Source organism: Arvicanthis niloticus, chromosome 30 (genome assembly GCF_011762505.2).
Source record: "Arvicanthis niloticus isolate mArvNil1 chromosome 30, mArvNil1.pat.X, whole genome shotgun sequence".
In the NCBI taxonomy this organism is placed as follows: domain Eukaryota; kingdom Metazoa; phylum Chordata; class Mammalia; order Rodentia; family Muridae; genus Arvicanthis; species Arvicanthis niloticus.
In genome coordinates this window covers 10,285,994-10,430,172 of record NC_133438.1, presented here as the reverse complement: position 1 = coordinate 10,430,172, position 144,179 = coordinate 10,285,994, and the positions used below count along the sequence as shown (strand labels likewise).

At 35.5% G+C, this 144,179-nt stretch overlaps 3 protein-coding genes across 3 annotated transcripts; all 3 read right to left on the bottom strand.

The window, feature by feature from the left end:
* Nucleotides 1-36,857: 36,857 nt before the first annotated feature.
* Nucleotides 36,858-56,146, bottom strand: LOC143440684 (vomeronasal type-2 receptor 116-like). Its single transcript, XM_076927464.1, has 6 exons — nucleotides 55,926-56,146; nucleotides 47,594-47,888; nucleotides 46,458-47,249; nucleotides 45,526-45,741; nucleotides 43,747-43,870; nucleotides 36,858-37,786 (listed from the first exon to the last, which is right to left on the bottom strand). The coding sequence occupies exons 1-6, from the start codon at nucleotides 56,144-56,146 to the stop codon at nucleotides 36,858-36,860; spliced, it is 2,577 nt and encodes an 858-aa protein (XP_076783579.1).
* Nucleotides 56,147-73,148: 17,002 nt separating this feature from the next.
* LOC143440683 (vomeronasal type-2 receptor 116-like) lies at nucleotides 73,149-91,930 on the bottom strand. The gene is made up of 6 exons (XM_076927463.1): nucleotides 91,710-91,930; nucleotides 82,694-82,988; nucleotides 81,367-82,158; nucleotides 80,439-80,654; nucleotides 78,898-79,021; nucleotides 73,149-74,077 (listed from the first exon to the last, which is right to left on the bottom strand). Exons 1-6 carry the CDS (start codon nucleotides 91,928-91,930, stop codon nucleotides 73,149-73,151), a joined length of 2,577 nt encoding a protein of 858 aa, XP_076783578.1.
* Nucleotides 91,931-104,971: 13,041 nt separating this feature from the next.
* Nucleotides 104,972-106,003, bottom strand: LOC143440682 (formyl peptide receptor-related sequence 3). The gene has a single exon (XM_076927462.1). It carries the CDS (start codon nucleotides 106,001-106,003, stop codon nucleotides 104,972-104,974), a length of 1,032 nt encoding a protein of 343 aa, XP_076783577.1.
* Between the last annotated feature and the right edge of the window lie 38,176 nt (nucleotides 106,004-144,179).

Genomic DNA, 144,179 nt, shown 5'->3' with positions numbered 1-144,179 from the left:
CATCAAACTAAATGGAGAGAAACTTGAAGCAATCCCACTAAGATCAGGGACAAGACAAGGCTGCCCAGTCTCACCCTACCTATTCAATATAGTACTGGAAGTCCTAGCCAGAGCAATTAGACAACAAAAGGAAGTCAAAGGGATACAAATAGGAAAAGAAGAAGTCAAAATTTCACTATTTTCAGACAATATGATAGTATACTTAAGTGACCCTAAAACTTCTACCAGGGAACTTCTAAACATGATAAACAACTTCAGCAAAGTGGCTGGATATAAAATCAACTCAAACAAATCAGTAACCTTCCTTTACTCAAAGGATAAACAGGCTCAAAAAGAAATTAGAGAAATGATACCCTTCACAATAGTTACAAATAATAAAAAATATCTTGAAGTGAATCTAGCCAAGTAAGTGAAAGATCTGTATGACAAGAACTTCGAGTCATAGGTGCCTTCTTTATAATAGCCAGAAGCTGGAAAGAACCCAGATGTCCTTCAACAGAGAAATGGATACAAAAAATGTGGTACATTTACACAATGGAATATTACTCATCTATTAAAAATAATGAATTCGAGAAATTCTTAGGTAAATGGATGGAATTAGAAAATATCACCCTGAGTGAGGTAACCCAATCACAAAAGAACACATATGGTATTTACTCACTGATAAGTGGATATTAGCCCAAAAGCTTGAAATAGCCAAGATTCAACTAACAGACCGCATGAAGTTCACGAAGAAGGAAGACCAAGTGTGGATGCATTGGTTCTACTTAGAAGGAGTAACAAAATACTCAGGGGAGCAAATATGAAGACAAAGTGTGGGACAGAAACTCAAGGAGGGGCCATCTGGAGACCATTCTACCTTGGTATCCATTCAAGGTGCAGTCACCAAAGATAGATGCTGATGTGGATGTCAGAAAGTGCATGCTGACAGGAGCCTGATATAGCTATCTCCTCAGAGGTCTACCAGAGTCTGACATACCCAGAGGCAGATGCTCACAGCTAACCATTGATCTGATCAATGGTTCCCAAAGGAGAATTAGAAGACTGAAGGAGCTGAAAGGGTTGGTGGCACCAAGAGGAGAGCAACAATACCAACCAACCAGAGCTCCCCAGGATCTAAACCACCAGCCTGGGAGCACATAGGGAGGGACCCATGACTCAAGATATATATATCTATATATCCTTGTTGGGCATAGGTGGGAGAAGAGATCCTTGGTCCCATGAAGGCTGAACACCAATTGGGGAGGAATTCGAGGGTGGGAAGGAGGGAGTGGGGGGCACGTGGGGGCACACGCTCATAGAAGCAGGAGGAGGGTGGATTTGATAAGGGGTTCCTGGGTGGAGAGGGGAATGGGGTAAGGGAATAAAATCTGAAATGTAAATATAATGTAAATAAAAGAAAATTTAAAAAAATTAAAAAAGAGAAAATTACACAAAGCAAGGAAGGATTTTATATGTTTAAACTGAGTGCAACATGACTCAAGTTAAAGTAGGAATGCAAATGAAAAACTGCAAAGATGACCACTGAAGAGATCCACAGCCTCAAACCTGATCATGCCCTGCCTCACAGTTAAGTATACAACATAAGTAAAGATTTGGTATGTGGAATTAAATCTAAGGTATAGAGAAAAGGAATCCAGATTTGCACAAACATATCAAAAGAGTAACTTCTTCCTCATGATGTGGTAAAAATGTGAACACATGTAAATTAGGTTAATGAAGAATCACTTTAGGTAAAAATATATTTGTATTTAGATTTTCTTTAACCTAATCCTGTAGGGAATATGAGTCTTGGATTGACAGTAGACAAATAATTGCCTTGCTCCACACAATCCTGAGGAGCTTTCCTCCATCCCGCAAGCTTCAATAATTTCATGAACATGGGTACATATTGCAATAAAGCTTCCAAATGGTTGCCGTTGACTCCAGATAATTGTGCTTCAGGAGGCTTAGCTCCATCACACATCCCCAGCCTGGACTTAGCAAGAAATGCCCCTTCAGTCATAACCTAACATGACCCTGCCTGAAATTGTACTTTTCAGCTCCCCTTACCCTTTTTATAGTTATTTTTTGCATGGTTTATGAAGCAGGAGAGCATCTCCTGTACTGACCCAGTATATATCTTCTGATTCAGACAAATGCAGGTTAACCTCTTCAAATCCTGTGTATGTCTCTTATGTAGAACTGGGTAAAATTGCTGGTAAATTTTGGAGCCATATACAAGAGAGGCTGTGATAAACAGTTGAACTACAAAGATTGTACAGTAGTTTATTACATTTACAGCTGTATAATTATACTATTTGTCTTAATTTGCCAAATAAAGGATTTCTGTTCATATTGATGTTTCTTCTTCTTCTTCTTCTTCTTCTTCTTCTTCTTCTTCTTCTTCTTCTTCGTCTTCTTCTTCTTCTTCTTCGTATTTTCTTCTTGTTCTTCTTCTTCTTCTTCTTCTTCTTCTTCTTCTTCTTCTTCTTCTTCTTCTTCTTCTTCTTCTTCTTCTTCTTCTTCTCCTCTCTCTCTCTCTCTCTCTCTCTCTCTCTCTCTCTCTCTCTCTGTTGTTGTTTTCTACAGTTGCTCACTTCTGCTGTTCTGATGGGCACCTCAAGCTTCTGACTATAGGAACAGTAAGAATTGAAGAATTCCTGATGTAAACCATAATAATTAAGACTATGGAAGAAGGGAAAGAATAAAGAGCAAGCACTTAGAACCAGATTATTATGGAAAGGGACAAAAGCTCATAGGTTTAAAGCTAATGATTTATAAGTAATGAAGTGTTTTTCATCAACTGATTCTTCCATCAGGTCTCACCTCTAAGGAATAAACAATGTTCATATCTATGCTTTCCACAGGAAAACAATGATTTAAATCATTAGATATTTTGGTGATATTTTCTATTCAAAACTTATCAGTAAACTAATAGAACTAGTAGAGAATTGGAAAATAGAACTTGGGAAAAAATAAAAGAAAATAAAAAGAACTGCTTGGGCTGTGAAAATTAGGTTTAGGGACCAGTACAAAATGATAGTGACTATGAATTCATGAAACATGGTTTATGTTTCTGGGATCAAGAAACAGGGATATTAACTATTTTCACAATGATTTAAAGTACCTGAAATTTGGGAATTGAGGGTTGTAACATTGTTTGTCATAGCAAATACAAAACATTCTATGGCTTGAGATATTTAAATTGGAAGTAGATACAGGACAAGAGAAGAAATTCTCTAGTTTGTGAAATTGACTTATATTAAGAAATTTCAAGACAGTAGTTTCAAGGATCAGAGAAAATAACCTCAGAGCAATGACAGTAGGGAGGGTAGAGCACAGACACAAAGCTAACCTAAATCAGAAATCACAGCAGTGCTTAAATTATTAAGGTTTACATGGGAAATTTAATGGAGATGTGGGTTTCTTCAATCAATTATTCAACCTGAATTCATTAGAACAAACACCTGCTACATTGCAGCTGATAAGTCTTCTGAGTTATTTTGAGAAACAGCTTCTGTGACCCTGCCCAGTCTCTGTCTTGCTAGATCTTCTAGGCTTTGGCAGTAACTGGCCTGGATTGTATCTCAGGTTAGGTTGTGTGGTTAGTGACACACAATTTTAATATTCGTGCTGGAAAATGGTCATTTTAAATCACTTCCACACAGTAACACATTCTATTTCACAGTGATAATAATGTTAATGCTATCCCTGATATATATATATATATATATATATATATATATATATATATATATATCCTGAACGCAACATTCTTCACAGAAAATATTTCACTTGAATACACTGTGTTTTAGCATGGTAGAAAAATGACCATAGAAGAATGGTCTGGTAAATGTTTGTGTTTGGAAATGGGATTCAGTATTAGAATCAGATGCAGTAGAATTTCATTCAAAAGAAGATGGTTTTCTTGGTCTATGCCATGGGCTTCAGAAGAGTAAGAACTTGAGTTAATATCTTATTTAGATAATAAAATATAATAAAATCTTATTTGTTTATGAATTGGAATGTGGCAAACCATGCTAAAATCTGAAATGGTTACAGTTAAATTCTTTAGATATCATGATACTCATTATCTGTTACATATCATTTTCCTAAGTCATTGCTTAATTATTTTCTGAATAACATTCACAGTTACTGGTAGGTAACCACACATTTAATGAAAGAACATAGTGTAAAAATGTACATCACCTACATTGGATAAAAGCCAGAATCTTAATTTACTTCTGGAATAAAAAATCTAGGAGTAAATCACATATGAATTTGGAATATTTTTGTCATTTAAACTTGAGCAGTGTATTAAACACTTGATGTTACCAAACTTTCTGATCTTGGAAACAAGGTGTTGCAGGGAAGGTTACAATAATTGTCAGTCTTTTGGGATTTTAAAAAAATATTTTTTGCTGTTTTTTTGTGGTTTAGTGATATTTTTGAATTACTGTCACCATTTTAAATACCAATTATCACATCTATTAGTTCACTAATATTTTTCAAATTTCTATATTTCTGGATAAGCAGCTTATGTGACCCAGCACAGTCTCTAGTCTTGCTAGATCCTTTAGGCTCTGGCAATAACTGGCTTGGATTGGATTATATCTTAGGTTAGGTTGTTTAGGTAATGACACACAAAAAATTTAATATTCTTGCTGGATAACTGTTCATTTTAAATCACTTTCACACAATAACACATTCTATTTCACTCAGTTACTTCTGTGATAACAATGTTAATGCTATCCTGATATATATATATATGAATATATATATGAATATATATATTCATGAATATATATATTCATAGATATATATGAATATATATCTATGAATATATATATATATATATTCATAGATACTAGAATAATGATTTTGATATATCTCACTAAATGTTTTTCCAAGAACAGTAAGAAACGTTAGTAAGAAAGGTTTGCTATGAATATAAATAGTGGATACATCATGCAGTTATCAAATTAAACTTGCATGTGGATACTTAGTATATTCAGACTATCAATTGAAATTTTATTTTTATAGAATGATATCAATTTATGAAATAATGACAATTTTTGAAATGAACTATAGATTCTCTAAATTCATGAATTGTGACTGTTGTGGCTTTGTTGAGCACAAACTGTTGTGGCTAACTGTGCTCTCAGCTTTCAGATGTTCATAGATGTAAAGTCTCCACAGTACCTACAAGGTCCATACATATTTACATAGTCATTTACCATACATATTATAATGTCCTGTCTTGCCAGTGAATAGTATGCATTTAATACATATAAAAATATACCTGTTCTTCATATAGATATTAAAATAACAAAGGATGCTAAAGAGCCTGGTTCATAATAACTCAAAGATTATTGCCTCTGTTTTCTCTCCTCAGTTTCTCTCAAGGAGAGACTATAATTCCATGAACATAATGTATCCTTAAGTATTCATAAATGAGGACAATTGATTTCAGTTTCTGTGATAAATTTTGGGTCACTGACTGTATTGTCCATAATCTTGTACCTTTAAAAATGAAAGCCATTCACCAAAGACTTGCTGAATGAGTCTGGGGTTTGGGAAGTAGTCGTGCTTTTCATGTTAGACCGAAGATGAAATAAAAGTTGTTTTATGGTTTTTTTGTGCCATGTTATGAGAGTTGAGATCTTTATACATGGTAATGAAACACAGTGCATATTTAACATCCTTGTCATAATGTCTCAATGTGTTCGTAAGCCTTTCACAGCTTTTTGGTGGTTGTAAGTATGTTTATGCCCTCCAAGATCTTGCTGGATAATTCCATCAGTATTGACATCATCTTACTTTCTGTTTTGAGCCATCTAAGTAAAATGAGAACTTTCCATGGGTGTAAGTCTTAAAGATTTTGGTTTATTGTGGTGTTGCTACCCACGTCCGACCCGCGGAATAAGGCAGCAGCAACTGTGTTCTTCTTCAGCTATCCCTGTACAGCATGCTTCCTCTCTCTTCTCTTCTCTTGTCTTTCCTCCCCTAGCCCCTTATAAGCATTGCCTTAATCCTATCAGCAGCTGCCACGAAGTCACTGGTGATTGGCCATTCTCAATGATGCGAGGTGGGGTGATTGGGTAACCACATCTCTCTGTGAATACAACTCCATATATGGAGTTGTCTTTTCTCTCAAGCAATGCCTATGCCAAGCACCACCTTGTAATGGTGAGAGCAAAGCCGCTTCCCACAGCTCCCCCTTTTTGTTTTATGCAAGCAAAAGGACATAGAGGTCTGACCCTCTGTATTTGAAGGGAGATTGTCAACCCCATTTTCACCACCTGCAGTCTACAGTATGGTTACCATGGATGACCCAACCTGATGCTGTTTTCCAGGGGACAGGAATTACGACAAAACCTGTATGCCGTCAGACATATGTCTGAGGGCATACAGCACCCTCTGCGGTGCTACTCTCTACATCCTGCTGCATGTTACAACTCAGAGCTCTTCAAATAGCTTAGCCAGATTTGTGGGGACTGGCCTCCTTCAAGAGCAGTAAATGCTTGATCAATCATGGCATTAGTGTTGTGCTGTTACATACACATCTTCAGAATGGACCATAGTGCTAGGCAACTGACAAGAACAAGGCAAGAAGCTAAGGGCTGCAGTTCCCACCCATTCTTTTAGGTGGTTCATTGCAGATCAGATCCAGGAGGCCAGGCCCTCAGCAACAAACAGGTCATCATGGGTGAAATTCACGTGCACTATGTCTAGCTGCAGCTTCTGCATCAAGCCATCGAAATCTTCTGTCCAATTTCCTGTAAAATACTGAGACAAATTTCTAGACAAATGACCTGCTTGACTTGCATTTTCATATCTTACAGATGTCACACAAAGACCTGTATACTTCCACTGACAGCCCAACTGAGCTAATTCCATGAGCATTTCTACTTTCTCCTGGACAAGATCCACTCTTTGATTCACCAGCATAACGCTGGCTCTCAATTGAGAATTAATCTGCCCCTGTGTATCAAGGGCCATAGCTGCATTGGCCTGCTGCAGTAGCAGCAGTAGCTGACACTGCAATAGGTGTCACGATGGTGGCAGTGATACCAAAATCACTGCGTGTCCTAAACAGGGTCATAGCTGATGATGCCTCCAAATGATTTTCCTTTTTGCACTTCTGATATAAACCTGGAGTTTGGCTTCTTTGATGCTGATTATCCTGCAGCTGTGGGCATTGATGATTCAGGTGTCCTGGTTGCCCGCACTTAAAGCATGCATTATTATTTGCTGCACCTGTACCTCGAGTCATTTGCATCACAGCAGTGGCTAGTCCTGCATTAGATAAAGGTCCTCCTATTTCCCTACAAATTTTCATATTTAGACCAAACAAAATTTTCTTGTCTTTCTAGCTGTAATTTCAAGAGAAAAGTACCTTGTCACTGAGATTTTTCTAAGAAAGACAACTCTTCTTTATCATAGAAGCCAAAAAGCTGCTGGGCCTTGTAAAAGCAGCTTATGCTGACAATCAATTCCTGGAAAGGTTTTTCCAGCTCAGCTCGACTCTTAGCTACAGGTGTAGGGTAACTTATCAACCTCTGCTGTGCATATTAAAACTGCCTTTCAAACCAAGTAAACTAGATCAAAGGCTGGATCAAGCAGTTTTAACGATCTTTTCTTTTGAACCTGAAACATAGAACACCATAAAACATAGACCACCAATCATTCCAACAACAATTGACACACGTGGACATTGGTGCACCAAGGACAAGACAATAAACAAAGAAAGCAGAACTAAGGATTTCTCCTGTGGAAGAGAGAAACTAAAGACGTCTCCTGAATTTTCTCTTGTTCCTAGGAGAGCTCTGAAACAGCCTTTTAGGGTGGTGGCCACGGCAAATTTGGCAGCCCTGGGGCAGAAGGTTCCACATTAAGTTCTGCCTTCTCCAGCCTTCTTACTAATTTTTCTAGCTCTTCCTCAGTATCAGTATCTTCTCCCTCCTCATCTGTTTCTTCTGATTCCTCTGACTTTGCTGATCTCTCCTCTTTTAATTGCTCTAAGGCCTTGGATCCTTTTTTAAGTTCCTTCTGACATCTTCCTTCTTTATCCTGGATGCATCTACATACCAACTTCCACAAAGGGCAGACACCACCTTTTAACTCTCCTTGTTCCCATACAAGATCAAGATCCCTCCCAAGCTTATCCCAGCTTCTTAGTGTCAAGTGACCTGAAACAACAAACCATGGGGCCATTTTATCAATTTCTTGTAAAAATTTTTCTAATGTAGAGGACTTTATCCCCAGCCCCTTTGCCTTTAACAGCTCTCTTAGGGCAACAAAAATTGGGTGACTCTGTGAAGTTCCCATCTTATAAGAATCTTGTCTGAAAACCAGAAACTTTATCGGCTAGTTTCACTTTTGTACTTTATTGTCTCCTTCGAGAGCCTGACTTGTCCCACTAACTGGGAACCTACTTTCACTTTCAACTGTCACTTTCAACTGTCACTTTCAACTGTCACTTTCAACTCTCTCTTTCAACTCTCACTTTCAACTCATCCCAGTACCGGGAACCTATCTTGTCTCCTACCCGAGAACCTAACTTGTCCCACTTACCTGGGAACTTATCTTGTCTCCTACCTGAGAACTTAACTTGTCCCACTTCCCTGGGAACTTTCCCAGTTGACTGTCCTGAAGCCACAAGAAGTTCTGAACAAGTCCCGAGAGGTTTCGGTGGTTTCCAAGTTTCGGCACCACTTGTCTCCTATCCATGTCCGACCCGCAGAATAAGGCAACGGCAACCGTGTTCTTCTTCAAGCGGTTTATTCAGCTATCCCTGTACAGCAAGCTTTTTCTCTCTCTCCTCTTCTCTTTCTCCCCAGCTCCTACAGCCCCTTATAAGCATTGCCTTAATCCTAACAGCAACTGCCATGAAGTCACTGGTGATTGGCCATTCTCAATGATGCGAGGTGGGGTGATCAGGTAACCACACCTCTCAGCACATACAACCCCATATATAGAGTTGTCTTTGCTCTCAAGCAATGCCTATGCCAAGCGCCACCTTGTAATGCCGAGAGCGGAGCCGCTTCCCACAAGATGTCTTATTTGATCTTACATCATATGTAGTGTTAGATTTGGAAGGCTGTCAAATGGAGAGCAAGTGGGACACTGAGTCTTCTCATAGACCTTTAGAAAGACACTGGGGATATCCAGTATATATGACAGCATCAATGAGGGTTATAAGAAGCCATTACATACAGCTATGAAAGTAGAAGCTAGATTTCAGTGCAGATACATGATATTTGAGATGCCAGGTTTTGAGATATTGAGAAATCTGAATCAGATACAGGGAGTAGACATAACATTAAAGAGAAATGGATGCTATGGTTAAATATTCGATTTATGTAGCAATCTAAGCCCTAGAAATGAAAGTCCCAGAGAATAACTATGGGAATATCCCTTCTTAATTTCTGTATGCTTTGATCCAGTATTTCCTTATGAGATACTCATTTCATACTGGGAATAGAAATATATATTCTTTACTGTACTATTTTTGAAGTATTTAAATGAATTTGGATATTAAATCAGATTACAATTAAGAAATTGCCTTGTGTCTCAGAAAAAAATTCAGATGTTGGACCTTTGAACTATATTGTCATGCATGTTGTAAATTTATTATCATGTTTCTTTAAAAAAATTTTTCATTATCATGTTTTTTAAAAGTGTTGAGAAGCTTTGTTGTACTTTATTAGGTTTGTGTGCTATTACATGTAATTAAATTAATTAAAGGAAAACATTTGACAGAATACAAAAAAATTACAAAAAAAAATTGTAAACACAGAATACCTGGGAGGTTCTTAAATTCTACTCACCCAGAGGAAATGAAAATCTTTGCTCACTAAGCATGTCAATGTTGAAAGGTTGAGGGTCATAAAGAATTGTTGAGCTAGAAACTGAAGAAGGATAACTTTATCCTAACTGCTGACCAAAGCTCACATATCTTTCTGAAATTCAATAACTCAATAGAATATTTAGGATGCTTAGTAGATTTTACTCATATTCTCAACTTGTTGCAGAAAAGGGTTCTTGATTTAAAAAAGGAAAACAAGAGAGGTGACCAAAGTTGATTCTAAAAATGTATTTATGCTTTGTGCATTAATAATTCTTTTTATGGAAGACAAATTATCTACCAATGAGCTACCTCTTACAAAAAAAATGTTTGGCAATACACATCACACCAACAAATTGGTAGAATAAACTAAAACATATTCAATACTTACAATTCCAAAAGAGTAGTATGCTAAGCAGTCCCAGATAGAGTTATCCAGTAGGTAACACAACCATCATAGGATTTTAGCTTTACTAGGGGTTTGGAATTGTACAAATAGTAACTTTAGGTAGGCAGAGATTTTTGGTTGGCCTTTCATGTCTAGCAGTAGCCCTCTTTTTAGTATGTCACCAGATGTCAGGTTGAATACATTATTTGAATTAAACATATGTGCAGGTGATGGCAAAATTCCAGACTGAGAGGAAAAATTAAGTGAGGATAATTATGCATCAATGAAGGATACTAACTGTGTGCATTGGGGCAGAAAGTTTGGAAAATTAGAATATATTGAGGGCTGAAAGAATCTGAGAAAGCTGAGTAAGTGAGCTGATTCCAAGATTATGTTTCTCATACACCTAAAGAGATTTTGGACATACATATTACCATACATATTTAAAGTAGTCATACAGTGTTCCTATATCAATTAAGGAAAACATATATAATTATGTAATACTGTGTATGGGTCTTAAAGCTACAGAATGTCAAAAAGGTTCCATTATCTCACATTATATCACTTGAATAACTCAGGTGAAAGTTATTCAAAGACTGAAAATGGTGGAGATTATTGTCAGGTTCCAGTTAGATGTTATGGAGCCAACTGTGCATAGTATACTTGAGGTCTTTGATAATTTAGAGCTCACCATGTACAGAGAAAAAAGTACACATAGCACTGCTTTTACATAGATATGGTATGAGGTTATAATACAAAGCAATTTTGTCCATAAGATAAATCTCAGGAACTCATTTACTGAACAACACCTTCAGATGCATAAAATTTTATTCACAGATTTATGTTTTCCAATTATGTAGTCTGTAGAAAGTTGTTCTGATGCTAAGATTCTGTTCTCCAATTGGTTCTGGGTCTGTTAGTAAAAACAGCCATTGCCCAATAGCTGGGTAGAAAGTAAATGCAAGACTTCCAAGTCCCAGGAGGAAAAGTGAGTCACAAGGAAGGAGAAGGAGAATTCATGCCATGTGTTGGAGAGAGGAGTATCAGGAAACTATGTGAGATCATAAAATGGAGTGGCCACAGAGTTTGCTCCTACAAGTGGGTGGTCAGGAGACTTTGGAAACTGAAGTTTAGGGCAGGTAGAAGGCCAGAAATAAGAAATTGGTAAGGGCAATTTTTCTAGGAGAGAAATAGCATCCCCCAGTGATTGTCTCCTAAGCCAAGAAACATCTGTGTGTCTATGTCTTTTCTCCAAGGATTCAAGTGAAGCTGGGAAGTGGCTGTTCCCATGGTCACCTCTTGGAGCTAAAGGAGGATAGAGTGCTAAAACAGCATGCTACAACAGTTTATAACAAAATATGTTACTTCCTTTTTGTGTGTAAGTAAATATTTTTATTAAATCTTAAACAATTGAACATGAAGTAGTTTGTATATACTTACTCTAAATTCCCTCTAGTATTCCTATATGAATCTTATCATCCCCCACCAATGTTATAATTTCCATTTCTTCTTCTTCTTCTTCTTCTTCTTCTTCTTCTTCTTCTTCTTCTTCTTCTTCTTCTTCTTCTTCTTCCTCTTCCTCTTCCTCTTCCTCTTCCTCTTCCTCTTCCTCTTCTTCTTCCCACATTAAGAACATTTTTTCTGTGTACCCCTAATCACCTGTATGATGTTATAACAGCAAAGAAAACTGACTCTGTGCTACTCTGGACAGCTATCAAATGCTCATAACTGCTCAACAGATGTAAAATTTCTGGCACAGTTTTTTTTTATTACTACATTGTCTTGGGATGGGCCTGCATATACCTTCATTTTCTGTCACAATTACTATGTATCACATGTGTATATGTATAATAATATCTGCAACACATTGTTTTCTTATAAATGAGCCATGTATCTTTTAATCTTTCTGCTCAAACTTCAAAAAAAGATTGGTAAGCCTCAGTAGCAGTACTTGCTGTGGTTGTCAGAGTTATGGGTCAGCATTCTGTATTAATTCTCTAAATATTTAGTACTTTTTGGGAATCTTTAAATTAATTTTTGTGTACTTTCAGAAATGCACATAGGAAGGATTTCAAGATAGTGTAAACTTTTTTAGTAAAAATAAGTCTTTAGAGTCACTGCTATGTTTCTACTTAGCAGAATGTTAACATGTTTTCTCTATGAACTATGTCATAGTGGGCTTTCCTAATGCTCATGTTTTTGAATCATTTTTTTCTTCTGTAAGCAAGATGTTTTCACATTTCTTCAAGCAATCTTAATAAAACACCTAAGTTTACCAAGATGGGTTTTGGTGTCACTCTTGATTGACAGGTTGCTAAGGGTCATGCTCTGGGCATTCTTCTTTTTTGGTTCTCTCTTGAAGGTAAACTAACAGTAAAGAGTTCCATCAGGGGTGAGATATTAAGGTTATTGTATAATACTAAATTCTTTATCTGTCTTAAGTCTAAGTCACTTGGTTTCAGTAGCTGACCTGCCTGTCTGAATTTCTCTGAGACAAGAATCTGCATTTTCTGGCATTTAACCCCCTTAGTATCATTGAGAGGGATTATACAATGTAGCTTTTATTTTATCTCTGCAGAACCCAAGACCTGTGCTACTGTAACTCCCAACATGCTAGTTGAGATCAAAGGGTGAAAAAGGAACACATCGATAAGTAATTTTAGGTTTCATTTCTAAATTCTAAAATTATCTTTATGAAAGTTTTCTAAGAAAAAAAGGAAAAGGACCCGTTTAAGCTCTTTATCCTTGGGACTTTTATATCTTTCAGAATACATGATCACATGGTAAAAATTGTTCTTCACAAATTTATGCATCAACTCAAATAGTAAATAAAAATAGAAGATTACAACACAGTTTACATTCATATCCATTAGGAGTAAGTTTTTGTCTAAACATTTATCATCTGTCACTAGCTCTACAGGCTTATGGAGAGTTAGAAACCATAATTTTTTGACTAAGTTATTAGTGAAGTTTTGCATAGATAAACCCCATCAATATGTTGTCTTATGTCCTTGCACCTATAGTAAATTCTTAGTTCCCATTTTATAATCTTTGGTTAGTTGTTTTACAACCTCTTATAATTTGTTCTAAGTTGTAGATACATTCTTTCTATCTCAGAAGCAGTTAACTCATGAGATTTACAGACTGGCAGAATTGTCAATGCAGTTTTGACATCAGAAAAGACTTAATAGTAAACCTATTATAAAAGATCTAAATAATTACTAATATAATTTTAGGAATTCTTATAGGATCATCATTAATAATTAAATATCATCTATTTGTTTGTATAGCATCACTAGAAGTAGAAGACAATACATTTTCATAGTTCTGCTGAAATCTACTCAAAATGCTGGGCTAATACTTAGTGACATATATATATATATGTATATATATATCATTATAATATAATACTTAATTATATATATATATATGCTTTTCATATATATATATGAAAAGCATATTAATAATAGAATTCTGTCATAAAATGAAACCTCCTCTGCCTTGCCTACAAAAGCAAATCAGTCATTAACTACTGTCCATGAAGAAACTATTTTAGAAAGTTCACCTGCTGAATTTTAGCATCTCCTTGATAGACCCTGGCAATCAGTCATTTGTTCCCTATGTAGAATAAATAGAAATGTATTGATATCTCCTGGGAACAAGTGTGATAAAACACCTGATACAAAACTACTTGGGGGTCATCAGTAAAATTGTTGACCAAAATACCAACATAAACTTCAAGGTGAAAATAATTATAACAATATCACCATTGTTGCCCACAGCCAACTCAACACATAAATTTAGAAATTCTTCAGAATTCTTGATACAAAGAAAAATTGACAAAAATTAGTCAAATTTTGATGTCAGTCAATACAGAGAATTGATGTGTAGACAGGATTAGATAAATAACACAGATTATTTAATCTCACCTTCAGAAACTCCACCAGATTTCACCAGCTTGTTTATCATTGCTTGTCTTGGTTTTGTACACTAAAGTTTTCAAACTTCATTGTTCTCTACAAACTACTGTAGAAAATCAGTAAGCTGTACATTAGATGAAACACTGTGTGTGATGGAATGTAAATTTAGATAAAGGAAAAGACAAGTCACAGATGAGAATAAAATAAAATTATGTCTATCCTTATCTGATTAAAAAGACTTATTGAATATAAATTTTAAACCATTTCAAATATGACAAAATGACATGTTGAGTAGTGGTGTTTGGGCTAAAATGTAACGAATAGAGAGTAGCCTCATCCAACATAAATGTTCCTTCTGGAAAGATGTAGTCACAGGAGAGACCCAAAATTTTAGAAGTGTCTGTTTAGTTTACCCCCAAGGTTGTATATATAGAGAGTATGGAACTCTATTTCCCTCATGACAGGTCTTGGTCCGATAGTGTTACTGCACAGGTAGTCACAGAATTATTTATTTCCTCTGGTGTCAAAGAGAATAGCAATATATGTCGATCAATATTTTTCAGAGATCTGACATTACCTTGAGTGATCCATTGGTTTCAAATGTGATTTAAAAAAAAAATAGAAAAACTGAAAGCCACTTGGTTTAACTGCAAATCTGGTTTTACAAAGGCATTTCCAAAGTTCAGTATTTAGGAGTTTCTTTCATCCATTCATACAGAGTAACTGGGTGTTTATTTTTCTTTCAAAAGTATGTGAATATCTTGTGTACTTAGTCTGATGAAGCTGATGATAACATGGTGTAGAAGTTGTCAAGCAAAGAGGAACGCACAGTGCTGTGGTTATGTGAATTCTACTCACTTGCACAGACCTGCTTTCTTGCATGTAATAGCATCACAAAGTAATACTACAAGATTGGTAAACAATCCTGGGCTTCAGATTGACATATTAAACAGGTATTCTGTTGTATGACATTCTATTCACTAGTCTGTTTCCAGCATCAAACAGAGCTTTTTATGTCACTACCTCAACAACAATCCATCTGGTGAAAACCCTGACCTCTCAAGACACAGTAATCTATCTTTGACAAGTGAGTGGCAAGTCTTTAATTTCAAAAGTTGCTGAATGATTGAACGTCACAAGTCTGTTTTGATCAGTTTGTCAGGTAGAGCTAGGCAGCAGGTCATGATATTCTGGCAGAAATTCTGACTAAACAACTAGTAAAATTTTCTGTTTCTCAACCTATGTGATATTTGCAATTCTAAATAGACTCATCATCCCTGCCTGACATCAAGCTAGGCCTTCTACTTTATGATATATATCCCAACCTCTCATCTTGCTGAGGTGTATTTTATTCAGCTTATCGAGGTAGACCTATCCATTATTATTTTAGTTGTTTTCTTCTTGACCTATGTCTGTTCTCCACTGAAATATTTTAGCCCTTTCCAATAGGATCTTCTTCCAACAATGTATAATCCCACAGTGCACAAAGTTAAGGCATTTCAATTTCTCATGACTTTAATGACTGCCAGTTAACCTGGAATGCTGACTTCTGACCCATTTCTCAATGGATCTTGAAATTTTTCCTGCTTTCTTCTTTTTCACTCATGTGCACTGCCTTTCTTATTTTACTTAATCATAGTGTTATCCGTTTTTACATCTGTCCTAAGTACTGTCATCTCTTCATAAGCCCCATACTTAACTGATATAGCTTAAAAATCAAATATACCCTCCCATTCTCAGACTCATGTTATAGAGGTTATACCAATAAATTTAGATTTTTTTTGAAAAATTACTGGTAAGAGTTAACTAAAGATAGTGGGCTGTGGGTAAACAGAGAGTCCTGGTAGGTAGACTATGGGTAGTAATACCTGAGACCACTCTGAAAGTGTTTTACTATTCTTTTACTTCAATTGTGTAGATGTGCACAAAATCCCTTCCTTTATTTTTTATGTGCCCTGGATGAATGATTAGCTTTTCTATCCTATATAAAGCATAAAAACAACATGAATGTAATGAGTAAACTCCCTTTGGAGTGTAAAAGAACAAAATATGACATTGAGACTCACCAAGTATAGAAGTCCATTCTTTCATTTGATCCCCAAAAACATGGTGACACAACATCTAACATTAAGAGACTGATATATGCAAATTATCATCTATTAATCATGTCCATGTCTATTCATGCCTTCCTGGCATTCCAGTAAAAAGACTTGGTTCAATAATCAGATTAACATGAAAACCAAAGACAAGTCTTGCAAATGTCACCATTTATGTTTTTTTAAAATATTTTATTTACATTTCAGATGCCATCCCCTTTACCCATTTCCACTCCCTAGAAAACCCCTATCCCATGACCCCTTTTCCGTTTTGCTTTTATACATTTTTTAAAATGTTAATCAAAGGCTTTATAAGTTTGGTAATGCTCGGTCAGAAGTGTAACCGAATACCCAACCTAGATATATAAACTATCTTTGACTGCTGGAGACACGTGAACATCTGCCTCCATGCCCCTCTCTCTTTCTCTCTCTTTTTCTCTCTCATTGCCTAGCTTCTCGTCTTTTTCATCTTCTGTTGGGAGCCGACTTTAGTAGAAAGCGGCTAGGTCAACTTTGCAGCCATCTGGAATCATATACCCTGATGAAAGACTTGGTTTTCAAAAGCCTATAACAGCTGAAGCACATTCTGATAAATGTGTTTATCCCACATAGCTTCTTTTGCTGTTTATTGACCTCAGCTGTATGGTGCACCTGGCATGAGTTCATGGGCTCCTGGCAGGGTTTATAAGCTGCCCCCAGGAAGGGATCACGGGCTCACCATCTTGACTACCAACTGCTAAGCATCCTGAGTAAACTGCTGTGAGAAGGAACCGGTTGTTCCCTGTCTTAATTACTGCTGGTCAGGGTTGGCGCGGCACAATCTTCTCCTCTCCTTACTCCGTCTCTTCCTCTCGGTACTCCTTCCCCCTCAGCTCCTCCTACATATCACCCTTCCTGTAAAAATAAAGCTTTTTTCTCACAATACAATTAGAGCATACTTATTCCTAATTGTACCAGTGAGGTACAAGATAGTTCTAATGCCCAGTTCATCATTTTGTTGACTAACCAAAACCTCTGTTATCTCTCCTAACTAAAACACTTAGTTTTGAACCTGGCTTTTTTCTTGGCTTTAGAATGAATGTCAGCTGAAAACCATCTACTCAGATTTTTTTCTCTCAAAGTAAATAGCCAAGATTGGCTATGAGCCTATAGGTCTTCAACCCCATCAGAAATCCAGAATGACTGAGTTAACTGAAATTATGGGAAGCACTAAACATAGCTTCTAAGACTTAGCCAATTTATAGAAACTGCTGAACACCTGAAAAGCCCCTATACTACAGAACGTTGGAGCATCAAATCTTCAGCCTTCTGGCCCAGAATCATCTGACAGACCTTAGTGATACAGCATTATTAAGGGCTGATTACTCTGTCTAGGCAGATATAATCAGTTGACTATTCTGCATGTGTGTCCTTTTCTGGACAGTAATTTGTCTGTAGATGGGAAGAGGCAATTCTTGCCTAGTGGCTGTCACCACACAACTGGAGTAACTCCAAAGATGCTCAATTTCTTCTTAGAATCCAAGACAGGAAGCTGTCAGGAGCAGACAGGTCTCTAATCAAAATGAACATTAATATAGAAATATTTGTAGCGTCAATTCAATGGACTTCTGACGTTTTGAAAACCAACTATCCATGTACGGTAACCTGGACTGTTGTCCGTTAACTCCTCTCAGCTATTTCTAAATAAAATATGGAAAACACCCTAACAATAAACTCAAAGCCATGAATTTGCTATAATCCCTTGACTCATAGGCTAACTTTCCCAAATCAGTTAAAAAAGTTAAAGAAGGACTGGGTCTAAGCCTTGTATTCCTAAATGTGTTATATAGGCACAATGCCCATGACAGTATCAAAATTCATCTCACTTTTATATCAATAAGAAGCTCATATCAATAAAACCTTAAATTTGAAATCAAAGTAAATTTTGTATGGTTTAAGAAATTATAACTTCATCTTGATATTAATTATGCAGATTTCTACCAATAGGTTATGGCTATGCAATGAGTCCTAGCTAATCCTCCCTCTTCCAACAAAACCACTACTTTTCCCTAGAAAGACAGACCAATATTAACCACCTTAGTCCCCAAGCCCAGGGAATAGGGTAACGCTGACTCTTCTTTAACTTCTTCAAGCTGATTATGGGCATTGAGATATTAGAAGAGGGGTGGTGGGGGGGGGAAGAGTAAATTGATAAGCCTCTGACACTGTGTCTTCACTGCATCCAGATGGAATTCTAGGTCATAAGAGGTTTGGGCAAGTCTGCTAAGTATTTTTGATGAATAGATATACCAAGGCTGTGTATTCTGCAATATACAATTCTCAGAACAACTTTTAGTATTAAGAAAAAAAATTTTTTTCCTAGAGGGCTGCCTTTTTTTTTTAAAGATGTTGGTTCTAACAACTTTTCTTTTTTTTCCCGCTTTTCAAAATTGGTTGTAATATTTACATTTCAAATTTTATCCCCTTATCCCATTCTCCCCACCACCCAGGAACCCTTTATCCCATCCCCCCTCCTTGTGCTTCTTTGAGGGTGTGATTTTCCAGTTTCTATGATGCTGTTTCCATTAACATAAACTGCCTCCTAAATTTCTAAATCCGTCCATTTGTGTTATTAAATCTCCTATTTTTCTTTTCCTTCTATTTTTTCTTTTTTTCTCCTTTTCCCCCTTTTTCATCTCTTTTTTTAAAATTGGGTATTATATTAACCTTTCAGATTTTATCCCCTTACCCCACTTCCTCCCACCACCCAGAAACCTCCTAGCCCATCCCCCTCCTCATGCTTTTATGAGGCAGTGACCGCACCTACCCCCCCACTAACCCCCTCCCCTCCCTCACATTCTCCCCCCATTTTGTGTTCATTTTTTATGGGACCAAGAAACTCCTCTCCAACCTATGTCCGACCAGGCCATCCTGACCTACATATACTGCTGTAGTCATGGGTCCCTCCATATGTTCTCCCAGGCTGGTGGTTTAGACCCTAGGGGGCTCTGGTAGTTTGGTATTGTTGCTTTCCTCCTGGGGTCACAAACCCATGCTGCTCTTTCAGTCCTCTCTCTAAGTTCTCCATTGGGAGACCCTTGATCATATCAGTGGTTAGCTGTGAGCATCTTCCTCTGAATGTGTTAGTCTTTGGCAGACCTCTAAGTAGACAGCTATATCATATTTTTGACAGCATGCACTTCCAGCCATCCACATCAGTGTCTAGCTTAGGTGACTGTACATGGGATGAATACCCAGGTGGAATGGTCTCCTGATGGCCCCTCCTTCAGTTTCTGTCCCATGTTTTGTTTCTATATTTGCTCCCTTGAGTATTTTTGTTACTCTTTTTAAGTAGAACTGAGGCATCCCCTCTTGGTCTTCCTTCTTCATGAGCTTCATTTGGTCTGCAGGTTGAGTCTTCCCTATTCCAAGCTTGTGGGCTAACATCCACTAAACAGTGAGTAAATAGCATGTGTGTTCTTTTGTGATTGGGTTAACTCACTCAGGATGATAATTTCTAGGTCCATCCATTTACCTAAAAAATTCTCGAAATCATTATTTTTAATAGCTGAGTAATACTCCATTGTGTAGATGTACCACAAATTTGTATCCATTCCTCTGTTGAGGGACATCTTGGTTCTTTCCAGCTTCTGGCTATTATAAATAAGGCTGCTATGAACATAGTGGAGAATATGTCCTTATTATATGTTGGAGCATCTTCTGGGTATATGCCCAGGAGGGGTATAGCTGGGTCCTCAGGTAATGCTATGTCCAATTTTCTGAGGAACCACCAGACTGCTTTCCAGAGTGGTTGTACCAGCTTGCAATCCCACCAACAATGGAGGAGTGTTCCTCTTTCTCAGCATCCTCGCCAGCATCTACTATCACCTGAGTTTTTGATCTTAGCCATTCTGACAGATGTGAGGTGGTATCTCAGGGTTGTTTTGATTTGCATTTCCCTGATGACTAAAGATGTTGAGCATTTCTTAAGGTGCTTCTCAGCCATTCGAGTTTCCTCTGTTGAGAATTCTTTGTTTAGCTCTGTACCCCATTTTTAATAGGGTCATATGGTTGTCTGGAGAATAATCTCTTGAGTTCTTTGTATATCTTGGATATTAGCCCTCTATCGGATGTAGGATTGGTTAAGATCTTTTTCCAATCTGTTGGTTGCCGTTTTGTCTTATTGACAATATCCTTTGCCTTACAAAAGCTTTTCAATTTTATGAGGTCTCATTTGTCAACTCTTGTTCTTAGAGCATAAGCCATTGGTGTTCTGTTCAGGAACTTTCCTCCGTGCCTAGGTATTCGAGGGTCTTTCCCACCTTCTCTTCTATTAGTTTCAGTGTATCTGGTTTTAAGTGAAGTTCTTTTATCCACTTTGATTTGAGCTTTGTACAAGGAGATATGAACTGCTTGATTTGCATCCTTCTGCATATTGACCTCCGGTTGAACCAGCACCATTTGCTGAAAATGCTGGCCTTTTTCCACTGGATGGTTTTAGCTCCTTTGTCAAAGATCAAGTGACCATAGTTGTGTGGGCTCATTTCTGGATCTTCAATTCTATTCCATTGATCTTTCTGCCTGTCTCTCTACCAATATCATGCAGTTTTTATAACTATTGTCGTGTAGTATAGTTTGAGGTCAGGGACTGTAATTCCCCCAGAAGTTCTTTTGTTGTTGAGAATAGTTCTCACTATCCTGGGTTTTTTGTTGTTGCAAATAAATTGGCAAATTGCTCTTTCTATCTCTCTGTAGAATAGATTTGGAATTTTGATGGGGGTTGCATTGAATCTATAGATTGCTTTTGATAAGATAGCCATTTTTCTAACTTAATCCTGCCAATCCAGGAGCATGGGAGATCTTTCCATCTTCTGAGATCTTCTATTTCTTTCTTCAGAGACTTGAAGTTCTTGTCATACAGATCTTTCACTTGCTTGGGTAGATTTACTTCAAGATATTTTATATTATTTGTAACTATTGTGAAGGGTGTCATTTCCCTAATTTCATTCTCAGCCTGTTTATCTTTTGAGTATAGGAAGGCTACTGATTTGTATGAGTTGATTTTATATCCAGCCAATTTACTGAAATTGTTTATCAGGTTTAGGAGTTCTCTGGTGGAAGTTTTAGGGACACTTAATTATACTATCATATCATCTGCAAACAGTGAAATTTTGACGTCTTCCTTTCCTATTTGTATCCCTTTGACTTCCTTTTGTTGTCTAATCACTCTAGCTAGGACTTCCTGTCCATGTCAAAGATGAGTCTTAGTCCATGGTGGTCTGATAGGATACAAGGGATTATTTCAATCTTTTTGTGTCTATTGAGGCCTGCTTTGTTACCAATTATATGGTCTATTTTGGAGAAGGTACCATGAGGTGCTGAGAAAAAGTTATATTCTTTTGTTTTAGGATGAAATGTTCTATAGATGTCAGTTATGTCCAATTGGTTCATAACTTCTGTTAGTTTCATTGTGTCTCGGTTTAGTTTCTGTTTCCACGATCTGTCCATTGCTGAGAGTGGGGTGTTGAAATATCCCACTATTATTGTGTGAGGTGCAATGTATGCTTTAAGCTTTAGTAAAGTTTCTTTTATGTATGTGGGTGCCCTTGCATTTGGAGCATAGATGTTCAGAATTGTAAGTTTCTCTTGGTACATTTTTCCTTTGATGAATATGAAGTGCCCTTCTTTATTTTTTTTTTGATTGGGTATAGTAATCTGTGCTGGCATTTGTGTTCTCTTAGGGCCTGTCTGATATCAGTCCAGGATTTTCTGGCTTTTATAATCTCTGGTGAGAAATCTGGTGTAATTCTTATAGATCTGCCTTTATATGTTACGTTGCCTTTTTCTCTTACTGCTTTTAGTGTCTTCTCTTTGTTTTGTATATTTGATGTTTTGATTATTATGTGACGGGAGGTTTTTCTTTTTTGATCTAGTCTATTTGGGGTTTTGTAGGCTTCTTGTATATTTAATGACATCTCTTTCTTTAGGTAAGGGAAGTTTTCCTCTATAATTTTGTTGAAGATATTTACTGGCCCTTTAAGTTGGGAATCTTAACCTTCATCTATAACTATTATCCTTAGGTTTGGTCTTCTCATTGTGTCCTGGATTTCCTGGATGTTTTGTGTTAGGAGCTTTTTACATTTCATATTGTCTTTGACCATTGTGTCTATGTTTTCCATGGTATCTTCTGTGCATGAAATTCTCTCCTCTATCTCTTGAATTTTGTTGGTGATGCTTGCATCTATGACTCCTGATCTTTTTCCTAGGTTTTCTATCTCCAGGGTAGTCTCCCTTTGATATTTCTTTATTGTTTCTACTTCCATTTTTTAGATCCTGGATGGTTTTGTGTAATTCCTTCACCTGTTTGGTTGTGTTTTCTTGCATTTCTTTAAGGGCTTCTACCTGTTTACCTGTGTTCTCCTCAAATTCTTTGAGAGTGTCATTTATGTCCTTTTTAAAGTCCTCCATCATCATCATGAGAAGTGATTTTAATTCTGAGTCCTGCTTTTCTGGTGTGATGTGGTGTTCAGGACTTGCTATGGTGGGGGAACTGGGTTCTGGTGATGCCAAGTAACTTTGGTTTCTGTTATTTACATTCTTACGCTTGCCTTTCGCCATTTGGTTAGCTGTGAGACTGCTCCAGCCACAGGTATTGGGGGCCAGGGGCGGAAGGAGAGTGGTTCTCCGCAGGGGCAGGGTCTGGATGCCAGGTGCCCTCTGGGGGCTCCCTAGTGCTAGTTGTGCTTCTAAGGCCTAGGGCAGTGTGTGGGTTCTCCTACCTGCTGCTCTGTGGTCTGTGACCTCCCTAGGGTGACCCCGGACTCAGTTTCCAGAGGGGAGCAGATCAGCTGGGAGACTGTTCCAGCCACTGGTATCTGGGCCAGGAGCAGAAGGGCCTATTTTGTCTCTTAATACAAAGGCCTGCCAATGATAATGGGCAAAATGATACTCAGGATGTGGAAATTGTCTCATGCTGAAGAGAAAGATTTGGATATTTTCATTTTTTCAAATATATCTAACTTTATTACAAGAAATGAAGGTTGAGATCCTTATGCTCTATTCTTTTTGTAAGTAATGAGTTTATTGAACTTATTTACAACATTAAGGGCAAGTAAATACTTTGAAGCACATATGTATATTAGTTATGTTTCTGTTGCTATGATGAAACATCATCACCAATGGGAATTCATGGAAGGATGAATTTATTTGGAACACACACACACCACACATTATGATTTTTGAATATGTTTGGCCTAGGTATGCCCTGTGGGCATGGACTTTAGGACCCTCATCCTAGCTTCAAGGAAGCCAGATTTCCCCTGTTTGCCTTCTGGACATGATCTAGAACCTTCAGCTCTTCCTACATCATGCCTGCCTGATGCAGCCATGCTCCTGCCTTGATTATATAGTGAACCGAATCCTGAACCTCTAAGCCAGCTTTAATTAAAATGTGTCATTATAAGAGTTACCCTGGACAAGGTGTCTGTTTATAGCAATAAAATCCTAACACACACACTCATATGTTTATATGCATATATATATATATATATATATATATATATACTACACATATATGTCATATATGTATGCATAAGTTTGTATATATGTTTATATAAGTCAGTTGATATAAAAGGAAAAAATTTAAAAAAAATAAAGAAACTATCATCTCTCCTTCTTAAATGCAAACATAGAGTAAAAAACTAGCTTGATCTCAGTGATGTATATTTTCAGCTACACTGTACCACCTAAATATCCTATAATAGTTACCCTAATTATAAACTATGCCCTTAAATGTCTGGTTCTCTGGGGGACACTTCTCATTTCTACCACAACAATGAATGACTCTCGATGAAGCTACAGTTTTCTTAAAACACTATTACAGTATGTGTAAAAATATTTTTTAGAAAGTTCACTATATTTCCAAACTTTTATATAACCGTTGACATCTTATATATTAGAACAGCTCTCAAGATCAGTGTATAGCTGAGAGGCAAAGAAGCTATTTTTGTAATTCCAGCTATGAGTCTTTATTATCCACGTAATAGGAGGTAAAACATATATATTATTTTTGCTAAGTGCAATTACAACTGTCAGGCTAGTTTTACTTTATCTTCTGTTACAAATCTAAATGCCTCTCAAGATACAGCTATATCAGGCTCCTATCAGCAAGCAATTTTTGGCATTAGCAATAGTTCCTGGGTTTGGTGGCTACATATGGGATGAATCCCCAAGTGTGGCAGTCTCTGGATGGCCTTTACTTCAGTCTCTGCTCTACTCTTTGTCCCTGTATTTTCTGCATACAGGAGCAATTCTGGGTTAAAATTTTTGAGAAGGGAGGGTGGCTCCATCCATCAACTGGGTGCTATGCCTAACTCCTTCATATGGTCTCTATAGGTTCTCCTTCAACTTTGTTGGGTATTTCAGCTAATGTAATCCCTGTTGGGTCCTAGAAGCCTAGTGTTTTCTGGGCACCTGGAACTTTATGTTGGCTACCCCTGTTCCCAATCTCCCATTGCTATACAACTTGGTTTAATTTCCTGACCCTCTGTACATCTCCTCGATCTCCACCCACACCTGATTATGTCCACCTTTTTCCCCTCTGTATCTCCTTTGTTCCTCTCAAATTCTTTCCACCCTCTACCTCCCATGATTATTTTGTTTCCCCTTCCATGTAGGACTAAAGCATCCACAGTTTGGTCTTTCTTTTCTTGAGTTTTGTATGGTCTGTAAGTTGTATAATGGGTACTCTGAGTTTTTTTTTCTATAATACTCACTTATCAGTGAGTACATACCATATGTGTTCTCTTGTGACTGAGTTACCTTACTCAGGATAAAATTTTCTAGTTCTATTTGCCTATGAATTTCATGAAATCTTTGTTTTTAATAGCTCAGTAGTATGCCATTGAGTAAATGTATCACAGTTTTTGTAACCATTCCTCTGCTGAGGGATATCTGGGTTCTTTTCAGCTTCTGGCTATTATAAATAAAGCTGCTATAAACATAGTAAAGCATGTGTCCTTGTTATGTGTTGAAGCATATTTTGTGTGTATGAAATATAATTTAAGACCCAGAAATGAAGCTACACACCCATTGTCATTTGATTTTTGAGAAAGAAGCTAAAACCATCCAGTGGAAACAAGACAGCATATTCAACAAATGGTGCTGGCTTAGGTGGTGGTCAGCATGTACAAAAATGCAAAGTAACCCATTCTTATCTCCTTATACAAAGCTCAAGTTGAAGTGGATCAAAAACCTCAACATAAAACCAGATACACTGAATCTATCAGAAGAGAAACTGGGAAAGAGCCTCGAACACATCAGCCTTGGGGAAGATTCCCTGAACAGAACACCAATAGCCCATTGAAATAGTTTTCTTATAATTACTTCCTGCTGATTTTGGACATTGAAATTCTTTTTGAAGGTTCAAGAAATTTGGAAAAGTATAAATTTTAAAAATGGAAGCTGTAGCATTTTTTCTCATTCTATATGTGCTGAGAAAATTCAGGGCTTAATTGAAGTAATGACTGGAGCAGTCTGTTATACTGCACTACGCCAGGTAGCTTCTTTAAAATTGTTCTTGAGGCAAGTCTTCTGAAGAATGTCAAGGGTGACATCTCAGGCAGTATCCAGTTTCCCAGCTTTTTTGTTTTTTGTGGCTTTTAAAACTTTTTTCTTTTTTTCTACCAATATAAGGTTTTTATATGTAGTATATATTTATGCATTAGAAAAATGTCTTCTATGGTATTCTCTTTTTTCCCCATAGGGTAATATATTGTGGTCAGTTTTCCAGGTAATGTTGCCTCATTCAAAATTACTCTAGCATGTGTCAATTTGACATAAAACCAGACAGACCAACAGATTCCTTATCAATGTGACACATAAACTTATCACTGTTAAATAAGCATTTATCTTCCTGTCCAACCCCAAGAACTCATAGTCATATTAACATTGATATAACAATACCAAGCAGGACAACATTATTAAAAGTTCAATTTTTTAAAAATATCCAAAACCTCTTTCAAAGATCATATCTCTCTAATATGCTCAAAGTATTTATAATATCTGAAATCTTTCTTTAATAATCATAGTCTCTCTAAAACTCCAATGTCTCTCTAAAACTCAAAAGTAAACTTAAATGTTCAAAGTTCTTAATCTGTGGGTTCTGTGACATTTGAGGGGAAATCATCTAAGATTTTTTCCTTTAGAGTCAGCACACAGAAACTGAGATTCCGAATAGGACGAGGCTTCATCTCATGGTCTCAGCCAAACCTGGTATTGTTTAAGAGTCACCTACATATTACTGATTTCAAAAGGATGCAGGAATTTGTGAAGAACATCTGAGACTTGGCACTTTGGTAGTACTGGGATACATAAAATAAAGGAGTGGGGTGGTGATTGATAAAAGTTCAGCCTAGTTGCACCAGAATAACAAAAGTATAAGAAGCAATGTGGGGTATTTTACAATTGGCACTTAATCACAATTTCAGAGTTTCTGAAGAAAGCCCAAGAGAGGGTAATGGTGAACATTCATTGAACATGCAGCAGGGCATTACAGCATTTTAGACTCATCATTATGATGAGTCTACCACCGAGAGCATCCCCAACTGTAGAGCAGAGCTGCCTGAGCCCAGGAGACTAGCTGTGTTTACTGTAGAGACCAGACCTAAAGAAATTATAGAATCCATTTGGAGGAACATTGAAATGAGTTACTTACACAGTTTGCACTTTCATTTTCCTGTGTTAAAATATGATTGTGCCATGGGTATTTCCCTCTTTGAGTAAGAAAGTATTCTATGGTATCCACTATGTCTAAGATTCTTTCTTCTGTCTCTTGTATTCTGTTGGTAATGTTTGCATCTGTTACTCTTGCACTCTTTCACAGGTTTTCATCTCCAGGGTTGTCTGCATTTGTGTTTTCTTTAATGTTTCAATTCCCATTTTTAGATCCTGCATGGTTTTGTTCAATCCCTTCATCTGTTTGACTGTGTTTTCCTGTATTTCTTTAAGAGATTTATGTGTTTCCTCTTAAAGGGCTTCTACTTGTTTTACTGAGTTCTCCTGTATTTCTTCAAGGGAGATATTTATGTCCTTCTTAAAGTCCTCTATCATCTTCATAAAATGGGATTTGAGACCTGAATCTTAATTTTTCAGTGTTTTGGGGTATCCAGGGCTTGCTGTGGTAGGAGAACTGGAATCTGATCTTGCCAAGTAGTATTGGTTTCTGTTGCTTATGGTCTTGAGCTTACCTCTAGCCATCTGGTTAACTGGCATTGTTGTCTCCGATTGGAGCCTGTCCCTCCTATGAGCCTGTGTTCCTGTGATCCTTGATGTGTCAGAACTCCAAAAGGTCAAGCTGCATTTGAGATTGGGCTGCGTAGGTGGGAACCAGAACACAAGATCTTCTCCTAGGTACAGATAAAAACCAGAAGGCTGTATTAGCAATTTGCCTGTGTAACCAACATGATCCTTTATCTATGTATAGAGAGAATTCTGTCTAAAGACATTTTTTACTTCTCGCAATCAGTATTAGGGATGTTCCCCCGTAGAAGCATCAACAAATCATGTTACCTGTCTTATTTGGTCTCCATGATTTCTTTTCCCTTTCTGGAGCCAAGATCTTAAGAGGATCTCCCTCTATCAAATCTAATCTTTCTTTCTGGAGGAATTCAAAAGCCCTTTCTTCTTTCTTGTTGACAAAAAGACAAATCCTGTCTCCCAACATAATATAATTTTTGTCATTCAGTTTGAAGTCATCATAGATTAACCCAATCTAGAAGCACCTTTATATCTAAGTCTGCACTTTTTTGAACACTCTCAAAAAGAATTTGCAACATCATCATTACCATTACATGCATACCTATAATAATATTGATAAATCAAATGAGAATGAAATCCAAATATAGCCCTATATAGTAATATATATTTATTATTATTTAGTGAGACAGTGTTTCATGATGTAGGCATAGCTGTGCTTCAACAAATAAGGATTTTAAGTGTCTTTGTCTTTGTCTCTCAAGTATTGGTATCAAAACACTCAGTTTATTTGGTATCTATCATACATATTATATTATATGTATATTATATCATATATACATAGATATGTATATATATACATATATGTATAATAGATGCCAAATAAACTGAATATATATATATATATATATATATATATATATATATATATATATATATGTGTGTGTGTGTGTGAATTTTAATCTCTTCTTCTTTTGGGGATTGCAGTTCATATAAATTTCTTTATCCTTTTCAGTATTATTTTAATGGTATTTTCCATATTAAACTCTACTTAAGTTCCTTTTCATCTTAGTGTACAAGCAATTCTCCATTGTACCTGACCAGATGTTTCATCCTGACTTATGTATTATATGCTAGGCTGAGACATTATCAGTTCTACCCATGAATCCCAATGTCTAAGGATACTGGGTGCTTAGAGCAGATTTGACACCTTAACTCATTTGGGATACCGTGCCATTTTAAACTAGAACACTGTCTGTCAATGTGTCCAGCTCAATTGTAGTTTGGTCACATTTAGACTAAAATTGCCGTTAACCACTTATCCCTGTAAATTTAAACAATATCACATTTCTCTATGATATATGTGTTTATTTGATATATTTACATTCTCTGTCAAAGGGTTTTCCATTCTCCATTGTCAAGATCATTATCAATGTGCAATATAGTTAATAAACTTAACAGTATTATTCTTAATTTTCTTGTTCAATGGTCTCTCAATTCCTTAGCTGGATACTTTCTTCTCTTGAAAAGATAAAGACAAATAACTTTGTCACCACTCTATCTCTAGCTCATTGACTCACCAATATATCTTTGCTAGGTCAAAGGCTTTTTGGCAACAAAGAAAGCATTATCTTTTAAACTGAAATTATAAACATATCGTATGTGGATTAAATATACCTATATTTTTCTTTTCCTTTTAGTTCAATGTGAGATTTATATGTATTTGTTTTTTAAATTTGTAAAGGCTTTTATATTTATTATTCAGCAAATACTGACATAGTACTTTTAAAAGAATAATGTGTCATTTTTATTTTTATACTGTCATTTGTAAGTGGCTATATTAATTAGCAGATAACCACTTCAACTTTATTTTGTAAACCAGGTTGGTCTAGAATTCACATGTAACTTTCTGTCTCTGACTCCTGTGTCTGTTGTGCTTTAGCTCAGATGCTGTGCTACACTTGGCCACCCCTTTCTCTTGTTAACAGGGAGAGGATTTTAGGCTTTTCATCCAATTCTGGCTGCAGTAGTCAACCTATAGCTGCAGTTCCAAATGCTATGAGCAAAGAACATTAATTCCCATAGGAAAAAAGGCTGTGCTACAGTGCCAAGCCTGGGAGAAACTAATGGGACTTTTGGTTTGTCTGTAGACTTGAGGAAGTTTCCATAGGTTTTACCAACTGCCACTGCACTGGCTACCTTTAATTTATGAGTATGCTGGAGTGTTTTCCCCCTATCTGCTACTGATTTTCTCTTCTTTAGAAAAAGCTCCAACTTCTTTGATTTGCTTTTAAAATCAGTAGGGGCTTATTTTAAAAAGCACCTTCAATACTATCACCTTTCATTTTCTTTCTTCAAAGCTAGAAAACTTTTTTCTAGCTACTTGTCTGTGGTATTGCAGGAAGTTTCTGCTTTGGTCTGTTTTTGATTTTCTTTCTTTGTAATGTTTTTAAACAGACCAGGCTTCTTATACTTTTAGTCCAACATTTGTACCACGGAGTTTTCATATTGTAAGTTTGGGCTTTAATGGTCATACTTTGGATGCCATTTGGAAAAGTTAGGCCCGGTTCTTCCTCCTAGCCACATCCTCCCAGAAATAAGACTTACTCTAAAAATATATCTACAAATATTTTGGTCATATATTTATGCAGGGTGGTGGAGTGTGAGAGAAAGGCTGGTAAAATGAAGCTAAGGCTAGAAGCCATGGAGACACTGAAGGGATAGTAGGAGCTTTGCCTGCTCCCGGAACCAGACTCCTTTCATGTAGCCACAACCTCTACTCTCCCATTGAGAGATCTGTAGCCATGAGTCACATAAGGCCAACAACCTACGCCTTTCCACATGTATATGAGGTATTCCTAATCTCTCAGACCAAGCCAATAGAAATCACTTATTGTCAGACCCCAACCCACCCCAAAACTTTATATAAAGATCCTATCCAGAAGGATAAAAGTGTGTGAGAATTAGTCTGTCATCTGAGATCATGTGTCCTAAGAGCTATAACACCACTACCAGGGAAGAGAACTGATCTCCAGTAGCACCAGGAGAACCTCCCCTGCAACCCCTCTCTGGCTGTTCAGTCTGCTTCTGGTTCAGCCCAGCTGGGCTCAGCATAGCTCAGCCAGTGCAGCTACTTGGAGCAACATCAGTGAAAGCAGCTGTGGAAGCAGCTGCAGCAGCAGTGGCAGTGGAGGCAATTCCTCCTCCATGCTCTCACCCCTTTTCTTCACTTGAACTCTCCCACATGGCCCAGCCAGAGATATCTGTGTATAATCTCAGGTATACAGGCCCACAACTGGCGCCTAATATGGGACTCAAACTCATAACCCAGAGATTTCTTTTCATGCCCTTCTCCATCTTGGATAATCAGTGGCTAATAAAAAAAATCACTCCGACTTTACTTCACTCCTTCTTTATTTCACTCCCACTATACTCTCAGCTTAATAGGATCCCCAAGACAAACTGACAACCATCATCCTGATGAGAAATAGACTGCTGCCCTCACTTTGTTGCTGTGGCTGCCCCCGAAACTAGTCTCAAAAGCTCCAGTAGCAGGAGCCACCTCAATATTTACAGATCGGGCAAAGAGGGGAGTTGCAGATGTAATATACTAATCCCCTGTGTATGAAATCCTCTACTCTCTGATTCAAAAAGCTGACCCATCACCCTTTACAATATAAAGAATTATATGCCATCTACCTAGATCTAAAAGAAGACAAGGACACACAAACACACACACATACACACACACAAATGTGAAGGAGTTTTATGCCTGCTTCCCCCACTTTCCCCTTGCTCAATTCCAAAGGATAATTAAAAACAAGCTCCTCTTGGACATCACTTATTATCACCCCAGCTTTACAAATGATAGGCACAAGTCCCCAAGGCCTCAAATCCAAAGCCTTGTGGCAAATTGATGTCCCCCATATTGCCCAATTCATTAGACAAAAACATATTTACATACTTGCATTTTATATGGAATACAGCCCAAACAGGTTAAAAACTCAAAATAGTTAATACAACATATACTCTCCACTTTTGCCACCATTGACATTACTCAACAGAAAAAAAATTGTTAATAGCCCTGCCTTTACTAACTCAAAATTCAAAATCTTCTACACGCATTGGGAAATTGCGCACTATACAGAAATTTGCCACAACCCTCCGGGTCAATGAATTAAAAAACAAACACAAACACACATCAAACCCTAAAAGCCTAACTTCTGAAACAAAAGACAACAATCTACCCCTCTAATGTATAATTAATGATGGCTCTGACTATACTAAATATGTTTAACATCTACAAAACTCCAAATATCTTCTTATATACCTCCATTGGCATACACCAAAAATACCCTCCAATCATAGTAAGATGATGAGATACTTTGGATAGAATTTGGAAGAGCCAGGTCTTTTCCTTACAATAGAAAAGAGTTTCCCCACAAGACCAGAATAAGCTTATCTGGGTTTCTGTCAAAAATGTCAACCTAGAAAATGGCCTGCCTCTCACTGACCTATTAAAGACAGAGGAAGAGGAGGAGGCAAAAGAAACACCACACACAGAAGGACAACAAGATCTCCTGGAAGGAAATTCATGACCTGATGATGGGTGCCCAGGCCATGTGCCCTCCACAAGCCCCTCTCTCATCTATTCTTATGGCTGTTTTTGTCATTCTTCATACTACCTCTAGTACTGTCCAGCCTTTCCCTAGCTTTCCCAATACCTACTACTGGAAATTGTTTGCTAAGGAAAGCTACAGTGGACACAACAGTGTTAAAAGAATCCAGGACTGCCCACTTGAAGGATGTTGGACCAAGATTGAGATTCCCCTACACCTGGATTCCATCTCCACTATCCCCAGCACTTTCCTTTCCTTTCTTTACCAAACCACAGGTGAATGTCTCCAGGAGGTCTCCACATATGGGGGGTTTACAGGAGCTACAGAATAGAATCCACCAGCTGTGGTGGCACCATGTTCACCAACTTTAAAACTTCTTTTCAGCTTTCCCTCTGTGATCAGTAGAATGAACCTTGGAGAACTGGAGTCATGAGTAAACTATTTTAATGGCTATGCAAAATACCCCATAGCTGACCGTCCTGACTCTCTTGAGCTTATTCCCACCTCTAAATGAGTCTTCACACATACTAATATTCTCAAGCAATGAAATCAGTCTCAGAAAATTTCCAAGCTACCTTCTCCTGGCTACAGTACATTGTATATGCAACTGACATTATTCCCTTAACCACTCATCCCAATTCCTCCCAATGCTTTTTCTGTGCTTCTCTCTCCAGACCATTATTATCAGCCATTTCCATTAATATTACCCTTTCTGACCTGCATGAAGCCTTACCCACAAGAAATGCACAAGGCATTACTCTCTTTGAGCTACTCACCCCTCTTTACCTTGTAGCCCTCCTCAAAAACCCATCTTACATGCGCCCATGACATCACCATCTCCACATCAGTATGTGTGAACCCTCCTGCCCTTCTCTGATGCAAAGGCACTACACATGCCTCTATTAATATTCCTTTTAGCCGTGTGGTGGTGGCACATGCCTTTAATCCCAGCACTTGGGAGGCAGAGGCAGGCGGATTTCTGAGTTCGAGGCCAGCCTGGTCTACAGAGTGAGTTCCAGGACAGCCAGGGCTACACAGAGAAACCCTGTCTCGAAAAACCGAAAAAAAAATATTCCTTTTAAAAGTTCCTATACCATCATGATAATTGTTCCCCAGGTTTATCTCTATGAACCTGAGAAACTCATTTTACAGATAGCAGGAATCCAAAAAAGGAGACTGATCTTCATCCCTCTGCTCTTTTTATACAAAATTTACTAAGCAGAAATAGATTTTTTTCTAAAAATGGGAGTATATCATTTCTCTCCTTGGACTGTGTTCTAATATTCTCTTTGTCATAAATACATAAGTAGAGTGTCATCATTTATAAACCATGACACAAAAGAGTTATCTGTTAAAATCATGACTAGGTCCACAAGTATAATCCTCATTGTTAAGCCATGAAAAAACAGAGTTATTTACAATCACTTGCTCTTATCAACCCTATACCCCAACATTTATGAGGCTAGAGGCATATTTTTGATAAGTCATGATAGTTCATTCTCATGGTCACAGCTCCTATGAAAGTGAGATAGTCAGCTAGATTTAAAATAAGTGGGCATGTAATATAATTTGGCATACTATGAATATGGACTGAATGTAGTTCAATATCAGTTGATTGTCCTGGATTGACTCATATTTCATTTTGAATAATAAAATATATTTCTATATAATTATAAATATAAAGGTATCATGTACAACTTTATGGAATAAACTAGAATGTTATTATTTCCAAAAGTGATTACATTTAAATAATGATACCCATTGTTTTTCAATATAACTACATAAAGCCAACCTAAACATTAAAAATTAACTAAATGTCTTGGTATCTTTAGAAATATAATTTTATTCATTTTGAAATCTAGTGTATAGAAAACTGAATATATAATAAAATCACAAAGTACCTATGTAAGAATAAAATTTTCAGTATTTATTGATGGACATTAAGAAATTTTATTTGGATGGACATTTTATATTCATTTATATTCAATATTTTACTGCTTCAGGCAGAGAAAATAATATGAAAATTATGGTAAATAAGCAGAAAAAAGAAGAAAATGCCAAAAAAGTTTTATATCAACAAAAGATAAAAATTTCAACGTTATCTAACACCAAATCAGAGCAGCTGAAGAGCAAGAGATCAGATGTGGTTTTCGTAAATAAAAATGGTGTAGTAAAGCTTGGTTCTCAGATCCAATTTTCTGAGGAACTGCCAGATTGATGTCCTGAATGGTTGTACAAGCTTGCAATCTCACCAGCAATGGAGGAGGGTTTCTCTTTCTCCACATATTCATCAGCACATGCTGTCAACTAAGTTTTCTATCTTAGCTATTCTGACTGGTGTGAGTTGAAATCTCATGGGCATTTAGATTTGCATTTCTCTGATGACTAAGGATGTTGAACATTTCTTTAAGTGTGCTTCAGCCATGTGAGACTCCTTAGTTGAGAATTCCCTGTTTAGCTCTATATTCCATTTTTAATAGGGTTATTTGGTTCTCTGGAGTCTAATTTCTTGAGTTTTTTGTATAGTTCAGATATTATCTCTCTATTGAATGGAGAATTGGTAAAGATCTTTTCCCAGTCTGTGGGGTGCCATATTGTCATATTGAAAATATACTTTTTTTTACAGAAGCTTTTCAATATTATGAGGCCCCATTTGTCAATTATTTATCTTAAGGCGTAAGCTATTGGTACTCTGTTGAGGATATTCTTCCCTGTGCCCATGTGTTTGAGGCTCTTTCCCACTTTTTCTTCTATTAGACTTAGTGTTTCTGGTTTTATGTGGAGGTCCTTGATCCACTTAGACTTGAGCCTTATACAATGAGATTAGCATGGGTAAATTTGCATTCTTCTACATGCCAATCTCCACTTAAGGCAGCACCATTTGTTGACTATGCTGTCTTTTGTTCATTTGATAGTTTTAGCTATTTTGTCAAAGATGAAGTGACCATAGATATATGGGTTCATGTTTGGGTCTTCAATTCTATTCCATTGATCTAGCTGTCTCTTTCTGTACCATTACCAAGTTCTTTGATCACTGTAATCTCTGTAGTAGAGCTTGATCTCATGGATGGTGACTCCCCAAGAAGTTCTCTTATTGTTGAGAAAAGTTTTCACTATCCTGTAATTTTTGTTGTTCCAAATGAATTTGAGAATTGCTTTTTCTCTCTCTGTGAAGAATTGAGTTGGAATTTTTATAAGGATGGTATTGAGTCTCTTTTGGGAAGATGGCCATTTTTACTATGTTATGCTCCAATATATAACAAACACACATGCTCCACTATGTTCCTAGGAGCCTTCTTTATAATAGCTGGAAACAACCCAGATATCCCTCAACCGAGGAATGGATACAAAAATTGTTGAACATTTATACTGTGTAGTATTACTCAGGCATTAAAACAATAACTTCATGAAATTCTAAGGTAAATGGATGAAATTTGAAAATATCAACCTTAGTGAGGTAACAAAGTCAAAAAAGACCACACATGGTATGTACTCACTTATAAGTGGATATTAGGATAAGAGCTCAGAATACACATGATACAACTTACAGACCATATAATGTTCAAGAGGAATGAAGACCAAAGTGTGGATGACTCAGTTCTACTTAGAAGGGGGAACAAAATTATCATGGGATGTAGAGGATGGGAGGAAGAAAGGAGGAGGGAAGTCAAAAACAAGGGAAAAAAGATATGTAAGGTGATGGAGATGTACAGAGTGTCAGGAAATTGAACCAAGGTGTATAGCAATGTGGGAAGGGAAACTGGGGGGTAGCTAATAAAATGTACCAGATGCCAGGAAATTAAGAGGCTCCTAGAATCCAACCAAGAAGAAAGAAGCTGAAATACTCAACAAAGAGAAGGGAGAACTTGTAGAAACTCTATCTGGAGGTTAGACACAACCCTCAGTTTAGGGATGGAACCACCCACAATTCTAAAAATTTAATCCAAAATTGTTCCCATCTACAGAAAATACAGAGACAAATAGTGGAGCAGAGACTGAAGAAAAGGCCATTCAGATACTGCTACACCTGGATATCCATTCCATATGTAGCCACCAAACTCAGACACTATTGCTGATGCCAAGAAGTGCTTGCTGACAGGAGACAGATATTGATATCTCCTGAGATGCTTGGCCAGAGCCTTACTGATTCTGATGCAGATGCTTGTAGCCAACCACCACACTGAGCATGGGGACCCAAGAAGAGGAGATAGGGGAAGTACTGAGGAGGGGAGGGGATTGGCAACCCCACAGTAAGAGTCTAAATATCAAGTAACTATATACCCCAGAGCTCCCAGGTACTAAAGCACCAACCAAAGTATACACATGGAAGGACCCATGGCTCCAGCTGCATAAGTAGCAGAGTATGGCCTTGTCAGGCATTAGTGGGAAGGGGAGGGCCCTGGTCCTCTGAAGACATGATTCCCCTGCATAGTGGAATGCTAGGGTGGTGGGGCTGGAGTTGGTGGGTAGTTAGGAGAACACCCTTGTGGTGGTAGTGCGGGTTGAATGTGAGGTTTTCAGAGGCAAAACCTGGAAGGGGGATGACATTGGAATGTAAATAAACAAAATAACCAATAAAAAAATAAAAGTAAAATACATAAAAAAGAAATTTCTTTCATACTATAACACTATAAAATAACTGTTTTAAGAAATAAAATTTGATAGAATTCAGTCTATATTATAATTGTATAATGTATGTTTAGAATAGAAAAGGGAATGAATTCAAACTTCTTAAAAGTTTTTAACATAGAATCTAAATTTATTTTTTCATTATATTTTAAGAGACTTATTCCTTCTAGAATGAGTTTTGTCCCGGATGTGAAGACATGAATTCTTGTCTGGTCTCAACAAGATAATGTAGCATTTAGGAGCAAATATGAAGCCAAGAAGGGCTGCACTGGAAGCCAAGATAGAGAACACTTCCATAGCCACCATGATCTTCCCCTTGGTGCTGTGGTAGACAGGGAGGAAGGTGACCCAGACACAGAAGAACACCAGCATACTGAATGACAGAAATTTGGATTCATTGAATGTATCAGGCAGATTTCTTGACAAGAAGGCCATGGTGTAACCTCCAAGTGCCAAGGAGCAGAGGTATCCCAGAACACAGTGGAAGGCAACAGATGAGCCCTTGTTACATAAAAGTAGGATGTGTCCATGTTCAGCATGAACATCTTGGTCAATGAATGGAGGAGAGGTTGCCATCCATATTCCACAAAGAAGAAGTTGGATCAGTGTGCAGAAGGGAATTATATAGTTTGGAGCCCTTGATGTCATTAACCACCTCACCTTTCTTCCTGGAAACGTGGCTTTGAAGGCAATGACCACAGTGATAGCTTTGGCCAACACAGTGGCTAGAGCCACAGTGAATGCAACTGCAAAGGTGGTTTGCTGAAGGATGCAGGTGGCTCCATTTGGTTGACCAATAAAGTTCAAAGAACAGAGTAAACAGAACATGATTGTGATAAGCAAAGTGTAACTGAGACCTCGATTATTGGCTTTCACAATAGGAGTGTCTCTGTGTTTCACAAAGACCCCAATTACAAAGACTGTGAGTGTAGATAAGCACAGAGCTATACTGGCTAATATCATTCCCAAGGGGTCTTCATAGGCAAGAAAGCTCACAGTTTTCTGGAAGCAGTGGTTCTTCTCTGTATTTGCATAGTGACTCTGTGGACACTTCACACACTGATTCACATCTGGTCAAAAATGTAACTTATCATGAGGTCAGGAGTTCAGGCTGAATTTATCCCTATTTTTTTTTTTTTTAGTCATTTCTATGTACAAGGACTGTCACAAATTCCACCATATATTGTTTTCTCAGGGAAAAAGTAATAAGTACACTGTTATGAATACTTACATATTTATAAAGCATTCCTACTTTCTTCTGTATATCTTTAAGTACCTATGTTGACATATAATGTTTTTATCCAATCATTTCTTTCTATCCTACCATCACACTATTTCTCTTATATAAGTTATCTATATTTATATAGGCAATGTCTCTCTTTAGGTTGACATCAACTTGCAGTAGCATCTCTTAAAAGATATCCTCTTTATAGTAACTTGATCTAGCCTAATTCCTTTTTGACTTACAATTTTTTCCTACCTTTTATGTCGTTGGTAGATCTCTTTCAGAGATAATGAATATTTGGAATTAGATAGCATAAAACTATCTTGGACCTGATAATACCTCGCAAATTTTATATACTTTATGATTTATACATGCAGAGGAGGGAGTATTTTTGCAATGATTTTCAGATAATGCTTTTGCACATGTCAGTCCTAAATTTACTTTTCTCTTTAAAATTGCATGTGTTTTTAAATTCCTTTCATTCTCTGGTGGAGTTTAGTAAATAGACCCTGTTGCACTAGAAAATGATAAAAAAGCACCCCAAACTGTTTTCATATCTTTTGGGCCAATCATCAGTTTTCAGATAAAGAATTACTGCAAAAGCTGACAGAGTTAAGAGAATACTTTTATATTACTGTGCCCTTGAAATTTTGTTAATTTTATGATTACCATAAAACATATGTACCCATATTTCAATTTTACATTGTTAATATGCTCAAATAATTCTATATTTCTTAAAATGTGAATTGACCACCAGAACTTAAATTTTATTTCATTAATCATAATAAATTAAATCTTAACTTAAAATTATATTATGATATTGTACAAATTTCAAATTTGCAATGTTTAGCATTCATTTGTATAGTAGAGTTAATAAATATAATCCCTGGCAGATTTGGTCTTGATGAGTGACCAGCTGTCATTATGTATACACAGGATATATTTACAAACTCAGTTTATGATATGCATATCATTTGCATGAATACATACATACACACACACTTACATGCATGCATACACACTCACATAAAGACACAGACATACTATACATATGCATATACTTATACAACTCACACAAATACATATATATGGAAAAATTTTAGGGAACTAAAATTTGAGGGTAAAATATACTATTATAGAAAGGTGGCATTTGTAGAAGAGAGAGTGGGAACTCTGTAAAAATCAGAAATCTCAGAAGACTGTAAAGATTTAATGATATATAAACATTATATCAAGTTTGTATATAAATTCATGCTTTGTGCTCAAATACTTGATATCCAACTTTAGACAAGTTAGATGACATTATTTAATTTTAGTATCCTAACATTTTCAGTATATTAATCTTCATAGATTATATAGGGATTGAGTATGTACATAAGCTGCATCTTTTATGGTTTTGGCTATTTTTAAACTCTTAATTTTTTTCTTCTGTTTATTGTGGGTTTAAATCTTTGCTGTCAGCCAAGTGATATTAAAAATACTGAAGTTTACAAATCTGTGACTCAATAGGAGGTCTTGGGGATTGGAAGACAAAATATGACATTGAAGGTGATTATGAAACAACAGAGTGCCTCTGTTAGAATCTACCTACATTGACTTGAAATACAACACAACACAACAAAACAAAACGAAACAAAAAAAAAAAACAGAAGAAATTTGTGTTGGGTGACTACAGCTACTGGAGTAAAGAAATAATCTCTTTAACCACACGTATACCTTGCAGCTCCAAGTAATTTTAAATACATTTTAAAATTATATAACTTTGGATTATAAATAAAGTGTATCAAAAAATTGGATACTGTTTTAAATCAAGAAGAAACCTAGTCAATATCCATGAAATGGACATCATGTTCTCCTCTGCCCCTCTCTTGTGTGTATTCCTATTTGTGCACTTCTGCCATCTTATGTGTAGTATACACTTATGTTAGTAGAAAAGATAGATAAATACCACAAAATCTAAGTATTAGTGGGAACAAAAAGTGTGAATATTATTCAAAGGCTGATTTTGTCACTTGCTTGAAAGCACTATTAATATTTTCTCACCTATTATATAACTGACCTTAAAGTAAATAGCAAATTTCATTTACTACATATTCTACTTTCTTGAATGCAGCTAAAATCATAACATGTAAGACGGTAACTGGTTCTTTTAAAAGTTATCTCCTTGAGGGTACCAATGTTTATTTAGTTGAATTGAAATCTATTAAAGGACCATGAATGGTGAAATAAGAAATATCTACCTAGGAGAATTAGAGGAAAGTATGATTGACACTGCTGCCATAATCACCCAAATCATGCTGTACAGTTAATCAGTTCAAATTCTGTGTATTTCCATAATACATAATTATTTACCATGTGAAAATTGACAATAAAACATCATAAAATCTCATTTAATTCACTTTATCTGTTCATTAAAATAATTCTACTATGTTTTATAATGTTATTACAGTGTAAATAATAAAATTCAATATAAATTTTATGATTCCATGTCAATAAAATTAAGCTTATATAAAATAATGCATAATTGAGATTCAATGATGGGAGAATTAAATAACTAAATTAAATGTGGTTTTAATTTGATGGTGATAACAGTACTATTATTCTATCTAAATTTCTCTCTATATGTATATATATGTATAAAATATGTGATATATGCATACATATTTATGTCTATATACAAACACATATATTATACATGTATGTACATACACATCTATAACTTTAGTTCATGTGCTAGATATTTATTCCTAAAATCAACAATAAAAAAACTTGCCTAATTGTAGAATACTGTCTCATGATAACAAACTTCTCATCAATTTATTGATTAATTTGGGAAGTGGATTGTTAGTTACAAGAGTCATATGCAAAGTGTCTGACAATAGTCTGTCTCTAATACACACATACTATACTCTTAAAGAGAACAAAAGCTCACTCACCAGATACTAGCAAAATGTTACTGTCACATTTCAAATAGTGATAAAAATTTATCTATTATATTCAAAAATCAAATCTGTAGTATCTGCACATATCAACAGAAAATAGAAAAGGATATTTAACTAGTTAATAATGAAGATGTATGTGATAACAGCAATAACTATCAATTGCCTCTTGATTAAACTCAAGTAGATATTTTCTAAGTAAAATTTTGAAAACCTATAAGGGGTTGTGTTTTCATCCTGTCTCAAAACCAGCCTGGTATAAATTCTGTTGTGTGGTTTTATGTATTTTAATGAAAAGGAACAAGATGCTGTCCAGGCCAGCTGGGCAATCAAGTGGGACCCTTAAACTCTGTGGAGAGGACTGAGATGTGAGAGAAAATAAAATGGCACAGCACGTCAAGAAGTCTGATCAAGCTGGCAAAATTTCTATTGTTCACACCAGTTATATACTCTAAAAACAGGATATGGGGAGGGGTAGGAAAGGAAAGAAGGCTTTGCAGGTGGAGGAAGCTAGCTGCAGCTGTGGGGTCTAACTAAGTTATTCTTACAAAGCCTTTCCATTACCAGGAGTTTTAAAAACATCTATCTAGCAGGATGTTGTCTAAATCTAGAGATCAGGAGGAAGGGTAACTAAAGTGGGTTGCTATGAGGCCTTGCTTGAAGTTCTGAGAAATGCCAAGTGAATCATGGAAGGTAAACAGAAAGAAGAATAGTAGATAGGAGAGCTAAGGATGAGTGTTTGCCAAGAGTAAGGCCTTGCCATGATTTCCCACAAGCTGCAAAATTAAAAAAAATAATGGATCAAAAATTAAAGGGGCAACAGGAAGTAGAATGGAGCTTAATCCTATAGTCTAGGAAATAACCTGATTAAATTAGTAGGGCTTTGGTGGAAGATCACATATAACTAAGTTTAGGTCTAGGCATAGTTGTAGTACATGCCTTTGATTCCAATAAACAGAGGCAAGCAGATCTCTGAGTTCAAGTTCAGCCTAGGAAAGAATAATTTTCAAGGAGAGAAAAGTTTAAGTCTAGGCTTAGAGGATAATACCTTAAATTCTATCATTTAGGGGATAGGTATGTGCATCTATGAGTTCAACATAAATCTATAGTGTAAGTTCCAGGATAGCCAAGTATAGGCCATGAAGAAGTTGAAAAGCAGAAAGCTAGTGATAATGTAATAAATAAAAGGAACAAAATTTCAGCCCCAGAAAAACAGCAGAACACAGCAGAATCTCCATGTATCTCTGGTTTGAGAGTCAAGAAAAGAAGGGACTACTGGAACAAACTGATTTTTGTTAGCTGAAGCTAAAAATTAGCAGTTATTATGAATAGACACGCATCACTGTGCTTAAATCAGGGAAGTGTTTTCTGAGAGCACAATGAAGCTATGTTCTAGAGATAGCCAAGGTTGCACCTACAGCTAAGGCTGCACTTGGTAATTTGTAAGCATTACTCCAACCTCATGTAGAGAAGTTAAGGCATGGCACCATGAAAACAGCCTATGAGACTCTATTGGTAAAGCACAGTTGCAGCAAAAGACCATACTATAATAGAGATGCAAGTATCATGGGATGGTCACCAAGAATATCAGTAGCAGTAGAGTGTAGTCACCAGAGCCTACAAGGTAAAAGAGGGTAGAGATAGAAATGTGTCATAAGCCCTTTGTCGGAACCAGAAGATTGTGTGTAGGACCCAAACATTGGAACAAGATACTGAAGGTTGAAGTTGACTTGGAGACCCCAAAATATTAAAGATGTCAGACCTGTGGGATACTTGCTGAGGAAAGCTGATAATAGGAAATAAAAGTTTGTTAAACCCAACAAAGATTAAAAAGGAGTTTGGAATCTGTAGTCCACTTTTACATCAGATGTGGAGATGTAGAGTTTGAAGTTTGCAAGCTGGCTTTCTGTCTTGATTTGGAGATTGCAGTAAAGTGATTGGATGAATCTCAGAAAAGACTTTGAAATTTGGACTTTTAACATTGTTGAGACTGCTATAACCTATAGGAACATTGGAAATTAGACAAAATGTATTTATTATTATGCTATGTCTAAGTATGGCTCACAGAGACTTGGATTTGAACAACTCTATGGGGGCCAGGAAGTAGAATGTGATGGTTTGTATATGCTAGGCTTAAGGACTGGCAATATTAAAAGGTGTGAACTTGTGAGTATGGGCATGGGATTTAAGACCCTGGCCCTAGCTGCCTGAAAGGCAGTATTCTACTGTTTGCCTTCAGAACAATACATAGAACTCCTAACTCCTCCAGACCATGCCTGTCTGGATGCTGCAATGCTCATGCCTTGATGTTAATGGACTAAACTTCTGAACCTGTAAGCTAGCCACAATTAAATATTGTCCTTTTAAAAGTTGCTGTGTTCATAGTGTCTGTTCACAGCAGTAAAACTTTAATACAGAGGGTGAATGTGATCAAAATACATTGTACAAAATTATCAAACAACTAAAATTGAGAGAAAATAGATTTCAAAAAATGAGTTGCAGGTGAATACTACTATGAAGATGCGAAAGATCAGAGTTATTGAAATATAACTGGAAAGGCTATATTAATAGTTTATCAATATATTTTAAGTGTCACCATAAAATGAAACATACTGTAAAATACACTGAAAATATTTTTTTCTATCACAATCAATATCGGCAGTGAATCATGACAAAAAACAAGTATGATTTTTAATGGCTATGGTGAGCTATTTCAAAGAGATGCTGAAGAATTATGACATTTTAATTCCTAAAGGAAGAAATAAAAATATTTATTTCTGATTTGAATTCAGAGCATTTTCTTTGGCTAGTTTATTATGAAATCCTGTGGAGAAATGGGAAAGATTTCTGTAAAACCTGCATTTACCTGTTTCATTAGAAATCTCATTGTCTGCACAGGGAGTGCATTTGTAGCAGCATTTGGCCTTGCCCTCCAGGGTTATTTTTCTGAATCCAGGCACACAACTCTCACTGCATACAGACTGAGGGATCTGAGAAAAACAAAAGTAATATTATCTATTATCTAAATCTTATGGTTTTATGAAAAATCAACATAAATCAAATTTTTGAATGTTATACAATAAATTCCAATGTATCCTTGTAAATACAGAGGGTTATTTAAAAGGATTATGCCTTGGAGAAATAAATATGTTTAAAAATTTATCTGAGAATTATCAAAGTGTTAGAGAATTTGTACACATAAAGTGGTACACATTATGTAGGAGATAGGGAGTATAATATAGTATACCATAAAATTGCTCCACAGTGATACTACAGACTAATGCATTCATCAACTTTACTTTCACCATAATTGCAATCTGTCAATTTAATAAGATTTGGATTGGTCATAGAAACAAAGATATGTCCATTTCTAAGAAGAAATATATAGATAAATTTAGTTTAGTTGAAAAGGGACACTCAAATTCTGATGGTGTCTCAGGACACCATCATATAGAAGATAAAAGAGGGTAGTTTTATTTATGTCTTTCTGAATTAATAGAATATATACATATAGTATATATATATATATATCCTCATATTTTGGAATTCATATATATATATACTGGAATTCATATATTTCCAAATATAATGGACTACTCCTTCTAACTGTTTCTTATTTCAGTTCTGTATTTATTTATAGGCCATAGGCAACCCATGTGCACACCATATATGTCTTCTTTTCTGGTGGCTGATAAAGCTAGCTCAATTGTTCATGAGATAGAATTTTAAGCAAGATTTACAATGAGTCTATTGAGAATATATGGACAGTTAAGAGATGCTAACAGAGTTACTATATGGTATTTTAAATACCATATAGCCTAAAGTATTTGGGTGCTTATTTCTATTTTTGTGACACCATTTGTGAAGTAATATAAACTTTCAGAGATAGAGACTTGCTTGAGAATTTATTTCAAAGCAGTTGAAATTGAAACATTTTAATTCTTTCTTCAGGTTTAGCTTTGTCATTGTTGTTACTGTATATATGGATGCATAGAAACTATCTTTCTGGTTCTTGAGCCTATCTTCATGACTAACCATTGATCTCAGGATCCTATCCATATCTGACTTTCATGCTTCTGGAATATACTGTTTTATTCAATAAGTCATATTTAGACATTATTTGATCACACAATAAAAAATAAATTTTATATTGTTTCATGCTATTGATCTCAAATGAGAAATTTTCTAAAACATTAAACCAAGAGACAATTTGGAACTGGAAATTTTCTCTTCCAATATGTTCCTAATTTTTGGAATAAATAATAATTTTTTTTGTTTTTCGACACAGGGTTTTTCTGTGTAGCCCTGGCTGTCCTGGAACTCACTCTGTAGACCAGGCTGGCCTCGAACTCAGAAATCTGCCCGCCTCTGCCAAGTGCTGGGATTAAAGGCGTGTGCCACCACCGCCCGGCATAAATAATATTTATATGAATGAATAAGGTGGGCCTTATTTAACACTAAATACTTCCACTCATCTGAATCAAGTAATGAGAAAAACATAATACCCTAGTACTACCATGGTGAAATTTTATACAAGTAATTTAATAATGATGGGCCTTAAGTCAGAAAAAAAGTGTCATTTCATCTAAAATTAAAATTTTATTATTAGCACAAGCTTAAAGCATTGATTTAATACATAACCCACCTCTGAAAATCCTTCTGCCCATTGTATCATTTGGTCAGATAAGAACAACTGTTGGCCCTCAGGAGCACTTGCTGAAAAAGATCCTATTTTCACCTTTTTTCCAAGACCCTTTGGTAAATTCCAAAGGTTCAGAATGTCATATTCTTCATTTATCTTCTGTCTCCCACCTAAACTCATGTTGTCTCTCTCATTAATGTCCTTCAGGAAAATGTTAAGCTAAAAGAGATTCATGAATTTATATTACACTGTGCCCAGGAGGCTGAAGTAAACTTAAGGTTTAGATTGTGCCTTATCTTAATTTATGATCTGAAAGTCAAATTAATGAAGCTATCATTAAGGTTAAATAAATGAATGACTGACAGAATATATGGGATACTATTTTGCTTCTGAATGATAATTCAGCTTCAAGAGAAAAATTTGAAAAACCTCAAGTATTGAATGAATGATTTATGATTCATGAAAATGTTAACATTTTGGAAACCTATCCAGACCCATTTGCTTTTAGAATATCATTAGAGAGTTAAACCCAAAAATGATTATGCTGTTGTCTGAAAGATAATAAAAGAGCATTATTTAGGTATAAAAATATTCTCTTTGCTTCACTTAAATGCTTATTCATTCATTCATGTTATAAGAAATGTACAGAAAAATTATTGATTTTTTACTGCAACTATTACCATGAGAATATTATCTATTTAGCTTTTGATGAAATGATATTTGTATTGACTAATAACATATCCTCCTGTAATCTTTCATCCCCTTTATCAGCAACACACACTATAAACTGCCTTGACCTTTAAATGAATTTAGAAACACAAAAATTCCTATGAATGTGGACAAGATGAACACAATTTTACAATACCTAATTTGCTGTCATTGCAGATCTCATATATCAGGTTTCTGGTTATACAATATAGTAGACTGGTTATTACCTGCCAGGGAACAAAGGTCATTGTTTCCCTATTTTCATGTGGCTGTATTTGTACTTGTTGAAGACTCATCTGATGGAGACTGTGAGCCACAGCATACACAGCATTGTAGATATTGTTGCTTTCTTCACTGATTTCCATATCCAATATATGACTAGGTAATACATCCAGAGAAGCATTGGATTGACAGTTAGCCAATAGTTGACAATCAATATTAGAAAATGAGCATAGAAAGAACAAATGCCATAACTTAGGAAGGTAAATGTCTTCTGGGTATTTGTAAGGATTAACTGTTTGAATAAACTCAGTAAGCTCAAAACTCTTTCTGTAATTGTGTGTAAAAATTAGGCTACCATGGAATGAGTCAAGCATGAAATAATCAGCATTGACAGTATTATGAGGTTCAGTGTTCATGACCCAGACTTTCCCTGTGAACAATCTTTGCCCGATATTTCGCATTAGACCTGTGAGAGAATCAATGTCACCATAAATAATTATGACATTTGTCTCATCCATGTTTTCCCAGAATTTGTTAAAATTTGAAGTCCATGTGTCTGGGATCATTTTCACAAAAGCTATGCAAACTCCTTTTCTCTCCATATCTTCTCTGAACTCTGATAAAATTTTATTCCCTTTGTGGTCATCTGGGAGAATGAGACCAACCCAGGACCACCTAAAATGAACCATCAAAGATACAATGCCAAGTGCAAGAGATGTGGACTTGGAGGCCATCTGGTACAGAGAAGAAAATTGACCACGGTCACTCAAGATGGGATCATAAGGTCCAAAAGAAAGCTGAACCAAGTAAGAAGAAGAATATTAACATCAAGCAAAATTTTATTCCTGAAGCAACAAATGACAACAGGAAAAAAGGTAGTTTTATCTCAGTTTTAAAGAAAAATTCCATTTGCAAAATTTTACCAATATTCCTGCCACGCCTATTTGTTTCAAGGACCTACCTGGTTTTGTTTATTTTACCATCCTTTCTCTAACATTGAAGAGAAATTTGATTGCTAACAAAGTGCTTGAGTACTTGCTTTGATGTTAAATAATTCAAATACTCCTCTTGTAGTTTTAAAACCTCTCTAATATGAACAAAGAAACCAGATTCCCAGGTCCCACACTCCAAATTTTTTTACCTGAGGAAATTTAAAAAGTTGAAGTAAAGTTCCAATTTGGGCCGATGTTGTCCATGATGTTCCTGTGAGTGCAGCAGTAAGCTTTCTTTTGTCACAATTGTAATTGGGTAAAATCTTTTTGCGCCCTTGAGCTGTGAGCCAAAAACAGGCATGCATAAGAGTGTCCTTCTCAGTGAATCTGACATTGTAGAAATCAAATCCAAGAGATATATTAGGTAAAATAATGGAGTTCTCATTAATCTCCTCAATAGCAAATACCAAAGCCAAAATATACTGATAGTTCCTAAAATTATACCTGTAAAAATGGCAAAATAAACACAAGAAGAATTCAACATGGACCATATATTGAGTACATTAAACTTTATAGTTCATCTTTTTTTCCATTAAATATGCAATTTAACTTTTGCACCATAAATATATGGAACTAGGTTAGGTAAATATGTTATAATTTGGCAAGATCATTTAATATTACAACTCATTAATTATAGGTCCTCAAAGCACACTTTATCAGTCATTAAAATATATTAAAAATCAGTTTATATATCGTGAATCACTTTCTCTCAAAAATTCAGATATTTTGATATTTTGATCGTGGCCTTCTGAGATGTTTAATTATGAAAATACATCATTTTATTATCAAACTAATCATATTTTTAAAAACAATATGTTTATTAAACAATATTCCAAATTAAATAAATTTCATATGTGTCAGAGTTGCTATAACTCTGATATTATTTTTCTCAGTATTGCAGTCTGAAATTGCTAGTGGATAATATTCTAGCTTAGGACTTTCTCCATACAATCACTGGGTACAGGCATACAGTGATATTCTTTTGGGAAATATTACCTCAGGTCACCATTCATTTACTTGGAATGTTATACACTTTGAGCCTTCTTTTCATTTTCCTACTAATAAGTTATGTGAAAAAAATACATTTTTCTCTAAAAGGCCCCAAATACACATTGATATAAAAATATATTACATTTCAGTGTCAGGATGTTGCCCATAGAAGATGCTTCATTAAGTTTTGTTGTGTAATGTTGTCTTCCCCAAAATGGTTTCTTAACAAATTCAGTTCAGGAGCAGTGGAAAGATTCTAAAAACACTTGTTCGTACAATCAGTGGTTAGGAATAATTTCAAATGCACAGTTATTTCTCAATACTGCAAGAAGATATATTTATGATTTCATAGTATATACAACTGCACACAATGACCTGTGAATGCTCCCATGAATCAAAACACCAGCATGGAAAATGCAGGTATGCACATAAAACAACCACAAGCTGAGAGGGTTTTTTCTCAGTGTTTTATTGATCAGAGAAGACACAATGACCACAGCAACCCCTAATAAAAATTATTTAACTGGTACTAGCTTACAGTTTCAAGTTACTTACTGTTTAGTCTATTATGGTTGTGGGAATTACAGCAGCATACAGTCAGAAATGGCATTTTATAATTTTATATCTTAATCCACATGCAGCAAAAGTGGAAACTAAGACACACTTGCATGACTTAAGCTTCTTAAACCTATAAGCCTTTTCCCACAGTGATACACATACTCTAGCAAATTTACACCTTACTCCAACAATGCCACATGTTCTAATCATACCACTCATTATAAGCAAAGGATTTAAAAACAACAGAATAGGAGAAACACTCCTACTCAAAATACTGCCTTCCATTCCTTGTCCTTCTTAGGCTTATAGTCATAACATAATGCAAAATACATTAAGTACATCTTCAAAAGTTTCCATAGTTTAAAACATCCTCAAATTTGTTTAAAGTTCAAAGTTCAGATTCTCCTCTAAGGATCCTTCATTCTCTCATCAAATAATGCCCAGGAAAAGCAAAATAAAAGAGCAGGTCCCATACTTATAACACAAAATGCCTCAGAATGTACATTACCATTTCAAATTTGAGGAAGGGGAGCATAGTGAGGAAATGTTGAACCAAAGCAAGCCAAAAAAACAAGCTGAGAAAACTCCAAACTTTGCATCTCCATATTTAATGTTCAAGGGCTTTTCAGATCTCTAGTTTCTTCCATCTTTCTTGACTGTAAAATACTTTTTTTCCTTAGGCTTATTCCATTTCCTGATAGCAGTGCTTTTGTTTGGGGTCTCTGGGCTGAGTCATCGTCGTCTTCATCATTTGATCTTAATGGCAATCCAAGCTTCACATATTGGCTTCTCTAGGATGCAGAGACATCCTGGATAAACTCTTGACCTTACCATCTTTCCCTCTTTACAGAGAAAGATTCAATAACACCTTTCTTCTATGATTGGCTCTTAATGCCAGAGCCACATGGCTGCAGCTGGAAAGTTCTCCTGCATATTAGAGCTGGAGCATGCTCCTTCAAATTCAATTTCTACCAGCTTTCTCTTCTTGATAATTTCCTTTACTCCTTATTTATTTTAATAACCTAAACCTTAATGTAGTCAAGGCTTGGCTCAAACTAAAAGATCCATCGACTGGAATTACAGTTGTGGTCCCCTACACCTAGCAATAAGTATTTCTTGAACTCCTTTTCATGTAACTGGGGTGGGGGGGGTTTGCCCTGATGTCTCCACTGCCTTCATACCATTCACCATCAGGCTTTCAGTCAGTTTGTTTACTTATTTGAGCACAGGATTTAGCACCATTCTAACTCTTATTCCTTTCTTCTCCCCATTTTTTTATACTTTGTATATTGTGTACAAAAAGTACAATCTGTAATTTTTTCTCCTTCAGCTTCTTTCTTTTCATTAAGGATCTTTATAACAGTGGACGGAAATAACCACACAACAGAGCCAATACTAGACTGTTGAGATTTCGTAATCCAAAAGATTGTCTATATCTCATCATTTTAGCTTCTAAGAGATGTTTTTGACTAGGAAAAAAAGCAGCAATAGTATTTGCTCAAAAATAACAATCACTCTCTCTCAGAAACATACTAACCTTCATATCCCCTAAAACTACTTTAGCCAGAAACACAGAGTACAACACCCAGTAACACTTAATCCAAGTTCCTACTAGAGTAGCTTCTCAAGCAGCATTTGATGTATCTCACTGATATCCTCAACCAAATTCACACTCATTATTTCTGCAAACAGAAAACCTTGCCTATCACAACATAACTCCAGTCCCTGGTTTAAATTTCTGGCTTCACTGGATTTTATTGCTGTAAAGAGACATACAGACCCTTGCATGGTTTCTCAGGTTTTATCCATTTTATCATGGTGAGAATCATGGTAATGTGCAGGCAGATATGGTCCTAGAGATAGATATGAAAGTACTAAATTTTCTTCTGCAGGCAGCAGATCTGAAGACCCTGGACATATTTAAGCTTCTTAGACAACTAAACCACCTCTAACAGCAAGGCCACTCATGCTCCAGTGACTGTGCCCCCTTAATGTCCTGTTCAGTATAAGCACAAGCATTTAAACATATGAGTCTGTGAGGGCCATTTTTTACTCAAGCATAACAATATTGTAACAGGATAACGGCTGGAAGAAGAATCAGGATTTTTTTAATATTCTGATGCCTCTTAGGCAAATCAAATTCTAGAATGGCTTCACACTCAAGAATACTTGGGCAACAAAAAGTGGAATTGATTAAGGAGAAAAGGACTAAAATTAAAGTTGGTTTGGAAGAGAGATAGTAGCAAAAATGGTGGATAATGAAGTAGGTTAGAGCTTTGGAGAATATGATCAATATACTGAATTGTGTGAATGTTTAAATATATTGAATATGATTTGCAGGGGATAATTGTGTGATGGGAGAGGAGAACTATTTCAGCAATTTAGAGTGTACTTTTCCCACAGAACTCAAGTATGGTTCCCAGAAATCATATTAGCACAAAACTTCAAATTAACATAATCAAATAATATTTCACACACACTAACATAAACAAAAAGAAACACATTAGTCTTAATAACGTTGATATGATGGGAATCAATAGACCTACTGAAACATAAAATGCAAGAATAAAAACCAGGTAGCTGTGGTATGTGATCTTTGCTTATGATACCTAAATGGTCTTATAGTTGAGACTTATTGTAATGCTCATTTTAAACGCATGTACATGTTTTGAAATTAATTGAACTTTGCACTTGATACATTAATGAAGTCATTTGATATCAAAAAGAAATTATCAAAAATTAGTGAATATTAGTTTTAAAAGAAGGCAAACAAATAATGAGTAAATAAAATAATATTCACTGGAAAAGAATCAATAAATAGAATATTTAATTTGGGGAAATAGAATAAATAATACTTTAACATTGATAAATACTGTATATTCAAATACATATATTATGTATGTATATATATATATTTAAAGTACACATAATTTTTGACAATTCCATACACATAAGTAATTAAGTAACAATCACTTTTATGTATTATATGCTAAAGACAGCAGAGGAGCTCAGTATCTTCAATCACAAAGCAGTGATAAGAGACAATTTTAATAAAACAGATTTGACCATTCTCTATTGGATGCCTGATTTTGAAAGAATACGGTATATAATAAATATATTTTGAAAATGATAACCATTTTTATTCTTTCTATTTTTGATATTATGAGTTAATTGTGTCATTATCCCTTCCCTTTGCTCTATGCAAAACCTTATGAATGTCCTTTCTCTTTCTTAATTCAAAAACTTTTTGTTCATTAATAGCCAAGGAGGACATAACCTACACACGCACACGCACACACACACACGCACACGCACATGCACACGCACATGCACACACGCACACAAATACATGCCACCCTCTGTCTCCCTCTCCCTCTTACTATGGAATGCTTTGAAGTAGTCTACCTAAGGTGTAATATTCTACCAAATGAAAGAATATACAAAATGATTATCCACCACCAAATGAAAGTCTATATAAAACTAAAATTACACAGCCTGAGTAGATTTTAAAGTCTGAAGAGAATTTTGTTAGAGTTTTTCAGAAAAAAAAAATCAAGAAATATTGAACTTTCAATTCGAGTAAATTTGGTAACTTGCCTTCAGGAAAACAAAGGTGAGAATGATAAAAAGCATTAGGGTGTGTCAATTATGCTAGGAGTAAAGATACATGATGGACAGCAGCCATATGATAGGAAAGTTAGACTTAATTAAAATAAAAGTATCAGCATCACAAAAAGACTCTTAGGTTCTGGAAAACATCTAAAAAATACAACCAAAGAAAAGGAAAGGGAAGTTCATATTAAGAATACACTCTGGGCTGGAGAGATGGCTCAGTCGTTAAGAGCACTGACTGCTCTTCCAGAGGTCCTGAGTTCAATTCCCAGCAACTACATGGTGGCTCACAACCATCTGTTATGAGATCTAATAACCTCTTCTGATGTATCTGAAAACAGCTACAATGTACTCATATAAATAAAATAAATAAATCTTTAAAACAAAATAGGTGGCTTTAAAAAAAAGAATATACTCTGCTTAACTTTTTTTTAACATTTCTTACTTCAGAAACTTTGTATCTTGTATTTCTAAGATTGGATCAAAATTCATTGTGATTAACATATGTAAACTACCTACATGTTTTTAAGTGTTACTCAGATTACTGAGGTTCAGGCTATGTGAAAATGTTAAGAAACTGGAAATTTAATTACATATTAAAATATAAGATTGTTTGTATTCAGAAAAAATGTAATTCTGATTAATTAGAATTGATATTTAAAGAAGTAAAGTAGTTCCAACAAAATACCAGGCTATCATAATACCAATATCCAAAATACCAAATCACTTGGAAATGTCAGACGTCTAAGTAATGACTTATATGAAATATCATTCTCTTTTTACTTATGAAATTGCAATAAAATAAAGTAAAACATTATACAATTTGATTTTATATTACTTGAGCATGTAATTAATTTTATAAAAAGTTAGCCTATACATACTGAATTATTAGTTGGATGCGCAAATCTATCTGCACGATGAATAATTCTTAGCATGCTGAAAAACAAGAGACATCAGTACTTACCTCAGGGAGAATTTGCTAAACTCCCTTAGACTAGAAAGTTTGCTGTATATTTTATGAGTTAATTGTGTTTGTATTTCTGACTTTGTTTTAAAATACATTTCCAGATTATGTCTTCCATACAAAACACACTGATAAAAAGCTAACAAACAAGACCTGAGTGCCAATGAAAAGCTGGGAATTAATGAAGGCAAATGAAAAAGACAGGGAAAACAACAAGGAAAGGATTTTCTAGTTAAATAAAATGAAGGCCATGAAGAAAATTTGTGAACACTCATGATCCAGTCTGTCTTCATTTACTGAAAATCCATACTGATGAAATTCAAAGAAAGAGGGATATCAACCATAAAGCAAATTCAGAATCAAAATATAGTTAAGATTGAAACTAGAGTCACTGAAAATATACATAAGATACATAATAAGACTCCAGAATGTCATTATCTACAAGAGAAGTCTTCTAAAAAATTGCCAATGCAAAATTTATAGGTTCTTCATTTTTCAAACAAATGTAGTCCACATTTGAATTAGTATATATATGTTCATAATTAAATATTTCTGCTTTTCAAAATGATAATTTTTTTTACATTATCAGGAAATACATATTGGAAATTTTAACTGTAGCATAACTTGCTATAATTTGAGCACTGGATATAAAATATCAAATATAAATAAAATGTAACATAAAGTGAAATATTTCAAAATAGATTTCCAGGAAATAGCTTTTCATTTATTATGAAAAATTACTGGTGATTGTACATAACTACTATCTAAATTGTCAGGGGATATATTCTTTTGATATGTCAGTTTTATAAAGCTACAAATGGAAGAAATGAATGTACATTGATAACCACTTTGACATATTAGTTCATATTCATATTTTAATTGATGTGAGAAAAACTAATTTACTCTCATAAAAACAAAGGAAAATTTTAGTTGGATTTTAAAACATATTAGAAAGATCAATAAAAAGACTGAACATATTGGCTAATAAATTTAATTAGCTACTGCAGGATCCTGACACAGACTCAGAGGACCTGTGTTTGATCTCAATGCACTCACTGTAATAAGAGAAAATTTGTCCTCACAGTTTTTTTTCACCTGAAAATGTGAGCTGCTTCAAAAGTATGTGCACACACACAAATGTTATATATGATAATAAATTTGAAAAGACTATAGTATTAATGTGACAATAAAAAAAACAATTTTTTCTTAAGGTTATTAATCAGGAACACTGTATACAATAAATATTCACTTCTTACACTTCCTATATGGTAGATAAAAAGAAAGAACCCTTTAGAAAATGTGACCTTTCTAGCCTAAGGTTTAGATTCCTGCCTGAGATTACTTCTTTGTTCTTGCCTAATATCAGAATCCTGCCTGAAGCTTATTTCTTTGCCCTTGGCCAATGTCAGATTCCCACCAAGCAGCTGACCTTAATACTTGCATGTAATTAAAATGGTAAAAGCAGATTGGGAAAAAATGATGACAGTGTTAAAAAGAAAAGAAAAGAAAATGTGACTTTTAAAAAGCTAATATACCAGAATATGACAGACCACTTATTCTTTTGTAAATGCAATAGGATCAGGAAAAATAATTATGTTTACTAACATATAAGTAGGAGTCACAGAGAAATAATTCATTTAAAATGCATAGAAAATTTCCAAACAGATAAGTAAAGGATTAAGTGAGAAAGATAAAAGAATGTCCCAAAGTTTGTGGTATATATGCCTTTTTGTGGTCAATTCTATATGAAAAATTACACTTAGAGAATGAATTGCGTGAGATAATATTATTAATTTTTTTAAAATAAAAGTCAATTCATTTCTGTCATGAATTTAATTTTTTTCTGACGTAATGACAAGTTAAATATTTGTAACCTGGAAAATATTTTTGACACCCCAATTCTGGATTCAGCTGCATGTAACAAAAGACAACTGGTTCCCTCAATTATTACAGCAACACTCAGGACCTACTGAAATCAGTGACATCATCTATTATCAGAAGAGCACATCAGGACTTCAGGGATGTTATGACCCATATTAGATTAAATCATCCTTTCTTAAAATGTCAACATTCAAAAAGATTCAGACATTATGGCTTAACCAGAATAGGTAATAAGAGGTAATAGTTAGGAATCAAATGAGGAAACTACAATGAGTACAGTCAAAGATACCATTTTATTTCATTTGCTTCACATGGGGAAAATTAAGCCAAAATGGAAAAAAAAATGATGAATAGATTTTAGAATCTCTAAATGAAAACTTGTCCCAATAAAAACCACAAATAGAAAATGAGCTTTAATGTCTAAACCAACGAAGTCATAAGAATTCTGAATGCCAAAATTTAATAATTTTACTTACTGGAGGTAATTATCCTCATAATAATATGGTATAAATGAATGTACAATTTTCTTCTTCGTGTGGTATGTATGAAGAGGAAAAAATGCACCAATCACTACATCTCCTTCATGGTGAAAATCTTCAGTAATTTTGTAAAAGCATTTACTGATATTAGCTTGCATAAAGGTAGAGGCAAATTTGACAATCAGAAATAGTGAAGAGATAAAAATACAGGAGAACATTCTATTAATATATGAGTCTGCTTGATGAAAATCACAGAGAATCCAGTAAATATATGCTCAGGTCATGTTTTTTGTGACCATGCATATTTTGAACTTTGTTGATGAGCAAAGTGGTCACACTAATCATTCCAAGGTTTTTCTGTTGGGTCCTTCTTGCCATTGTAAATTTTGAAATTGTTTATTCCCTTGGGCTCTGCAGCTGAGGCCCTCTATACAGGTGAAAAACATGGTGCAAAATATTTTTTTAACATTCTTCCTAGCCAAAGGCAATATGATTTCAGAAAAGTCTGTGAATAGCATCTGATCAGAGTTGAACCCCTTTTGGGACTATGTGGCCAAAAAAAATATGAAGCAAGAAACTTTTCATATAAAAACAACTTGTATTGATCCACTTATATAAGGATGCCAACTAAGTGGAAAAGTAAAGGGCCCAAAAGAATGCATTGCAGGTAAAGCCACTCAAAATTAATGGTTTGCAGGACTGTTTAATGGTCCCAGTTGTGGTTTAATAGTAGAGAGAAAGAGATAAGAATAACATAAAGCTGCTGGGATTTTTGCCAGGGCAGTCTCTCAGCTATCCATCTAGATCATAGACCCTTGTCACTGTGTCTCCACCAAGTGGCTCTCTCTCTGTTTTACCATCTTGCTCTCTTCCTGTCTTCTCATCATTTTGTATCCTTATTTCTATGTCCCTGCCATTCTGTTATCCTGCTACCTGGCCTGCCATCCATCTGGAAGTTCTTTATCAAAAGCTAATACACACACACACACACACACACACACACACACACACACACACACACACAAAGCTTCTTGGAGAGATTTAACAGTTTTACTCAAATTGTTCAATTCAACAATTAGCAGCAAGAATTTGCTGTATTGTGTCACCATTTGAGCAGATTGAAAGTTATATGACCTTGCCCAGGGAAACTTGATTTTCAACATGATAATTTCAGAGAATCATCTTTTTGAGAATGTGAAGAAGTGAGAAATATTGACACAGAGAAGGAACTCTCTATGTGAACTCTATAAATGACAATAACAAATATGCTTCCAATACCTGGAGCTTCCAGTCCAGTAATTAACTATTGTGAATACAGGGAAACACCTCTGATGGGTATTCCTAATTGTCAACTTGACTAGATCTGGACTGAAATAAAATTCAGAAGTGGAGGGCTGTGATACAGATCTTGAGGCTAGAAGACACAGGCTTCTGATCCAGATATTGATATGGTATGACACACCCTTTTGATCCTAGTCTTGAGGCATAGTGGCCGGGAAAAGTTAAGCCCAGGCAAGGTAGTATACACTTTAATCCCAGGAGATTGAGGCAAGCAGATCTCTGAGTTCAAGACCAGCCTGGGACAAAACAAGTTCCATATGCAGGTGTGGTGGTACACACCTTTAACCTGGGTTATACATTCTGTTGTAGTCCTACATAAGGATGATAGAAGAAGGAAAAATCACTCTTCTTTACCTACTTGCACTTACTTGTCCGCACATCTACAGGAACTTTTTTTTCAAGATTCAAGCTTATAGAGAGACCAGCTGAAACAACTACTCTTTTGGGACTTAGCAAGTAATAGATTTTTGAACTTCCCATCCAGAGCCACCCATTATTGGACTTCAGACTGTAACTCATTACAACAAATTCCATTAATATATAGAGGGATTCTATAAGTTCTCTCACTCTAGAGAACCATGACTAATACAAAACCTTCAAAGCCAATTGATACATTATATGTGGGACTTTCTCATCCCTACATTTTCCCCTTTTCCAAGAGAGGGCTTTATCTCTAATATCAGTAAACTATATACAATAAGAACTATTATGAGGACTCTCAAGGTAAGAATTATATTTTCAATATCTAGTTTATTTGTATTTCACAACATTGAAGAAAGTACTCTTACTATCTATTCTATTTTGAAGAGTTCAAAGTTCTGTAGAGGGTTTGTGTCAAATAAGCACACTATCTAGTGTATCTTAATTGTGTACTTAAAAGTCAACCAAGTGAAACTTAAGTTTTTGAACATGTGATTATGATCATATTATAAGAACTCCATTGATTAATGTTAAAGCTCTTAACTCTTCTAGTTAACTAGTCTATAATTAGACTAGTCTTTACACCCGTTAGTGACCTGAGAAAATTCAGTTTCATATGACTAACCAGCAGATGCAGACCAAACAGCCTCTAAATATAATAAAAATGACAGACTTACTGGTTGTCTGTGCAGTCACACAAAGTTTCTCTGCATCATTGGGTACATTCATATTTCCCAGCCAGGTACAGATCTGTCAGACTTTACTATAAAGTAGGAATTTGGGAAGCTGTTCTATCTTGTCTAGGCAATGTGGGCCAATCGAATCCCCATTGTCTCCTAATCAACAGTTTGGACTATGTATTCTCATATGTCAAGGTAAAGAACTGTTTATAACACAGTTGTCATTTTAACACAATTGGAGCAAGCTCAAGTGGGAATGGTTCTGGTGCCCATCATATACATTGAAGGAGTTAAGTAGTGCTGTCAGGAGCTGCTGTTTTACTCTACCATAAGTTTTTCCTTGATTGACTAATTAATTTTAATCCTGATTGTTCCTCCCAATCAGTACCTTCTTGATTCATTCACCCATTTCTCTTTTGTCTTGAAGAGGATGAGGACTCATGAGTATCCACCCACCCTGGTGCATAACATCTCTGGAGGGTTAGGGACATTCTTTTCCACTGAGTTGAGACAAGGCATTCCAGGTGTGGAATGGATTCCACAGACAGGCCACAACTTTAGGGACAATACCATCTTCATTTGTTAAAAGACTCACATGGATACTGAACCTCAAGTCTGCTACATATGGGCTGGGAACACCCAGTCCATCCAGCCAGTGTATGCTCTTTAGTTGTTGTCTTAGTCTCTGAGAGTCTAGATGGATCCAGGATAGTTGAATCTATTGGACTTTGTGTGGAGTTCCTGTCTCCTTCAGGGCCTTCAATCCTTCTTCTGACTTCCATGAAAGTCCCTGAGTTGTATCCAATTTGTGGCTGTGGGTCTCTTTATCTGTTTTATTTAGATGCTTGTTAGAGGACAGTTATGCTAGACTTCTGTCTGCAATTATAACAAAGTTATCTTTCGTAGTATCAGTGATTGGTGCATGTCCATGAGATGGGTCTCAATTTGGGCTGGTTATTGGTTAACCATTTCCTCAGTCTCCATCTTGGTCCCTGTAATTCTTTAAGACAAGAAAAATTGAAAGTTTTGTAGGTGGGTTAGTATCTTTATCCTTTCACTGGGAGTTCTGCCTGGCTACAGGAGGTAACCTCATCAGGGACCATATTCCCTTTGTATGTTTCTAGGCTAAAGTCATCATCGTTGACTCCTGGGATTCTCCACAAGGTCAGCTCTCTTGCAATTTCTAGAGATTCTTGCCTCCTGCTTACTCTTAGCAGCTGCAGATTTCCATTCATTCTCTTGCCTCTTTCCTGTCTCTCCCATACTTTGCCTAGAATTTTAACTTAATTGTTGGTTAAGTTCTTGTGTGGTGTCATGGGTTTAATCTTTGGACTGGTTATATCTTGTGAATTTGAGACAAAGTAAGGCCAGCTGGTGAGAATGAACCCTAATTGAGCAGATAACTTCATCAGATTGGCTTGTGAGCTGGACTAATACATTTTCGTTATGCTTGTTTACTCTGAGAAGTCCAAGACCATTGTTGATGATACTATCTCAGGGAAGGATTGTATACAGCTTGAGAAAACCTTTAAGTGCAACAAAGTAATCAGCATTCCTCTATTGACTCTTACATGATGATTAACATATTAAAGAGGCTAATTGGCAAAGTAAAACTAGAAGTTTTGCCTTACCCGTGATTTATTCAACCAGGGGAGCATGCCAAGAAAAGCACAAAATACCCAAACATGAGAGAGGCATGTGCTATATATAACAAAGGAGTCACAATTGCATCACCCAGCAATGAGCGTTTTGAGTCCATGATCTGTTACTCACACACCTTATCTTATTTTATAGACCACTTTCATTTTCATTAAAAAAAATCTATTTTCTTTAACCTCCTTTCTCTTTTACAATTCCTTCCCTGTATATGCAAGAACCAGTGAACTGGTGCCCTTCTAACTTAGGTAATCAGAACACTAGAAGTGAATAATAAGTAATGAGGAAAGTTTGGATTTAAGAAAGGGAAAGGTGAAATGGTATATTTGTATTATAACCACTATAAGTTTAATATAATAAATTTAATAGCACCATTACCAACATACAAAATGCATTTCAAAATATTTTATAAAAATATGTTGAACCAAATTGCCACCAATAGACAACTGATGTTAATGGGAAAAAGACATTGAGGCTTCTACTCAAGAAACAGACTACAGGAAATTAAGAAAAACTGATGAGTGGATTTAAGAAAGGAAAAGATAAAATGATATGTTTGTACAATAATCTCAAAAATAAAAGAAATTAATATTAAATTACAATATAATTACCACATATTTAATTATTCAGAAATAATAGCAATTCTTTGTGAATAGCTTCATAATGCAACTACAAATAATAGTACAGCAGAGAGCAAACAATCTCATGTGAAGATGTTTCCACAGAGAGGATTTGATTTCAGAAACCCTGTGTGCTATCCTAATTGCTTCTGCTACACTTATTTCTCAGTATTATTAATAGTCCCTTAATATACATCTGAAGGAAGCTAGAATACACATAATTTTGATAAGATAGAACTAACTCCATAAAATCATCCTAAAAGCTCTCTGTGTGTACTGTGGTATGAATTTACCCACCCCATATTTGTCTCTGCCTCCTTCTTTTGTCTGGGTCTCTTTCTTTCTAAAAGTGTCTCCACATCCTTTTTTTTTTGCCACAGATCAGCTTTGTCTTGAGGAGGGGTTTTTAAAAAGGGGTGTCTGAAAACAGCAAAACAAATGACTCAAAATCAGATTGTGAGTCCAAGTTTGTAAGTAAGTAAGTAAGTAATAAATAAATGGATTTATGGATATACATAAAAATAAATAATAAATAAAATTAAACATAACCAATAAGAAGTAAATACCAAGTTTCTAGTTTTCACCTTCAGATATGAGTAAGTAACAGAAAACTGTATGTCTACTGTAGAAGTGCAATTCCTTCTGATACGTTATGTTACATTTGCATATCAGAGATTGTGTCTTGAGTCAGTTTGGGCTGTCTTAAGTAAACATTATTTAGATTATTTTCCTCATATATTAAAAATATCTTCCCCAGGCTGAAAGTTGAAGGAGGGGCCATCTGGAGACCATTCTACCTGGATATCCATCCCATGTACAGTCACCTAAGCTAGACACTGATATGGATGGCTGGAAGTGCATGCTGTCAAGAACATGATATAGCTGTCTCCTTAGAAGTCTGCCAGAGACTGACACATTCAGAGGACGGTGATCACAGCTAACCACTGATATGATCAAGGGTTTCCCAATGGAGAAATTAGAGAGAAGACTGAAGGAGCAGAAAGGGTTTGTGACCCCAGGAGGAAAGCAACAATACCAAACAACCAGAGCCGCCCAGTGTCTAAACCACCAGCCTGGGAGCACATAGGGAGGGACCCATGACTCCAGGGGTATGTGTAGTAGAGGATGGCCTTGTTGAGCATAGGTGGGAGAGAAGATTCTTGGTCCTATGAAAAACAAATACAGAGTGGGGGGGATGTGATGGTGGGGAGGGGGTAGTGGGGGTGGGGGCACAGCCTCATAGAAGCTTGAGGAGGGGGGATGGGATAGGAGGTTTCTGGGTGGTGGGAGGAAGTGGGGTAAGGGGATAAAATCTGAAATGTTAATATAATACCTAATTTTTTAAAAAAAGACAAAAAAAGAGAAAAAGAAAGAAAAAGAAAAGAAAAAGGAGATTTAATAACACAAATGGAAGGATTTAGAAATTTAGGAGACAGTTTATGTTAATGGAAACAGCATCATAGAAACTGGAAAATCACACCCTCATAGAAACACAAGGAGGGGGGATGGGATAAGGGGTTCCTGGGTGGTGTGGGAAAGGGATAAGGGGATAAAATTTGAAATGTAAATATTATAACCAATTAAAAAAGGAAAAATAAAATCAATAAAGTGCCAAAAATAAGGTCTACAAAAAAAAAAAAAAAAAAAAAAAAAAAAAAAAAGAAGATATTAGCCATAAAATATAGATCTGGAGACACTAAACAAGAAAGAAGCACCAAACAAGGAAGCTTGATTTTCACTTAGTAAGGGGAATGAAATAGTCATAATAGTCAGATGGTTGGAGGAAACTAGGAGTGAGGTTTTATGGGGAAAGGAATTGCGGTTTCAAGATGAGGTGTGTGGGAGAACAGAATAGATGGCTAGATGGACATTGAAATGAATGGTAATTTGCAGCTAACAAGGGTGAAGGGGTTGAGTGCATCACCAGGACAATATAGTGACCTGGGAAAAGCAAGGAGCCACCCAAGAATCAATAGAGTTAATCTTAGTAGTGACTTACTACATTGGCAATATGAAACCTGAAGAAGTCACCTCCCATAGCCAGACTCCCCATTTCATGGAGTAATAAAGACATCAACCCACCCACAAAATTTTCAGCCCCAAATGTGTCCTGTCTAAAAGAAATGCAGGCACAGGGTTTGGAACAGAAACCAAGGGAATGGCCAATCAATAACCAGCCCAACTTGAGTAGACTCTTTTGGGTAAGCAACAATTCATAAAACTGTTAATGATACTCTGTTATGTTGAGAGACAGGAGCATACTGTCCTCTGAGAGGCTCCACGCAACAGCTGACTCAGACCAATAAAGACACACACAGCTAAACAGTGGATGGAGTTTGGAGATTCTTATGGAAGAATAGGAGAAAGTATTGAAGGCCCAAAGGGGATAAGAACTCCACAGGAAGTGCAACAACATCAATAACCTGAACCCTTGGGGCTCTCAAAGTCTGAACAAGCAATCAAAGAACATACCCAGGCTATATCTAGGTCTCCTCACTCATGTGTAGAAGATGTGAAGCTTAACCTTCTTGTGAGTCTCAAATACCTGAAATGGTGTCTATTCCAAAAAAATGTTGCCTGTGTGTGGAATATTTTCTACTAGCTCAGCTACCTTGTCTGACTTTAGTGGGAAAAGCAGTGGCTAGCCTAACAAAAACTAAAAGTTACCATGTTGGGTGAGAACCCAATGGGAGTCCACCTGATCAGAGGAGAAGGGAAGGGAGGATGAGAAAATGTTGGTGGGAAAGGAATTCCAGGAGGGAGGCAGTGATCATGAATGAAAATTTTGAAAACTACTCTGAAAATCGATCTGGTGTTTTCCCAGAAAACTTCAATTAATTCTCCCTGAACATCCAGCTATACCACTCCTGAGTATATATCCCAAAGATGCTCCACCAAAGTACATATAATCCAAGCACATGTGCTTCACTATTTTCAAGTAGTTTTATTCATAATAGCCAGAAACTAGAAGCAACACATATGCCCCTGAATTGAAGAATGGATATGAAAAAATGTGGTTCATTTACATAATGGAATACTATGTTGCTATAAAAACCTAGGACATCATGTATTTTGTAGGCAAATGGGAGAAACAAGAAGATATAGTGAATGTGGTTATCCATACCCCAAAGGACATGAATTGTATGTAATTATCAATAAATGGATATTAGCCAAACCATTCAGAATACCTGTGAAGCACCCCAAATATACATGGAATTAAACAAGAAGGAAGGCTGAATGAGGATACTTGCATCCCTCTTAGAAAGGGAAGGAAAATTGTCATGGAAGGCACTAGGAGGCAGGAGCCTTGGAGAGTGAGGGGAAACTTCCCTAAATAGGAGAGCAGGATCAGAAATCTGGAGACAAAAGATAGCCCCATAGGGCCAGGAGAATAAATAGAAATATGCAGCTGTCAGGGGTCAGAGATGGAGAGATTCTCTAGGAAATTCTATATAACTGTGATGAGGGAATATCCTAGGATTCAATGATGGTGAACTTAGCAGAAATGCCCAAGAATTGGAATATGGACCCAGAAGAGAACACCTTCAGTAGCCAGCCAGAACCTCCAGTAGAGGGGTATTGATAACAATCCACCTACAGAACTATTTTCCCAAATTTGTTCCTGTCTAAAACAAATGCAGGGACAAAGATGAAGCAGAGAGTAAAGGAATGCTTGAACATTGACCAGCCCATTTTGAGACCCAACCCATAGGCAAGTACCAATCCCTCACACTGGAAATGATGCTGTGTTGTGCTTTCAGACAAAGCCTAGCATAGCAACCCTCTGATAGGCTCTACCAAGCAGCTGACTAATACAGATACCCACAGACAAACATTGGACAAAGTTTCATGACTCCTGTGGGAGAGTTAGGGGAAGGAAGGATTGAATAACTTCAAGGACATGAGCACCCCACAGGAGCATCGATGGTATAAATTATCCTGAGCCCCTGAGGGATTCAAAAGACTGAACTACCATCCAAACAGCATACATAGGCTGGTCTGAGACCTTTAAAATATCTGTAGTAGAGGGTTGCCACCTCTAGACTCAGAGGGAGATGATGCTCCTAATCCTGCAGAGACTTGATGTACTAGGGTAGGGGTAAACCAGGAGGATACTTCCCTCACAAAAGTGTAAAGTGGAGAAACTGGGAGGAGGAATTCTGTGATAGGAGACCAGCAAGTGGTAACATTTGGGATGTAATTAATTATTTAATTAAATATAATTATATAAATATATAAATAAATTAAATATTTTAATTAAAAATAAAAGTGAAAGAAAAGCAAATTAATGAATATACATGTAAGATTGCCTGTGAATATGGGTTCCTGTCATGACTATTAAGATACTATTGTACATCACTGAACACAAATTCTCAAAATTTCTTACTGAGTATTTAATATAATATACTTAATTATCTTCATGTCAGAAATATAAGATGATGAGCTTTAAAGCACCTGGCATTCTAAGATGCCACTTCATACAATCCTGAAATTATCATTCTATCACCTCTTATAGCTCTCCCTGTGTGACAAAACATTAAAAAACAATATGTGACATGGCTTTATAATTTTAATTTTGCTCTTCTTTGGCTCTAATTAACCTACAACACATGAAGTATAGACCTTACTACTGATTTTTTTCCTACTAGCCATTAAAAATGTATAATTCATGAGGTTTTGCCCTTTGAGAGATTTCTCATAACTTTGCTCTAGTCTTCTCCACTGTATTTGCATCATCCTGTTCAAAGAGGCACTTTTTTTTTTTACCTTTTTTCCGCCTTCCTTAATGAATCTTCTTTCTTGTTTTTTTAAGGAAATATTCCTGTCCCTCACATGCTCCACTGCTGTTGGCTTTTAAGTAAAGGCCCAATGCTTTTTAATGATAGCCTTTTTAGACCTGATCATAAATCTCATGGTCTTCACCTGCTTTTTTCTAGTAAAATTCTTGTATAAATGGATATAGTGTGTCATCACCTTTCCACACCCTCCCCCAAAATCTGTCTCAATATTTATTACAGAGAACTTCTTTTCAAACTTATTTAAATTACCACATTTAACTTCCCAGTACCCATCTAACAAACTGGAAAAGGAAGTGCCTTCATCATTTAGACAGGTATGCTGTACTGGATAGATTTATATCAATTTGTTAATTGCTGAAGTAATTTAAAAAGTGGGAACCTCAATTGAAAAAAGGACCCCAACTGATTACATAGGGGTTAAGTCTGTAGTACACTTTTTGATTGATAATTGATATGAATATGCAAGATCATTGTGGGTGGTGCTACCCTCAATCTCTTGATCCAGAAAGCTTTATTAAAGAAGAGTGAACAAGCCATGAAAGAAAGAAACTAAGTAGTCATGCTCCATATTTACTGACTCAGCTCATGAGTCTACGTTCCTAATCTGATTGAGTTTTTGTCAGTGATTTCACACAATGATGAAGTATGACCTGAGAGTTATAGGCTGAAATGAATCCTTTCATCCCCAACCAACTTTATATCATTAGTTTTATCACAGATATAATACTTAAACTAAGACAGGAATTGATAACAAGTAGCAAGGTATTGCTGTAAAAGACATGACTACTTATTTTAGGGAGGATTTTTGTAGCATTTGAAATTACAGCTAGAAAAGCTTTAGAATGTTCAGAGACAAGTAGACTCCTCTGCTGTATCTTCGAATACCTGAAAGTATAGAGCATTCAAATGTCACTTTTCAAGTTGCTATAGTTGAAATTTCCATGATTTGTGATCGTTGACACAAAGAGTGAAAGGGGAATACTTTTGACTTGGTATAAGGGTAAATACATCACTTTTCCAAGTGCTTTTTCAAAAATGTGAGAATTTCATGGGTCTAGGCTTTTCCTGAATTTGTATACATAACTCTTGTGCAGAGGTTCTGTCCTCCATACTAAATGTGTGTGTTAGTACCAAATGACAGAACTCATTCTTGGCAAAGGAAGAGAAGAGAAGAGAAGGGAAGGAAAGGGAAGGAGAGGAAAGGGGAGGGGAGGGGAGGGGAGAGGAGAGGAGAGGAGAGGAGAAGAGAAGAGAAGAGAAGAGAAGAGAAGAGAAGAGAAGAGAAGAGAAGAGAAGAGAAGAGAAGAGAAGAGAAGAGAAGGGAAAAGAGGAGAAGAGGAAATGAAAGAAAAAAGGAGAAGACAAAACAACACAAAAAATATAGAGACCAGAGGCATAAAAGAATGATTGAAATTCTTATAAGTAACAAGGAACCACCAAAAAACTATGTTGGTAACACAAAGTACATGCCCATACCACAGCCTTGAGAAAAACACTACATGTTAATAAAGCATGCAATATCCACATTTGTACATCATAGATAAAAACTAAAATTTTACATGGAAAATGGACTTATTAGTCCTTTATATGTACGTCAGTTGTCCATCATTCAAAGATTACATTACTTATTGTTCAGGGAAAAATATTGCATTATAGTCTTAACTACTAAATGCAGAACTCTCAAATTTCTATACAAATATGTATATGTTAATCTACCCACTGAGGACCAGTCCTTTGCCTTTGCTTGTCACATGACCCTTGGGTCTGGCTTTTCAAATGGATTGTTCTGTATCTTATCTAACCATTTGGTCTTCTGCACTCAATTTACTGTAATTTATATCAGCTTTCTGCCTATAACTCCAATAAAATGTCAATGACCTCCACCACCTCTTCCCCTCCATTGTAACCACACTTATCTAAAGATAACACAAATATAAATTTATGTAAATATATTATAAGCAACCCTATTTGAGGGTTGTTAATAATAATTAATACTTAAGCTGAAATCTTGATTGGCAGTGGCTAGATATAGATGCTAATAATAACTAATGGTAAATTATATCCAACAAATGAGGGGTTGGAGGCCTTTGAAAGGATTAAAAGTATCAGAATGTATCTTCTTTAAAAGGAAGTATGTCACTGGGTGTTGGCTTTGGATTCTTAAAGGTCCATGCCCAGACTAATATCTCACTCTGCCTGATGCCAATGGATAAGGCTGTAGTTCTAAGCCAAGCTGCCCTGCCTACTGCCTTGCTCCACAGCATGATGCTAAAGACATATCTGAAGCCATAAGCACATTTCAATTTAAGTATTTTCTTTCATCAGAGTTGTCTTGGATATGGTGTCTCTACATAGCGACAGAATAGTGACTACAACAGTTTTTGAACTTTTTATTTAGAACATTCTGGAGATATGGAAAAGCAGTATGTGCCTATCAGTCTTTCTCATATTGTCTGTTTTCACATTTTAGACAGCAAAATGTTGAAGTAAAAGTGTTGTTCGGGCCATCCTACCTCAGGTCTTTCTCTACCACACACTGCTCACTGAAATAGACTCAACTACCATCTTAATAACATGCAGCACCTGCTGACTTCTTCTGGGATAACATTCAAAGCTCTTTCAAAAATGCTGTATTCTCTCTTTGTAGAGAACACTAGTACTTTCCAGGTAACAAGGTAATTGCAACTCTAGATGAAGAGATTAATTTAGATAATCTTAGTACCAGTCTTTGCTTTGGAGCTAAATGTCTTGTCATTATAAAAGGTCATGGCTTGTGTCCTGCTTCTGTTACAGAAGTTTGGTGTTTCCTTGTGTTTTAGATACAAGGCTGCATTGGTGACCAACTATGTGGCAGCTGAGTTTTAAACTTAACATAGATTTTCCATTAGGTATCAGGGCAGCTCAAAGTAAGCATTTGATTTGTAGGAAGGTAAAAAGATGGAAGAATGATTTATACAGCAGTAAACGGATGTTATGAGCACAATGCTGAGGGAGTAGAAGTATATATGCGATGAGAAGCCTGGATCTGTCAGTTGCCTTTTTCTTGATGTGTCCCATTCTGGTCAGAATTGTTCAGTGTGCCAGACTCTTTAAGTCTATCTAAGAGCATTATGTTTTCCAAAATTTCTATCTAAGATATGTAACTAACTTGTCAGCTCTAAACTACCAAGGAAAAAGTAATTGGTTTCAATCTCTATTCAGCTCATCCCATTTGGCTAATAACTTTCATTTCAGTAGTTGTAGGCATACTAGAACTCTCTCCGAGAGAGAGAGAGAGAGAGAGAGAGAGAGAGAGAGAGAGAGAGAGAGAGAGAGAGAGAGAGAGAGAAGCAGAGACAGTCAAGGAACAGAGTCAGACAGATAGACAGACAGAGATAGAGAATCAAAGGAGGCAGAGGGGGAAGAAAGGAAAGAAGAGAAAAATGGACAAAATAAGCATGATCCTAAGATTCTCTAAACGTTTCCCACAGATGTAGAAGTTCTGCCATTTTATCTGACTTTAACAAGAACTGTGAAACGCTTGATGTGCAATGCACTAATCTTATAGTCACAGAGAATTATTTGAAAAGGTTTAGTTTAGGAACTATTTGATATAAAGTTTATCTTCTTAAGAGTTTCAAACTTTTTGCCATCATAGAAGCTAGAAATTTGTTGCTATTTGTACAGTGAGTAAATGTTAAGAACTATAATGTTCACTAAGGACATTTTTTCATTGATACATACAATGTGTGCTATCCTTTCTCTTTTGATTTGTTTTGATTTGAAGCCACAGTTTTTGCTTCTTTAGTGTGTTTGTTTTAAATACTATTTATAATGAGGTGATGCCTGTACTTGGTTGTAATGAGTTATATGTAGCTGCAGCAAAAAAAGTAAATCATATTTTCTATTCTTGCCTTCAGTCTATGTATTCAATTATTAAGTATTTGGGACCATGAGTATGGACAATTATCAATGAAAGGAGTTTGATAATTAATTTCACGTATTTGTTGTCAGGGTTTGAAATTGTTCCCTTTTTTGATTTTCTGTTCTGGATTATTTATTCATTCACCTTTCTTAGCTATTATTTACCCTTTTCAGGAGCAAGCTTAACTTCTAGCACCTTCTGTCCATCTAGCCAGAGAGGTAGACATTGCTTAAATCAACTTTTATACTGTAATATTTTCTTCTATTGTGATTTATAGCTATAATGGGTCCTGTAGATCATAGGTTTTGTGGCTGTTTTAATGCCCACGTTTTACCACTTGAAGCCTTGCCTTGTTACAGTTTATGGCAAGTACAGACTCTGTGTTCCCCATTACTAGCAATCTTACAGAGAGGAACTCTCATAAATTTGTAGGTATCTAGTCCCATTACACTGTGCACACACTCATGATGATTATGCCGTGCCCTCTTCTCAATGAGAAGTGGCTCTTCTTGATCCATCTTTATGACTTAGCTTCTTTTAAATATTCAGTTGCTCAAATGTCACATGAGTAACTAAACAAGATCAAAAGAACCTATTGTATCCCAAACATTCCCAAATATATTTAACTGGTGTAGACTCAAAAGTATCACACATATTTGATTATAAGAAAACCAATCATTAGTATTGCCTGTTTTTGTTAATTTCTGTATAGCAGAACGTTTATTCTTCAAGGGAAATTAGATATCCTAACATAATGTCTCAGTCTAAGTGATCACTTATTGTATTTTTAAGAACAATTTCCATATCCACAATTCTTATTTATAAAGTACTTCTGCTTCTTTAATAATGAGATCAATCATTTTTAATTAATTAAATAACCTCCATAGTATCTTCTCACTGGGATTAAAAACTCCATATTCATTAATAACTATTACTGAGCTTTCTTTTTTTCTCTCCTCCGCTGCACTACTCTAGTAACATTATATCTATCACTTTTTTGGCCCCTCATTTTACATTTTAGTCTACTTTTCTGAACTCTAGTAGTGTGTCCCTTTGTCTATAGTGAGAGACTTCATTTCCTCTCATTTAACATAAAAATGGGATGCAGATATTGAAACAGATTATATTGTGATGCTAAAATTCTTTCAGAACATAATAGAAATTAGGAAAATGGTAAATAGTGCTTAGAGAGCAATCCTGCATAAAACATTAGTTTCATGGTAGAGTTTATTACAACAATCTGTCTTTACACCTGTCCTGACTCTGACTAACTGACCTCAGAGTCAAGTAACTGCTATTTTGGGGAATGTAGCTGTGCTTCCTTGTAAAACATTTTCAAGTTGAGATTGTTGACAGTTTGTCTTCCAACCTGAGTATTCCTTATCAAATGGCAACCTTTCTATTCTCTGGAAAAGAAGAGAGGGGAGATTATTGGGGAAGTAGAGGATGGACTCTTCTGTGGTTTAAGGAGATTCTCTTATCCCTGCTGCATAAGGCTTTTCAGATACAGACACTTGTGTGGGGTGAGTGCTCTCGCTCCTGTAAATTACCCTGAATATACATTAATTAAAATTTCAATAAGCTTCTTGATTCTCTAGTGTAATTTTTAGTGATTGTTAGCTTTAGGTTATCACTGCAGCCTTAAAAAAATTAGTAGATGTCACTAATGTCCACATCTAAGACAGGATTTGATAATATTTTTGTATTTTCCTAGTACTTTCCTTTTTGAAACATTGTTTTTATTTTTTAAACTCCTGTTTTAACTGTACTCAAATAACTTCCTTACAGATGCTCAAGTGGAAATCTACATAAAATTAGAAGAATATGATCTGGAATATACACATAGAAAACTCAATCAGTTATTTCTTACCATGATTCTAGAACATAAAATATATATACTGCAAACATATTTTGTCTTGCTTTTTACTATTACATATAAATGAAGAATTAAATATTATATCTCCATGCATTCTTTGTAATTCATTTAGAAATCAATTTATCCTATGGGTGTTGTGGAAGATATTTATAAATGGCTGCATTTAATCTGGCTTTTTTTTTTAAATCAACCACCATGTTCCCGACTAGCCTAGGCCTGCGGCCACAAGTGGAAAAAGCTCAGGCCGTCTGCTCAGGTGGCCAGAGACACTGGCCCTGCCACCCATGAGAGGCCAACATGGGAGATGGCTCTATCTATCTTCCATGCTGTCTCTGCAAGGCTGGGTATTGCCCAGACCATCCTGCTATCCACATGGGCCTGGTAGGAAAACGAGATTCTAATGCTTAAATATTAATCAAAGGCTTTGCATGTTTGGTAATGCTCAATAACAATATGCCCATACAATTATAGGTGTAACCCAGTATCCAACCTAGATATACCAACTACCTTTGATTGCTAGAGACATCTGCACACCAGCTTCCATGTTCCACTCTCTTTGGTCTCTCTCCCCTAGCTCCTCCTCTTTCTTCTCTTCCTCTCCTTACTCCTCCTCTTCCTCTCCTTACTCCTCCCTCCTTAGCTCCTCCTACATATCATCCTTCCTGTTAAAATTTAAAAAAAAAACTTTCTCTCAAAATACAATTAGAACATAACCCTATACTATGAAATGTTGGAGCATCCGATCTTCAGCCTTCTGGCCCAGGATCATCTGACAGACCTAGTAACACATTACTATTAAGGGCTGATTACTCTGACTTGGAAGATATAATTGGTCAACTATTCCACACGTGTGTTCTTTCCTGGACAGTAATTTGTCTGTAGAGGAAAAGAGGCATTTTTTGCCTAGTGGCTGTTTCACCATAAATGGAGTAACTCCAAAAATGCTCAGTTTCTTCTCAGAATCCAAGACAGGGAAGTTGTCAGAAGTAGACAGGTCTCTAATAAAAATGAACATTAATACAGAAAAAAGAAAATTAAGGAAGGACTGAGTCTAAGCCTTCTGTAGGCAGCAATCACTCACTAACTTTCTTTTTTTAAAAAAATGCAACCTTTTACTAGCAGGTGAATAGACTTATGAGAGTTGGAGCCACCCATCCTTCTCAAAATTTTAAACCAGAGTTCCTTCTGTTTAAAAGAAATACAGGGACAGAGTGGGGCAGAGACTGAAGAAAAGGTCATCCAGAGACTTCCTCACCTGGGGATCCATCTCATATGCAGCCACCAATCCCAGACACTATTTCTGATGCTAAGAAGTGTTTGCTGATGAAAGCCTTGTATGGATGTCTCCTGAGAGGATTGACCAATGCCTAACTGATACAGATGTGGAGGCTTATAGCCATCCATCAGACTGAGCATGGGAACCCAATAGAGGACTTAGAGGAAGAACTGAAGGAGCTGAAGGGGTTTGCAACCCCACAGAAAGAACAAAAGTGTCAACCAACCAGATACCACAGAGCTCCCAGTGACTAAATCACCAACCAAGTAATCCACATAGTCCCTTGGCCTTATGAAGGCTTGATGTCCCACTGTAGGAGAATGATAGGGTGGTGAGGCTGGAGTGGGTATATGGGCAGAGGAGCAACCTCATAGATGCAGGAGTAGGATGAGGGGGTTGATAGGGTAAATCAGGTAGGGAGATAACATTTGATGTATAAATCAACAGAGTAACTAACAAACATGAAAAGAAAAAAAATAAAAATTAATTTTTCTCATATTATTACATTGCCATATAACTGGTTAAAGAAATAATTTTGATGAGATTGAATCTATAATATAATTTGATAATATATGTTTAGAATGGAATATGGAATGAATTCAAACCTCTGAATAGTTGCTAACATAGAAGCTAATTTTATTTTTTTCTTTACATTTTAAGAGACTTATTCCTTCTAGAATGTGTTTTCTCCCTGATATGATGAAATGAATTCTTGTCTGGTCTCAACAAGATAATGTAACACTTAGGAGCAAATATGAAGCCAAGAAGAGCTGCACTGGAAGCTAAGATAGAGAAGACTTCCATAGCCACCATGACCTTTCCCTTAGTGCTGTGGTAGACAGGAAGAAAGGTGACCCATACACAGAAGAAAACCAACATGCTGAATGACAGAAATTTGGAATCATTGAATGTATCAGGCAGATTTCTAGATAAGAAGGCCATGATGTAAGCTCCAAGTGCCAAGGAGCAGAGGTATCCCAGAACACAGTGGAAGGCAACAGAAGAGCCCTTGTTACACAAAAGTAGGATGTGTCCATGTTCAGCATGAACATCTTGGTCAATGAATGGAGGAGAGGTTGCCATCCATATTCCACAAAGAAGAAGTTGGATCAGTGTGCAGAGGGGAATTACATAGTTTGAAGCCCTTGATGTCATTAACCACCTCACCTTTCTTCCTGGAAAGGTGGCCTTGAAGGCAATGACCACAGTAATAGCTTTGGCCAACACAGTGGCAAGTGCCACAGTGAATGCAACTGCAAAGGTGGTCTGCTGAAGGATGCAGGTGGCTCCATTTGGTTGACCAATGAAGTTAAAAGAGCAGAGTAAACAGAACGTAATTGTGATGAGCAAAATGTAACTGAGACCTCGATTATTGGCTTTTACTATGGGAGTGTCTCTGTGTTTCACAAAGACCCCAATTACAAAGGCTGTGAGTGCAGATAAACACAGAGATAAACTGGCCAGTGACATTCCCAAGGGGTCTTCATAGGCCAGAAAGCTCATAGTCTTCTGAAAGCAGTGGTTCTTCTCTGTATTTGCATAATGACTCTCTGGACACTTCACACACTGATCCACATCTGGTCAGAAACATAGATTGTCATGAGATTATGAGTCCAGGCTCAATTGATCCCAACTTTTCTGACCAATTTATATGTACAAGGACTATCACAAGTTTCACCTTACTTTGTTTTCTCAGAGAAAAAGTAATAAGCACACTGTTGTGGATATGTACATACTTATAAAATGTTCCTTCTTTCTTATGTATATACTTAGGTATCTATGTCCACCTTTATTTATATTATGGGTGTTCATCCAATCATTCTTTCTTCCCTACCAATGACACCCTTTCCCTTAAATAAGTTATCTATATTTCTATAGGAAATGATGTCCCTCTTCAGGTAGACATCCACTTCCATTAGATTCTCTTAAAATCCATCTTCTTTATATTGACTTAGTCTAGCATAATATCATTCCTCTTTTGACTTACAATTTTTCTGTCTCTTATTACAATGCTATATTTCATTTGGAGGTAACTAATATATTGTATTACATTGCATAAAATGACCTTGGGACTGATGTCACCTCACAAATTATACATGCCTTATGATATACACATGCAAAAGAGGGAGTACTTTTTGCAATGGGTTTCAGATAATTCTTTTTAGCAAGTCACTCCTAAACTGGCTTTTCTCTTTAAAATTCTGTGCGTTTCTAAATTCTCTTCATTCTCTGCTGAAGTTTAGTCAATGAACCCCATTATATTAGTAGATACTCAAAAAGCTCCCAATAACTGTTTTCATGCCATTTGAGCCAAGCATCAATTCTCAAATAGAAAATTACTGCAAGAGCTGACAGACTTTAGAGAACACTTATATTACTGTGAACTTAAAATTTTGTAAATTTTGTGAATATCATAAATATATGTACATAAATTAAGTTTTCAATTAGTATTATGAAAAGATATATATTGTATATAAATACAAGTATTTCTACAGTAATATGGAAATTAGATCATTAGTTACAAGAGTCATATGTAAAGTGCTGGACAATAGCCCTCTCATACACACTGTATTCTTAGTGAGAACAAGAGCTCACTCACCAGATACTATGATAGTGTTACTCTCATATTTCAAATAGTGATACAAATTAATCTATTATATTGAAAACTATAATCTGTAGTATCCACATACAGCACCAGAAAATAGATAAGGATATCTAACTAATAATAATGAAAAATCTGTGTGATAATAGCTATAATTATCAATTGCCTCTTGATTAATCCCAGCTAAACATTTTCTAAGTAAAATTTTCAAAAATATTTAAGGGGTTGTGTTGTTATCATATCTTAGTTATTTTTCTATTCCTGTATATAGATAATAGCTCATAAAAATATTTAACTGAGATCTTTGCCTATTGGTTTACACTGTTAGTCCATTTTTGCCATATCAATAAGCATGACAGCATCCAGAAAGAGATGACACTGGAGCAGTTGATAAATTTTTATACCCTGAATTGATGACTGAAGGAGTTGAAGGGGTTTGCAACTCCATAAGAAGAACAATAATATCAACCAAGCAGTCACCCCTCCATAGCTCCCAGGGACTAAACCACCAGCCAAGGAGAACACATGGCTCCAGCTGTATATATAGCAGAGGATTGCCTTGTTGGGCATCAATGGCAGAAAAGGGCCTTTGTCCTATGAAAGCTTGATGCCACAGTGTAAGGGAATTTGAGGTTGGGGAGGAGGGAGTGGGTAGGTGGTTTGGGGAATACCCTCACAGAAGCAGGGGAAGAGGGATGGGATAGAAAATTTTGGGGAGAAAGGGGAGAACCAGGAAAAGGGATAACATTTGAAATGTAAGTAAAGAAAATATCCAATAAAAAAAGAAAACAGAATTCAGAGAATACAGAGATCCCAGATGTCACATAGCCTTTTGAAATCTCAAACTTTGCCTCTTGTAATACATCTCTCCTCACAAGATCTCAAACGCTATTCTTCCATGAAAGGTCTAATAATTAAATAAAATATTATGTTAAATATTATCCAAGAGAAGTCAGGAAGCTAGCTATTCCTGTAATGTGAAAATAACTACTAGTAATCAGTGTTTTCTTAACATATTTGGCAGTTGGACTTATTAATGTATAGGCTGCAGATTTAAGCCAGACCAAAATCCCATATAAAGAGTGGAGGTATGTATGAAAACACACCTCCAGAAAATAAGATAGTGGCAATTTCTAGCTCTTGGGAGGAGAGTCATTTTTTTTATCTTGCATCACATGACTGGCTGACAACAGTAATGTGAGATCTACAAACACAGAATTAGATGAGTATCACAGAATGTATTAGATAGCTTAACTACAAAATCTTGAGTTAATTAGGAAACAGTGGAATAGATCTGGGATGATTAGGAGGGGTGTGATGATTTGCAGATGCTTAGCCAAGGGAATGAAACTATTATGAGGTATTGTTTGTGTAAGTATGTCACTGTAGGCATAAGCTTTAAGACTCTGGTCCTAGGGGTCTAGAAGGCAGATTTAGATTAATTGCTTTAAAATAGGAAGTTTCAAAACCAGCCTGGTATAAATTGTATAGTGTTGTTACTAAAGTTCACTTTTTAAAGGGTGTTTTCATGAAAAGGAGCAAATTTAAAAAGGAAAAATACAAAATATATGGGTCAAGCATTAAAGAAGCACCGGGAAGTAGAATGGAGCTGAATCCTGTGTTTAAGGCAATAAAATAATTAAGGAAGTAGGGCTTTGGAGGAAGATACCACTAAACCAAGTTTAGGTCCAGTAATACTGTTTCAAACCTTTAATCCCAAGAGATAGAAGCAAGCAGATCTCTGAGTTCAAGTCTTGCCAAATAAATAGCAATTTCTTAGTAGAAGAAACCTTAAGTCCAGGGTTGGGAAACCACACCTTTAATCTCTGAATTTAGAAGATAGGCATGCAATTCTCTGAGTTCAAGGTAAATCTAAAGAGTAAGTTCCAGGATAGGCAGGCTTAGACCATGAAGGAGTTGGAAAACAGAAAGCTAGTGATAATATAATAGAGCACAGAGGACAAAGTTTCAGCCCCAGCAAACAGCAGAACTAAGCAACATCTCCAAGTAGCTCTAGTTGTAGAGTCAGGAATAGAAGGGATTACTGGAACAATTGATGCTGGTTAGCTGGAGCTAAGAAATTATATTTTCCTAAGAAGACACTAGCATCACTGTGGTGAAATCTGGGAAGTGTTTTTTGAGGGCACAAAGAAGCTGTGTTCTAGAGATAGACAAGACTGCACCTACGTCTAGAGGTGCACTTGGTAATGTGAAAGAGTTGCCCTGGTGGTACTGGTTCTTAAGGTATGAAGGGGTCATGGAGAGCAGTTTAGGAGCTGTGGAAGGCCATTGGTGAAGGTTCAACTTCAGCTGCAGTTGATGACCCAGGATTAAAGGGCCATGCAAAGAAGCTGAAGCATGGCGTCAAGAAAATATCCTATGAGAGGCAACTGGTGAAGCCATGTTGCAGCAGAAGATTCGAGTATATTGGAGATGTCAGTACCATCGGTTCATCATACAGAATACCAATAGCAGTGGAGTGGAGTCCACCAGAGCCCAGAGAGTTATAGAGGTCAGAGCTAGAGAAGTGATATAAGACATTTCGAGGCATCCAGAGGATCATGTGTGACTTCCATAATTAAAAGAAGCTGTGAAGTTGAAGTTGAGTTGGAGATCCTAGCATGTTAAAGATGACAGTGCTGTGAGATACTTGCCAAGGAAAGCTGCTAACAGTGTGTGGTACCAATCCAGGAGATAAAAGATTGTTACACTAATCAAAGGTGAAAAAAGAGTTGGGGAACTGAAGTCCACTTTGTCATCAGATGTAGAGATGCAAAGGTTGGAGTGTGCCCAGACGATTTCTTGTCTTGCTTTGGGTACTGCAGTTAAGTGATTGGATAAATCTTAGAAGAGACTTTGAACTTTGCACTTTTAATATTGTTGAGAATGCTATAGCCTACAGGGACTTTGGAAGTCAGATAAAATGTATTTATTATTATGCTATGGCTAGGTATGGTCCCCATAGACTCTGGTTCAAACAAGCCTATATAAGCCAGGGAATGGAATGTGATGGTTTGTATATGCTTGGCTCAAAGAGTAGCACTATTAAGAGGTGTGGTCTTGTTGGAGTAGGTGTATCACTGTAGGCATGGGCTTTAAGACCCTGGTCCTAGCTGTCTGGAAGGCTGTCTTCTCCTGTTCGCCTTCAGAACAAGATATAGAACTCTCAGCTCTTCCTGCACCATGCCTGCCAGGTTGCTGCTATGCCCATGCTTTTATGATAATGGATGAAATCTCTAAACCTGTAAACTATCCACAATTAAATATTGTCTTTTTAAAAGTGGCTGTGGTCATGGTGTCTGTTCATGTCAGCAAAACCCTAACTAAGACAAGGAGTGAATATCATTGAAACACATTGTAAAAAATTATTGAAAAACTAAAATTTGAGAAAAATATATTTTGAAAATGAGTTGGAGATAATCACTACTTTGAAGGTGTAAAAGATCTGAGTATTAAATTTATTGAAATACAGGTAAAATCCTATACTGATACTTTATCAATATGGGCTATATGGCACTATTAAATGAAACATACTGTGAATTACACTAAACATATTTATTTTATTCTTTCACAATCAATATTGGCAGTTAATCACAGACATAAATTAAGTATGCCTTTTAGTGACTATGATGGTTTATTTAAAAAAGATGCTAAAGAATTAGGACAATTAAATTCATAAAAAAGAAATAAAAATATTTATTTCTGATTTGAAATGGGACTATTTTTATTTGCTACTTAGTTTATTATAAAATTCTCTGAAGAAATGGTAAAGATTTCTGTAAAACTTGAATTTACCTGTCTCATTAGAAATCTCATTGTCTGCACAAGGCATGCACTTATAGCAGCAGATGGCCTGGCCCTCCAGGGTTACTTTTCTGAATCCAGGCATACAATGTTCACTGCACAGAGACTGAGGGATCTGAGAAGAATGAAAGGAAATTTATCTAAATCTTTTGGTTTTGTGAAAAATGATTATGCCCTGGAGAAACAAATGTGCTTAAGGATTTATCTGAGTATTATCAGAATGTTAGAGAATTTGTACACAAAAGGAGGTATGGGCAAGTTTGAGAAAGGTAGGTGACATAGAATGAAATATAGAAGACTACAGAATAGCTCCAGATTGATACTATCTTTGTACTTTCTGACTAAAGCATTGATCACATTTACTAGCATCATGCTTTTGAATCTGGTATGTCAATTTGATAAGTTTTTGTTTGGACATAGAAACAAAGATATGTGTATTTCTAGGAAAACATACCTAGATAAATTTAGCTAAGTTGAAAACGGACACTTAAATTCTTATGATGCCTCAGAACAAATATACAAAAGATAAAAGAGAACAGCATTATTCATGCCTTTATAAACTCAGAGAATATATATATATATATATATATATATATATATATATATATATATATATATATATATCAAATGCAACCTTATAATTTAAAAATCATATATTTCCAAATATAATGAAGTGCACTTTCAAGTTCTTTCTTAAGTTATTTTAGTTCTATATTCATTTGTAGGACAATTGTTCAGGGGATAGAATTTTTAGGCAAGATTTACAATGACCCATTGAGAATATATGTACAGTTAAGGGATGCTTACAGAGTTATGGTATTTAAAATACCATATAAGCTAAAGTATTTGGGTGCCTACTTCCACATTAGTGCGACCATTTGGAAATTTAAATTTTCAGAAATACAAACTTGCTGGAGAAATTGTTTCAATGTGGTTGTAACTGAAACACTTTAATCCTCTCCTCAGGTCTAGGTTTCTCCTTTTTCTTACTGTCAATATGGATGTATAGAAACATTATCCTTCTGGTTTTTGAGCCTGTATTCATGACTAGCCAATCCTTACTGTCACAATTCTATCCATGGTGTACTTTCATACTTCTGGAACCATACCACAAAATATAGGTTTTTTTTCCCCCCATAAGTCGTATTTAGACATGTCATTTGATCACACAATAAAAAGTTAATTTTAATATTGTTTTGTGTTATTAATCCTGAATGAGAAAATTTCTAAAACTATTTGACCCAAGAGACATTTTAGAGTTAAAAATTTCATCTTCAGTTTTTCCTAAACTTTTGAAAATGAAGACTATATTCATATCAATGAATACTGGAGGCTTTATTTAATACTGAACACTTCCAATAATCTGAATAAAAGAGGGAAAAAGCACAATACCCTTTTAGTACCATTGTGGTATTTTATTCTTGTAATCAAATAGGGATAAGCCTTAAGTCACAAAACAAGTGTTATTTTCTCTGAAATTAAATTTTTATTATTAACACATGATTAAAGCATTGATTTCATATGTCACTCACCTCTGAAAATCCTTCTGCCCATTGTATCATCTGCTCATATAAGGACAACTGTTGGCCCTCAGGAGCATTTGCTGAAAAGGATCCTATTTTCACCTTTCGTCCAAGGCCCTTTGGTAAATTCCAAAGGTTAAAAATGTCATATTCTTCATTTAATTTATTTCTTCCGCCTATACTCAATTTTTCTCTCTCATCAATGTCCTTCAGGAAAATGTTAAGCTAAAAGAGATTCATAAATTTATATTACACTGTGTCCAAGAGGCAGAATTGAAATATGGTTTGGAATGTTTCTTATTTATTTTAGTTTATGAAGTAAAAATCAAACTAATGAAGCTTCCTAAATGTTAAATAAATGAATAGATGGGTGTGTGGAATACCATTCTGCTTCTGAATGACAATTGAGCTTCAAGAGAAAATTATGAACAAATTCAGGTAATTAATGAAGGATTTCTGACACATTTAAATGTTAGCTTTCTTGAAACCTAGTCAGACCCATTTGCATTCAGAGTATCTTCAGAGATTGACAGGCTAAAATCATGGTGCTGATGTATAACAGGTAAAAAAAGGGAATTATTTAGGTATAAAACCAATCACATTGTTTCACTTAAATGTCTACTCATTTATTCCTGTTGCAAAAAACATACAAAAAATTATTGATTTTTATCACAATTATTATCATTAGAATATTATATATCTAGCTATGGATGACATCACATTTGTATTGACTAATAACATAACCTCCTATAATCTTTTATTCCATTTATCAGCAATATATACTTGAAACTGTCTTAAGCTCTAAATGAGTTTAGAAACCCAAAAATTCTTATGATTGTAGACAAGATGAATGTAATTTTACAATACCTAATGTGCTCTCATTGAAGTTCTCATGTATCAGGGTGCTGATAATATTATAGAGTAGGGTGGTTATTACCTGCCAGGGGAAGAAGGCCATCACTTTCCCATTTTCATGTGGTTGTATTTGTACATTTTGAAGATTCATCTGGTGCAGACTGTGAGCCACAGCATACACAGCATTGTAGATATTGGTGCTTTCTTCACTGATTGCCATGTCCAATATAAAACTAGGTAACATATCCAGAGAAGCATTGGATTTGCAGTTAGCCAATAGTTGACAATCAATATCAGAAAATGAGCATGTGAAGAACAAATGCCAAAACTTAGGAAGGTAAATGTCTTCTGGGTATTTATAAGGATTAACTGTTTGGATAAACTTAGTAAGGTCAATACTCTCTCTATAATGGTGTGTAAAAATTATGCTACCATGGAAGGAGTCAAACATGAAATAATCTGAAGAGAAAGTAATATGAGGTTCAATGTTCATGACCCAGACTTTTCCTGTCAACAATCTTTGCCCAATATTTCGCATTAGACCTGCGAGAGAATCAATGTCACCATAAATAATTATGACATTTGTCTCATCCATATTTTCCCAAAATTTGTTAAAATATGAAATCCATGTGACTGGGATCATTTTCACAAAAGCTGTGCAGACTCCTTTAATATCCATATATTCTCTGAACTCTGATAAAATTGTATTCCCTTTGTTGTCATCTGGGAGGATGAGACCAACCCAGGACCACCTAAAATGATCAATCAAAGACACAATGCCAAGTGAAAGAGATGTGGACTTGGAGGCCATCTGGTAGAGAGAAGAATATTGACCATGGTCACTCAAGATGGGATCATAGGGTCCAAAAGAAAGCTGAACCAAGTAAGAGGAAGAATATTAACTTCGAGCAAAATATCATTTCTGAAGCAACAAATGACAACAGAAAATAAAGGTAGTTTTGTCTCAATTTTAAAGGAAAATTCCACTCATAGAACTTTATAGAAATTTCTCCCAAGCCTGTTATTTTCAAGGCTCTACCTGGTTCTATTTATGTCACCATCCTTTCTCTTGCATTAAAGAGAAATTTGCATTGATATCCAAGTTTTGGAGTACTTTCTTTGATGTTGAATAATTTGAAATACCACTTGTATTTTTAAAACACTTGTATAGCCAGACAGTGGTAGCACACGCCTTTAATCCCAGCACTTGGGAGGCAGAGGCAGGCGGATTTCTGAGTTTGAGGCTAGCCTGGTCTACAGAGTGAGTTCCAGGACAGCCAGAGCTACACATAGAAACCCTGTCTCGAAAAACAAAAAACAAAAAACAAACAAACAAACAAAAAAAAAAACACTTGTAATAATGAACAAAGAGACCAAATTCTCAGGTCGAATACTCCAGATTTTCTTACCTGAGGAAATTTAAAGAGTTGAAGTAATGTTCCAATTTGGGCAGATGTTGTCCACGATGTTCCTGTGAGGGCAGCAATACAATTTCTTTTGTCACAATTGTAATTTGGTAAAATGTTTTTCTGCCCTTGAGCTGTGAGCCAAAAACAGGCATTCATAAGAGTGTCCTTCTCAGTGAATCTGACATTGTAGAAATCAAATCCAAGAGACATATTAGGTAAAATATTGGGGTTTCCATTGATCTCCTCAATAGCAAATACCAAAGCCAAAATATACTGATAGTTCCTAAAATTATACCTGTAAAAATGATAAAATATACACAAGAGGAACACAACATGGACCACATATTGAGTACAGTAAATTTTATAGTTCATCTTTGTTTCTATTAAATATGCATTTTAACTTTTTCACCATGAATAGGTCAAACTACCTGGGTAAATATGTTAAGATTTGGCAAGATCATTTAATATTATTACTCATTAATTATATTTCTTCAAAACATATTTTATAATTTATTTGAATCTGCAAAAGGTTCAGTCTATATATCATGAATCACTTTCTCCCTAAATTACAGAGCTTCTGATATCTTGATCTTGGCCTTTTGAGATGTTTAATAATGAAAATGTAACATTTTATTGTCAACCCAATCACATTTTAGAAGCAATATTTTTATTAAATAATATTCCAAATTAAATACATTCCATATGGATCACAGTTGCCATAACTCTGATAATATTTTTTTTCAGTATAGGAGTCGGAAATTGCTAGTAGATTATATACTATCTTAGAACTTACTCCATATGGTCACTGGATATAGGTGTGCACTCACACTGTTTTGGAAAACATTACCTCAGGTCATGACTCTTACTTGGCATGCTATACTCTTTGAGACTTCTTTTCATTTATATAGTAATAACTTTGGTGAAAAAAACCCACAATTTTCTCTAAAGGGCCTCAAATCTACACTGACATAAAAATATATTTCATTTCAGAAACAGATTATTGATAATTAAAAATACTTAACTAAGATTTCATTGTGTAATGTTTTCTTCCCCCAAAAGGCTTATAGAACTTAGTTAAGGAGCAGTGGAAAGATTCTAAAAACCCTTGCTCTTAGAATAAGTGGTTGGGAATAATCTCCAGGACCCAATGATTTCTTAATACTGCAGGGAAGATATATTTATGATTTCATAGAATGTATAACTACACACCATGACCTTTGAATGCTCATATGCATCAAAACACCAGCTTGGATAATGTAGGTAAGCAGACAATCCAACCACAAGCTGAGAGATTGTTGTTCTTAGTGTTTTATTGCAGATAGAAGACAAAATGAGCACAGCAACTCTCATAAAGAAAAACATTTAACTGGAACTAACTTATACTTTCAAAGCTTTAATCTAGTTGGGTTATGGTGGAAAGTACAGCAGTATACAGGCAGAAAGGCCATTTTAAAATTTTACATCTTAATCCACATGCAGAAAAAGTGGAAACTAAGACACAATAGCAAGACTTTAGCTTCTTAGACCAGTAAGCCTATCCCCACAGTGACACACTTACTCTAGCAACTCTGCACTTTACTCCAATAAGGCCACACCTCCTAATAGTACCACTCATTATAAGCAAAACATTTGAAAAACAATAGAATATTGGAGGCATTCCTGTTCAAACCGCTGCCTTTCATTTCTTGGCATTCTTCAGCTTGTAGCCATAACATAACACAAAATGCATTGTGTTCATCTTTAAAAGTTCCTATAATTTAAAACATCCTTAATGTGTTTAAAGTTCAAAGTTCAGATTCTCATATGAGAATCCTGCATTCTGTCATTAAGTACTTTCCAGTAAAAGCAAAATAAAAGAGAATGTTATATATGTATAACATATAATGACTCAGAATATATATTACCATTTCAAATTTGAGGGAAGGGGAAAATGGTGAGGAAATACTGAAACAAAGCAAGACAAAGTACAAGCTGAGCACACTCCAAACTTTACATCTCCACATTTGATGTTAACATACTCTTCACATATCTAAATCCTTTTCTCAATCTTGACTGTAAAACACTATTTTCTTGGGCTCCATTTCCCAATAGCAATGGGTTTGGTTGATATTCCTGAGCTCAGGCATCTTCTATATCATTTCATCTTAATGTCAATTCATGGTTCTCTTTTAGAGCTTCATATAAAGGCTCTTCTAGGATGAAAAGGCATCCCTGATAAATTCTTGACCTTATCATCTTTTCTTCTTCATAGAGAAAGATTCAACTACACCTTTCTTGTATCATTGATTCTTAATGCCAGAGCCACATGGCAATTCATATGCAGTTGTCAAGTTCTCCTTCTTATTAGGGCTGGAAAATATTCATCACCACCCAATAAAAATAAATCTTTGCCAGCTTTCTTTTCTTTTTTTTTTTTTGTTAATTCCACTTACTCCATATTTTTGTATGTCCTAAACTTCAATCTGTAATACAGTCTTGGCTCAAACTCAGAGATCTAACAACTGGAATTACAGATGTAGTTGACCACACCCAGCACTTAGTATTTCTTGAACTCTTTTTCACTTACCTGGGTGGAATCTTGCACTGATGTCTCCACTGCCTTCATTCCATTTACCAACAAGCTTTCCATTACTCTGTTTATCTATTTGAACACAAGATTTAGACCCATTCTAAGTCCATTTACCAACAAGCTTTCAGATATTCTGTTTATCTATTTGAACACAGGATTTAGCCCCATTCTAAGTCTTATTCCTATTTTTTTCCTCCCTAATCTCTGTATTTGTACATTCAGTACAGAAATGTACAATTTGTAATTTTCTCCTTCAGCTCCTTTCTTTTCATTAGAAATCTTCATAACATGGTCAATAATAACTACACAACAGAGCCAATACTAGACTGTTGAGATTTTTTTCTGCCAAAAGATTTAATCTGTATCTCTTAATATTAGCTTCAGGGAGACTTTTTTACAGGGCAAAAAATCAACAATAGTATTTGCCCAGATATAACAAGCATAATCTATACAAAATATATTAACATTCATCTCTTCTGAAAACACATTAGTCAGGAACACAGAGTTCAATTAACACCCAGTAACACCTTTTTCAAGTTCCTTCTAGAATGGCTCATAAGGAGCACTTAATGCATTTCATTGACTTCCTCAACCAAATCTACACTCATTATTTCTGCAAACAGAAGTCCTTGCCTATCCCAATAAAACTTCTGTCCCTGGTTTGAATTTCTGTGTTCATTGGGTTTTATTGCTGTGAAGAGACACAAAGTCCCTTATAACTCCTATAAGAGAAAATGTTTAATTTGGCATGGCTTACAGTTTCATAGCTAATATTCATTTTATCATGGTTGGAAGTTTGGCAATGTGCAGGCAGACCTGGTCTTAGAGATGGAGATCAAAGTACTAATTTTTTTTTCTTCAGGCAACAGAAGGTAAGACCCTGTACAAACTTAAGCTTCTTAGACTTCTAAACCACACTTAACAGCAAAGCCACTCATACTCAAGCAGGATGATGCCCTTAAATGTGCTGCTCAGTATGGCACAAACATTCAAATATATGAGTCTATGAGGGATATTTTTACTCAAAGCATAACTATATTACAACTTGATAACTGCTAAAGGAGGAATCAGGATTCCTCAATAATTTGATGCCTCCTTGGCAAATCTGATTCTGGAATGCTTCACAAGCAAGAGAACTTGGGCAACAAAAAGTGGAATTGATTGAGAAAAAAATGTATTAAAATTAATATTGTGTTGGTAGAGAGATACTGGTAGAAATGGTTGATTCTGAAGTAGGTTGAAGCTTAGGATAATATGATTAATATGCTGAATTGAATATATGTGTAAATATATTGAATAAGATTTGTAAGAAATAATTGTGTGGTGGGAGAGAAGAACTGGTTCAGCAATTTAGAGTGTTCTCTACTCCATAGAATCTAAATATAGTTCCCAGAAGTCATATTAGCACAAAAGTATCCAAAACTACAAATGCAAATCTACATGATCAAATACTGATTCACACACACACACACAAATAAATAAATAAATAAATAAATAAATAAATAGAAACACAATATTATTAATAATGTTAATATGATGAGAATCAATAGAGCTACTGAAACATAAAATGTAAAGTTAACAACCTGGCAGCTGTTGTATATGGTCTTTGCTTATGATAAACAATTGTGCTTATTGTTGAGACTTATTATAATGCTCTTTTAACACGAAAGTACATTTTTAGAAATTAATTTAACTTTGCATTAAATAATTAATAAATTTATTTGATATTAAAAATAAATTATCAAAAATTAGTGATTATTATTTTTAAAGAAAAGCAGAAAAATAATGAATAAATAAAATAATATTATTCACTGGAAAAGAATTGGTACTTTAATGTTTAATTTTGAGAAATAGAATCAATACTATTTTTATCATTGATAAATACTGTGTTTTCAAATAAATACATATATATAAGATATAAATGATTTTTGACAATTTCATAACAATTAAGTTACAATCACCTTTATGTATTGCATACTGAAGACAGCAGAGGATCTGAATATCCCCAATCACAGAGCAATGATAAGAATGTTGAATAAAATGTATTTGATCATTCTCTATTGGATACCTGATTTTGAAAGAACGTGGCATACCACAAATAGATTTTGAAAATGACAACTGTTTTTGTTCATTCTTTTATTGTCATTATGACACAGTTGCATCATTTTTCCTTCCCTTTGATCTATGCAAAACCTTACAAATCTCTTTTTTCTTCCTTAATACATGGAAAGCAAGAATGACATAGTCTCATACACCTGCACACACACACACACACACACACACACACACACACACACACACACACACCACAAATACATCCATATACCCATATACCCACATTCTAACTAGGGCATGCTTGAAGTAGTCTGCAAAGGTGGAATATTCTTCCAAAGGAAAAAATACACAAAATGCTTATCTACCACCAAATAAAAGTCTGTATACAAATAAAATTACACAGGCTGTATAGGTTTCTAAAGACTGAAGAGAATTTCATTAGAGTTTATCAGAAACATACCAACTAATAGTGAGCTTTCAAGTTGAATATGTGCCTAGAGAAAGAAAAAGATGAGAATGAATGTTAATCAGGCTAGTAGGAAGGATACATGATGGACAACAGCCCATTTGATAAGAAAGACAGACTTAAATAAGATAGAGGTACTCTCAGCATCACAAAAAATCTCTTAGATTCTAGAAAACATCCAAGGAAAAACCAGAGAAAAAAAAAGGAAAGTTAGTATTAAGGATGATGACCACAGCCAAGAAACACGAAGCAATGGTATGAACAAAAATATTGTACTCTGATTATATTTTAGCATTTTCTCCCTCAGAGATTTTGAATCTAGTATCTCAGAGATTGGTTCAAAATTTATTATGATTAATATAGTAAAGTTCTTACATGTTTTGGGTGTTACTCAAATTACTGGGGTTTGGGCTATGTGAAAATGTTAAGAAAGTGAAAGCCTAGTTTAATATAAAAATTTAAGATTGTATGTACTCAGAAAAATGATTAAATCAGAATAATATTTAATGATAAATCAGAATTGATATTTCAAGAAGTATGATAGTCGCAACAAAATATCAGACAAATCACTTGGAAATATCAGATAGCTGAGAAATGACTTTTATGAATTTTTTACAATGTAAAACTTTTTTAACATCTTAGAAAAGATTCTCTACTTATGTAATTGCAATAAAACACAGTGAACATTATATTATTTAATTTTATATTATTTGAGCATGGAATTAATTTTATCCATTTTAATCAGTCTATACATGTCTACATTATTACTTAATGTGGATATTTTAGTTGGGTGAACACATTTATATAAGATGAATGATAAACTAACCCTTACTATGCTGAAAAACAAGAGACATCAGTATATACTTCAGTGATACTTTGCCAAACACCCTTTTACTAGAAAGTTTGCTATATATTTTATAAGCCAATTATGTTGGCATTTCTGGTTTTATTCTGTTGATTTTTTGCTCAAAATATCTCCCCATATTATATCTTACTTACAAAACATACTGATAAAAAGCTAACAAACAAGACCTGAGTGCCAATGAAAAGCAAAACTGGGAATGAATGTAGGCAAAGGAAGTGACAGGAAAAACCATAAGGAAAGGATTTTCTAGTTAACATAAATAAAAGAAAGGCCATGAAAAAAATTTGTGAGCACTCATGATCACGACCCAGTGTATCTCCATACTGCTGAAAACAACCAAACTGCTGAAATTCAAAGAAAGAGGAATATCAATGAAAAGGCCAATTGAATGTCAGAATATAGTTAAGATTAGAACCACAGTCACTGAAAATATGCATAAAATAGACATAAAGAACCCAGGATATCATTATCTACAAAAGAAATCTAGAAAATTAGCAATGTAATGTTTTATAGGTTCTTCATTTTTCAAACAAATGTACTCTTCACTTGGATGAGTGCATATATGTTTATAATTAAATATTCCTGGATAATTTAAAATAATGATAATTTTTAAACATTATCAGAGAATAAATATTAAAAACTTGTAGCTGCAGTATAAATTCCTGTAATTTGAGCAATGAATATAAAATATCAAATATGAATAAAATATAAAGAAAACTATTTTAAAATAACTGTCCAGATAATAGTTTTTATTATGAAAAATTGCTGATGATGGTCCATAAATACTATTTATATTGTCAAAGGATATGTTCTTGAGATATGCCAACTTCATAAAGCTACCAATAGAAGAAATGAATATTTGGTTGATAAAAACCAATCGGATGAAATTTCATACCATATTTTAATTGACGTGAGAGAAATAATTTACTCTCATAATAACAGAGAGAAAATTTTCAGTTGGATTTGAAAGCATACTCAAAAAATCAATTAAAAGACTTAACCTATTGCCTAATAAATTGGCTTAGCCACTGTAGGATCCTGGCTTAGAGGCCTGAGTTTGATCTCAAGATACTCATTTTCAGATGGGAAAATTTGTTCTCACAATTTATCTTTGACCTGAAAATGTGAGCTATATCAAAAGTATGTGCACACGCAAAATGTTATATACGATAATATTTGAAAAGACTATACTATCAATTCTTACACTTCCTATACAATAGATTAAAAGAAATAATCATTTAGAAAATGTTACTTTTAAAATGCTAGTATACCAGAATATAATGACAGTACTCTTATTTGTTTGTGAATATGATAGTAACAAAGAAAACATGTATACTTACAAATATATATTATATAAGAATCACAGGCAGAGATAGGAAATCATCTATTTAAAATGCTTAGAAAATTTCCTAACAAATGAGGATTAAGTAAGAAAAATAAAAGTATGTTTCAGCTTTGCAGTATGTATATTTTTTGTGGTCAATTCTATTTGAAAAATTATACTTAGTGAATGAATTGTATGATATAATATTATTAATTATTTTTAATAAAAGTCAATACATTGCTGTCAGGAATCTAATTTTTTCTTACATAATGACAAGTTAAATATTTTTGACAAGGAAAATACATTTATTTATAATGAACAAGCCAGACACTAATGCTCACAGAACAAAAAGTATAGTCTTTTCTGTGAAGGGATTGATGCTGCACAATATAATGGAAGCATATTGGTGTCTGAATTACTAAGACAAAAGGACACAGGAACAATAAAGCTACAAGAAGCATTTATTATGATAAAATAGAAGAGTCTCCCCAACATCCAAAATTTCCCTGTAAGAATTTGAGAAAATTTTGTAATTTTTTTCTGAGACAATATATGATTCTCTAAAATAAATAGACTGACAATCAAGTATTTTTTCTAAAAAATAAAATTTCCCATAGCCATATTTCCTATATTTTAAATTTTCAAAAATAAATTCCTCAAGGTAACATAATATTCAAGAAACATTCATAAGTATACTTGCTTTCTACTCTACTATATTAGCTGTAATTCTTAATATCTCACTATGATTTTACCAAACACAAAATATTGTCACACTGAGCATAATTTACCTTCACACATGTTTTCTGTTGGTTATTTTTCACTCGTTAATTCCCTGAAGGTTTCCTTATGCGTTTAAAGAGATTTCTAAGTGTTAAAGCTCCTAAAGTTAGTGCCTTACTTTCTGGATAAGTACAGATATAAGATGGTCTTCATGGGATTGGAAGGTCTGATTGGGATAAATACATCTTATCTCCTTTATTAGGAAACATAAAGAAATATTTCTCTCAAATTCACAAAGTCTTGCCTGATACTGTCCATCCGTCTGGAATATTTCACACAGGTTAAGAAACAGCCAAAAGATGACCCTCTCATAGTCATGATGTCTTGGTAAATACAGCAATGAAAATGAAAATACTGCAAATAGATAGCCTAAATATATAAACACTAAAAAGCAGAGAATAAAAATTAAATCAGAAAATAAGCACTTATAAAAGAAACATGAGATAGATGAAATATCTGTGCAGCACAAAAATATTCACAACTTCTAATTGTGACATAGTAAGTTTGAAATCAGCTTCATATACCAAAACACAGTCTCTTCAATCAAGCAGCATAACAAACACTCAGGACTTTCTGCATTTAGTGAAATAATCACAAGAACACACCCAGAATATGAGCAACAATGTCAGGTTGAGATTTAATTATTTACTGTTGAGAACAAAATATCGAAAACTATTTTGACATTCTGGCATAACATCAATTGCAAGAAAAATAAAGAAAATAAATACTTTATTAACCAAATGAGGAAACTAAAATGAATAAACTCAAAGATACCATATCATTCCACATGAGAGGGGAAAAGTGGCAAAAATCATAATAAATAGAATAGAAAGAATAGATTTTAGAATATCTAAAGAGTTGTTATATTAAAAGAAAACCAAAGTATTAGTAAATTTTAATGATGATACCCACTAAGTTATAAAAATTCTAAACGTTAAAATGAATGCTTATACTTACTGTACATAATTGTCCATATATTTGTAGGGTATAGATGGATGTGGAACTTTGTTTAGAGAGTAGTAAGTATGAATAGGAAAAAAGGCACCTATTATGACATCTCCTTCATGGTGAAAATCTTCAGGGGTTTTGTAAAAGCACACACTGATATTCATAGCCGTAATGGTAGAGACAAATTTGGGAATTTGTAAGAACCAGGAAATAAAAATCCAGTAGAACATCTTATGGATGCATTGGTTTGCTTGATACAGATCATACAGTGTCTAACACATATATGCTGAGGTCATGTTTTTGTGACTATGCTTGTTTTTAACTTTCATCATGAGTGAGGCTGTGACACTAATTATTCCAAATTTTTTCTGTTGCCTCCTTCCCTTCAATTGGGAATTTTTAACCTATTCCTCTTGGGCTCTACATCTGAGGCCCTCTATTCAAATGAAAAATAACTTAGACTAAAAGTTTGCTCCCATTCCTTATTAGCCAAAGGCACTATGGTGTCAGACAATGGTACAAACAGCCAGAGATCAGTGTTGACTTCCTTTTGGAATGAATTGGATAAAAATATGAAGCAAGAAACTTTTCATATGAAAACAATTTAGGCTGTTCCCCACATGATACATCAGAGTAGCCCAAGTACATAAAAAAGGAAATGACCAAAATAAAAACATTGTAGGAATATTCACTCAAAAATAATGTATTGCAGGGAATTTGAGAGATCATATTTGTGGCTTAATAGTAAAGACACAGAGGTATCTGTATAATATTGTTCATATTTTTCTAGGGCAGTTTCTCAGCTAACATTCTAGTCCTGACTCACTTTCCCCTTAGTTTCTACCAAGTGGATTTCTCTCTGCTTACCTCAGTGCTCTGTTGCTCTCTTCACATCATTCATCATCCCTTTTCTGCATCTCTGCATTTTTACCATCTTTTTGCATGCCATGACACAAATACAGCTTTCAGCTCATTTTTATTAAGTTCTATTTTTCTTTTATACAAACACAAAAAAATACAAAACCAAAAACAAACCAACCAAACAAGAAAATAACAACAACAAAAAAAATAGTGTGAGATATTCTACAGCTCACTCACCATAAACAAATCACTACCAGGACTCTGCCCAGTAAGGTTGCCTTTTGGCTTATTCCACAGATGTTTGCATTTTAACATTTTAACATAATAATCTCAGAAAATAATGCCTTTTTGTCAGTCAAGGAAGTCACAAACATTTACAGAGGGAAAACAGTAATTGTGAATTACAGAAATGACAACACCGTATATCTTTCCAGCAACTAACATGCCAGCACAACAATTTATAAGTTTCAATAAAAGGACATACATTCATAATTATTTGACACCATATTTGTAAGCATAGGATATATCAACATCTCCCCCTTTTACTCCAAAAAAGGGCTTTATCTCTCACATTAGGACACCATACAATAAAAACAATTTTGAGAATTACCAGAATAAGAATTATATTTACACTATCCAGTTCATTTATGTTTCACAACTTTGAACAAAGAACTCGTACTATCTATCTTATCTAGGTGTGTTATCTGTAGAATATTTTTTGTCAGAAGAGAACAGTGAAACATGCCTTTTAATTTTATACTTAGAAGACAATCAAAAGAAATTTAAGATTTTGAGCTTTTAACTATGATAATATAAGCAGAACTCCACTGATTAATGTTAGGCTTATGAACATTTAAGTCTATCAGAAGACTTGTCTTTAAAAGGTCAAAGGCATATGAGTGATATGGTACACTGGAGTCATCATCAGGTATGTAGCAAGCAGCTTCTGAATCCAACAAAATTTACACAGAATTACTGGGTACATAGACTCCCACTGTGTCATTGGGTCCCCACACCTTTGGTAGCCAGACCTAGAGTTTACACATTTTACTTTGAATTAAAAACTTAGAGAGAATGTCCTACCTTCTCTAGGCAAAGTGGGGCAGTAAATCACCTAGTGTTCTCCTTGTTGACAGTTTTGACTGTGTGCTGTCAGCAGTCAAAATAATGAGAAGTTTATAACACAGTTGTCACTTTTGAAACATTTGGCATATGGTCAAGGTAAAGTTCCATTTTGTCCATCACCTTCTTTTTAAGAAAGAAAGAATACTGCTAGGACCTTATGTGTCTCTCTATTACAAAAACTTAGTATTTTTAATATTAATACATCTAAAATGCCACATTTTGAAGATATCTGAAGTGTTTGAGGAAAATCTATTTGTCCAAAGTATATCCAAATAGATAACCTTTGCTGGTTTCTTTTTAATTATCATAAGCTTAACCTGGAAAACATATCTAGATGTCAAAATAATCTTTGTAATTGTTATTATTTGCATCTGTTGTGAGCATGACCAAAAAGACAGCTATGAATCCATTAAAGAACTTAATCATTCATATTGTGACTGATTAATTAATCAATTAATTCAATTAGTTATAAACTCAAGTTTTTAAAATTACCCTTAATACTTTACAAGAGTAGCTTTTAATGACAAGGAATGTAGGTTAAGCCTTCAAAATCTTAATTTTAAATTGTAGCTCTTTTATTTTCAAATTAAACTTTTAATCATGGATTCAGTCCATCAAGAGACTTTAGCGTTTCCTAATCCTGAATTTGGGCACAGTAAAGAAACAAAAGTAGCCACTCTGTGGGTTAAAAAGGAACAATGTTAATTCCAATCTGCCAAGGTTATCTTTCAGGGAAACAAGTCCTAGTGGACAATATTGACTTTGATAAGTTAATAGGTAATAGTTCTTTATAAATGAAAGGGGTACAGGTTTCTCTTCCTAGAGATAAGAGGAAATTTGTGTTCAAGGCACAACATTTAGGTCCAAGGATAAAGCCATAGGTTTTCACTATGATAAGACAAGGCCATGTAAAAACTGTTGCTTTCAGCTTACTCCCATTTTAGGAAGCCAGAATCTTCTTCAAGCCTCTGATTTGGGCATATGTCTCAATATCTGACCTTGGGTAAGCTTCTCATGGGGTACCTGGAAACATATGCTGTTACTTATCTAAGTTATTTAGCACCTGGGTAATGTACATTTAGCAAAAAAAAGAGCAATTAGACATATATTTCACATTAATTATTGTTAGTCTATTTAGATCTTCATAACTTTAAGATTTCTATCATCATACAAAAATCCTTACCAATCTAAGGAATTAGAGTCTTTTTTTCATTGTCTCAGTCTAAAAGTGACAGCATCCCTCTAGGATAGGCTAAGGCTAGCAGGTAGACTTCCTGTAGGTGACCCTCTATTTTTACATGGTCTAAGATGAATGTCCTCATTTGCAAGGTTCCAAAGAGACTTAATCTTAGAATTACTTCTTACTGCTGATATGCATTTCTTATAATTGTTAAATTAACATAATAATCTTTGGGTAGCCCAACATATTGATCATGAATTAACAATGTTTAGATGAATTAATAATTCTATGTAATTTCTGATCTGATTCAATTAATTTCAGGAAGAAAGGTTTTTTAACATTTATTTATTTATTTTATATATATGAGTACGCCATTGCTGTCTTCAGACACAGCAGAAGAGGACATCAGATCCCATTACAGATGGTTGTGAGCCACCATGTGGTTGCTGGGAATTGAACTCAGGACCTCGGGAAGAACAGTCGGTGCTCTTAACTGCTGAGCCATCTCTCCAGCCCAGGAAGAAAGTTTTAAAAGATGGTCTTAGCTGCTTTGCTAAAAAAGATATAATAAATTTGGAATCAAGAATAGAATATGCTCATTCCTCATAATAGTAAGTAAAGTCTGCATAAAAAGAAATACAGTGAGATTTCAAAAATACACTAACTAAAAAGAGAGATAGATTTGAAACAAATTTGTGTTCAAGGAAAAACAGTTAGATTCAAAGATAAAGCTACAGATTTTCACTTTTATAAGGCAAGACCATGTAAAAACTGTTGCTTTGAGCTCATAACAAGAATATGAAATAAAACAGTACTTTGAACTTAATATCAAAATCTTTCTGTAACTCCCATTTTTGTAAAATTTTATCTTTGGGGTAATTTTCTAAAGAACTTTTTGTCTTAGAAGGTATGAAAAGGACAGAGAAAAGAAATAAAATTTTTGGTTGGATGATTTGGCTTGGGGAGCTTTGTCCCATCCATCCATCTATCCATGCAAATTTATATAGATATATATATAAATGATTTATATATATATATATATTAAATGTATATGGATGTGTGTGTGTGTAAGCATGTATAAATACTTATGGAATTGTTTGTGACAGATGGTCAGGCATAGAGAAAGAGTGGGTGTATGAGTATATATGTGTCTCTGCATACTTGGCTGTATAAACCATTTTGATTCTTTTCTTTTACTTCCTTTTTGGTTCACAATAAGTTAACTGAACAAGCAGGCCAGAAAAAAAGAAAGAACACTAGCAATAAATCTTTTACTGAATTCCCATTACTAAACAGTATGGGTTAATTGCCAGATATTAGTGCTTTTTTAAGCAAAAGTAGAAAAATGTTTACTTTTCAGCACAGAACAGTAATAAAAAGTTAAGTTTTCAATATATAATGAAGAAATGAACAGTAATAAATACTTTAATTTTCAGCACTTAATGAAGCACAGAACAATAAAATTACAACATTTAATAAAGCACAGAGGCTTATTAAGAAGAGAAGAAGCCAGCAATTTTCAGCCGAATGAGCAAAAGACTCTTAAGTCTACAGAAGTCATCAGCAAGCATTCAGTATATTTAGAGAGCTAGAAGACCAGAGACCATCAGTCTTTACATCTATGTCCTAAGCTGTGCCCTGCTTAAATCCATTCCAGGCTGAACTGGCTACCAGCATAAAGGGAGATAGGATAATCCACATTTCTCTTCCCTTTTACAGAGCTATAATACTCCACTCCTCTTTTCTTTGTCACCTCACATTTTACCCAGTTTTATCCCCTAATTCTAGACAGGAGAAAAGTAGAATAGAGGGAAGAAAGAGAAAAAGAGATCTCAGAATATGTTTTCCTCCAGACCAAAACCACCAAAAAAATGCAACCACTATCAAGGCCCTGAAATGGAACAACTAACAACTACCACCACCCTCTTGCAGGAATGAGGGTATTGATTTTTTTTTTAGATGACTCCCTGTATGGGGCAGTGTCTAGTGGCAATGATTCTTGGATGCTGTAAGACAATTTGGGTACTGGCTAAGTCCTGGGAGAGCTGGCTGCTGCATTCACTGTACAGGCTCTGTGGGAACATCTGCGGCTAGGACATTGAAGTCTTGACTTAGGGAGTCTGTGAGGCTAGACCACCTGAGAGCAGTTGCTCTGAACCCGTCCTGGATGAAGATGTTGAGGAAACAACTTTACCTGGTAGAATTATGGAACGGATATTGATTTCACCATCTTCAAGCAGGACTTTTGCCAGGGCCATTTTAACTTCACTGCTGTCTTATAAATTTGCTATAAAAGTACATATCTCATTAGTTGTTGAAAAACCTAGGACAAAATTCAACAGCCCATTAGCTGCTTGGCTCCTGACAGTCTCTTTTTGTGTTTTGTTTATTTTGACTAAGGTTTGCTGTACCTTGTTGATTTTCTCTAAGAAACTGCTCTTGGTTTTGTTGATTCTTTGTTTTGTTTTCTTTGTTTCTAAGTGATCAATTTCAGCCCTAATTTTTTTCTTTCCTATCATTTACTCTTCTTTGGTGTGCTTACTTTTTTCTAGAACTTTCTAATGTACTCTTTAATTGCTGGTATGAGAATTTTCTAATTTCTTTATATAGGCACTTAGTGCTATGAACTTTCCTTTTAGCTCTACTTTTGTTCTGTCCCATAAATTTGGGTAGGTTGTCCCTTCATTTTTTTTTTTTTTTAATTTTTGGATTCTAGAACGCTGGCAATTCTTTATTTCTTCCCTGAACCAGAGATCACTGAAGTGATCATTATTCAGCTTTCATGAGTTTGTAGGGTTTGTATTGCTTTCCTTCTTGTTTAAGGCAAGGTTTCAACTCTGGTGCTCTGATAAGCTACAAGTAGTCATCTCAAATTTCTTGTATCTCTTTATTCTTACCCTGTGACTGAGTATACGGTCATTTTTGGAAAAGGTTCAAAGAGGTTGTGAGAATAAGTTATATTCTTTTGTGATTAGGTAAAATGGTCTGTAAATATCAATTAGGTCCATTTGATTCATAATGTTAGTAATGTTTCTCTTTTTATATTTTGTATGGATAACCTCACAGTTGATAAAATTGTGGTGTTGAATTACCCTACTTTTAATATATGGGGTTCAATGTGTGATTTAGTGTTACAGGGTTGAAGTTATAATCTCTTATATTGGTATAGAATTTATTTTGTACAAATTTATGGTTTTTACTGGTGTAAGTTTTTTATTGATATAAAAGTGAGATTAATATTTTTACTCTCATACAGGCATTGTGCCTGTATAACTCATTTAGAAATACAAGGTTTAGACCCAGTCCTTTTTAAACATTTTTTAAAAAAAAACTGATTTGAGATGGTTGGCTTGTGAGTCAGGGGCTTACAGCAATTGCATGGCTCAGAGCTTACTGTTAGGGTGTTTTCTAGATTTTAATTAGAAATAGTGGAAAGGAATTAACAGACAACAGTTCAGATTGCTTTACATAGATAGTTGGTTTTCAAAAACGTCAGAAGTCCAAAGAATTGATGTTACAAGCATTCCTGTATAAACATTCATTTTATTGGAGACCTGTCTGCTCCTGACAGCTTCCCTGTCTTGGATTCTAAGAAGAAATTGAGCATCTTTGAAGTTACTCCAGTTGTGGTGAGACAGCCACTAGGCAAGAATTGCCTCTTTTCAACTACAGACAAAATACTGTGCAAAAAAAAGACACACTTGCAGAATAATTGACTGATTATATCTGCTAAGACAGAATAATCAGCACTTAGTAATTCTGCATCACTAAGGTCTGTCAGATGATTCTGGGCCAGAAGCCTGAAGATTTGATGCTCCAACGTTCTGTAGTATAGGGGCTTTTCAGGTGTTCAGTGGTCTCCATAAATTGGCTAAGTTTTAGAAGCTGTGTTTAGTGCTTTCCATACTTTCAGTTAACCCAGTCATTCTGGATTTCTGATGGGGTTGAAAACCTATAGTCTCATAGCCAATCCTAGCTATTTACTTTGAGAGAAATGATCTGAGTGGATGGTTTTCAGCTGACATTCATTCTGAAGACAGGACATAAGCCAGGTTCAGAACTAAGTCTTTTAGTTGAGAGAGATGGCAAAGGTTCTATTTAGTTAACAAAAATGATGGACTGGGTATTAGGTTTATCTTGTACTTTAACAATTACAACATGGTAATATAGTTTGTGTTCAATTTATATCTGAGAGAAGTCTTTTAATTGGACAAAAAGGGGGAAGTGTTGTGGATAGTCCCAGCCTTTTGTTTTCATGGTATTTCCACTCCTGGGAGGGACTGCAGAGGAAGAGTGAATCTTGTGAACCTTCTGTCCAATTGAATTTGTAAAATAAAGGCTAGAGCCAGTGATTGGGCAGTAGAGGGGGAGGTGGAGAAAAAGGGGAGGAGTAGGAAGAGGAGGAGGGAGAAGAGGAGTTGCTGGGGGAGAGGCAAAGTAGAATGGAGAGGAGAATAGCGAGAGGAGCCATTGGAGCCATTGGTGGAAGGACAAGGAGAAGGAGAAGAACTTGGCTTAGAAAACCATACGTTTTAAGGGATCTCATAGCTGGGGAATAGAGTAGTACAATGGTACATCTGCCCAATCCAAGGCTTGCAGTTTATAATCATAAATATTGAGTTGTGTTTTCCTTGACCAGACGTGTTTGGGTCAGAGCTTTACCACAACAATTTAGCCTTTAGCTGTATTTTGTGTTTTTTACTAATGTGTTTGATCATGTCCTTAGGCATAGATAGTCATACCTGAGATATCATCTTGGAAGATTTTTCTTTTGATGAGTGTTTCACTTTCTCTTTTGATTTGGGTTAAAAGTCTGTTTTGATAGTAAGATGAGTGGGATAAGTATTGATAATTGTTTGTATTGTTCATTTATTTCTAGTTGGTTGACTTAGCCCTAAGTTTGACTACTTGTTGCTATCTACTCCTCTTTTGTGGGTTTGCATCTTTTTGTTCTAGAGCTCTCATGTGTGCTGTTAAGACTCTAGTATAAGAGCTCTCCAATTTCTTAATGAAGGCACTTAGTGCTATGAATTTTCCTCTGAACACTGGTTTCATCGTATCCATATCCCATAAATTTGGGTGTGCTATTCCTTCATTTTTATTGAATTCTAGAAAGTCCTTAATTTCTTTCTTTCTTTATTCTCTGAACAAGTTACCATTGAGCAGAGTGTTAATTCTTATTTGTATGCAGGCTTTCTGATGCTGTTGTTTAGATTAAATCCAATCTTAGTCTGTGGTGATCTGAAAAAATACACTGGATTATGTCACTCTACTTGTATCTGTTTAGGCTTGTTTTGTGTCTCAATATACAGTCAGTTCTGTTGAAGGTATCATGAGTTTCTGAGAAGAATGTATATTCTATTGTTTTTGGAGTGAAATGTTCTGTAGATATTTATTAAATCAGTTTGGTTCATAACTTCTTTTATTTTCACTGTGTTCAGTTTGTGTCTGTTTAGTTGCAGGTTCAATGACCTGTCCATTGGTGAGAGTGCAGTATGGATATGTCCCACTATTGTTGTGTGAGGTTCGATGTGTGTTTGAGCATTTGGAATGTTTCTGAATGAGGTTGCCCTTAGATGACATAGAATTGAGGTTTCATCTGGGTAAATTTTTCTATGATAAATATGGAGTGTCCTTCCCCATCTCTTTTGATTTCATTTGGTTGAAAGTCTATTATATTGGATGTTAGAATGCATACTCCAGCTTGTTTCTGGGACCCATTGATTGGAAAACTTTTGTCAGCCCTTTACTCTGAGGTAGTATTTGTTGCTTAATTGTGTTTCTTGTATGCAACAGAATGATGGATCCTGTTTACATGACTAAGCTATTAGCATGTTCCTTTTAATTGAGGAATTGAGCTCATTGTTGTTGAGAGATATTACAGACAAACAATTGTCATTTCCTGTGATTCTATGTTTTGAGATGGTGTTTAGTGTATGAGATTCTCTTCTTTTGTGTTTGTTGTGAGATGATGATTTTTTTTTCTTTTTTGTTCTTTCTTTTTTTGTGTGTAGTTAACCTCTGCATGTTGGAATTTTTTTCTAGTATCCTCTGCAGGGCTGGATTAGTAAAAAGACAGTGTTTAAATTTGTTTTTGTCATGGAACATCTTGGTTTTTCATCTACGGTGACTTTGAGTTTTCTGGGTATAGTGTCCTGGACTGGCATCTGTGGCCTCTTAGGGTCTACATGACATCTGTCCAGTGTCTTGTGGATTTTAGAGTCTCTGTTGAGATGTCTGACTTAGTTCTGATGGGTCTTCCTTTATATGTTACTCTGCCTTTTTCCCTTACAGCTTTTAGTATTCTTTCTTTGTTTCATATATTTACTGTTTGATTATTGTGTGGAGGAAAGACTTTCTTTTATTGTCCAATCTATTTGGTGTTCTGTAGGCTTCAGTAGTCACATCTTCCTTTAGGTTAGGGAATATTTTTTTTTTTTATTTTTCGAGGATATTTTCTGGCCTTTGAATGAAGAATCATCACCCTCTTCTGATCCTATTTTTCACTGTGTCCCAAATTTCCTAAATGTTTTGAGTTAAGAACTTTTTATACTTTGCATTTTCTTTAATTGATGTGTCAATATCTTCTATAATATCTTTTTTCATTTTTATTGGTTATTTTATTTATTTACCTTTCAAATGTTACTCTTCTTCCCAGTTTACCCTCCCTAAACTCCCTATGCCTTCCCCTTATCCCTGTCTCTGTGAGAGTGCTCCCCCACTCACCCATCCTAGCATTCCACTACCCAGGGTCATTGAGCTTCTACAGGACCAAGGGCTTCCTTCCAAATGATGCCTAATAAGGCAATCCTCTGTTTCATATTCAGCTCAGGCCATGGTTCCTCCTGTGTGCACTCTTTGGTTGGTGATCTAGTCCCTGGTAGCTTTGGGGACTCTGGTTGGTTGATATTGTTGTTCTTCCTGTGGGATTGCAAACCCCTTCAGCTCCTTCAGTCCTTACCATAACTTCTCCATTGGGGTTCCTACTCTCAGACTGTCGTCTGGCTTCAGAAATTTACATCTGTACTTGTCACGCTCTGGAAGACCCTCTCAGGGAAAAACTATACCAGGCTTCTACCAGTAAGTGCTTCTTGGCATCCGCAATAGTGTCTGGGTTTGGTGTCTACAGATGAAAAGGGTCCCTAGATGGGGCAGTCTCTGAATGACCTTTCCTTCTGTTTCTGTTCCACTCTTTGTCCCTCCATTTCCTTTTGAGAGGAGGAATTCTGGGTTAATATTTTTGAGGCAAGTGTTTGGCTCCACTCCTCAACCAGGGACTTTGCATGTCCACTGGATACAGTCTCTACAGGTTTTCTCTCCCCCTTGTTGGGTATTTTGGCTAATGTCCTCCTGTTGGGTCCTGATAACATCTTGGGTCCCTATCATCTGGGACTTTCTAGTGGCTACCTCCAGTTCCTTCTCCTCACTGCTACATATCTCCTTTCAAATTCCTGACCCTCTGCAATTCTCCCCATCTCCTCCTATATCTGAACTGGCCCTCCATTTTTCTGCTCCCCTTCTTTCCCTCTCAGAATCCTCTCACCCTCTACTTCTATGATGTCTTTTATGCCTGTGAGTTTTCTCTTGTACTTCTTTTTTTCTGTTGGTGATGATTACATCTCTGGTTCCTATTCTCTTTCCTAAGTTTTCCATCTTCAGTGTTGCATCCATTTGTAATTTATTTATTGGTTCTATCTCCATCTCTAGGTTTTCAGCCATTTTCACCTGGTTAATTGTATTTTCTTGTATTTCTTTATGAAATTTGTTTCCTCTTTAAGGTCTTCTACCTGTTTGCTTGTGTGTATTTTTTTTTTTTTTGGTCTTTCTTTAAGGGAGTTATTTATTTGTGTCCTACTTAAAGATCTCTATCATCTTCATGAGATGGGATATTAGGTCAAAATATTGCTCTTCATTTGAGTTAGGGTATCAAGAGCTTGCTGTTTTGGAGAACTGGGTTCTGATGGTTGCAAATTATACTGTGTTCTGTTGTTTATCTTTATTTTCTGGCCATCTGACATCTGTTTACCACTTGTGTTCACTGGGCTGGGTGTCTCAGATTGGAGCAGGCTTTCTTGGAGGCAGTTAGAGTTCTGTGACCACAGTTGTAACAAGCTTCCTGGGAGGCAAGAATTGCTGTCTCTGGTTAGGTCATGTATCCTATATCTCTGGTTTGAGCACACCTCAGTTGTCCCTCATTAGGGCAATCTTCCTATGTCCTGGGTACCTCCTGAAAACAGACATGCTTTAGTGTGTGTGTGTGTGTGTGTGTGTGTGTGTGTGTGTGTATCTCATAGAATATACAAGATAAAATTCAGTGAATCTGCTTCCAGAGGTAAAGCTATGCCACTCAGGATTACCTTCTCAAGTTTCATCCATTTGACTACAAAATTTCATGATGTCTTTGTTTTTTAATATGTAAATAGTATTCCATTATATAGGTATACCACATTTTCTTTAACAATTCTTCAGTTGAGGAACATATAGGCTGTTTCAAGTTTCTGGCTATTATGAATAAAAATGCTACGAATATAGTTCAGCAAGAGTCCCTGTAGTATAGTGGGCATTTTGGGTGTATATGCCCAGTAATGATATACCTGTGTCTCATATGTTATTCTGGACTAAAAAAAAATTGTTTAGTTACTCATTAATGAAGGAGCAGTAGTATCCAGAAATATACTGTTAAAGTATTTCAACTAGATTACAAGTTATATTTGCACAGGCTTTTATATGCTTCTCCATATACCTCACCAGTTTTCTGTTTACTTTCTTAGTATTTCCTCTCTCAAAATAATATTTTCTTTCCTACCATCCTCATCCGATAAGCCATATATTAGATTTTTTTTTTCCATCCCAGGGTTCCAAACTTTTTCACATTCTTCTAATAAAACATTACAAATGCGTAAAACTCTATTTGAGACAGAAAGGGAAGGCACAGCAAGTATACACTTTTAATATGAATTTATATTTGATAGTCTTTTCCTGAGGCTATAATGTATAATAGCCTGATAAATGTAACAAAATTTGAAGAAGTGCTTTTTAAAATATTTTTTTTTACTTTACAGTTTATAACCTAGGGAAATGCAAGTAAGAAATAATTGGAAAAATTTGTCATGTTATCTGCACATTTAAGAGCAGAATACATTGTAAATAATGCGTCTTAGGACTCAGATATAATGGCGAAATCTTATATAATCCATTCTGGGTCTTCAGCCACACACAATACAGAAGTTTTCTGACTTCAATTGACATAATCATAAGAGACTTGAGCAGAAGCTCCCATGAGCAAGAAGAATTAGAAAATATCCCTTGGAGATGTTTTTCTCAGATTGGTTTTATGATTATGCCTAGTTGACAATCAAAACTAGTAATTACACATTTTTTACCTTGTATTGAATCACCCCTTGCTCTATAAAACTTTGTTGATGTTAATGGTTTATGATTTAAGCATTAATAATGTACTTTTATATCTTTTACACAGTTACAAACATGTACACGCAAAAAATATAAAATGTTCTAAATCCATATACATCTAGCGACTCAAACAAAACATACAATATATTTCCTTTTGATAATGGTTTTTATTCACATTATGTTTGTCAGCAATTTCACCTATTTTCTAGTAATGATACCATTTTTTTCCCTCATGGTAGAACTCTTTGTTGATCTTGGGCTTGATCTCTAGTGGCTCAGTTTTGCTTGACTTCTCAAAATCTCTATAAAAACTGGACTTTATATGATACTCCTTTCTAAATATCACTACTAGGATTGTAATCATGCACCACATATCCATCAAATATTTATTTTAAAATAAAATAATAATGTATGAAATTAATATATGCTATGTTGTATAATTCTTTCAAGAATGCACAATTTTGCGTTTTTAAAAATTATTTTTCAACATAGTGTTATCCCATGCTATAGGTTCAGTTGAAAATTTCTTGAAAGGACAATGACACTAGTTTTCATTTGTGTTTATTTCTTACAAATTGAAGGACAAAAATGATTTTATAGTTATTCAAAAATATCATGTAAAGTACAGCATGAGAGAGACAATGAGAATAGGGTAGCAGAGAAAGCGTTCCACTAGTCTTGCAGCTATCATTTTCTAAAGATCAGAGTCTGCAGGACATGAAGAAAAGTTGCTGCTTTTGCCACTGCTTAGGACTGAGTCTTCTCGCAGGGCCCTCTCCAGACTGGCAGACAGAGAATGTATCAGTTTCTCTCTAAATTCTTGACCAAGAAAGACATAGAGTATTGGGTTGAGACAGCTGTTGAAGGTGGCCAGTGTGCTTGCTGGGTTCACCAACATGTGAATGCTTTCTGGTATCTCCTTACTCCAGATATTACCTAAAAAAACAATCAATTGAAAAGGGAACCAACACATAAAGAAGGAAATTGCTACAGCAGTGAGAACACGTAAGGGGCGGCTGGAATTCAGAAAGCCTTTTCTGCAGATCTTGGCAGCCATAAGTCCATAGCAGATGGCAATGAAGGACATGGGTAGGCTGAAGCCAATAAGAAAACTGATGATTCCTATAGCTGTGCTCACAGTAATTGACACCTTTAATTGCTCCTCAGGGTTTGCAACCACAGATTCAAAGTTACATGCACAGTGCACTTCACCTCTTGGATCTCTCACTGTAGTCAAGAAGAGAAAATGTGGCAAGGTAAGCATCAGAGAAAGAATCCAAACTCCAACAACCAGTTTCCTGGCTAGACTCACAGTTCGGTGATTCTGAGCCCATACCGGGTGCAGGACACAAGTACAACGATCCATAGCAATGAGAGTGATCAGGAAAACACTTACAAAAAGGTTTATATGTACAGTGCTGTGAACAAATTTGCAAAGGAACCAACCAAAAATCCATTTTCCTTTCATGACCATTGAAATGATGTGTAGTGGTAAAGTAGCCATGAAAGAAAAGTCACCCAAAGCCAGGTTCAGATAACAGATGGTGGTCACAGTGTGTGCCATCCGGAACCCAGCCACCCAAATCACAAGCCCATTACCTAGCACACCAAGGACAAAGGTTATGGAGAGGACTACCAATGAGAGGATCCATAGAACTCTGGAGGTGGTAGAATCATAAAACATCACTTCTGATCCATTCAGAGGGATGGAGGAGTTGGCTTCCATTTCCTCAGCACCTTAAACATTAAACAATGACTCTTACACAGATGTGGCTCCAATATACAGCACTTTTACTCAGATTCCACATCACCTTCCACAATGAGGAACCAATTTTAAGTGTAATGGATGAAACCTACTTTTCTGTTGAATCTTCCTAATTGGAACCATACATACATATACTATCAGAGAGAATTATTACATCTCAGATTGATTATCAAAGAAATCATATGATTCTATGTTACCCAACTGGTATTCAACTGAAGGTGGACAAGAAATACAATGTTAGCAGACCTGAGTTTACCCAGGGTAACACAGAAGTGACTGACGAGATTCTCCCTTGATCATGGCTTTCTATATGTTCTTTGTCCTCAAAGAATAAAATTCAATTATGTGATACAGAGATTTTAAATTGTTTATTTGTAAACAAAGAATAAGGGGTGGGTAAGGGTATTGAAGTATGTTTACCCAAGATTACAGATAATGTCTTTTTCATTCTAGCTGTGATATTCTCCCCACTGTTGTAGCATTCTTCTATGATTGTATTTTTTCAACTGAATATCCTTCTAGAAATACACTGCTCATGAAGACCATATTATCCTTGTAATTTTGACCTACCCAATGACTTTTTTTACTTATTATACTGTGAATTTCATAAAGATTTTTTTAAGATTATGATATACACACTGCATTTAGATTGATAAGTTTTATGTTAGCTTTACCCAAATCATAATATAGCATATATTCTTTCTTTATGTATCTATGTCTGTGTGTCTATGTGTCTGTGTGTCTGTTGAGTGTATGTTCATGTTTGAGCACATTGGGTTAAAAGGCAGATCTCAACTGGCATTCTTCAGGTGCAAAACACTTTGGAATTTAGGACAGACTTCTCCTACAGAACTCAAACTTACTGAGCAGGCCATCTGATCAACCAGTGCAAACCAAATATTTCTCTATATCTGCCTCCCCAGAAAGGTGCTTACAAGCAATGCACCATCTCCATGTTTTAAGTCTTTATTTTGGTAAGGAAATCATTTTACCAAGTGTCCTATGCCCATAGCCACAGACCTCTTTTGTATGGTATATCTTTTTATTATTTGCCTGAGAGTTCCACGGGGCATGAATAAAATTTATATTACAATGAATCCAGGACTCAGACCTTACGTTAGTGTTTCCATGTAGAAAGAAAACATTTCTTAAGAGTTTAGATATTGATATGGGAGAATACAGCTGTGCTTCAAGAAGGATTAATGACAAAGGTGAATTCAAGACACAACTACCAAGACAAAGTGGCACAAAATCTCATATACAAATTGTTGACTAGCTCATGTTAACTTTCAGTGTAATTCTTCCAATGACATAATGCAAAAGCGTTTACCAAAATATTCGTCTTCTCTCTGACATAGGTTTCCACATGGTCTCTCAGATCATGCCTATATTAATGATCATATTTCTATTAATAATTCATTAGTTTGAATCTAGAGTTAAAGCAAATTGTAAAGAATTACTGCTACTGTTACCTTCTTCTGATTTTTGAAAGGAAGGAAATCAATGATAAGTGAATACCATCTCTGCCTTTAACCCACTGTCTTCTACTGTCCCTGCTTGAGATGGAGTTCTAACTGTTTGGTATAGTAATAGTGAAGATGCTTACATAATAGTTATATGAGAGAAATTATGAGGCATAATTAGTATTTTTAGAGGTTTGGGGCCTCTTCTTAATACGCATACAATTTGTAAGTACTATACATGACGTTTATATTTCTGTTAGTCAGTCTAAAAGATTTTATTATGTATAATTTTTGTAAGAATAAATTCATGTTTTGAACAATTGTAATACAATTGTTTAAATAATAGCAAGTTGTTTAAATAATAATAGATATTTGGTTTCAAATAATCTTGTTTTGATCTCTGAATTCTATCTCTACTCAACCAAATGTTAAGGATAGAGCTTAAAGTGCCCCAACTTTAGCACTAATTTAATTAATCCTGTGTCCTAAGGTATTATAGTCATTTGGTCAACTATAGATATCCTTTTCATTTATTTTCAATATAATCCTTGATCAATCCAAAAAATGGAGTCAAGTTTCTGGATATATAAAATAAGTACTAGGAAGAGAGATGGCATAAATGCCCAAGGTAGTCTTTCTGGTCTGCCAAGATGCCTGTCTACAAGTTATGATAAGATACAGGTTTCATGAGTCACAATAATTATTGTGGTGGAGCTGTCAATGCTGAATCTGCCTTTTATTTGTCTTTATTGCTAGAGGTTGCATGTCATTTATTCTCCTGTAAGTAACCCCAACAAACTTATTATTTATTCACTAATTTACACATGTGTATGATCATTACTTTGGCCTGTCATTGGTTCACTGTGTGTGCCTAAGTAAATATTTGTGTTGTACATTATGAGTTAAAGTGTCATGAAACATCAACTAACCTACATATTCAACACACGCTCATGCTCTTCAAAACTATGTGGTAATTGATTTCATTTATGGTCTGTAGGGAAGTAGAAATCCCTTAAGAAAAATCTATTTTAATAGTTTGTTAAGGTTAGCACAAACAAATACATATCCTGAAATAATATACCCTAGCAATTAATCTTGTTGCAGTTCTGGGTATGGATAGCCCGTGATAAATATGTTATTTTCTCCTAGAACTTCTATAACTAGCTTAAATGTGGCTATCTTAACTCTGTGTCAATACATTCTCCTACTTATGAGTTTAAAGAGCTGAGATTTCTTTTTTATTTCTATAAGGACACAAGCTAGATGTCTTTAGTTCACATTCTGGAGGCTTTAATGTACATTTAATTATTGTTTTAAATAATCTGCTTCTTAATAGTTACAGTTTGATTTCCTGTGATTAGGATAATGAGAGAAAAATTCAAATTAAGCCATAACATGGAATTGTGGGTAAAAAAAAAAAACAATTATCAAGACAGCTAGAGAAAGGACTCAAGAAACAAGTGAAGGAAAATTTGTTTAGAGATCCAAAACAAGGTCTTAAATAGAAGGAGTGAATTGAAGGAGAAATCATGAAAATCTAAGCTATCAAAACATTAACCCCCCAAAAGACAGTTGGAAGACAAAATTTTCTATAGGCTGGAGAGATTGTTCAGTGTTTAAGAGTGCTCATTCCTCTTCTAGAGGACCCAGGTTCAATACTCATCACAAAATGGTCCATAAAATTATATTTAACAAATTTTGAGGGGATCTTATGTCACCTTCTGGCATCCCTTGGGAACAGGCATACATCTGGTGTTGAAACATGATACCAAAAAATACTATACATACCAAACTTAAGAAATAAGAAATCTCAGAAAAAATATTATATCACTAATAAGCAGGTGTTATTCACACCCCTGAAATATTTTCTGTCTGTTTTCCACTGGTGTTTCTGTCTCTTACTGAAAGGAATGAAGAGTTGGCTTTAACATTAAGTATTCTCGTTTTGTTTTTTCTCTGCTGAACAATGGGCAGCATAGAGCAGAAGCCCACAAGAAGAGTTCTCTTTTTTCTTCATTATATGAATTGTGATTTATTCAAACTGTGAAGCACTTCACAAGCTCTTAGAAATTGTTCTCTATGCTTTCCTTTGGCATTTGTGTTTTCTTGGCATCTGGGCCACTCGCTATGTAAAATGATGCTTTTTGTCATTTATTTTTTATGAGAATACTTTACTGTGAGTCCTATGGGTATTTATTTGTATACCTCTTCCTCCCACTTAGAAGCAACTAAGTGAATCCTTTAGAAATCAAGATTGACAAAGGTTTTCAGTATCGAGTCATTGATTTATGCCTTCATTCATGAGTGGTTTATGTATGTTGCCCTGTGACAGAATCAACTTGATATCTGCCTCCCTTTCTATGTGGCTTTTATTTTTGTGCTTTGTATTTGTATCTCTGCCTATTCACTGTTTAATAAAGTTTATACTTATTAGAACTTCAATTTGAGGATCTCAATTAACTTTAATTATTATATTAAATACTCTGCTTGAAAATAGCCCCATTTCTGGTTTGCTCACTGGATAACCATATCTCTTTATCAGTAATATCTATAGGGTTGGATCTATGATTCTTTCCAAAGACTTTGAAAAAGGGGTTCAGAATTTTTACTCTCTACAAGTATAGTTCTCACTCCCAAATATTTTTAACACATGTGGTAATGGTTTAGTTTTGATAACAGTCTAAATTAGAAGTTTCTTGATTTCATGTTTCAGTTTGGTTTCCTACCTCTCATATTTGGGATGATTTTTTTTCTGAAACTGTTAGAAACAGAGAGATTATTCCAGGACAGCAGACTTAGAGGTCTTGAAGAAAAGGTCTAAAGAGTTTTAAAAGTACATGAAAGACATTTTTATGGGAATGGACAGAATTTTGCAAAATTATAATCAGCATTATAGAGGTAAAGAAGATGATGAAATGAGCTGTAGGAGGCTGTAGATATCGCTTACTTGGTAGATGGTGTGTGTGTGTGTGTGTGTGTGTGTGTGTGTGTGTGTGTGTGTAGTGCATGTGAGTACATACCCTGTGTGAAATTCAGAAATTTCCCACAGCCATTTTGGTGAATATGATCTGGATGGGCCAGGGTTCTCGCCTAGTATAGAAGAATGGAGTCATAGACTGTAAGAACAAAGGCATTTCCCAACAATTCAACTCATGTTTATATTAGGTAAAATAATCTAAGGATCAAATCACCAAAATCCCTTCTTCAGTGATCAATAAAAACAGTTACATATAGTGGCCAAAAAACCTCTTAGTTAGATATCAGTTTTGATTTTTAAAATATTTTCTTGCTTCTGACAGAAACTACAGGCCTTGCACAAAATTTCCATTCTGAAGATAGAGAGTGCAGTCAACGATATTCTACACCAGTAAATTCAAAATTGCAACATACATTGATCAACCAAAGTGTTCAGATTTTTCTCATTTAATAAGGCTGGACATCTCCAAATTCTATTTTCTAGATTCTTCATTGCATGTCTGAGATACCATGTATAAAGTACAGGATGGGTAACTTTAAGAATAATATATATATATTCACACTATGACAGAACAGGATGCCATTCCTCAGAATAATATAAATCGGTAGCTTTCTAAAGGATCAAGGCCTTGAATAGGAGACTCTTCTACAAACTATTATAACTATAAAATTAAAATTGACAGAGCCTGACATTTCAAGTGTTTAATCCTTATTCAATCACTGATCTTTGAGCTTGATAATACTTTGTCTAAAGCATCAATTCCAGGCCAACCAACATTACATGGTGAAATTTATCTCAACACTAACATATAAGTAAATGAATAAATACATAAACAAATAAACATGTAATAAATAAATAAATAATAAATATAATAAATAAATAAATAATATTATAGTAATATATGCCAGGGCATATATAATTAGTGATTCTACAATAATATGCACAAATTATTAAATATTAATAATATTAAAATTAATATTTTTCAAATTAGTAAATTATTATTTAAAAATTATAAGTAATAAAAATAGTAATGACATAGAGAGAAAGATGTTAATCTGTTATTCTCTTTCTTTATAAACTTATTCTCCTCTTCTGGAGCAACTCTTTATTTCAGTTATGTAATCTTCACAGTTTTTGTCATAGTCACATAAAGCACATGCCTAAAAGCAAATTGAATTGTGTATTAAATTTTAATTTAATTATGGTCATTTATTTTTTTTAAGTAAAAATTTTACTCATGTTTGCAGTTCATAGGCCAAGAGAGGATTCTGCAAGCATACATTAAGAAAATACAATTTTCTAAACATGGTAGCACACTTTTAATCTAAGCACTGATGTGGGAGAGCCAGGTGGTTCTTTCTGAGTTTAAGATCAGCCTGGTCTACATGGAGAGTTCCAGGCCAAAGTAACACGGTTAGACCTCCTCAATAAAAAAAAACCAAGGGGGACAAAGGGAAAGGGGGATGACAGGACAGAGGATGACGAGGAAAGGACAAATTAATCAGCAGAGGCTGCATCCCTCTATGAATAAGATATTTCTGGTTTTATATGGCACCTTGATTTTGTTCTTAGCACCCGTATCAGGCAGCTCCACATCTTCTACACTTGAGTTCCATGGGTGTTTAAGAGTCCCTGAGTTCTGCAGATACGTGCCATTATATGGTGCATGTAAACTCAGACAAACATAAAAACATGTATAAGAAAAAAAAATACATGTAAAGGTTAAGAGAAGAACAGATGGTGACTATTTGAGACTTATAGCATGGAATGTAAAGCAAGCTAAAGGATATGAAATTCAGTACTGTCAGTTTATATTTAAATAGGGAATTTGATATCTGTGCCTCTAAGTGTACTTTCTAATAATAATTTTAAGGGATTTAGTACATATTGTGGCAGACAAGAATCTGACTACATGGGAAGCAATGAATGGGAAGAGACAAAATCATAAACCATGTGATCTATTTCAAATAAATACCTGGAGAGCAATAGTGGTCATAGGGAATTGATGAGAGAGTTGTGTTTATGCACAAACATAGACATGCAATTGTATAGACTGGTATTCCTTATAACAGAGAAATTGGATTTCAGGATGAATGGAGGGGTGCTCATATTTTAATCTATGTGTGTGTGCGTGTGTGTGTGTGTGTGTGTGTGTGTGTGTTTCTGTGTGCATGTGTGTGTAATTGTGAGTTATTAGAATTCTGCAAAGAAATTTATCATGATAAAGTTAAAGAATACCCATATGTAAATGACACAATGATCTAGTTGAACATCTTGAAAGAGTCACTTTTACTTTAATCATAGAACAATTTTGGAGAAAAACAAACTGTAAAAATCAGGAACACACACACAATCAATTTATGTTCCTATTTCTGGGTAGAGTTGTAATTCAATAACTGAGAAAATTCTTGCATATTATTCTGGTTTTAAACTTGGTGCTTGTTAATTGCTGTCAATTTGAAACTAACTATGGCCATCTGGGAAGAAATAACTGTAATTGAGCAGATTGTTTCATTAAATTGTCTGGACAAGACTTATACATTTTCTTTATGGATTTTTAAGGCAAGAAGTCCTAGCCAATTGTTAGTGATATCACCTCATGGCAGGGTTGTATAAGCCAACAGGCTGATGATACCATGAAGTGCAGTCAAGTAATAGGTACAAGTAGCAGTGTGCAGTTCAAGTGCACTGTCTCTGCTGATTATACAAACACTCCTATTCTAGATAGCATTTCCCTTTTTAATTTAAAAAATCTCCTGTATTACGTCTAACCTTATATCATATTAATATTCAGATATCAATATAATTACTAAAATTATTTAATAAGCAACAAGTACCACCAAGTTTCGTTTTTAACTTCTAAAGAGAATGCATAAAATATTACAGAAAAGAGAAGAATAACTTACAAAATGTATCATTTTAGTATTTACAGAAAGTTTGAGTTTCAGAAATACTGTATTCTATCCTATTTTGGCATGCTATCCTTATTTCCCATAATCATAAATAGGTATTTATTTCCCCAGTGATGGAGCTTAGAATACACAGAAAAATGTAAAAAAGAAGTGATTCCATGAAATTGTTTTATATCCCTCATCTGACGTATGCATTTACCCACCCCATCCATATTTCTGCTTCTGTGTCCCCTTTTAAATCACCCTAACATTTTTCTCTGTTTATATGTCTCTACTGCATACACATGCATAAATAAATAAATAAATAAACAAACAAACTTAATATACCCAATAAGCAGTACATATTCAGTTTCTGATTTGTACATTCAAATGTAACTAAGTCTCATGAAATGAAATTCTATCTTGTATAATAATGGAGTCTTCTGATTCTCTGTGTGATATCTGCATATCAGAGATTGTGTCTTGAATCAGTTTCAGTTACCTTACACACACAAACACACACACTCACACACACATACACACTATAGAAACATGAAATATCTCACCATGTGCCTCTGTCTGAGTGAGGCAAAGAGAGCAAGTATATTAAATGACACTAAGAAAATTGACAGGACTTGTAGCAATGTACATAATCTTAATTGTGATAACTGGTGTGTGCACGTGTGTGTGTGTGTGTGTGTGTGTGTGTGTGTGACAAGATAATAAAAATATGCACATTGCATTTACACAAATAGTGGAGGATTTCTTATACTTCAATACAGCCATATCACTAATTGAATATGCAAAACAAAGTAGGAATGGCAAGTTCTTACATTATGGCAGATACTTGGCTATACCAACTAGCACACTAGGTCTTATATGTCCATAGTGACAGGTTACTTTGGTATGACCTGTCAGCTAGTGGTCTCTTGTACTTACATTTTCTGGAGTAAGCTATCCTTCCCTTATTGTATACAAGTTTGTATTTCTCCTGTCTATGTTTGTCTGTGTCACACAAAGTGAAGATTATGTAGATCTCTAAGACAGAACCTCCAAAATAACAGCAAATAGGAAGGACATTAGGGATTATGTAGTTGCATGGAAGCTGCAGTGGGCTGCCTGGCTCTGGAATCATGCAGGAGTGACACACGATAATTTTTTAGATACCATCTGTGTGCTGCCAATGTTACTATTTAACTGCTATAGTTAGATGAATTTGTAGTTTTTGTTTCATTGGTTTAGATACATGGCACCCAACATATTGAGATCCTCTAAGCCCCTTAATTCATCCAAATTGAGTCAGAAATTACAAAACTCTTCCTGGTTTCAGAAGCTGGGGTTTTTATTCAGTGTCAGGTATAAATTGTGTCTTTCAGTACTGAAATGATTGGGGTTCAATTATGTTATGCCATGTTTACTTACAACAACTAAATGCAAGTAAACTCAAAATCTGTGTGACTATGCATGATTGTGTATGTGTGTGTATTTGTGTGTGTGTGTGTGTGTGTGTGTTTACATGTCTGTGGGTGAGTGGACAGATCAGGTACCATCATTTTGCAGTCTGTAAAAACACCAAAGACTCTAATTTGTGAGTCTGTTCTGCATAGACTGAGCCACTGAATAACTCCTCTGTTAAGTGTGATGAGCAGCTACAATACTGAAACATCCTGACCCAGCATGATCCCCCAGGGTAGATATCCTGACATCCTCAGACCTTCTTGCCTGCTGTATTTCACATTCTTGAAAATTTCTATCACCACAGAGGCACTGTTCTCTATAGGACAACCTCTCATGATGTCTGCAAGAAAACTACTACCCTTTACAATTCCTTCCATATCCTCCTCTTGTAATCATCCACATACTTAACTTACAATGATTCAAAGAAATCACTCACCAGGGCTGGTCTCTGAGGCTGGAACAGAGTCAGGATTGTGGCCTAAGTATACTTAGTCTATTTGTAACCAGTGCAGTTATAAGGCCTGAAGCTCCCTAATTTCACCTCTGAACCTGAGATACATTTACCTTGTCATCAGCTGAGCAGTAAAACTTTCCTCAAAGGGACCAGGATGCCATGATGCACCTGGGAATGAGGTATAAATTCAGTTCCAGGACAAGTCAGGATGTCCTGGGGACTATTAAGAGTTGAGTCAATTAACATGACAATGAGCTGCCTTTCAAATACAAAAAATATTTAGTAAGTGGTTTAGCTGTACTCTTGGCCTCATCTCCTCATCAGATGTTAATATTTCAAGCTGAGTATAAGGAGGCTATCTTGAGAATATATGGGTGAATACTGGCAAGAATTAGACATACAGTCATCTCACAATTTTAAAAGCTTTCAGAAAGCCTATTACACTAACCAACTCAAATTTGTACTTTTAGAATATCATAGAGCAAGGGTGGTAGGAGGAACAACAAGGGAGTTCATATTTTACTTCTGAAACTCTTTCAGACTTCTTTAAGAGATTTTTGTGAATAGGTATAACTCATAGCCAGAATAACTTGTACAGAGGAAAAGAATTAGTGGGCAAATGCACTTAAAAGGACCTATGTTCAAAACCTCAAACCCATGTCAAATCTGACACTAGGGCAAATGTCTGTACCTTTAAGTGTTCTGAAGGTAATATTTGAAGCCATGACTAAAGAGTTCATGAAAGCTTGACTGTTAGCTAGCTTGCTGTACACAGTAGGGAAATTGGAGACTTTGATTTTTAAAAGGTTGTACATATGTACTACATATCTAAGAATGTCCACTAAACCACCCAGTGTGTACAGTAAAATGCATGTGTCACATTAATATATATTCATGAAAACAAACTCATATATACATGAACATACATAAAAAGAGAATTAGGTAGATAGATAGATAGATAGATAGATAGATAGATAGATAGATAGATAGATAGATAGATAGGCTGGAAATAAGACACCCATTATTCTTAATCTAATTATTAGGGTCATAATTTTCACAATATTTCTCTTCCTGACCTTCCTCTTTTTCTTCCCCTTAAAATGCTATTTTTCTTACTTTTTTTTTATTATTCTAAAGTATTTTATATGTTTTGCTTTTTTGTAATACTGCTCAACTTGAACTTCATGATCAACCAACTGGCCAGTAGTTGGAGTGGGCTACCTGTCTGATCCTCCTCAGTACATGGATTAAAGCCTGGCACCAACTCAACGGAAAAAAAAAAAACATAATTAAATGTTGGATGTTTTTCAATCAAAGTTCTCACTCATGTAATTATGTGCTCTGAGCAGTGCTTCAGGTCAAATGTTGTTCTGCTTGGTGGAATTGATTCTTTAGTTTATTTCTGTTCAAGTTTTTCTCTGTAAACTAGTCTAAATGCAACAATCCCTTCCCCTGATTCAGTTTAAAAATCCTGGCATTGAAACACCATGTCACCACTTCCCCCATTTCTAGTTTATTTAAGAAATTAACTCTACTCATGCAGCTTATTTCCAAGGATTAATATATACTTTATTTCAGTAATTGATTTTTTTTAAATTTTACATCCCAATAACAGCCCCTTTTTCATCTTTTCCTCCCACTTTCAAATTTACAAATCCATCCCCTCATTACAGCACCTCTAATTCTCAAAGAGCCTACTTTGGGTACCACCCTACCCTGGATCATCTAGTCCCAACTGGACTAAGCACATCCTCTTAGACTGAGGATTTGGTACAGGTAGAGGAATGGGATACACTTACAGGCAAAAGAGTCAGAGGAAGCTCAATGTATTATTGTTATGGCACAGACATTTAATCGAAAGTGCACATCTGTTACAAATATTTAAGGGGGCCTGATGCCAATCACCTGCATGTTGAGCACCATTGGCAATGGTTAGTTGAACCTATGGGTCTTTTGGTAGTATTCTTTACCCTCTGGCTTACTGGATTCTATCCTGCAATCTTCACAAGACTCTTGAAGTCTCTCTAATGTGTGGCTGTGTGTCTCTGCATTTGTTTTTCCAGCTTCTGGATGAAGCCTCTAATGAAACTATTTTGCACTTTTTCTATCTTCAAGCATAAAAAATATTACTAATAGTGTCAGGCATTGGCTAACTCTCATGAAATTGGTATGAAGTTGGCACAACCTTTAGTTGTTCTGTAACTAAATCCTTGTTACATCATTGTCCCTGCATAAATTGTAGGCAGGGCAAATTTCGTGTCAGAGGTTTTGTGAGTGGGTTAATGTTCCCGTATCTTCTCTGGAAGTACAACCTGTTTATAGGAAGTGGTCATTTTCTATATCCTGCAGTGGTAAGAATATTAGCCATGGTCACTAATATACAATCCTCTTATTCTATCCCAAGCTAGGCCTACAGCTAAGCCCAGAGATTGCTGCCACCAATTTCTATTCTCACTCAAATCCCTCTGCTTCTCTCTCTTCCCACAACAGATTGCCACCATTATTCCTCTCTTCTTCTCCTCTACTCAGTTGCATCCTTTCATTCACTACCTATTACTATTGTTTGTCCCCCTTCTGAATGAGATTCATGAATCCTTCCTTGTAAACTATTTACTACCCAGTTTCTTTTGGTGTCTGAATTGTAGCAAGATTGTCATGCACTTTATGGCTAGTGTCCAATTATACGTGAGTATATATCATCTTTGTCATTCTATGTTTGCAACACCTCACTCAGGATGATATTCTAAATTTCCATCCATTTTTCTGTGAATTTCATTATGTTTTTGTTTTTAATAGCTGAGTAGTGCTGCATTGTTTAGATGTACTGCAGTTAACTGACATCTACATTGTTTCAAGATTCCAGGTATTATATAATAATATATAATAAACCTGTTAGGAATGTAATTGATTAAGTGTCCTTGCTGTACAATGGGACATCTTTTCAGTATATACCCAGGAATTAGTTGGAACCTAAGTTAGAACTATTCCCAATTTTCTGAGAAATCACTAAACTGATTTTCAAAGTAGTTGTACATGCTTGCACTCCCATCAGCAATAGAGAAGTGCTTCACTTGCTCCACATCCTCTCCAGCATGTAATGTCACTTGAGTTTCTGATCTTAGCCATCCTGACACGAATAAGATGGAATCTCTGAGTCATTTTCAGTTGAATATCTGTGAAGACTAAGGATAATGAGCATTTCTTTACGTTTCTATTGGCCATTACACATTCTCCTGTTGAGAATTCACTGTTTTACTCTACTCCATTTTTCAGTTGGGATTTTGGCTTGTTGATGTCTAATTATTTGGAGTTTTTTAAAATATATTTTGGACATTAGTCCTCTATAGAATGTAGGATTAAGTAAGATCTTTTCCCATTCAGTAGGCTTCTGTTTTGTTTGCTTGGATATGTTTTAGCCTTGCAAAATCTTTTCAGTTTAATGATGTCCAAATTATTAAATTTTTAAGTTACTGAGCTATTGTTTTTTTTCAAGAACTTGTTGATTTTGTATCTAGATACTTTGCTCAATGTGGTTATCGTATTTCAGAATTCTCTGATAAAATTTTTGAGGTTCCTTATGTATATTATTCTTTTGTCTTTGAATAGCAATTCTCTGACTTCTTTCCTATTTGTAATGTTTTAATATACTTTAGTATTCTTATTGCTCAAGCTGGAACTTAAAGCACTCTATTGATGAGATCGGGAGACAGTAGATAGCTTTGTCTTTCCCCTGATTTTAGTGGGATTGCTTTAAACACCTCTCTATTTATTTTGGTATTGGAAATTCAACTGCAGTATATTGCTTATTATGTTTAGATATAAAGATTGTATCACTGATCTCTACTAGACTCTTATTAATTTTAAATTGTTTTATTGAATATTTTATTTTAATTTCAGATGTTATCCCCTCACCCAATTTACCCCCACCCAGGAACTCCCCTATCCCATATCCACTTTTATTGCTTCTATAAGGATGTGCCACCCAACCCCTACTCCCACCTTTCCACACTCAAATTCCCCCACACTGGGCATCCAGCCTTCATGGGACCAAGGATCTCCTCTCTCAGCTATGCCTGACAGGGCCATCCTCCCCTACATATACAGCTGGAGTCATGGGTTCCTCCCTATGTGCTCCCAGGATGGTGGTTTAGACTCTGGGAGCTCTGGTTGGTTGGTATTGTTGTTCTCTTTATGAGCCCACAAACCCTTTCAGTTCCTTCAGCTCCTTCTCTCTAACTCCTCCAGTGGGAACCCCTTGATCAGTTCAATGGTTAGCTGTGAGGATCCACCACTAAATACATCAGATTCTGGCAGACCTCCAAGGAGACAGCTATATAAGTCTCCTGTCATCATGCACTTTCTGATATCCACATCAGCATTTACCTTTGGTGACTGCACATGGAATAGATACTCGGGTAGAATGGTCTCCATATGTTTCTGTCCCACATTTTGTCTCCATATTTGCTCCCATGAGTATTTTGTTACTCATTCTAAGAAGGATCGAAGCACCCACACTTTGTCTTCCTGCTTCATGAGATTCATGTTGACTATGAGTTGAATCTTGGGTGTTGCAAGCTTCTGGGCTAATGCCCAATTATCAGTGAGTGAATACCATGTGTGTTCTTTTCTGACTGGGTAACCTCACTCAGGATATTTTCTAGTTCCATCCATTTACCTAAGAATTTCTCAAATTCATTATTTTTAATAGCTGAGTAATACTCCATTGTGTAAATGTACCACATTTTTTTGTATCCATTCCTCTGTTGAAGGACATCTGGGTTATATGTCAGATTATCTTCTGGGTATATGCCCAGAGGTGGTATAGCTGAGTACTCAGGTCCAATGAGTCCTACATCCAATTTTCTGAGGACCCGCCAGACTGATTTCCATAGTAGTTGTACCAGCTTGCAATCCCACCAACAATGGTGGAGTGTTTCTCTTTCTCCACATCCTTGCCAGCATCTACTGTCACCTGAGATTTTGATCTTAGCCATTCTGATTGGTGTGAGGTGGAATCTCAAGGTTGTCTTGATTTGCATTTCCCTGATGACTAAGGATGTTGAACATTTCTCAGCCATTTGAGTTTCCTCGGGTGAGAATTCTTTGTTTAGCTCTGTAACCCATTTTTAACAGGGTTATTTGGTTGTCTGGTGTATAATTTCTTGAGTTCTTTGTATATATTGGATACTAGCCCTCTATCTGATGTAGGATTGGTAAAGATCTGTTCCCAATCTGTTGGTTGCCTTTTTGTCTTATTGACAGTGTCCTTTGCCTTAGGGAAGCTTAGCAATTTTATGAGGTCACATTTGTCAATTCTTGATCTTAGAACATAAGCCATTGGTGTTCTGTTCAAGAACTTTTCCCCTGTGCCTAGGTACTTGAGGGTCTTCCCCAACTTCCCTTCTATTAGTTTCAGTGTATCTGGTTTTATGTGAAGGTCCTTTATCCACTTGGACTTGAGTTTTGTACAAGGGGATAAGCATGTATAGATCTGCATTCTTCTACATGCTGACCTCCAGTTGAAGCAGCACCATTTGTTGAAAATGCTGTTCTTTTTCCACTGGATGGTTTTAGCTCCTTTGTCAATAATCAAGTGACCATAGGTATGTGGGTTCATTTCTGGATCTTCAGTTCTATTCCTCTGAACTTCCTGCCTGTCGCTGTACCAATAAAATGCAGTTGTTATCACTATTGCTCTGTAGTGCAGTTTGAGGTCCAGGATGGTGTTTCCCACAGAAGTTCTTTTATTGTTGAGAATAGTTCTTGCTATCCTGGGTTTTTTGTTATTTTAAATGCATTTGCAAATTGCTCTTTCTATCTCTACAAAAATTGATTTGGAATTTTTATCGGAATTGCGTTGAATCTGTAGATTGCTTTTGGCAAGATGGCCATTCTTACTAAATTAATCATTTCAATCCATGATCATGGGTAAATCTTTCCATCTTCTGAGATCTTCTTCATTTTCTTTCTTCAGAGACTTGAAGTTCTTGTCATACAGATCTTTAACTTGCTTCATTAGATTCACACCAAGGTATTTCATATTTGTGACTATTGTGAAGGGTGTCATTTCCCTAATTTCTTTCTCAGCCTTTTTATCTTTTGAGTAGAGGAAGGCTACTGATTTGTTTGATTTGATTTTATATCCATCCACTTTGCTGAAGTTGTTTATCAGGTTTAGGAGTTCTCTGGTGCAAGTTTTAGGTTCACTTAAGTATACTATCATATCATCTGCAAATAGTGAAATTTTGACTTCTTCCTTTCCTATTTGTATCCCTCTGACTTCCTCTTGTTGTTTAATAGCTCTGGCTAGGACTTCCAGTACTATATTCAATAGATAGGGTGAGAGTGGAGAGCCTTCTCTAGTCCCTGACCTTAGTGGAATTGCTTCAAGTTTCTCTCCATTTAGTTTAATGTTGGCTACTGGCTTGCTGTATATTGATTTTACTATGTGTAGGAATGGTCATTGAATTCCTGATCTTTCCAAGTCTTTTACCATGAAGGGATGTTGGATTTTGTCAAATGCTTTCTCAGCATCTAGTGAGATGATCATGTGTTTTTTTTTTTCCTTTAAGTTTGTTTATATAGTGGATTACATTCATGGATTTCCAAATATTGAACCATCCTTGCATTCCTAGGATAAAGCCTACTTGATCATGATGGATATTGTTTTGATGTGTTCTTGGATTTGGTTTGCGAAGACTCTATTGAGTTTATTTGCATCTATATTCATAAGGGAGATTGGTCTGTAGTTCTCTTTCTTTGCTCTGTCTTTGTGAGGTTTAGGTATGAGCGTGATTGTAGCTTCATAGAACAAATTGGGTAGTGTTCCTTCTGTTTCTATTCTGTGGAATAATTTGAAGAGAATTGGTATTAGATCTTTCTTGAATGTCTGATATAATTCTGCACTAAAACCATCTGGTTCTAACCTTTGTTTGCTCAGGAGACTTTAAATGATTGTTGCTATTTCTTTAGGTGTTATGGAACAATTTAGATGGTTTATTTGCTCCTGATTTAATTTTGGTACCTGGTATCTCTCTAGAAAATTGTTCATTTCATCCAAATTTTCCAATTTTGTTGAGTATAGGCCTTTGTAGTAGGATCTGATGATTTTTTAAATTTCCTCAGTTTCTGTAGTTATGTCTCCCTTTTCACTTCTGATTTTATTAATTTGAATACTGTCTGTGAGCCCTCTGTTTAGTCTGGCTAAGGGGTTATCTATCTTGTTGATTTTCTCCTAGAACCAGCTCCTGGTTTTACTGATATTTTGTATAGTTCTTTCTGTTTCTACTTGGTTGATTTCAGCTCTAAGTTTGATTATTTTCTGCTGTCTACTCCTCTTGGGTGTATTTGTTTCTTTTTGTTCTAAACCTTTCAGGTATGCTGTCAAGTTTTTACTGTATGATCTTTCTCCAGTTTCTTTTTGTCGGCACTTAGAGCTATGAGTTTTCCTCTTAGCATTGTTTTCATGGAGTCCCACACATTTTTGTAAGATGTGTCCTTATTTTCATTAAATTCTAAAAAGTCTTTATTATTTCTTGATTTATTTCTTCCTTGACCAATTCATCATTGAGTAAAGCATTGTTTAGTTTCCACATGTATGTGGGTTTTTCAGTGTTTTGTCATTATTAAAGACCAGACTTAGTTCTTTATGATCTGATAGGATGCAAGAGATGATTTCAATCTTTTTGTAACTGTTGAGGCCTGCTTTTTGACCAATTATATGATCTATTTTGAAGAAGGTACCATGAGGAGCTGAGGAAAAGCTATATTCTTTCAATTTAGGATTAAATGTTCTATAGATATCCATTAAATCTATTTGGTTTATAATTTCTGATAATTCTACCGTGTCTTTGTTTAGTTTCTCTTTCTATGATCTGTCTATTGCAGAAAGTGGGGTGTTGAGATCCTCCAGTATTATTGTGTAAGGTGTAATGTGTGCTTTGAATTTTAGTAAATTTTCTTTTATGAATGTTGGTGCCATTGTATTTGGAGCATAGATGTTCAGAATTGAGAGTTCATCTTGTAGATTTTTCCTTTGATGAGTATGAAGTGTCCTTCCTTATCTTTTTTGATAACTTTTGGTTGAAAGTTGATTTTATTCAAAATTAGGATGGATACTCCAGCTTGTTTCTTCAGACCATTTGCTTGGAAATTGTTTTCCAGCCAGTTACTCTGAGGTAGTGGCTGTCTTTGCCACTGAAGTGTGTTTTCTGTATGTAGCAAAAATCTGGGTCCTATTTATGTATCCAGTCTATTAGTCTACATCTTTTTATTGTCAAATTGAGTCCATTGATCTAAGAGATATTAAAGAAAAGTGATTATTTCTTCCTGTTATTTTACCTATTAGAGGTGTAATTATGTTTGTGCCACTATCTTCTTTTGGGGTTTTTGAAAGATTTCTTTCTTGCTTTTTCTATGTTGTAGATTCTCTTCTTGTGTTGGAGTTTTCCATCTATTATCCTTTGTAGGGCTGGATTTATGGGAAAATATTGTTTAAATTTGCTTTTATCATGGAATATCTTGGTTTCTCCATCGATAATGATGGAGAGTTTTGCTGGGTATAGTAGTCTGGGCTGGCATCTGTGTTCCCTTAGGGTCTGTGTGATATCACTCGAGGATCTTCTGGCTCTTATAGTCTATGGTGAGAAGTCTGGTGTAATTCTTATAGGTCTGCCTTTATATGTTACTTGACCCTTTTTCCTTTCTGCTTTTAGTATTTTTGTTTTTTTTAGTGCATTTGATGTTTGATTATTATGTGATGGGTGATATTTCTTTTCTGGTCTAGTCTATTTGGAGTTCTGTAGGCTTCTATTATGTTCATGGACATCTCTTTCTTTAGGTTAGGGAAGTTTTCCTCTATGATTTTGTTGAAGATATTTACTGGCCCTTTAAGTTGGGAATCTTCACTCTCATCTATACCTATTATCCTTAGGTTTGGTCTTCCCATTGTGTCTTGGATTTCCTGGATGTTTTAGGTTAAGAGCTTCTTACATTTTGCATTTTGCATTTTGCATTTCAAAGAAGGAAGGGAAAAGTAAGACAACTTCAAAAAAGGCTAGCCCAAATGAACAATAACACAGAACCATGCCAGACAACACTGAGACTGGATAAACCTAGACTGGGCAACACAGAAGAAAGCTGGCTATTTCAGTTTATTCATTTATCACCCCTCTCCTGGGGCCCAGAACACAAATTCTTTGCCAGACTTCAGCAGAAAAAAATTAAAAGAAGACCATCATCCCAATCTCTTAAGATGAGGTGAATGTTTTTGTTTATTTGATGAGTTATTATTGTTATCATCTATGATGGTAGGTTGTTTTGTTTAATTATTGTATATTTATAGAAATTTAAGTTTGTTCTTAATTATTGTAATTTAAGAAAATCTTAAATTTCTATTGCTTGATTATTGTATATTCAAAGACATTTAAATTTCTTTTGCTTAATTATTGTATATTAACAGAAATATAAGGTTCCTTGACTATTATTTGACTATTATTCTACATGAGCTGTGTTCTTAAGGTGTGATAAAATGGTCTAATTTTCATGGTGCATATAGTTGTTTTTATTGTGTGTTTTTGTTGAAGTTAGAGAAAAAGACAATTTTTTAAAACATAAATGGGAATATGAAGTGGAAACATCTGGTTTCTTTGGAGAAACCATTTTTTTCATATGATTTTTTCTGGAAACTCTCTTATACACACAGGGAAGAATGTTTTGCTGAGAACAGACAAGTGGTGCTAATGTGTACAAATACTTTTAGTAAACTATGTTTTGAAAAATATATGACTACACAATATTGCCATTCATCAAACAACAGTAGTGAATTAAATAAACATTGATTTTGAAAAGTTTCATGGTGCTCACATAATACCTAGGACAAGGCAGTTCATGGATCATTGTTCTGACACCTAGAATTTCAAAGAACATTTGAACCTTATCAAATTCTGAGAATGACATTTTCCAGAACATTGCAGTTTATGAGACTATTCATTTGAAAGTAACTGGAACACCTAGAATGAGAGTTTAGGACTAAATATTCCACAATAACACTAAGTTTATGGAGATCAAAAATTTTGTTGTAGACTGAATAATTCCTAGAGATATAAAATAATGCCATTTATCAGAGTTTGTACTGTCCTAGATGAGATAATCCACAGAGTTTCAAACTCTGCTGTTCTGGAGGTCCTGACATAGTGTCTCATTTTATTTAATATAAATCTTAAAGAATTATTCATTGACTTAGTTCCTATGACTTTGTATTGAGGCTAGTACATAAGACCACTCCTGTCTGCCAATTAACAATTGTTTCTACTTTCATCATTGTCCTGGTAGATCGTTAAAATATTTTAGCATATCTCAAAATCATGTGCATAAAGTACTAAAAATGAAATACTAAAAAAGAGAAATAATATAATATTTACCAAAATACATGGAGAGTGTCAACAAATGATTAAAAGTGTGTATATGGGATGGTCGACATTGGCAAGGAACTATAACATTGAAACATGATTGAGTGAGAAAATAAACATGAACACAACTTTGAAAATTTCTGGTTTCTAAATATGTGGTGGCAGATTTTCCTCCATGATCTATAACATCACTATTTCTCAGTAGCTGGCTACTATTCCAGTACTTAATAAGATTATCTTCATGTTGAATAAGCCTTATATGTTAGATTGAAAATTCAGTTATGAAAATATTTAATGAAATGATTAATCAAGAGTTAGACATTTATTATATTAATTATTAATCAGAGTCATGTTTGTTAAAATGGCCAATGTTATTTCTAAGATTTTTTTATGACTAATGCATCTTGATTTGAAAGTTATTGAAATAATATAAATATGAAATGTCAAGGAACTAAATGTTGACATCAATTACTTTTATTTTACTGGAAAGTTCAAACAATAGTAGTTGAAATGATTGTGTTTATGAAAAATAGAGTATTCAGATTATTGTCAACAGAGTTTTAGTTTTTCCCTTGGTAAAGCTAGTTAAAAATTTAGAGAAGTGTACAGATCTGGTTTTTGGCTCTCCTATACTTTCTTATTGATTGTGTGATATTCAAAACATTCCAGAATCATAAGTTTATATGCATATACAAAAATATTTAATATTGAAAATAAGTAAATGCTTACACAGGGAAGTATGTGAAGAGATAAGCTGTGCATGAAATTTGAATTTTTTTGTGGATGTAACAACAGTTCTGAAGTCCTGATACTTAAGCTGTGATTTGGATTTCCGAAACAGATCAAGCAATGGAAACCCTAAACAAGAGTGTCTATCTGTATATTTCTTTTATGCAGCAAAATCGTGGATCCTACTTGTATTTCCAGTCTGTTGGCCTATGTCTATTTATTAGACCAATGATTTTTAGGGTTTTTTTGTTGTTGTTGGAGGTGGAATTATGTGTATATGCAAATGATTCTTTTCTGTTGTGTTTGTTATGAGATGATTAATTTCTTGTGTGTTCTTTGGTGTAGTTACCTAACACATGTTGGAATTTTTCTTCTAGTATCCTCTATAGGGATGGATAAGTAAAAAGAAATTGTTTCAATATGGTTTTGTCATGGAATATCTTAGTTTCTCCAACTATGGTGATTGAGAGGTTTGCTGGTTATACTACCATGGACTGTCACAGGTGTTTTCTTGGGGTCTATATTATATTTTTTCAAGATATTATGGCTTTTAGCCTCTCTCATAAGAAATCTCATGCAATTCTAATATGTCTGTGTTTATGATTTACCTGACTCTTCCATTACAGCTTTGATGCTTCAGAACAAAGCTAAGACAGAACAAAATAATCAGAGGAAGCAGAGGGAGGGAAGGAACTGAGTGGGAGAGGAAAGCAGAATGGGGAGGGGAAATGGCAAGCAGGATCAGAGTAGATAGGATAGGAGTAGACAGATAGACAGTAGGATAGGAGTAGACAGAAGAGAGGCCCAGAGAGACAGAAGAATAATGAAATATGGAGCTGCAGAAAGGTGGGGGATGAAACCTCTAGAAAGTCTCAAAGACCTGGGATTTGAGACACTCCCAGAACTCAATTTTGATGGCCTTAACAGAAATGCTCAAAAGTGGAGAAATGGAACCTGAAGTGACCACTTCCAGTATATAGACAAGGCCCCCAGAAGAGGAATGGGGTCATTGACATACTTTCAATTTTTTTGACTTATTATTGTTCCTGTATAAAAGAAATGAAAGACAAAAATATAGTAGAAACTGAAGAAAATGCTGTTCAGTGATTAGTCCAGGTTGGGATACATCCTGTGGGTGGGCACCAAACCCTGACACTATTAGTAATGTGATGCTGTGCATGCAGAAAGAAGACTAGCATGGCTGTCTTTTGAGAGACTTTACCAGCAGCTGAGGGGGACAGATACAGATACAAACAGCTAACCATTATACTGACATCGGGGGACCCCTATGGAAGAGTTAGGGCAAGAGTTGATAGAGCTGCAAGGACTGCAATGCCATGGTAAGTCCAACGATAGCAACTAACTGTAACTCCTTGAAGCTCCCAGAGACTAAGCTATGAACCAAAGACCATAAATGGGTTAGTTTGTGGCACCTAGCACATATGTAGCAGAGGACTGACTAGTCTGGCCTCAGTGGGTGAGGATGTACCTTAACCTTTAGAGACTTGATGCCCCAGGAAAGGGAAGTGTGTGGGGTGAGGTGGGCATAGGTTGATGAGGGGTTGGGTAGCTATGGGTGTGTTAAGATGGGGTGAAAGGTAGAGGATGAAGGTGAGAGATTATGGGTTGGGGAAGCTCTCCCTCAGAGGCAATGCAGTGTGGAGACGGGGGGACCAAAAAGGGGACAGCATTTGGAATATAAATAAATAAATAAATAAATAAATAAATAAATGTTTTTTAAAAGAATGTCTATATCGAAAGGAGTAGAGAAAGCAAAACTTAGGATATGTCCAATGACTTTCTTCTTTAACTAAGTGAAATGTAAAATTTGAACTGAATACAGTGTAGAAGACCGAAGAAGAGATAGGAATGTCTGAGAAATGTACAGTGCCACTAATTAGGCTGAGAATCATTAAGGAGAACTAAGAAAATTGAAATGATTTAAAATTGCTTTTTTATTGTTTTTATTTATACAGTCTCATGTAGTGTTAAATAGTCTTAAACTTTTTGGTTCCTAACTTTAGTCAGACCTCCTGATCTTCTCTCAGGATACAGGCAATGCCAACCACTTTTGGTTTACTAGAGATATAATTTCACTATATTGTTCAATATGGTGGTCTCTATTTCAAAACTCCATAATCTGTGTATGGTTTTGTCTTAGTCAGGATTTCTATTTCTGTGCAAACATCTAAAAGCGAGTTGGGGAGGAAAGGATTTATTCAGCTTACATTTTCTACAGTGTTCCTTCACCAAAGGAAGTCAGGACTGGAACTAAAGCAGGTAAGCTCTCATTTGTTTCACCAATGTTAAAAATTGTGCATATTCTGTTTTGTAGAGACTCACTCAGAAATACCTTCCACATTTGGTGTGCTAGAAAACATACTTGATGGTCAAAGAAAGACAGATAAAAACTCTTAAACTATCAATATTTAAGTGACCTTCAGAAAAGTTCATATTTGTGAAGCTAGAATTAATGAATCTTCTAGAGTTATTACACAGATCTGCAAAACCCCCATGAAGAATAATTATGAATTTCAAGTCTTTAATACACCTTAAGAGGTACCATTAAGACTCACTACATCTCATTTCTTATTTTTCTTATTCACTTTATATCCCAAACATTGCCTTCTCTCAATTACCCTTTTCCACTCTTTCCTTAATCCATCTTGACATTCTCTGAGTGTTTGTAACACCCCTCCCACTTATTCCCTAACCCTAACACATCAAATATTTGTGAATCTATGGTCATCCTTTCCAACTAAAGTCAGACAAGACAGCTCAGCTAAAAGAACATATTCCACATACAGGTGACAGATTTTAAATAGCTCCCACTAAAGTTGTTTAGAACCCACATGGATACCAAGCTACTACACATCTGCTACATATGTTCAAGAAGGCCTGTCCAATCCATGTATGTTCTTTGGTTGGTGATCCTATCTCTGAGAGCCACAAGGGTACATGTTAGTTGATTCTGTTGGTTTTCCTGTATAATTCCTACCCTTTGTGACCCACAAATATTTCCTCCCATTCTTCCATAAGAGTACAGAAATGCTTTCTACTGTTTGGCTGTGGGTATATGCATCTGTCTAAGTCAGCTGCTAGGTAGAGCCTCTCAAAGGATAACTTACTCCTGTCTGCAAGCATAACAGAGTATCATTAATAGTGTTAGGGATTAGTGCTTTCCCAATGAGGTCTCAATGAGGGCTGGTTATTGGTTGGCCCTTCCCTGAATCTCTGTTCCATCCTTTCTTCCTGCATTTCCTAAAGACAGGACAAACTTTGAGATGAAAGTTTTATGTTTGGGTTGGTGTCTCAGTTGCTCCATTGGGGTTCATGCCTGGCTAAAGGAGATTGTCCCATCAGTTTACATATCTCCCATGCTGTGAGTCACAGTTAAAAAGACCCCCATTGATTACTGTGTGCCTCCCTTATCCCAAGTCACTGTCTTTTTCTCAAAATATCCTCTACATCTCCAGCCCTGACATGTAAATATTTCCATTAATTCTCATGGTCATCTGACTACCCCTCGTGTGCCTCCTGATACCTGATTCTGAACCATCTATTCCCCTTCCCATACCCTCTCCCATCCAGTTCCATCTCTCCATGTGTTTCTTATGACTGCTTTATTTTCTCTATTTTCTGAGAAGACTCTAGTGACAATACACTTGGAAACATCTAGAAAACTTTTTTAAAAATCTATAGCCATTGTCACATGCTTGGTTTTCACTGCTTTTCTCTCACTTAACATTTCTCAACATTTCTCCAAAGAACTGTAAATCTTAGATACTCAACCAGAAGCCAAGAACCAGTCAATTGGATTAGATTCCACATTCTGGAAACTTTCACTTGAACAATAGTAAAAATTGTATTTGAGTAATACCTTTAAGAGTTTTATTAAATCTTGAGCAGTACTAACTAGTGTCATATCATTGTGATTATTATGGCTGATTAGATCTTTCATTGAATATTGTGGCTGCAAGAAAACTTGTATTCCCTTGAGGCAGCTTTGTTGTCATTGTTGATCTTTCATCTGTCAGCCACATCTATAACTGTGAGAAGATTATATACAACTTCTAAAAATAGCTTTTCTTCTTGACAAGCAGTTCTATGTATTGAAAGGTTTTTCCACTCATACTTCAGTTACTAAAATAATGACTCCAAGACTTAAATAAACAAATGCCTAGGCAACAAGTACTGGCTCATTCCCTGACTATCTTGTACCTTGATTAAACAGTTTCAATAAGGGAAACATGGCTTATTATCTCTCTTCAGTTTCATACTTCTGTCTCCTCAGAATTTGTGAAGACTCTTCCAGGCCTGAAACTCAGAATTCTATCCTCTCTATCCCACATTGAATGTCCTGCCTCAGCCAATAGGGTGTCAACATTTAATTGACAGATGATGCTTCCACACATTGCATAAGACATTCTCTCTATAGGTCTAGAAAAATGAGGGCTATAATTTTCTCAAGACTCTTGGGAGCTCCATCCACTTCTCAAGTCCAAGCCCTCTTTCCACACATGGACAAGGCCTGACTAGTAACTTCTTTTTACACACCATAAACTACTGAATGAAAAACATAGTGATCTTGCAGTGTGTGCTAGTAAGTGTAGTCTTATATGGTGAGTTTATTATTTTGTCTCTTTTTTATGTTTTGTTCTGCTATCTGAAAATTTCTAGTATTCTAGACATAGAGCAAGCTGAAAAATATATATGAAATATCAACAAACAAAATATTACATCAATTGCCTTTATTTAGTTTATAAACAATGGAATGATTAGGTATTGGCAATACCTAATACAGCAGAGGACATTCCAGATACTTTTAAAAATGGACAATATACTCAGAGGTTTAAAAATGACACCTTCCCAAATAAAAAATGTAGTTTTATTAACAAAATGAAACAAGTAACAAGATATTGTGTTGAGAAGCAATTAGAAATATCAATCAAAATTGATGTGCATGAAAAAGGACTAAGGGCTCAGACAATACCTGTTTGAAATATTTTGCTTATAATTATATAAATGGCCTAATGAGAATAGTATAATTGTTCTACAGAAAATTGAAATAATTAACATTTTAGACATAATATTCAAATTAACATCAATACCATATGCCATAATTACTTAGTGTATCATTAAAGAGCACCACGGGCATCTTTAAGGAGAACCCTACAGATACCAGTAAAACTCAACAAGTTTTATACTATACCCAAGAGAATACTAAACTATGCAGTTATGCATGATCTTTGTATGCCAATCAGTGAGAAGCTTCATCACTATTAAGAATAATGGCAAACACTGATTGAAGGAAGAGTGGCCATTCCTTCACTAAAAACTCTTTTGCAGAATTATCAAATTCAGTGCCTTACCAAAAGTTAGGAGCAAAGTGTTCAAAATTCTCATCTACTTTAGACTCAAATAATAATAATTATTCTCACAGTAAGAAGAAACAGAAGCTGAGTCACTGCTTAAATTGGTTTGAAAGTTGATGAAGGGTTTGGAAACCATTCAGATAGAGCTGAAACAAGAGTTAGATATAATGATAATTGCAGTTGTACCGGTAAGCTGTGTTTACTGAATTTTCCTTTCAAGAAATTAGTTTTTCTATTCATTTTTAATTTTATTTTTTTCACAAAGCATATCCTGACCACACATTCTTCTCCTCTAACTTTTTCCAGACCCTTCCCATGTTTCTGCTTCCAAATTAATTATATTGTTATCCTTTCTCTTTTTCTTTAAAAAACAAGAAAAAATAAGGAAAAATATAGTGAAAACATATAAACAATAAAACAAAAATTATGATCAAAATATGTAAGAAAGTCTACCAACATAAAATTTCCAAAGCGATATAGGAAAAAAATATCCAAAAAGATACCATTAGAGTTGTGTTGTATCAGCCAACTACTTTTAGCATGGTGTTTCCATTAATTGTAGTTCAATTGCTCAGTTAGACTCCATTAGTTAAAACTACTTCTTTTTTTATCAGTGACTATTAATTGATGATACTTCATTCATTAAGGATGGAGCCTCTGACCATTTCATATTCTCATTTTAGGGGCTACATCAGGGTTGAACCAGTGAAGGCTATATTCCTTCTGCCACAGTCTCTTTGAGTTTATGTATGTAAAAGTCCTGTAGTGTTCTGAAGACACTATCTTCCTATAGTCATGCATTACATTTTTTATACCTTACCACCTCTTCTATCTCACAGTTTTCAAGCATTGATAAATACAAGCTATTTAGAACATATTGTTATATTTTCCCTCAGTAGGGTTAAAATTTTTATAAGCCATTAACCTTACATTTGGGTTTTACATGAGTTATTAATGTATTATTTTCAACAACAGGAACTTACTATCAGTGTCTGAAAATAAAAAAGAGGCCTTAACAATAATCTATCATGTATAAGGTTTCCATGGGTATATTTGGACATTAGATAAATAGGATGTAAACTATTCTTAGCACTGAGTATTTTACATAAAATAAGATAGCAACAACCAGCTTTGGCATCCAGGGAGTAACCTGAGGCAGGTAGCTGATGGAGGTCAGTGCTTAGAGCTGTTGAAGGTGGTTGGTCCAGACCATGTTGGAGCATGCTCCCTATGACAACCAGTGTTTAGAGAAATTAATCAGAACACTTTTATCTCAGGGAACATAGCTTAACTTACTGGGGCTGTCAATCATTCTGGCCAGTGGAAAACCTCTGAACTCTATTAACACCTTTTGGTCTGTGAAAGAAAAAAACAAAGTAAGAACATTCACACACATGCACTCACACAATACAAATTTCACAGTCTACATACATAAACACACACTCACACTCAAACACCCAAACAAACAGTGAGTGGATGAAATAAAATGCAGAGTTCAATAACTTCATACTTACAAATATATACATACATGCATACAGAAAAACAGACAAATGCATACACATTCAAACATAGAATGGATGGTCAAGCTCTAAACATTTTATACATACACATCTATAAATATAACCATATACAGATATACATGCCTATCTGATGGGTGAATGGAAAAAAACTTCCAAATAGAAGGCTCCAAAGATTTTTCACACACATACACACATACATATATACATACATACATACATACATACATACTCACAATAATAGATGGAGCAAACTCCAACATATACCCAGATAAACTTTACATATGTACATAGATACAGTTTATATAGGTAAAACAGAGTTCCAATACATACTCATACAAACTTTGCACATATACATATATACATACATATACATGTATACATATAGACAGGCATACCTGAAAAGGAGAAGAAATGAAGTTCCAACATACAGTCACACAAAGTTTACTTATATACATACATACACATATTGATGAATGCAAGATACAATGTTCTAGTATACTCTCACACAAACTTTACATATATACATACATACACATATTTGATGGATGGAAGGAACAATATTCCAACAACAGTTTTCTTTCTCCCATGGCTTACATATCACAGAAAAATCTTTTAAGCATTATAAAATTACAATGTGATTACAATACATTCTAGTTTTCTTCTAAAGAATCACTATGGAAATAAAAGTATGTTCTCAAGTATCTTTACAAAAAATAACATTACATAGTACAAGTAACTAAAACAAATTATTCCCAAGAATGCATATTTATTCATAATTAACCAACAAGTTATGTGTTAATAAACTGTAAACAAGAAAAGTAGTTTTCTCAGCCTGTTTCTCTTCTTGGCAGGCTGTAGTTAAAAAGAAAGTTGTAATTATTTATTATATATGTTTACAAGTAATCTTGTAAAAATTGTAAAAGAATCATTAAACTATTACATAAAAATCAGTAATATCTACTTTAAATGCTCAGAATGCATACCTACTCATAAAAAATTCTCAATAAATTATATGAGGAAAGTGAGAGCCAAAATGGGTATAAGAAGTAGTCAGCCTGTTAGTCTATGTCTTTTTATTGAGAAATTGAGTCCATTGATGATAAGGCCTAATGACTGTTGCTTCCTGTTGTTGTTGTTAGAAGTTAATTTGATGCTTGTGTTGTTCTCTTCTTTTGTGTTGTGAGAAGACTATTTTCTTGCTTTTTCTTGGGTGTAGTTTCCCTCCTTGTGTTTGAGTTCATCTTCTAGTATCCTCTGTAGGGCTCACTTAGTGGAAAGATAGAGTTTAAATTAGGTTTTGTCATGGGATGTCTTGGTTTCTCTCTCTATGGTAATTGAGAGTTTTTCTGGGTATAATAGCCTGGGCTGGCATGTTTGTTCTCTTAGAGTCTGTATAATGTCTGCTCAAGATCTTCTGGCTTTTAGAGTCTCTGTAATTCTTTTAGAATCTCTGGTGTAATTCCAATAGGTCTCCCTCTATGTGTTACTTAACATTTTTCCCTTACCATATTCAATATTTCAGTTTTCTTTTCATTTTGTGCTTTAATTAATATGTGAGAAATTTCTTTTCTGGTTTCATCTCTTTGTATTTCTGTTGGCTTCTTGTATGTTTATGTACATCTCTTCCTTTAGGTTAGGGAAGTTTTCTTGTATAATTTTGTTGAAAATGTTGACTCTTTGAGTTGGAAATCTTTTTTTTCATACCTATTACTTTTATGTTCTATCTTTTAATGCGTCCTGGATTTCTTGAATGTTTTGAGTGAGAAGCATTTTGCTTTTTGTAGTTTCTTTGGTTGTTGTGTCAATGTCTTCAGTGAGGTGAGAGTAGGTGGTCAGGTAATGGAGCAGCCTCATAGAGACAAGACAAGGGGAAAGGGATAGGGAGTTTGTAGAGGAGAAACTAAGAAGAGAGATAAGATTGGAACTCTAAATAAATAAAATAACCAATAACAATAAAAATACAAAAACACAAGATAGCCAGAAGCAGAAAACAACTCAGATACCCTTCAACAGAAAAATAGCTACAGAAAATGTGGTAAAGTCACTCAATGGAGTACTACTCAGCTATTAAAAACAACGACTTCCCCCTTCCACCACTTGCCCAGATCCCAGTGGCTAGAGCAGACACCCAGATGATCTGCTCCCCTGTGGAAACCACATATGGAGGCATTCTAGAGCAGCCACTGCCCTCAGAGATGCAGACAACCTAGAGAGACCACTGCCCTCCGAGCTGCAGAAACCATATCCAGAAACATCCTAGAGAGGACACTGACCTCACAGCAGGGGCCACAATATCCTGAGGCATCCTAGAGAAGCAACTACACTCAGAGCAGCAAACACCTAGCTGGTCTACTGCCATGGAGACACCATATCCTGAGATATCCTAGAGGAGCCACTGTACCCAGAACAGATGGAGCTCAGGATTACAGAGACATCCTGACCCCTAGGAGTTCTGACACAACCAAGATAACTGAAAAGGCAGGCTTCAGTCAGAACCAGTGATGGCAGGTAGCACTAGAGCTAACCAAATGGAGAAAGGCAAGCATAAGACTGTAAACAACAGAAACCAAAGTTACTTGGCATCACCAGAACCCAATTCTCCCACCATAGCAAGTCCTGAACACCACATCACACCGGAAAAGCAGGATTCAGAATAAAAATCACTTCTCATGATGATGATAGAGGACTTTTAAAAAGGACATAAACAACACTCTCAAAGAATTTGAGGAGAACACAGGTAAACAGGTAGAAGCCCTTAAAGAAGTTCAAGAAAACACAACCAAACAGGTGAAGGAATTACACAAAACCATCCAATATCTAAAAATGGAAGTAGAAACAATAAAGAAATCTCAAAGGGAGACTATCCTGGACATAGAAAACCTAGGAAAAAGATCAGGAGTCATAGACACAAGCATCACCAACAGAATACAAGAGATAGAACAGAGAATTTCATGCACAGAAGATACCATACAAAACATTGACACAATGGTCAAAGAAAATGTGAAATGCAAAGTGCTCCTAACACAAAATATCCGGAAAATCCAGGACACAATGAGAAGACCAAACCTAAGGATAATAGGTATAGATGAGGGTGAAGACTCTCAAATTAAAGGGCCAGTAAATATCTTCAACAAAATTACAGAGGAAAACTTCCCTAACCTAAAGAAAGAGATGTTTTTACATATACAAGAAGCCTACAGAACCCCAAATAGACTAGGCCAAAGAAGAAATACCTCCTGTCACATAATAATTCAAACATCAAATATACAAAACAAAGAGAAGATACAAAAAGCAGTAAGGGAAAAGGGCAAAGTAACATATAAAGACCAACCTATAAGAATTACACCAGACTTCTCACCAGAGACTATAAGAGCCAGAAGATCCTGGACTGATATTATACAGACCCTAAGAGATCACAAATGCCAGCCCAGACTACTATACCCAGCAAAACTCTCAATCACTATTGATGGAGAAACCAAGATATTCCATGACAATACCAAATTTACACAATATCTTCCCACAAATCCAGCACTTCAAAGGATAATGGATGGAAAACTCCAACACAGGGAGAGAAACTACAACCAATAAAAAGCAAGAAAGTAGTCTTCCAACAAACCCAAAAGAAGATAGTTACACAAACATAATTCCACATCTAATAACAAAAATAACAGAAAACAACAATCATTTTTCCATATTATCTCTTAATATCAATGGACTCAATTATCCAAAAAAAAGATGTAGACTATCATACTGGATATATAAACAGGACTCAGAATTTTGCTGCATACAAGAAATGCACATCTGTGACAAAGACAGAAACTACCAGAGAGTAAAAGGGTGAAGAACAATCTTCCAAGCAAATGGTACCAAAAAACAAGCTGAAGTAGCAATTCTAATATCAAATAAAATTGATTTTGAGCCAGAAGTAACAAAAGGTTAGGAAGGACACTACATAATCATCAAAGGAAAAATGTTCCAGGAAGAACTCTCAATTCAGAACATCAATGCCCCAAATGCAAGGGCACCCACATACATAAAAGACACTTTACTAAAGCTTAAAGCATACATTGCACCTCACAGAATAATAGCGGGAGATTTCAACACCCCACTCTCAGCTATGCACAGATCATGGAAACAGAAACTAAACCGAGACACACTGAAACTAACAGAAGTTATGAACCAATTGGACTTAACTGACATCTATAGAACATTTCGTCCTAAAACAAAAGAATATACCTTTTTCTCAGCACCTCGTTGTACTTTCTCCAAAATAGACCATATAATTGGTCACAAAACAGGCATCAACAGATACAAAAAGATTGAAATAATCCCTTGTACCCTATCAGATCATGGAATAAGACTCATCTTTGACATGGGCAAAAACAATGGAAAGCCCACATACACGGAGAAACTGAACAAAGCTCTACTTAGTGATGACTTGGTCAAGGAAGAAGTAAAGAAAGAAATTGAAGACTTTTTAGAATTTAATAAAAATGAGGACACATATAACAAAACTTGTGGGAGTCCATGAAAGCAGTACTAAGAGGAAAACTCATAGCTCTAAGTGCTTACAAAAAAAAAAAAAAAAAAAAAACTGAAGAGAGCATACACTAACAACATGTTAGCACACCCTAAAGCATTAGAACAAAAAAAAAGCAAATATACCCAAGAGGATTAGACAGCAGAAAATAATCAAACTCAGAGCTGAAATCAACCAAATAGAAACAGAAAGAACTATACAAAACATCAACAAAAACAAGAGCTGGTTCTTCGAGAAAATCCACAAGATAGATAAACCCTTAGCCAGACTAATCAAAGGGCACAGAGACAGTATCCAAATTAATAAAATCAGAATGAAAAGGGAGACATAACAACAGAAACTGAGGAAATTTAAAAAATCATCAGATCCTACTACAAAGGCCTATACTCAAAAAATTGGAAAATCTGGATGAACTAGACAATATTCTAGGCAGATACCAGGTACCAAAGTTAAACGAGGAACAGATAAACCATCTAAACAGTCCCATAACCCCTAAAGAAATAGAAGCAGTCATTTAAAATCTCCTCACCAAAAAAATTCTGGGAACGGATGGTTTTAGTACAGAATCCCATCAGACCTTCAAGGAAGATGTAATACCAATTTTCTTCAAACTATTCCACAGAATAGAAACAGAAGTAACACTACCCAATTCGTTCTATGTAGCTACAATTATGATCATACATAAACCTCACAAAGACCAAAAAAGGAAAGAGAACTACAGACCAATCTTGCTTATGAATATTGATGCAAAAATACACAATATAATTTTCAGAAATCGAATTCAAGAACACATAAAAAAATCATCCATCATGATCAAGTAGGCTTTATCCCAGGAATGCAGGGATGGTTCAATATTCGGAAATCCATCAATGTAATCCACTACATAAATAAACTCAAAGAAAAAAACCACATGATCATCTCACTAGATGCCAAGAAAGCATTTGACAAAATTCAACACCTCTTCATGTTAAAAGTCTTGGAAATATCAGAAATTCAAGGCACATTCTTAAACATATTAAAAGCAATATACAGCAAGCCAGTAGCCAACATCATGCTAAATGGAGAGACCCTTGAAGCAATTCCACTAAGATCAGGGACTAGACAAGGCTGCCTACTCTTACCCTACCTATTCAATATAGTACTGGAAGTCCTAGCCAGAGCAATTAGACAACAAAAGGAAATCAAAGGGATAAAAATAGGAAAAGAAGAAGTTAAAATTTCACTATTTGCAGATGATATGATAGTATACTTAAGTGACCCTAAAACTTCCACCAGAGAAATCCTATCCCTGGTAAAGAACTTTAGCAAAGTGGCTGGATATAAAATCAACTCAAACAAATCAGTAGCCTTCCTCTACTCAAAAGATAAACAGGCTGAAAAAGAAATTAGGGAAATCACACACTTCACAATAGTCACAAATAATATAAAATATCTTGGAGTGAATCTAACCAAACAAGTGAAAGATCTGTATGACAAGAACATCAGTCTCTGAAAAAAGATATTGAGGAAGATCTCAGAAGATGGAAAGATCTCCCATGTGCCTGGATTGGCAGGATTAACAGTAAAAATGGCCATCTTGCCAAAAGCAATCTACAGGTTCAATGCAATCCCCATCAAAATTCCAATTCAATTCTTCATAGAGATAGAAAGAGCAATTTGCAAATTCATTTGGAAGAAAAAAACCCCAGGATAGCGAGAACCATTCTCAACAATAAAAGAACTGGGGTAATCACTATCCATGACCTCAAAATGTACTACAGAGCAGTAGTGATAAAATCTGCATGGTATTGGTACAGAGACAGGCAGGAAGATCAATGGAATAGAATTGAAGATCCAGAAATGAACCCACACACCTATGGTCACTTGATCTTTGACAAAGGAACTAAAACCATCCAGTGGAAAAAGAACAGCATTTTCAGCAAATGGTGCTGGTTCAACTGGAGGTCAGCATGTAGAACAATGCAAATCAATCTATTCTTATCCCCTTGTACAAAGCTCAAGTCCAAGTGGGTAAAGGACCTTCACTTAAAACCAGATACACTGAAACTAATAGAAAAGAAGTTGGGGGAGACCCTCGAACACTTTGGCACAGGGGAAAACTTCCTGAACAGAACACTCTAAGATCAAGATCTAAGATCTAAGAACACTCTAAAATCAAGAATTCATAAATGGGACCTCATAATATTGCAAAGCTTCTGTAAGGCAAAAGACACTGTCAATAAGACAAAACAGCAACTAACAGATTGGGAAAAGATCATTAACAGTTTTAGATCTGATTGATGGCTAATATCCAATATATACAAAGAACTCAAAAAATTAGATGCCAGACAACCAAATAACCCCAGTAAAAAATGTGGTACAGAGCTAAACAAAGAATTCTCAACTTAAGAAATTCGAATGGCCGAGAAGTACCTTAAGAAATGTTCAACATCCTTAGTCATCAGGGAAATGCAAATCAAAATAACCCTGAGATACTACCTTACACCAGTCAGAATGGCTAAGATAAAAAGTTCAAGTGATTGTAGATGCTGTCGAAGATGCAGAGAAAGAGGAACACTCCTCCATTTTTGGTGGGAATGCAAGCTGGTACAACCACTCTGGAAATCAGTCTGGTGGTTCCTCAGAAAATTGGACATAACACTACCTGAGGACCCAGCTATACCACTCCTGGCCATATACCCAGAAGATGCTCCAACATATAACAAGGACATATGCTCCACTATGTTCATAGCAGCCTTATTTATAAGAGCTAGAAGCTTGAAAAAAACCAGATGTCCTTCAACAGAGGATTGGAAACAAAAAATGTGGTATATTTACACAATGGAGTATACTCAGCTATTAAAAATAATGAATTTGAGAAATTCTTAGGTAAATGGATGGAAGTACAAAATATCATCCTGCCTGAGTTAACCCAATCACAAAAGAAAACACTTGGTATTTACTCACTGATAAATGGATGTTAGCCAAAAGCTTGAAATAGCCAAGTTTCAATTAACTGACCACATGAAGCTCATGAAGAAAGAAGACCAAGTGTGGATGCCTCTGTCCTTCTTGGAAGGAGTGGCAGAATGCTCAAGCGAGCATATAAGATGACAAAGTGTGGGACAGAAAGTCAAGGAGGGGCAGTCGGGAGACTACTCTACCTTGATATCTGTCCCATGTGCAGTCACCAAAGATAGACATCTATATGGATGTCAGGAAGTGCATGCTGACAGGAGCCTGATGCAGCTGTTTCCTCAAAGTTCTGCCAGAGACTGACATATCCAGAGGTGGATGCTCCCAGCTACCCATTGATCTAATCAAGGGTTCCCAATGAAGAAGTTAGAGAACTGAAGGAGCTGAAAAGATTGGTGGCCCCAAGAGGAGAGCAACAGTTCCAGCCAACCAGAGCTCCCAGGCTCTAAACCACCAACCTGGGAGCACAAAGTGAGGCACCCATGACCTCAGCTGTATACTTAAGGGAGGATGGCCTTGTCAGGCATGAGTGGGAGAGGAGATTCCTGGTACCATGAAGGCTGAACACCAATAGGGCAGGAATTTAAGGGTGGGGAGGGGGAGTGCAGGGTAGGTAGGGGTACACCCTTATGGGGGCATGAGGAAGGACAAGATAGAGGGTTCCTTGTGGTGAGGGGAATGGGGTGAGTGGATAAAATCTAAAATGTATTTTAACTAACTAAATAAATAAATAAATAAATAAATAAACAAACAAAAAATCAAAATTCCAAATCAATTATTCATACAAATAGAAAGCAATTGCAAATTTATTTTGATTAACAAAAAACCCAAGCTTGAAAAACTATTCTCAATAATAAAAGAACTTCTGGGGGAAATCACCATCCCTGACCTCAAACTGAACTACAGAGCAATAGTGATAAAAAAAAATGGTATGATATTGGTACAGAGGTAGGCAAGAAGATCAATGGAATAGAATTGAAGACCCAGACATGATCCCACACACCTATGATCACTTGATCTTTGACAAAAAAGCTATAACCGTCTACTAAAAAAAAAAACAGCTTTTTCACCAAATGGTACTGGTTCAACTTTAGGTCAGCAGGTAAAAGAATGCAGATTCATTCATTCTTATCTCCTTGAACAAAGCTCAAGTCCAAGTGGATAAAGGACCTTCACATAAAAACAGCTACACTGAAACTAATAGAAGAGAAGGTGGGGAAGACCCTAGAATACCTAGGCACAGGAGAAAAAGTTTCTGAACAGAACACCAATGGCTTATGCTCGAACAGCAGGAATTGACAAATGGGACCTCGTAAAATTGGAAAACTTCTCTAAGGCAAAGGATGCTGTCAATAGGACAAAATGGCAACCAACAGATTGGGAAAAGATCTTTACCAATCCTACATCCAATAGAGGGTTAATATTCAATATATACAAAGATCTCAAAAAATTAGATTCCAGACAACCAAATAACCCTATTAAAAATGGGGTACAGAGTTACGCAAAGAATTCTCAACTGAGGAAACTCAAACAGCCGAGAAGCAGCTAGAGAAAGGTTCAACATCCTCAGTCATTATGGAAATGCATATCAAAACAACCCTGAGATACCACCTCACACCAGTCAGAATGGCTACAATCAAACATTCAGGTAATAGTCGATGCTGATATGAATGTGGAGAAAGAGGAGCACTCCTCCATTGTTGGTGGGATTCTAAGATGAAGCAACAACTCTGGAAATCAGTCTGGTGGTTCTTCAGAAAATTGGACATAGCACTACCTGAGGACTCAGCTATACCACTCCTGGGCATATACCCAGAAGATGCTCCAACATATAACAAAGACATATATATATGCTCCACTATGTTCATAGCAGCCTTATTTATAATAGCCAGTAGCTAGAAACAACCCAGATGTCCTTCAACAGAGGAATGGATACAAAAAATGTGGTACATTTACACAATGGAGTATTATTCAGCTATTAAAAACAATAAATTCAAGAAATACTTAGGTAAATGTATGGAAGTAGAAAATATCATCCTGAAGGAGGTAACCCAATCACAAAGGAATACATATGGTATTCACTCACTGGTAATTGGACATTAGTCCAGAAGCTTGAAATACCCAAGATTCAACTCACAGACTACATGAAACTCATGAAGAAGAAAGACCAAGTGTGGGTACTTTGGTCTTTCTTAGAAGGAGTAACAAAATACTCATGGGAGCAAATATGGAGAAACAGTGTGGGAAGAAACTGAAAGATTGGCTGTCTGGAGATTGTTCCACCTGGCTGTCCATCCCAGGTGCAGTCACCATAGGTAGACCCTGATGTGGATGTCAATAAGTGCATGCTGATATGAGCCTGATATAGCTGTCACATTAGAGGTCTGCCATAGCCTGACATATACAGAGGCTGATGGTCACAGGTAACCATTGAACTGATCATGGGGTTCCCAATGGAAGAGTGAGAGAGAAAACTGAAGTAGCTGAAAGTGTTTGCAGCCCCATGGGGAGAGAGATAATACCAACCAACCAGAGCTCCCAGTGTCTAAACCTTCAGCCTGGGAGCACATAGGGATGAACCTATGGCTCCAGCTGTATATGAAAGGGAGGTTGGCCTTGTTGGGCATAAGTGAGAAAGAAGGTCCTTGGTCCCATCATGGCTGGATGTGATAGGGTGGGGGAATTCCATGGTGGGGAGGTGGGAGTGGGTGGGTTAATGGTGGCACATCCACATAGATACAGTAGGAAGGGTAATGGGATAGAAGGTTCCTGGATAGAGGGGGGAAATGGGGCAAGGGGTAACATCTGAAATGTAAATAAAATACCCAATTATAAAAAATAAGAGAGAAAGAGATAACCTGATGGTGAGTGGTAAGTAAATGGGCATTAGCAACAGGAATCAAGGTTACTTGCATCATGAGAACCCAGTTCTCCCACCAGAACAAGTTTTGGATACACCATCACACCAGAAAACCATGAATCAGACCTAAAATCACTTCTCATAATGATAATATAGGACTTTAAGAAGGACATATATATCTCCCTTAAAAAAATACAGGAAAAACAGGTAGAAGCCCTTAAAGAGGAAACTCAAAAATCCCTTAAAGAATTGCAAGAAAACATAACAAATCAAGTGAAGGAATTAAATAAAACCATCCAGCATCTAAAAATGGAAGTAGAAAGAACAAAGAAATCTCAAAGGAAAACTACCCTGGAGATAGAAAGCTTAGGAAAGAGATCAGGAGTCAAAGATGCAAGCATCACCAAAAGAATACAAGAGATAGAAGAGAGGGTATCATGTGCAGAAGGTCCCATGGAAAACATTGACATGACTGTCAAAGAAAATGCAAAACATAAAAAGCTCCT

Coding starts and splice junctions, on each gene's coding strand:
- LOC143440682 (XM_076927462.1), bottom strand. CDS start 106,003: ATGGAAGCCAACTCCTCCATCCCTCTGAATGGATCAGAAGTGATGTTT.
- LOC143440684 (XM_076927464.1), bottom strand. CDS start 56,146: ATGTTCTCCTGTATTTTTATCTCTTCACTATTTCTGATTGTCAAATTT. Junction 47,889..55,925: donor TATGAGGATAATTACCTCCA/GTAAGTAAAATT, acceptor CCATTTTTACAG/GTATAATTTTAGGAACTATC. Junction 37,787..43,746: donor TGAGATTTCTAATGAAACAG/GTAAATGCAGGT, acceptor ATTTTTGACCAG/ATGTGAATCAGTGTGTGAAG.
- LOC143440683 (XM_076927463.1), bottom strand. CDS start 91,930: ATGTTCTACTGGATTTTTATTTCCTGGTTCTTACAAATTCCCAAATTT. Junction 82,159..82,693: donor AACTCTTTAAATTTCCTCAG/GTAAGAAAATCT, acceptor TACTTGGTTCAG/CTTTCTTTTGGACCCTATGA. Junction 80,655..81,366: donor TGGCCTTCTTCCCCTGGCAG/GTAATAACCACC, acceptor AATCTCTTTTAG/CTTAACATTTTCCTGAAGGA.